The sequence below is a fragment of the Oxyura jamaicensis genome, chromosome Z, assembly GCF_011077185.1.
Source record: "Oxyura jamaicensis isolate SHBP4307 breed ruddy duck chromosome Z, BPBGC_Ojam_1.0, whole genome shotgun sequence".
In the NCBI taxonomy this organism is placed as follows: domain Eukaryota; kingdom Metazoa; phylum Chordata; class Aves; order Anseriformes; family Anatidae; genus Oxyura; species Oxyura jamaicensis.
The window spans coordinates 2005940-2145132 of record NC_048926.1 but is presented as its reverse complement, the minus strand read 5'-3'; the positions used below and the strand labels follow the sequence as shown (position 1 = coordinate 2145132).

The 139193-nt window shown below is 49.2% G+C and overlaps 5 protein-coding genes and 3 long non-coding RNA genes across 10 annotated transcripts; 2 read left to right on the top strand and 6 right to left on the bottom strand.

The window, feature by feature from the left end:
* Nucleotides 1–2277: 2277 nt before the first annotated feature.
* On the bottom strand, nt 2278–4864 carry LOC118156633. Its single transcript, XR_004746357.1, has 3 exons — nt 4792–4864; nt 3727–3789; nt 2278–2460 (listed from the first exon to the last, which is right to left on the bottom strand). It is a non-coding gene; the product is annotated as an uncharacterized LOC118156633 (long non-coding RNA).
* Nucleotides 4865–5577: 713 nt separating this feature from the next.
* On the bottom strand, nt 5578–8230 carry LOC118156632. Its single transcript, XR_004746356.1, has 2 exons — nt 7685–8230; nt 5578–6850 (listed from the first exon to the last, which is right to left on the bottom strand). It is a non-coding gene; the product is annotated as an uncharacterized LOC118156632 (long non-coding RNA).
* A 1681-nt stretch (nt 8231–9911) lies between these two features.
* On the bottom strand, nt 9912–11152 carry LOC118156634. The gene is made up of 2 exons (XR_004746358.1): nt 11046–11152; nt 9912–10230 (listed from the first exon to the last, which is right to left on the bottom strand). It is a non-coding gene; the product is annotated as an uncharacterized LOC118156634 (long non-coding RNA).
* A 12221-nt stretch (nt 11153–23373) lies between these two features.
* On the bottom strand, nt 23374–33249 carry ACAA2 (acetyl-CoA acyltransferase 2). The gene is made up of 10 exons (XM_035310495.1): nt 33114–33249; nt 30373–30539; nt 30037–30165; nt 29591–29707; nt 29048–29195; nt 28619–28794; nt 27223–27352; nt 25216–25286; nt 24942–25096; nt 23374–24034 (listed from the first exon to the last, which is right to left on the bottom strand). Exons 1-10 carry the CDS (start codon nt 33127–33129, stop codon nt 23950–23952), a joined length of 1194 nt encoding a protein of 397 aa, XP_035166386.1. The 5' UTR covers nt 33130–33249; the 3' UTR covers nt 23374–23949.
* A 4223-nt stretch (nt 33250–37472) lies between these two features.
* Nucleotides 37473–105714, bottom strand: MYO5B (myosin VB). 2 transcript variants are annotated; one of them, XM_035310457.1, is made up of 40 exons: nt 105614–105714; nt 93527–93637; nt 91107–91278; nt 89469–89613; nt 87256–87412; nt 86657–86800; nt 86438–86519; nt 86216–86323; nt 85761–85870; nt 84248–84513; nt 82563–82644; nt 80964–81104; nt 77566–77688; nt 76514–76597; nt 74981–75130; nt 74572–74669; nt 72321–72407; nt 67292–67403; nt 66202–66413; nt 64290–64446; nt 62650–62889; nt 61466–61705; nt 59828–59912; nt 59307–59455; nt 58679–58798; nt 57736–57873; nt 56368–56430; nt 53018–53257; nt 52539–52639; nt 49453–49530; nt 48258–48456; nt 47681–47774; nt 46754–46897; nt 46198–46349; nt 44691–44780; nt 42672–42822; nt 41552–41837; nt 40415–40589; nt 39424–39504; nt 37473–38480 (listed from the first exon to the last, which is right to left on the bottom strand). In XM_035310457.1, the coding sequence occupies exons 1-40, from the start codon at nt 105638–105640 to the stop codon at nt 38328–38330; spliced, it is 5547 nt and encodes a 1848-aa protein (XP_035166348.1). In that variant the 5' UTR covers nt 105641–105714; the 3' UTR covers nt 37473–38327. The 2 variants fall into 2 exon arrangements, with proteins under 2 accessions (XP_035166348.1, XP_035166349.1); XM_035310458.1 differs by lacking the exon at nt 49453–49530 and having other exon boundaries at nt 105614–105713.
* Nucleotides 105715–107798: 2084 nt separating this feature from the next.
* CFAP53 (cilia and flagella associated protein 53) lies at nt 107799–117443 on the bottom strand. Of its 2 annotated transcripts, none has more exons than XM_035310465.1 (8): nt 117367–117443; nt 116171–116400; nt 115316–115489; nt 113060–113363; nt 111968–112186; nt 110799–111015; nt 110487–110589; nt 107799–108448 (listed from the first exon to the last, which is right to left on the bottom strand). In XM_035310465.1, exons 1-8 carry the CDS (start codon nt 117433–117435, stop codon nt 108433–108435), a joined length of 1332 nt encoding a protein of 443 aa, XP_035166356.1. In that variant the 5' UTR covers nt 117436–117443; the 3' UTR covers nt 107799–108432. The 2 variants fall into 2 exon arrangements, with proteins under 2 accessions (XP_035166356.1, XP_035166355.1); XM_035310464.1 differs by lacking the exon at nt 107799–108448 and adding an exon at nt 108911–109177.
* Nucleotides 116758–138433, top strand: SKA1 (spindle and kinetochore associated complex subunit 1). The gene is made up of 8 exons (XM_035310466.1): nt 116758–116768; nt 123999–124003; nt 131302–131406; nt 132040–132164; nt 133355–133446; nt 134414–134542; nt 136934–137103; nt 138226–138433. The coding sequence occupies exons 3-8, from the start codon at nt 131319–131321 to the stop codon at nt 138372–138374; spliced, it is 753 nt and encodes a 250-aa protein (XP_035166357.1). The 5' UTR covers nt 116758–116768; nt 123999–124003; nt 131302–131318; the 3' UTR covers nt 138375–138433.
* Nucleotides 123172–130019, top strand: LOC118156404 (tetraspanin-36-like). The gene is made up of 7 exons (XM_035310467.1): nt 123172–123290; nt 126788–126979; nt 127354–127428; nt 127624–127719; nt 127902–128054; nt 128241–128324; nt 128734–130019. The coding sequence occupies exons 1-7, from the start codon at nt 123231–123233 to the stop codon at nt 128818–128820; spliced, it is 747 nt and encodes a 248-aa protein (XP_035166358.1). The 5' UTR covers nt 123172–123230; the 3' UTR covers nt 128821–130019.
* Nucleotides 138434–139193: the final 760 nt, after the last annotated feature.

The window sequence follows — 139193 nt, the reverse complement described above, 5'->3', positions numbered from 1 at the left end:
GAGGCTTCTGCTTCCAGAGCCCAGAAGGATTTCTGAAAAATCCCCCTTAGGACCGAAGCCTCAGAAGCCCCGACCACATACGAACTCTTGTGCAATGGGCTGACCGAGTTCAGGACCTCTAGGCACCGCTGCACCAGATTCTTTTCTTTCCAACTGCATTTCTACTTCCATCGTGTTTTTTTTGCATGCATAATCATAGAAAAACAGAAGGAATTATTAGGAAACAACTTTGTCATTTTCTCTTTTGGACTCTTCAGTTCAAAGGCTGCTTTCCTAGGAAATAATTGCCCCCAGAATCAGCATCGGCGACACTTTTTTTAGGGGGCGGAAGTTTTTCACCTCAATTCTGATGCCTACAAAAAATGAGAAGCTAACAGCACCAAGGAATGCTTCTGCCTCTATAAAGGGTTAAAATAAGCCCGTTTCCCAAATCCGGGGGGAAAAAAAAGGTGGGAAAGGGTTGCCAACATCTACGTCAGCAAAAATGTTATCACTTGATAGCGCGTTAATTGAGAATTGGGCTGTAGAGATGCCAGAGTACAGAATAAAGTACGCTTCTGGCTGTTTCCTTGTTGCACCAGATGGTAACACCTACCTTACAAACATCCAGCTACAGGTGGAAAAGCAACCCGGGGCTACCGAGCAGCGCGGTTCGTCTTGAGAGCCTGGCCGGAAGGGAAAGGAAAAAGGGGGGAAAAACGGTTGAGGATGTGGCTTGGCAGAACTAAACCCATTAATTAGCAAAATTAAGTGACCCACTTCGACAGGTTTTCAAAATATGCCTCTCCTGAACACCTCCGTGCAAGATTGACCTCTGTGATTCTCCCCAAAGTCCTGGCTCCTAAATTCGCAGCAAACGATCCGGGCGCGGGCGATTTTTAATATTTTACCCATATGAGGTTGCACGGGGGGTTTGCTTCGAGCAGCAGCAGCTGATGGCAGCGAACCAAATTCCCCCTCTAACATTTCAAGGAAACGAGAAGTGCCTCAGCCCGTGATGAAAACGTCTCCTGTCAGTGCGCAGCGTGCACATATCCGCTGAGTTCATTCTGCAGAAATCCCCCTCTGAAGTGGTCTGAAGCTTTCTCAGAAGACGAATCCCTGAGAATTTCTCTGAAGTGAGAAATCTCTCTTTGCCAGAAGTGTAAATTTGAGGGAAAAAAAAGTAGTTTTCCAGTATTTAGAGAAAGTTTTCTCAGTCAGGTTTTCTTTTAAACGCTTGCGGTAGGCTTCCCCTTCCTCAGTCAGCCTCTCTGAAGGGATCCCACAGATCCTTCCCAGCAGGACAGGATGCTCTAAGGGCCAGCCCGTTCCCCCGGCACTCACCTTACACAAACAGCAAGGAAAAGTCCTCGGGTACGATATCCATCTGCGTGGCCGCTGTTGCTTCTTCCCCTGAAGACAAGAAGCACAAAATATGGGGGAATTGTGGCCAGAAGAAATTATTTGTCTGTGGGCTGTAGGATCAGCGACCTTACAGCCTGGTGGTTATTACAGCCAGGGCTTCTTCCCACTCACCCCGCAAGGGAAAGCTCCTGCCCCAAGGATTTACCACCTAACGTGAAGCACATGCAATGGCCAGAGCGTGATAAATAACGGGATGGGGGTAACAAGGGGGGGGGGATGAGCTCGATCTGCTGGCTGAACGGTGGCCAGACGCGTGCTCCCAGCTACCCCACTCGCCCAGGGAAGCTGCTGCTCCCGTTTCGGCTCTCCTCGGCACCTTGCACAGCACACCAGGCAAAGGCGCAGGAGCAGAACCCGGAGAAAACATTGCTGCCTGCTCTCTTTTTGAGGCACATCTCAAAAAAAAACCAACTATTTTCTATCTCCTTTTCTTACAAAAGCCCTGAAAGCCTGGTTTATATGGCTGAGACCAGCGGCACTTCGCTTCTTCACTAGAAGCCGAAGGGATGAGAACAGCCTCAGCAATACATAGATTTCTTGGGAAATGACTTATTTCGTGGGAAATGACTTAATTCCGCGCTGGTAAAGCTGTGAATAACATCCAGCCTGGCAGAGCAGCAGAAGACAGGTGGATGGGGTCCTTTAGGTCCTGAGGAGCAGCAACTTTTTTTTTTATTATTTTTTTCCTCCTCCTGAAGCCTCGTTCCAAAAATACTGGCGAGTTATTTGCTGGCAGAAATATTCAGCTCAGCCTGAAGCCGGTGCAGGACTATTTACCTGGGCAGAGCAGAGCAGGGCGTCACCTTGGCTGGGGTGCGATCCGGTCACCGAACAGCCAGCCTGGGGCCATAGCACGGATGCAAAAGAAATCCCTTTCCCTCCTGGGCCGGGGGGAGGAGGCAAGCTGAAAGCTTTTTTGACTCTTTGCAGAGCCTGCGAGGAGGCTGAGAAGGCGAAGACAGCTTTGCTCACGCTCCTGTGGTGTTCCCCTGTGCCTCTCGCGGCCTGCGGGGAGGTGGGTGGTCGAGGCGTGCAGGATTACGGGGAAAACACCTGTATCAGACAAAGGCAAGGGATATTAGAGGGTCAAAGGCCATGGGAGAAAAAAAAAATCACTAGTCCTACTCGAAGGAGGAGCAGCAGGAGGATATTAGGACCTCAGGCATCTCCTGGCTGAACCTTGTTGACCATTCTCCCTCATCGACAAAGCTTCGAGGAGGTGACGTTGGGAAATCGTGCTGTAATTTGCCCCACTTCTCATCCTCCCCATCATTTCTCTCGGATTTTCCCCCCCTCAGCTGCTGCCGTAGTAAAGGAGCATCGGGATGGCACCCGCAACCTGCTGCAAGGGGGGATGGAGGCCAGGGGGGTGGCAGAGCACACACCACAGGGACAGGAATCCTCCAGCATCCCCAGACAGCTCTCACGGTCCCGGGGGGCCAAGGTCTGACTTCCCAGGGCATTCTGGGGGGGATACCATGTGGGGGGCCACCAGCCACCCACCTGCCCTGGGCCATCTTTTTCCTAGGGCTCTCCTCATCTTCATTTCTGGGACAAATCACGCACCGCAGGAGGGACACGGAGAGGCGTAGGGAACAAACACCTCCCAGGTCTGGCAGCCCCGCGGCTGATAATGAGAAACATTTTCTCTAACAGAAGGCTTTCAAAGACAGAAACATTAAAAAAAAAAAAAAAAAAGCCTTCATGTTAGAAATGGTGACAAATCGTGCCAACACAGGACAAGGATTATGGAAATTCGATTTCTCGTCGGTGAGTTGGTCCCTGCGGCCACTCCGGGGAGGGCAGGGGCATGCTTCCAAGGCAGACAGCAAGCATTTTGCCAGGAGGGCGCACAGAGGTGGGTGATGCTCCAGGGAAGCCCAGGCTAAGCCATCAGGGGCTTACGTGCCCCCCCTTAATTCCCCCAGCGCCCGACAGCAAAGGGCTCGGGGGGGTCCCGTCCATGGGGGGAAAATCCTGCTCCTGCCACAGCTTCTGGCTTTGTACAGGCTGGGGATCTCGTGGTAACAGCCCAGCAGGTATCCACAGCCCGCAGAGCATTCCCAGCCTTGTATTTCCCCCAGGAAAGCAGCACCTCGTGTTTCCAGCATGGTTAAGTAATTGTTTTTCCCCTCTTATTCCACCCCTTCCACCTCCCCACGCACACCGGTAGCCCCTGCCCCATCTCCCGTTCGCGCACGAGCTGAAGCCAGCGGAGAACCGAAGGCGCTGTATTAATAATGCTCTTTTATGTGGCTTTAATCATCTCCCAGGATCTGCCAGACCGCAAAAACTTGAAACTCTACGAATGTGACTCACTCCGAGAGCCGGCGTTCATTGGCCGCCAAACTCTCCTGATTTCGCCCCGTCCAAGTCCCGTTCCTATTGGAAGAGAGGCCCTGAGGTGTTACCTCTGCTGTAATCGAATGTCACTGACTCGCAGTAACCCCAGAGGCCGGTATCACCCCATCTCTTCGCCTGCCCTCCAAATCACTCGTTCAATCCCCGAGCAGCCCTGCAGCAAGCACGGAGCCCAGCCTGCGAAGCTCTTGCAGAAATTCCCCTCGGTACGGACACGCTTCCTCCTTTTAGGGGCCAAGGTATTTCATCGAGTGAGGCTATCTACAAGTCTGGAAGAAAAAAAAAAAAAGTCCTCCTCAAACGTATTAAATGTCCAGATTTGCCACGGTGCGCTTACAGAAATAATAATAAAAAAGAGGATTTTCAATGAAAAGCCTCAATCTGTTTTGAATTAGTATCAGATCCCGCTCCGGAGCTGTTCTCTGACCTGGAGGGGAGCGCTGGAGATAAACGCAGCCCGGATAGAGATGGATGGATTTCAGAAACATTTCTAGAGTCAAACACGGGCTTGGGAAGCGATTCATAAAAAGAAAGCCGATCCATATGGATGCTGTATAGCTCAGCACTGGCATTTTAAGGCGAGCCATAGTTCCTGAAATATTAAAATGTACTGAATCGCTGTGATGTGCACAGATTGCTTAGGCTGCTGCTCTTTTGCCTCTCCCAGAGCTACAGCTAGACAGAGGAGCCCAGGTCAGGCTCATGTCATTCTGCACCTGCAAGCCACGGCGTGGATCAGAGACTCATGAAAGGGACAGATCTAATCTGCGTGCTTCAGTCATACACCACATCTCCCTCAAACCCAGCAAAGCAGACAGGAGAGGATTCCCAGATACAAGGAAGCAGAAAATGTCCAATTTCACAGAGGTGAGGGGCTCAGCTGCTGAAAAGGAAACTTTTAGCAAACGTTTGACCCTTTACCTAAGCTTCAGGTGGCACTAGATGAGATGGACACGCTGTCCCGGGGCCTGCGTGTACCTTGTTAATTCAGATGTTAAAACAAAAGTGAAGACTGAAGCTTACGTTTTAGGGAAGGAGAGCACTGTTGTCTTTGCAGCAATTCGTGTTAAATATTAACTAGCCTGAAAACTTCCTCCGGCCTCTGCACGATTCCCTTGGAAGCTGCAGTATTCACAGTCCATGCAAGATTCGAGGGTGAGGCTGCACGGGAGAAGGACATTTTTGCCTTTTCAGAAAATAAATTAAACGGTTTTGTTAATAAATGAAACAAGCTTGTTAAAGCCTGACGGTCTAAATTACAGCAGACGACATTAGGTAACGCTCCTTTCTGGATAGACACCTTTTCTCTCCCCCCTCTCCCCAGTTTATTCCAGAGACAGTCTGAAGCACACCTAAAATCTTAAAAACATAACTTGTTTTACATGCTTCTCGAAAGCCTTCTGTATCCCGGTGTATCATGCTGATTACTCAAGTTAATACATTTTTTTTTCCAGACATCTCAGCTGAGCAGATTTCCTCCCTCCTCAGCAACCAGAAGGAAGAAGGTACCAGGGGTCAAAGAGGAGCAGAAAGTCCCAAGGATGGATGGATGGAGAATAAGAGGATGTCTCCTCTCTAGCTATCTGCTTTGAGTAGGATGGGACATTCACAATACATGACAGACTTCATATCATATGGGAAAGGTCACTCACATCCCTGTTTTTTCCCATTCTGCCTTTGCACAACACATTTGGCTTCCCAGCGGGCTGTGACCATGTCACTTCTTGCAAACTACAGTCCTATACTGACATCTTTTGCAAACACCCACTTCATTCCACAGATGATATTAAAAAAAAAAAACACATTAAATTACTCAAGAGTAATTTAATTGAGAGGTCAATTGAGTTGCAAAGCACGCACATGGCTATTTTTCCAACTACTCACACGCTGGGGAAAATCCTTGTTTACCCCATATTAGCAGGCCTCATCTGTTAAAAATAAATAAATAAATAACCAGACTAAAATAGAAACATCCTCGTTTGGTCATCATGACATCAGGGTCAGTCCCTATCCCATCGAGCTCTTTGTCATCAACCTTGCAGAAGTCAAACGTGACTACAGGATGCGATCACTTGCGGTCAGCAGTTGGGCAATGCTGGGAGACATCACCATACCTCATCCAGCACGTTTTAGAGCCTTGAATACTGGCCAGAGTTCCCCAGTTGCCATCATCCCATGCTGAGAAGGAGATGCTGCAAGGCAGCTCGTGAACCTTGAAGTCTAACCACTTGCTTAGGAGCTAATACAAAAAAATTACACACAAAACCGAAACAAACCTTTTTTTTTTTTATCTTAAATGTAAATACCTTATCACTGATTACCATTGCTATCTTCCTGAACCATTTCCCAGCTTTGATTTGCTTTAATTCACCCCTGAGATAAGCTGTTCAGTGAGCTGAGTCAGCTACGAGGTATTATACACCCATGTCATGCTTTTGAGAAAAACCGAAACGCAGGTGTCTCAGCTGAGGTCGGGCTCTCCAGCATTCACAGATACCATAAGGCTATCGGGCTCCTGAAGGCAACGTGCATTGCAGGCTTTCCTAGAAGCCTTCTCCATGAATTTAGTTGCCAGGTCGTGGCTATTTATGGCTGTTCAGAGACAGATAAAAGCAGGAAAGCACAGTCTGAATTTCATCCTGACCAAGCACGCTGCGTTACCACGAGGTACAGCTGTTTGCCTGCTCCAGCCCCACAGCCCAGTTAACTTCAGAGAGGTTGTGAGAGAGCGATGTGCTTCAACAGAGGCAGTGGTTTTTTCATAAAAAGCAAGTATTTCAGGAAACCTTCCAAGGCAGCTAGTGGCGCTGAGTTGGACATGCCAAAGCATGATGCGCGCTGGACACCGCTCCCCGCTGCGGCCTGCCAGCTCGCTTCTCCAGCCAGCTGTTTTACGAGATGACAAGTTTTTCCATGCACCAGGATCAAATTTAGAAGCAGCGGTCAAGCTAGCAGCAAGACACACAGCTGGTTTCATTGTCAGGAGAGCAGCAGACACACATCTTCCTGCCCGCAGAGGCTTGGGACCCACGCTGTCTGGGCCTCAGGTCTCCCCATTGACTCAGCCCAATCATCCTTGTTCCTAGAAAAAAAAAAACAAAAAAACTTAATGAACTTTGATGGGATTCAGGATAGAAGAGCCAGACCCACCCCAGAGCTTAAGAACCATAAATAAAGGTACAAGAGTGAAGAAATCCTGCTGTGATGTTCTGCTTCTGATCTAGGTGAACTTTTCTACCAGCCCACCACCACACAGCAGCACTGAGGGAACTCCTCTCCGCCTCAGGGGGATGTCGGATGGACCCTTTCATTCCTCCCACCACGTGTACCAACCTGAATATTTACTTGTTCCGCAGGTGTGGCTGACTCCCGGCCTCTTCGGAGAGCCACCACGTGTTCCAAGAGCCGTTGGTGACCGTTGCTTTCCAGTCATTACGCTCGCAATAAAAACGGAGAAAGCCCATAAAAGCTGAGGGAAAAAAAAATCCAGCTCGAGGGCAGGCTCAGCCCAGGAAGGGGGCAGGAGTTATATCGGGCTCAGATCTTGGCCTGGGCTCGCTGCCAGGCACAAAAAGGTTCCTGCAGACCTGGTGTGGAGATGGAGTTTGTCATGGCCAGGGCCTGAAGGCCTAGGTCTGAACTACCCCCAAAGGGGCCTCAGGAACCCCTGTGCACCGATAGGGGACCGTGGCTGGAGTGAGGTGGGACAGGCAGCAAAGCGTCTTCAGGCCCCAGCATTAGGCAGCAGCTTTTGGGGCTAAAATTTGTAGAATTAGGGTCTGAAGTTCACCCAGACCCCGTCATAGGCACCACAGCTTTGTGGTGGGTCGCTCTCCGGAGCAGGACAACTTTGGGCTGACCAGCATGTGAGCTACAAAAATTGGTCTCCATCTCTAGCACCGAGCCCTTTCCTCACCTCAAGCCAAGGACCAAAGCTGGCTGCCTCAGTTTCCCTCCCTGCTACAATAGCCCAGACATCTTCTAGTGAGAGTAATGCCACACGTGAGAAGCAGGGATCATTGCAGTGTAAATATATAGTCAGTGTAAATAATTCCTCGTATTACTTGTGGCTTGCTTCCTCTCTGCTGGTTCACAGGAGGTGGAGCGTAACCGCAGGGAGCCCCACTCACGCCACCGCCGTTTCGGGACACTTTGTTCGATTCGCAGCAGCCTCCTACATCATGTTTCTTTCAGGAATGCAACAAAAAGAGCGTGGGAAGCACGGAGGGACCAACCCACTGATCTACGGCACTCAGAAAAATCCCGTCGTGCTTGCTCCTTTCTCCCTTGCCTCTGCTCCTTTGTAGTTGTGACCTCTCCCTGACGAGGCCAAACTTCTCCTTGATGGTATTTCAGAGCTGACCAGGGCACTGAATGAAGAATTAGCCAGAACACAGAATTCTTTGTTAAAATACTTATTTTAACGTATGTAAATGGGGCAGGTTCCTGCTCAAACTCTTACACCCATCAGCAGGTACAGACCTTTCTTGAGTGGCAGAAGCCAGAGCATAGCCAGGCGCACGTTCCTGTGTAACACAGGCTGCATTCCTCCATCCCAGCCTTCCCAGAGAAATTTGATTGTGTAAAATGAAAATTAAACACTGTATTTTGCAGGGCAAGAACTCTTTTCATCCCTTCCAGCCGGCGTGGGGTTTTCACACTGTCTCTTCTTGCTGCCAAGTTGTCAGAGCTGGCTTAGGGATCCTGAACAAGGCCCAACATCCCACAGCACAAGCTGGCAATGCCTCCAGAGCCCCCAAATCTCAGTGCTCCTTGTTCTGTTTTTCCTGATGTTCCTTTGTCCCTTACCTTTTCAGGGGTGACACTAGATGTCCTGGATGAAAATGGACTGGAAACCTTCACAAGAAGGTGGCAGAAGCTTGCAGATCACAGCACTACTTGTGGGATTTCATCATCTCCTATAAGCACCAAGCTGTTCAGATAACATATGGTGCATGAGGTGGAGAAAAAACAGGGCAGAGAGGCCTCCTTCACCTGTTGCTTTCCTGTCAGTGGTAAAGTACTCTTGTAAAACACTTTTCAGACGCTGACTGCTGCTATCAGGTTCATCCTAGGGCTTTGGGTAGCAGGAGATAGACATTCAGATCCTGTTCACAGCTCCACGTCTTGTCGCATGCTTGGGTCAACCCCATCAACAAACCCAAAAATCAAGGTTTGGCTTGAGGCAATAAAGAAGAAAGAAAAAGAAATCAAAAAAAGAGAGAAAGGGGGAGGATTATTAGAGGCTAAAGGGCATCCAGAGCCTCGTACAAAGCACTCCTCTTTCTTTTTGATCTTGTTCTTGGCCAAGAAGATCCTTCCCACTTCTGCACAGTCACAGGCCGCATTACAATCTGCTTTCTTGACAGGAAAAAACACCACCAGATATTTGCAGAGGAACTCTGCTCTCACACAAACCTGAATAAGGGTCACGTTTTCAAAGAGGCCAGCGCCTATTACACCCCGAGCCAAGGACATGAGAGGGCCCAAAAGATCTGAGGGTTGCCTGCAGCTCTACAATATGCTTTCCGCGTAAAAGTAGACAAGCAGTTTAGGGCCGCTCTCCTTTCCACCACGCCTCGGTCTCCCCCGTCACATAACAGTGCACGTTCTTCCCTCATCAAAGAGGTGTTTGCAAACTTTGTGACCAGAAGTATGCTCAGCAAAGCTCTGGGATGGTTGGGTGAGAAAATCTGAGCAGTGCACGAGGGTAATGCTTCTATTGTGTCCAGAAAAAGAGCTGCCCTTATCAAATATCCACCTGACACCTTCATACAGCTGGGATCGTACTCTCAGATGAGGCTTTTAACTGCAATACCAATTGACTTTTAGCTGTTTTTTTTTTTAGGGAAGTGAGGCTTGAATGAGAAACTGAGCAGATCTCTGCTTTGGTCTCCTTAGTTTGAGTATGTAGTCTGTGTTGACAACTCTTTCTTGGGGTTCTGCATCTTACCAAGACTTATAAACAGCAGAGGTTTATGGTGGACGATGGTTTATGGTTTATTTTTATTTAAATTAATAATATATTTATATTTATTGTTACGGTTATGCTGAACAACAGCAGTTTTGGTGAACTTCAGGATGTATCCTACATCTCTACATAGTAAAGTTCTCCAGGGAAAGCAAAGAGCACAGATTTTTTTCTGCAGCTGCATGGAATAATTCTACCCATTACACACAGTGACCTCAATCCCTAAATCTGAGCTAGGAAATCAGCTCACAAGGACAACATATCAGCATTTCCAGCCACTGAAGAGGAGGATTCTTGATGGAAACCGGAGCTCCTCCATCCCAATAACGATGCTCTGTAGATTTGAGTTGCCTTATGCAGGAATATGCCTCCTCCGACAGGCCCCAGGGAGCATGAGCAGATTCACCTGGTGTAAGGGATGAGAGGTGCACGTTGTAGCCCATGCCGAGGCTTACCTCACGTACCGTGCCATCCTTCAGTACGCTCAAGCCCTAAAAAGACGTTGGCAAGACCAAACACATCTTAAGAGTGGTTAGTAGATCCAGAAAAAAAAAAAAAACATGAGCCCCCTAACAACTGCTAGGAAGCAGCTGGATACATCCATAAATGCAGATATAGGATCTCAGAGCCTATCACAAACTGGGGCTGGTCCCAGTGAGCCAAGAGGTTCTGCCAACTCCAGTATTTTCACATACTATTTCCTTCATTACATACATATTTGCATACATATTTCCTGCATTCCTGCATGAAGGGTGCCCATTTCCAAGAACTTGACACACGCTTTGAGCCACGGGGTTAGAGACAGCAAGAATTAAGGAGTTTAGGTCCCGGTGCAAAACGAAGACAAGCAGGACCACACCACTACTGCAGCCACCTCAAAACGGTTTGTGCAACCGACGACAAGATTCAGCTCTGCCCAACGTTGGAGCAAGCCTACGTATTAAAATTCAGATCTGATTAGAAAATGGATCGGTACAGGCAGCGACCTCTTCAGATGCATGACTGCGAGGTGTAACTGTACAGATGTGTAGAAATTTGGGATAATTTTCATTCCTGTATTATTCACTGCCTTGTTTCCCCTTCTGGTTCATGCCTCAGAGGCAGCAAAGACGACTGATACACGGGATTATTCTTGTTAATGACTGAACGGGAAAGAATCCGGGATGAGACTCGGTTTCCAGACGGAGCTTCAGGGACTGGCACTCAGAAAAACCCTATTTGAATTTGCTTTGGTTGAGAAATCTTGTTTAGACTCGGCTTTTACCTCACCCAACAGTTTCTTAGTCATTAGAGCACGCACACACACCTGTGAGAACCAAGTAGGGTTGCGAGCGCAACACCACCGTGGGCCTTGATGTCACGTTGTGATGCTCTGACCCTTCCCTTCACACAAAAATACCGCTCTGGTGACACCAGGATCACTTGGAGATCTTTCCTTTGCAGCTGTGATGCTCCTAGCAAGGGGACTCAATACTCTGCTCAGTACCTCCTGGTTGGGGAGATGTCAGAAGAGGAAGCCAAACCACGGGCAGCAATGATGAGAAGCTTGCAGATTTCCCGTTGGGGCACCTATCAAGAAGGACTGACTTATTTTCCTTCCATATTTTCCTCATTTATTCATGCTGAAAGCTCCCCTGTGCTTCCTGACTCTGCACAAGGCACCTCACTGAAGACAAAATGCTCATCCAAGGAAGACCATCACATGCCATCAAAGTGGCAGCCCCGAGTTACATTTGCATGACTTCAAACCAAAATCACTCTGTCTTTTGAGAGTTCAACTCCTCATGTGACTTCAGGATTTCTTGAGGATCTTATTGTTACTATTTATAGTTCCTGAAATTATTTCTTCTTGAAAATAGTACACGAAACATATCCCAGGTCACACTCAAGACATTATTAGGTCTCATTTGAAGTATGTACCTATAATAGCCCTAATAAATACTACAATTAGTGTTCTGTGAAGTGCTATTTGTGTTTTTAAAAGCAATCCTGTTACTTACTTAGGCACTCAACCTCTTCCTGGTGGGAGAAGGCAATCAATTCTGGAAGCTTGGTCCACGTTTCAGAACCTGCTGACGAGGTCACTGTGTTTGTCCCAAGAGAAGACCTTTCATCTCCATGAAGAGATTAATTATTTCTCGTTATTTCAATTAATTATTTCAAGTTCAATTCAATTTCACATACATACCTAACACACAGAATGCTTAAGGACGACAGAGCTAGCTATTTTTAACTACCTCTTTCTGCCCTGTCTTCGTTACTTTTTCTTCCAATAGTCCTTTTTTGAGAAGTCCAGGGGCAGAAAGGTTTTTCTCCCCTCATTTCTTGAAACAAGGCAACTTCGTGCATCACTTGGCAGTTTCAGTGCAAGCGTTTTGTACTTGGATTTCCAGAAACAGAGTGTGCTATTGACATTTCCAGTTGCAACACTTTTTCTGTGTAAAAGCTCTTAGATTTCCCCAGTCGCTGCCCCCCCCCCCTTTTTTTTTTTCCCTGAATAAACAGTCGCTGAAGGTAGAAACACTGCTGGGCAGAAAGAAATCATTGCTGTTCTTGGAGGTAAAGATAGACACTGCTGGCTTCAGCTGAGGAGCTTGCTGGAATTCCGTGATCAGCCCCAGAATTTCAGCTTTGAAGTGACAATGCACAAATTATCTGTCTGCTGGCAGACCTTCGTGGTACCTTTCAGCAGAATGAGTTGATTAGCCTCCAATTTGGTTGAAGAATTAATTGAATTGGGTCAATTCTGACCAAAGCATTCAGGTGCCAGACTTAAATAGGGGCTGAAATGAACCCAGGGCATCCCAAACCCTCAGTGCAGCATCCCAAAATCCACGGCTGCTATCCAAAGCACCCTGGAGTCCCCGGAGAAGTGACAGCTGTAATTCTGGGAAGGTTTTAATCCTCTCCTGCTGCTGCCAGAGGGTTGGGGAAGCAGCAAGGTGCTTGCCCCGCCAGCCGCTCTGCTGAGAGGGTGTGGGATAGTTTTGCAGTTTGATGGCACTGACCCAGCAGAGGTGAGCTGCTCTGCAAACACAGGCTCTGGGAGCAGCATTTCAACGAGCATCTCTCAAGTCTAAATGAAGGAGCTGTAGTAAAACCAGAAAAAGGGAGAAAAAAATCCTGGGAAAAAAAAAGGTTTTAGACCTCTTGGGATCCTCCAGCCTGAGAGCATTTAACTTTTGGGGGCCTCTGCGCTGTAACAGCTGTGCATGCACACAAAAAAAAACACAGAGGAGTCTGCACAAAACAGCTTCTCCTCCCAACCCAAGCACCCTGCAGGACCTCCCCATCCTCTTTGATTTCTATTTGGGGGTCTGAAGCATCACCCCCGGGGCCGGTGCTGCTCAGCACCAGCGTGCAAACAGCAGTGGGAGCCACCAGGTGCCTGAAAACCTTCCTGAGCAGGAGACAGATCTACGGGGAGCCGTGGGGTTAACACCTGGGAGGGAGAAATCCCGGGAAGGAGCCCCAGCTTTTATTGCTGGAGCCTTGCGGAAGCCAGCATAACGCTTCAAGTGCTTCGTCAGCGTCATATTTTTCACATCCAGCTGTCGGGGGAACGCACACAAGGAGCCGAGCAGGAGCACGGAGGGGGAAGAAGCTCATCTGCTTTTTCTTTTTTGCATTATCATCTCAGATGTTGATTTTCCACATGCCTCGCCAGCTCCACGCAAGCTTTCCTCCCCCCCCCCCGCCCCTCCAGCGTTTCATTGAGAAACAAAGCTCAGACGCACAACTCTGCCCCTGCTGAAGTGCGGAAAGAGCCAGGGCTGGCCGCTGGTGAGTGCTGCTATTCATCTGACTAAGCAGCGTTTGACATTTGGGCTTGGCGGGTCTCAAGTTTCCCTCTAGCAAGATATGGGCTGACTCGGCGGCAGCCAATCTCGGGCGGAGGCTGCAGATGATGCCGGAGGGAGGCGAGGTGCACACACATCCCAACAACAGGGCACGGCGAGGCTCCTCCAGGGCTGCGTGAGCGTAGAGCCAGCGAGACTGACCTCAGTTGCACGGCGCCGCTTCCCATCCTCCTGCACCTTCAGGGGAAGTTATTCAGCCTCCAGTTTTTTTTATTTCTCGGTCGCCTGCGCTGGGTTTTGCTTTTCTTCACCCATTTTTCCCCAAAAGCTGCGTTTCCTGTCGCTGCACGGTTCGCCTCCTGTTGTAACCGGAGCCAAGTGGAAGCCGTATTACGAGAGCAGCGGTTTCCCAATTCCGAACGAGCTTGGTGCAATCTACCCAGCAGCATAAAGGGAAATCCTTTATGCAAGCCGCTGTTCCAGAGGGAAAACAATCGGCTGAGCGGGAGTTGAAGTCGCACCAAAAGCGACAGCTTGCTGAACTGGCCGAGTGTTGCAAGGAGGCCGAGTTGAATCCCCGACTCAGACATGCCTTCCCTGGATGGAAAAGGTCTGAGCCAGACACCAATACCACAGCCGAGTCTTCTGGGAGGTGTAAACCACCCAAAAAATCCTCCTCTCGGTGGATGTGTCACTGCCCAAGCACAACGGAGCCAGCTGGGAGAAGCTGGCTGTAAAGTGTTTGTTGCCTAAAGCATTAAGTCCAATTTGATAGAGAAACTTTGTGGTATTGGGACGATCTATAAAAATCCCATAAGCTTGGCATCCTTTTTCTTTGCCACATCCACTTTTCCTTCTCTCCACCTCCAAGATTTTGGAATTAATTACTAAAAACCCAATTGTCACCCTCACTTTTACTTCAAGATGCCCCTGAGTTCATGAAGTCCACAGAATTGCTCGTGTAACTCAAGTACAAACTAAGTTGAGCACCGACACATCACTCGGATGACAAACCTTTATCAGCCCTGAAGTCCCAACAGGCATCCACTCACCCCAGAAGCTCTGGAGGGACCCTAACCCCAGTCCCATTGAAACAAGGATGTGTGGAGGAAGCATTAACTCCAGACCACAAGTGCTGCGAACGCTGCAGAGTCGCAGCAGCCCTGTAAGAGCCGACACTGCATCCATTTGAGGCATCCTGGGGGATGAAACCGAGGTCTCACTCCCACTAGATGACCCCAAAAACCTCAGCTGCACAAACCCTGTGGCATATCCTGACCTCCCCTTGACACTGCTTGGCTGAAGGCAAGCCCCAAAGCACTCAGCCCCTACTAAATACCCCACAGAAGACCTGGCAAGCAATGGAGCAGCAGGTTGTGACTGAGCAGGGCAGGTACAACCAGAGAGCTGGATGCTGCTGAGTAAGCCCAAAGCCCAAACCCAACCATGGTCCAAAACAAACAAGGGGAGACTCCACTTCTCCAAGAAACAGTTTGTTCAGGTCACGCTGCTGAAACCTCAAGAGCCTTACAAAAGAGCAACACCTCCCTAACCAAGCATCTCCACCCTCTCAAAGGCTTCAGGCTCGTGGGTATCAAGCACACTCCTCAAAGTAGGATGAAGATAAAACCAGGAGAAAGGCCATGCCATACAGAGTGAAGCCACAGACTTTGAGTCCTGCTTGCTCTAATTGTTTTAAGTGGTCACACACCAGTGAGAGGAGGCTACCTCCATCTGCGAATACTCACAGTGCTGCAGTTTTGTGTTTCATAAGAGAAAAACTAAGTCTTTTTTCCCCCTCAGTTCCTCAGAAAGGATACAAGATGTGGTGCTTGGGCACTTCTGGAAGGGTGAGCAGGTTTCAGCCTGGCCCATAGGGATCCAAAGGGCTGGAAGGGCTTGCTCGTGTCCTAAGGCACACCATCAGCAGAGCAACCACCATCCCCAATGCCTCCCCAGAGAAAGAAGAAAAAGGTTGACCAGTCGTTCAGCAAATAGACTTCAAAACTATCCATTGGTTCCCTTGTTCTGTCAAGAAATTGCACTCCTACCACGTAACCTTCAGGCTGAGCCTGGATGAGTCCTGCCACATTTAGCAACTACTTCCACGTATGCACGTTTGTGCTTCTATCATCCAGGTTTGGGGAGAAGATGTGGGAAGAGAGGAGTTTCCTTACCCCTTCTCGGGGGAGAACTAGGAGAATGCTACCACAAAGCCTGCGGAAGCCAACAACACCTCAGCTCATGTGCTGTGTGAGCATCGAGCTGTCAGCACCACGTAAATACACTGAGAGCCTTTCACTACACATGCAGCTCTATAAATCACACAAAACATTATTAGAAATACAGTTTTCATCACTGGAAGATCATTTGCTTTTCAGAGCAGAAGCTCATGGATATAAAGGGACAGAAAAAAATGTCAGCTGCAAGCCTAGTGGCCCAGCAAGTACCTTGATAAGCTTCAGTTTGTGGTGGTTGATGAACCAAATGATTTCGCTTGCAACAAATACATGCTTTAAATAGCTGATGGTCATTTTGAAACAAGCTGACCCCTAAATGGGCCTCAAAAACAATACATTTACATAAGAAATAAAGTTCCCCTCAGGACAAACAACAGATCACGCTGCCTGTACTCAGTAAAGGCTGAGAACGCTCATTTCTTAACCAACCTTCATGAAGGTGACACACACACCAACATAACCTCACCTTACCTCATCCAGGGTTCAGACTGCATGCCTGCACAGCAGTTGTGCCACACAAAAAAAAAACATGGCAGAGCTCAAGCACCATGTCAGGGCAAACCAAGCAGCTGCACAAAACACTGAGGGCTTCCACTCCCTCTTAAACCTCCACACCCTTTCAGCATTACAACAACCAGAGCCTCCATTTTGAGAGCTGAGGCTCCTGGGCCTTCAATACCTCCTTCCATCACCAGGATCCCTTTACCACAAGCGTTTCAATATCTGTTTCAGCTGGCGATGCTGCACAGGACTGGTCTGAGGGCCAGGTGTTGAATCGTGCCCCAGAGCTCCCCACCTGCAGCCTGCTATTGACCACAGTCAGCAGCAGACCTCAACTGCTCAGGTGTTGAGAAACAGACATCCAGCAAACCCGGTGCCAGGAGGAGCTCAAGGGCTGGAATATAACACGAGACTGGGGTCATAAATTTGAAATTCAGAATCTGAATAATTATTCTGGGGGATAACAGTTAAAATACACTGGACTCCGACAACAATTTTATGCAACGCGCTACAGGGTTTTACCAGGCACCTATCCTGCCTCTATCAGTGCTAAGAGCTTTATGAGCTATCCTGTGAAGTTTAAAGTACTTCATTTCACAGAAAAATAACTTTCTACTATTCAATTTTTAGCTAATGGTCAGGCAAATAGTTCTGCCCTTGAATTCTACCCAGGCCCAAACCATCTGACATCAAGGAGGGTGGAAGCTTGGGACTTAAGCCTCTGGGGGCCTGTACTGCACTCTGCAGCTTTGCATCTTGCTTCCAAATGTCCCTTGTGTTTATTTTTCTTACGCGGAATGTTCTTCAGATCCATGCACAGGAGGCAGGATAGAATGACAGGGGCCCACCCGCAACATTAAACAGAATCAGAGAATCTCCTGACACAAAAACTCTGCTGCGGTTGGCAGCCCTTGAGAATTAGGCTGAGGTAGGAGAGTAAAGTCCACCAAACCTGCAGCAATCCCATGGAAATGCCCGTCCCAGCAGTGGCTATCGCTCTGGCTACCTCGCTGTTTCTGGAGGATGTGCCACGTAATCTCACAAACGTCCAAGTAACAAGGAGAGAACGGGGAAGGAAAGGAAGAACGAAAGGAAATAGAGCATTTCTATGTGGTAACAACGACAAGCTATTTCTCCTCCATCACATGTGCACCGATGGAGTCACCGACACTCCCCCTTTGTTCCCAGGAGAGTCACAGCGGAATCATTCCCACCCCCAAGCCAGTGATTTAGACTGGAGTTACACAGGTGGTAGCAACATACCTCAAATTCTTTGGGTTTGATTGGATCTGAAATGAGTCTCAGGGCATCTATTTTTAGGCCTGTGATTGCAGTTTTCCCGGCGCCTCAGGTTTTCACCTTGCCCCAAGCCCCAGAACTGGGCAGAGCAGAAAGGGCAGCCACTGGTGGCTCAAGACAGAGACCAGCCCTCCAGCATGGGAAACACAAACTCCAGCGAGGAGCAGACGTGCTTTGAAGTACAAGAGTCGTAGGTCCACCACTGAGGCATCAGGGAGCCATTTTACAACATCAGGAGTGAAGCAACATGAAGGTCTCGAGAACCTGACTGACCACACAATCGCAGACAGGCTGGTGTTGGAAGGGACTTTTGGTCTCTCCTCAGGGCTCCCCTGAGCAGGGTGCTCAGCCCCCATGTCCAGGGGGCTGCTGGAGACATCCCCACGGAGCCCCTGGCCCCTCTCAGGGCAGCTCAGCACAGAAATGCGGCCTGGCGGGCAGGGGGAGCCACCATGCTAGACCCGGGGCCTCTGGGCCTGCATGTGGGCACCACCACAAAGAGCCCAGATCTGTCCTCTCCACACCTCCCTGTAGGTATTTATGGCCATGAGCTCCCCTGAACCTCTTCTTCTCCAGGCTGAGCAGCCCCAGCTTTCTCAGCCTCGCCTCGTGCTCCAGTCCCCTAATTGTCTTTGTGGCCCTTCGTTGGCCTCTGTCCGGTACATCCGTGTCTCTCAGAGACCTGACGATAGCACCTGGGGTCCAGAGCTCCAGGATGTAATGCTACAGGCGTTTCTTCCCCTGAATCTTGGGTGTTCAAAGATTGGCCTTTACCACTACTGGAGGAAAATCAGTTACAAATGTTGAGTCCTACTTCTCGTCCACCACAACCTTGCGTGCTTCTCTACAAACTAAACCAATTCTTACCATTCTACCAACTGCAGAGTTGCCAAATCTCACAATTTCATTACCATCAAAATACGATTTAGAAGTTTCTAGAGTTAGGGGTGTATACATTTTCTTAAAAAGAGCATAATTTTAGCTTTGCGTACATGGGAAACTTTACCCTTGTGACTGGGTGAAAAAACTCCTGGCAGCATGATCTGTTTAATGGTCGATTTAATGACCAAATGTCCAGTAAATAAGACTTCTCAACACTCTGCCATCTCTTAAAGTTTTCTCTTCTGTGTTTAAATTGTTAGCTTCTGCTTCACGCTCTTTCTAGACCTTGTAAAGCCCTTTTCAAAACTTAAGAAACGTTGTTTATAAATAACCACAGATGAGGGGAAAAACATCGCAGTGTACAACATTCTTAAAAGCTAAGCAAATAAAACAATCAATTTAACACGTGGGGTTTTTTTGGGGGGTGGTGATGCAGTATCTTATATTAGAGATGAATGTTTATAAAGAGGGATTCTTGATTTTTTTTTTTCCTCCATGGCAACAGCTGCAATAAATACTCTGGCAGGGAAAATGCGTGAGATGGAAAAGCTTCACTGAACAGTGAAGAAACATGTTTGGATACAGTACTGTGAGGAACTTGCAGAAGAATCTGAAAATTCTGAGCTGCAGCTTGGGGCCAATATTAAGATCTCAGAGGGTGAAACTCCTTGGGTGAGCTTTCCTTTGAGATCTAGTCAGATGGTGTTTCCCAGCTCCCTTAAACAGGTTATTTAGTAAAAGGAAGGATTAAGCATTTTGCATGGGTTATCAGGCAGCAACCCGAAATAAAAGCATGAAACTTTTCCCCTTCTTGTTGCTTCTTCCTCCCCCACAGTGGACAGTTTCTGGTTCATAGACACTAACCAGAGGTACCCCATGCCACATAGCACCATGCTCTGCAATAAAAGGGAAAAAAGGGGCTTTTGGGAGGCGGGCTATTGTTCTACCCATGGGAGGTGGTGAGGGATTGCATCACTTGTTTTCTTTCACTCTTCTGCTTCTCCTTTGCTTATTAAACAATTTTTATCTCAACCCACAGATTTTTTTTGTTTGTTTTACTCTTCCTTTTTCTCTTCCCGCATCCCACAGCGGGCAAAAGGGGAGCGAGCGAGCGGTGGTGTGGTGCTTAGCTCTCTACCAAGGTTAACCCACAACACTTCCCTCTACCTTGAGACAGGAATTTGGCCTGTTGTTGATGTCTAGTTTAGGGACCGCAATCTCTCCACGGACTGGCACAGTAGCTGTCTTGAGCTTGTCATCTTGAGCTTCCGTGCAACAGCTCCCCGCCTCACTGATCTTCCAGGAGATTAAAGCTGCGGTTTCACAATCCTTAATGCCACATCTGGGCAACTCCCGATCTCCCAGAAAACAGATTCAGCCCAGGTGGGGTGTGAACACGCAGCCCTACTTTTGCTGTATCTGTGTAAAAGTATGCCCACCTGAGGATAACCAATAGCTGCTCTGGTATAACACCTGCCGGGATGAATTATCACTCCGGCATTTTCAGATAGCTGTGGTTTAGCAACCCGAGTTTACACCTGATCCACCCTCCAATTCATATGGCTACTGTATTTTGACCTAGCACTGCTAGACTCACAGTTGGATTTGTTATTACATGGCAGCCTTAAATACATTTAAAATGTTGCCTTTTCTCTTTTTACCTCACTTTCTACAGGAAATATTTATCCATTAGAAAATTAAAACCAACAATCACATGTAAGTCAAATTTAGCTCGTGTTCCAAGCTGCCTGTTCATTTCAATTTAGGTTTTCACGTGAAAGTACTTAAGTCAGCAAAGACGTTGTTAGCACTAGTTCTTTGTAGCTGTTTCCAGAAGAGGGAAATGGCACCCCCGTTATTAAACCCTTAGCTTGTGAACTCAGAAGGATTAATTTCCCCTCAGACCCCCCCTCAGCATCCCGGTGCAGCATCCAGCTAGCCCAGTCAGGCAGCACGGACCCTGCTAGCTGGAGAGGCGAGGAAGAGCCCTGCCCAGCTTAACAGCATCACGCCAGACGGAAAAATGTCTGGATTTAGACTGAGGAAGGGATTATTACAAATACTGTCACAATGAGGTGAGACCTGCTGAAATTTTGTGCTTAAGGAGCTACGAAAATATGTATTTTTGCGCCCTGGCCCTGGCCCAACCCAGCCTTCCCCCCTGCTGCTTCACTCGCCGATGGCTCAGGCCACACTGCAGCACCACTGTCTGCTGCTGGCCCCAGAAGCAGCCCCCCCATGGTGAATCGTCCTCTGTGGTGTCACCTGCACCCCCTGCCCCACCACAGGCCCTGCCCTCGGTCCTCACACAGGCCCTGGTGTCACCCCAGGGCCAGACGGAGCTCCCCAAGCTCCCTTTACACAGCCCATGGAGCCCCCAGGGCTGTCTGGAGAAAGAAATTTGGGTGATGTAGCCCGTGGACACTGTGCTCCTCATGTGCCATGACAGCGCAGTGCTTCGGAGGAGACTTTTCTGAACAGGGACGAGGGTGTACGGGAGCGGAGGGGAGGTGCCCGACCCTGCCCAACACTCATTCCTCCCATGCCTTCCTGTGAGAAAAATCTCAGTATTTTTTTCAGTCAGGATCTTCTGTGAAGCTATTTTATTCGTGATTGCAATGTCGAGCGTCCTGCCCAGCAAAAGTCTGTCAGAACCTTTTATTCCCTATCCGCGGGACCTCTCGCAATTACTTTTCAACTGTCTTGGGAATCTGGAGAGGTCCCAGTCGACTGGAGGCTGGCAAATGTTGGGCCAGTTTTCAAGAAAGGATAGAAAGAAGACTGATAACTACAGGCCTGTCAGTCTCACGTCAGTGCCTGGTTAAATTATGGAGAAAATTATCCTGGGAGTTATTGAAGCACACCCGGGGGACAATGCAGTCATGGGTCCCAGCCAACACGGGTTCATGAGGGGTAGGTCATGTTTAACAAATCTGATTTCCTTTTATGATAAAATCACCCACCGAGTCAATCAAGAGAAACCAGCTGATGTGATCTTTTTGGATTTTGGATTTTCCCATAGGATCCTACTGGACAAAATATCCAGCATACAGCTAGATAAAAACATCACACGACGGGTGAGCAGTTGGCTGACGAGTAGGGCACGAAGGGTTACGGTACATGGGGTCCCAACATCAACCTAGCCCGGTCTTGTAAGAAAAGCAGAGCTACTTCTGTGAGGACAGATGCCACAGCAATACAGCGAGGAATGTCTAAAACGCACCACCCCGTGGCAGAAAGCTATAGCTACACTTACCAGTAAATTCATAGCTTTCTGACAAATGCTTCCTTTTCTCACGCATTTCAAGGATAAAAAACCAACGTTTTGATAAAAATGTGCCATACAGACTACTCACCAAAATGAAGAATGCTCCAGCATCTAAAAAGAAAAATAAAACGTATGCACTTGCTTCAATCAACGTAACGACTCCCCTAAAGCCTAATGGATTTCTTCCCTATCTTCTGCTCCTTCCAGAACACTCTTACATTGCCCTAATCCTTATTGCTGTCAATAAGATGTCTTCATTCCCCAAAGGCAGAAACCACAGGTCTACATTTGTTGTTCTTAGGAAACTATCCAGTGAAATGGTGTGCAAGGATCAGGTATTACCGTTGTTATTCTGCAGTGAATGACTGGACTTGCTGGTAAGGACAGGCTCGGATCAAACCCTCACGCAACGAATCCCTACGTGTCGCGGAAGATTGGCTCGGGAATCAAACTGTAATGCTCGTGCTCATTTTTATAATTGAAAAGAAAAAGACTTGAGACCTCAGACTGGCAGAAAGAACGAAGTTTACGCCCCAAACAAGAGCATTTGCCCTTAATCCCTCTTCAGACTGACACTGAACTTTAAAATCTTGAAGCTGCGGAAGAAGTTGCATGAATTAGAAGGCTAACACATTAAGTCCCAGTAATTTAAGGGGAAAGGATTTCACTTTCACTTTAGTTCGACAAAGCCCCTCACAGAGGCTCTTACAGGAAACGGACAGGTTAAAAATAGGATGATAAGGGAATAAACAGTGGGCTTACACAGCAAGGAAAGGTTTCCAGCAGGACGTGCAATGATGATCTCTGCTGGTAACACACTCGTAAGTTATCTGGAAACTGGAGTGAGTATCATGACCCATTTTGCGGAAATGTTATTATTCAGGCTGACTAAATGCAACTCTCAAAGGGAAATTACATGTGGATTTCAGGAATTTGAGTGATACAAGAGGGCAATTAAACCTTACGTGCAAAATAAATGCATGAAAGGGATTATTCTTTACCATACCTACAAAATCACAAGCTCTGAAGGAACTTTTACTACACGGGGAAGAGAGCTTGGGAAAAATGTGGCCAGATCTCTGAAAATAAGAGTTCAATGATTATCCACAGTCGAAAAGGCAGAAGGAATGAGTTATTTGATACCACAGAAGGCACTGAGAAGACATCCTGCTTTATAAAACCCACGTGGCAAATGCATCTTGAATAGTGACGCCCGGATAACCCGAACTTACTAAAACATGGCAGAGGGAGGAAAAAAGATACTGCGTTAAATGAGTCCCTGCTTTGATGGCTTATAGCAGCCGGTTTTTTGAATCCACGTAAACAGCACTAAATATTTCTGAAGTAATGAAAAACACGACTCCTAAGGTTTCTTATGGATGCAGTGATCAGCATACTTCAACTGTTACCCACCAATTCTACCACCACTTGCCTCGACCTGAACTTGTTGCTCGTCTAGACGTTCTGGTTTTGAATGGCCTCAGATCTTTCACAATCATCACAACGCAAGGCAGCGGAGCGGCAGGAAGAAGTCAGATTTCAACAGGAGGCTGAGGAGGAGACAAACTTCAGTCTTCGCTACCATTTTCGCCTCTGCAGCAGAGTACAATGATTTACTTTTCAGACGAATTCACAACCACACGCTGAGCCCTTTTTCATTACCTTTATTGTTCTTTTTAAGAGGCACAATGACAATTTCAGCTCCCCCTCATTCTCTTTTACCTTGCAAAATAGCAGGGTACGGGTCAGAGCCATCGATCCACAACCGGTACGTACTTCAGACGGTCTCCAATTAAGTTTGCACATTTCCTGATGATAAAAGAGGCACATGTGCCAGACAGCAGCAGCAGCTGAAGTAAGGAAAGTTAAAGCAATACCGGCTTAACAAGCCGCACTGCTATTTTAAGGCAGGCTTGGTGAAAGTTTGACAGGCAATTTCCTCAGGAAATGAAACGAATTTTGCCTACGGAAATATAATAAACTTGATTGAAAAGAGGCTTTTAGAAAATACTTCATCAGTGTGAAATTACATTGGTACTACACTTGCTTTAGGTACAAAGACGTTACTGAATCTCCCCGTTCAGAATTCAGACTTCTCGGTTATTCCTCAATCTTGCAGGAATACGTGAAGGGAGGCAGTGATGCTTTACTGTCACAGAAAACAGAGCTTTTTCCACGGGATTAGTAAATTTGGGCAACGCCGATGTCTCCAGAAATTTCTCAGGCGGTGTTCTCAATGAGAAGAGCAATACCTTGTCCACCTCCAATGCAAGCTGACCCAACGGCGTATTTCCCACCACGACGCCTGTCCAGAAAATACGACAGTGAAAATGACTTCGAAAGCACGGTAGCTGTTGTCCCGATTTTATAAAGAGAAACTAGCCATCAACTTTTCAAAGGTACTACTAATGAGATTTTCCAATCTTCGTTTTCTAGGAAAATATTACAAAGCCTCAGCTGCTCCTGAAATATTTCTGTAGGAAAACAGAGTTCTACGCCTTGGTCTTTTCCACCTAAAAGTGTATTATATTGCTCTGGGGAGTACAAAGCAGAAGGGAATGACATTAGGGGATACTTAAGGTTTCAACACAGTAAAAATCGCGTAACTCAAATATAATTTTATGGCCAAGGTAGTCCTTAAAAGCTAAGTTTTCTACGGCCGCACTCAAACGTTTTTTGCAAGCTGTAAATTAATTAAGGTTTTAGGGTTGAATACTAGCAAGTACCAGCAAAAACATACAGGGATCTCTGCCCTGAAGGGAGGGGAGGAGGAAGAAAAAAAATAATAAAGGGAAAATGCAGATTAAAATGGCGCTGAGCATAACGAGCAAGCCAAAACAGTCAGCATCTCTGAAAATGGATTAAAAGAGAAGGAGGGCGCTGGCAAAACCTTTTAAATGTAGGCTGTTTAGAAAGGGACAGGCTTTGATCAAGGCCATTTCAATCAAGGAAACTTCCCCACTGACTGCTGGGGGCTTTGGATCAGAAGTAGAGGGAGGAAAAACACACCTGTAATGATGAGAATGGAGTATGAGGCTGGATTTGGACTGCAGGACACGGGCAACATTTGTGTACACAGAGGTACACTTCAGCCGTGGCAATTTTAAGCCGGTGGACTTAGAAGCCACACAGCATCTGTGCTACAACTCCTCTGCAGGCGTGAATCCGCCAGCACTGCGTTCGTTACCAGTAGCTACTGGCTATATACAGACCTTAATTCGTGAACCAGATGAGCTGTGATCCGTGCTCCCGAAGCACCCAAGGGATGACCGATAGCGATGGCGCCTCCGTTGACGTTGGTTTTTTCAGGGTCGAGGCCCAACACTTTTTCCACGGCCAGATACTGAGGTGCAAATGCCTCGTTCACCTAAAACACCAGAGAAACGACACAGCTGTTTGTTACCTGTTCAACTGGCCGCCTGTATGAGGGGAGGTGTTCCTGCTAAAAAGATCAGTAACCTCGCTGCTCACGTCAAATCCTCTTACCTCTATCAAATCCATGTCCTTCAGGGTCAGTCCTGCTTTCTTCAGAACCTCGGTAATGGCAGGTACAGGGCCTGTTTGGAAAATGAGGTGCTCGGTTAATTAAATGATTAATAAAGCCTTAGAAACCAGAACCTAAGAATTAATCATTTGGCAGCCTCCTCAACAAAGTGCCAAGGAAAGTTAGGAGCGTCACTGCTGCTGCACAGCTATGTTGGGGAACGTGTGCCTAAGTTTCAAGTCGAGAGGACAGAATCCCATGAGAAATAAGACCACCCTTTGAGGCATTCTCCTCTCCAGTACTCATGGCTTCAGTTTTTTCCTTCCTCAACCCCAGATTCACACACACGCACAGAAAAAAATACAAGGCAGGCTCTGTGGAGTTTGGTGGTCATGTGTTTAGTTATGGATATTGCTGTTTTGGTGCTTTTAGCGTAGCTTACCTGTAAATCTAGCTTAAGAACAAACAAACAAACAAAGCAAGCAACAAAAGCGCTCCACAAAATGTTGCCTTGGACCCGGACTGAAACAGCCAACTGAAGCAAGTAGGATTGGTTTTGGAGAGTGTTAGTTTGGCAATAAAACCGTCTCTAGAAGAAAGCTGACATCTGCAACCTAGCAAAACCCACTAAGAAAGATGGATCTCGAAGCGCAGCAACCTAAGGAAAGATACACTCAAAGAGAATTGGAAAGGGTTTGATACGTGCCTGCAGGTCAGAGACACCACGATGTTCGAGGGGAGCTGGTCGCTAACGAATAAAACCCATCCTAAAATGCTATTTAAGTATCTCACCACCAAGAAATGGTGCTGACAACTCACAGCTCAAGAATAATAAAAAAAAAAAAAAGGCATAAAAATGAGTAAATGACCTAAGAGACAGAAAGGTTACAAAGAAGAAAGGGCCCAGGTCAAAGCTCAGTGGATCATTAGCGAGACTCCGGCTTAATACTAGACCCTAGATGTATTTTGTGGATTGATTTCAGTATGCTCATTATGTGTGAGAGAAACGGGAGGGTCTCATGTGGACAGTACAAAGGCTGTTAATGACAGAGAGACTGAGCTTCCCACCCCCCAACCTCCCCTTTCTTCAATAATGAATTCTCTCCCTTCAAGATTGTAAGGCAGGGCTCCCTAACACCATCAGTATGTGAAAAGGCAGTCGTTCAGTCTGAGCTCCTCTGTTCTCAGCTCCGTCGCTGTCATGTCTCTGAATCTCTTCTGGTCTTTTGGGGTTGCTGGGGACAAGCTGTGGTATTAAAAAGCGGAGATACGAGCTGTTTCTCCGTATGATTTATGAAGTTTTTCAACAGGCTAAAAGAGTCGCCTGACCTGCAAAGAATGGTCTCGCTTAAAAAAGCACAATGACAGCGCGAAGCCTAGCGAAAGAAACCCTCCCTCTACATTTGCTTTGAAGGTCGAGTTCGTCCGATAGCCCGAGCGAGAAAGCAAATCTGACAATGCTTCATTTGCATCTCTTCTGACACACGAAACCAGCCAACAATGACTTCTCTGAACAGAAGGGCAGAAAGGAAAAGTGAGGCTGGCGCACAATGCTGTCTGCGGACTGAACAGAAGGGAAGAATCCCGGCACGTCTGGATCAGCTTCGAGGGTTTGTTTGCGTTAACGGCGACTTGGTTAGAGAGCATAAAATATGGGAGTTGCAAAAAAAAAAAAGTTGGTTGCTTTGGCAGAATAACGCCTGAACGGGCGCATCTGTTGGAATCCAGTCTGAACTTGAGCTCAAAAGGGGAGACACAGCCAGGATTTTTTCGACAAGGCGACTCGTAACTACACAATAATGGGATTAAAAGCTAGTGGGAAACTAAGCACACCTATTTTCTTAACTAAGAGAGTAAAAAAAAGGGGGAAAAACGGGGCTGGAGGGACTGCAGTTCAGAGCTAACGCCCTAGGTCAGGCACCGCAAACATCCTTGCGGCCAAACCGAAGTCCGTCCCTCCGCGTTCGAGGGTTGGATGCCGTAAGAAAACGTGCTTGCTTGCAACTTACCGATGCCCATTATGGAAGGGTCGCAGCCAGATGAGTGATAAGCTACTACCCTCGCCAGAGGAGTGAGACCGTGCTTTTTGAGGGCCGATTCGCTGGCCACGATGACGGCGCCGGCTCCATCGCACACCCCCTTCGATGAAGAGACAAAAAGCATTCTCAGGGGAGAAAGCACAAAGCAAAAAGCCCCGCGTTTTAAATTAATACGCCCCTCACAGAAAAACCAACTCCCGCTTTCAGTCTACAACGCTGTGATTAACTTTGAGCGAGCGATTTTATCAGCGCTTAAGCAAAACACGCCACGATCCTTCACTATTCCGCCGGCTGTGAAACGAAGTTAAACCCAGGCGATGCGTTTTATTCAAGCCAGATGGTTCGTTTTTAACGTTTCAGGACAAGCAAAATGCATTTCCTTCAAGTCTTCCCTCGTGCTGGAAACAGCAGTCTGTCGAGTTGCGGGGTCCCTGCTAGCAGCAGGTAACCTACACGTTGTTAACAGGGGAAGACACCCTGTGGTGGTTTTGCCGTGCCAGGCAGCTGAACAGCACAACCGCTCTCTCACTGCCCCTCCTCGGATGAGGAGGGGAAGAAGGAAAGGAAAGAACAACTCACGGGTTGAGATCAGGGTAACTTAATTAAAGGGAAAAAATATTATTAAGGAAATATGATTATTAATTAAACAATTCAACTAAAGGGAAAAAAAAAGGGAAAGGGGAAGAGGGAGGGGGAAAGGGAATAACAGAACAAACCAAGTCAAGGCTGTGTGGAAGTGCAGAGGAAAGAAATTCCTCTCTGCTTCCCACCAATGAGCGACGCTTGAGCACGTCCTTGAAGCAGGGCCTCAATGCACGTAGCCGGTTTTCGGGAGGGGGACAGACGTTTTCGCAACGAGAGCCCACCCCTCCCCTCTTCTTCCTTTTTCCACCTTTCATTGCTGAGTGTGACCCCACATGGTATGGAATATCCCTTGGGTTAGGTCAGCTGCCCTGGGGATGCTTCTCTCTCACTTTTTTGCCCACCCCCTAGGAGGGTCAGAGAGAGTCCTGATGCTGTGCCAGCACTGCTCAGCAGCAGGCACAGCGCCGGTGTGATCCCACTGCTGTTCGAGCTCCAAGTGCAGAGCGCAGCGCTGTGTGGGCTGCTGCAGGGAAAGTTGACATCCCAGCCAGACCCAGTACACACCCGTACTTATTGGACGGGTGTAATCACTGCCCCCAAAAGGAAGTCGAATGGCTGAGTCCACACAGCCGCTGCAAAATACAAAGGATTTAAAACCCTTTTCGCCAGGAAACCCCACTGACAGCCAAAAGGTGGCTCAGGAAGACGGCACGACAGCGACAACGGATTGAGAGAACGTTCAAGGTGACGCTTCCGCCAGCCAAGGCTTTGACGTACTCACTGAAGCATTCCCAGCTGTGACCGTCCCATCCTTTTTAAAGACGGTCGGGAGCTTTGCCAGCTGTTCCAGAGTGGTCTGGGGTTTCGGGTGCTCGTCCTTTTGCATGCTTTCTTTCCCTTTTTTTGTCTTCACTTCCACCGGCGCCATCTCAGCGTTAAAACGACCGGCCTCTTGAGCTGCAAGCGCAAAAAGGAAAATAAAAGACCGATCAAAATTGCAGTGTATTAATTGCCTTTAGCTCTATTTCAGCCAAGAGTTCAGGGACGGTGCCGCTTGTGCTTTATTTAAACAGGCCAGCTGGGGGCTTATCGTTTGAGGGCATCCCCTTATTGATGAGTACTGATGAATATTGATGAACAGGTCTCTAGAAAAACTCTCTAGATTTGAAAGTGGCGTCACCTAAGCGCTTGCGTTCCTCCGTTTACTAACCAGCTTTGCATCTCTGCTGCGTTTTGAAGGCGTAGCGGTCGCAGTCCTCCCGCGTGATGCCGTGCTTCGCAGCCAGGTTTTCGGCTGTAACCGCCATGGGTATTTTCACGTGCGTGTCAGTCAGACCTTCCCACAGCGTGTCCTCCAACTGGAAGAGCCGGAAAAGAACACAAGCCACGAAAAAAGCAACGTTAACATTTACTATCGACAGTTCCTAATCAATTCTAGTCACTGAAATTATCGACAGCTTCTCATTATCCTGGTTTTTAGCTTTTAGGCAAACCACGTGAACTAAATTCTTGCTCTAAGGGTTTTATTACACGTACCTTGGAATAGGAATTCTAATGTTGTTTTGGAAAAGCTACAAAACTAGCAAGCCTACTGTTTTAACGATGTCTGAATACCGGATAAATGTTTTGAAGATCTAAATCTGGATTTCATCCCCAACGATTTCCTTTAGAAGCCTACAGCGTCTACACGGCTGATAATCGACATTCCTTTTTCAACACGACTTCATTCACGGGAAAAAAAGAAGTATTAGACCTTGAGTTCTGCTCCTAATCTGGTTCCAAATCGAATGTTTCGGACTGCGTACGGGGCCTGGCTCATGTTTTCAGCTCCACCACACAGGACCACTTCGGAGTCGTTGAGGCAAATTTCCTGGTAAGGGAAAACCAAACCAGATTCAGGATTTTCAGCTGCCAAAAGAAACACCAACCGCATACGAGTTCCCCGCCAGCACAGCCCTTAGAGGCTGAAAGGCTGAAACTGAGCGCTAAAAAATCCTGCTTCCTTAAAATGCTTCGCTCAGTTGGACAGTGACGGATATTTCTGCACTGAAATGGAAGCAGATGAAATTATCCTGATGTGCCCTGTAAGTAACTTAATTATTATGACTGATTAGGGGTAACGTGCTGAGATCACATCTCTCAGCTAACGATATGAGAAAGGTTATAACACGGGAAGGAAAAATAAAAGGAGCTCGGTACCTGACATCCATTGGCGATGGCTTGGAAACCAGAGCCGCAAAGTCTGTTGACGGTGAGGGCTGGAACCGGGACAGGAACTCCCACCCGTAACCCGACGTGTCGCGCGATGTAAATGGCGTCGGCAGAGCTCTGCGGGCAGAACAAATCATAAATTGTCTTCGAGCCACGTTTCTTCGGGAAGAAAACGTCTCTGAGCCAAAGTCAGATGGGCGGGGAATCGATCTTTACCGAACAGGGGAAAAAAAAAAAGGCTGCAAAAAAGAGGGAGCTACCCATAGGACCGCGCCGAAGATGACCGAAATCATCACCGGCCGGCGAGTTTTCCGTGCCACCAACCTGCATGACGCTGCCAACGATGACGCTGTCGATGATCTCAGGCGAGACCTTGCCGGCAGCCAGGGCAGCCCGAGCGGCATGTTCGGTCAGATCGGTGGCCGTGAAGTCCTTCAGCAAGCCGCCGTAGGTGCCGAAAGGAGTTCGCTTCGCCGCAACGATGAAGACACCTGCAACAGGAGCAAGAACGGTCCCGACGTGCAGATCAGGGAGCGGTTCAGCTCTCTGGTTTTTGCTTACGTGAGACAAAAGCCAGACCCGTACCGAAGAGAAATAGGTAAAAAAAAAAATAGACACAGAGCGTACCAAACAGAAAATGAGCAAGGTGGCCTCAACAGAACGACGTCCTAACTTCACAACAGGATTCATAAATCCTATCCGAATCCTACGCTCATCCTAAAAGACAGCGGGAACCCAAGCAGCTCAAGACAAGTAAGACAAAGGAGGCAGCAATTCCTCGAGACAGGGAAGGTATTCCAGAATGAATGGGCAGAAGGAAAAGCTGCGAGGACTCCAGGAACACCTCCCTTCCAAGAAGAGGGAATCTGGGGCTTATTCCCTGAAAAGGCGTTCACAAAGTTTTTTAAAAATGTTTTAAATTTGACTCCTTTGGAGAAAAAACAAAACCAACAACATTCTCTTATAGAAATGTAATGATATTTTCCTCATTAATACAGGTCATCTAAGCTGCGTGAGCACCACTCTTCCAGCTTCTGAGGAGAAAATCCAGTTTCCGACGCAAAGCAGAGCCTACGCAGGTGCACCAACGCCTTGGCCAGAAGGAGCCGACGAGGATCTGAGCTCGAGCAAAGCCCCGCAACCCTACAGAACGCGTACCGACTGCTCGGCACAGCAGCTCTCCGCTTCCACGTGTCGGAACAAGAGGGAAGCAGGCTGTGAACTTTCCCCCAGTTGAACGGCAGAGCTCACGCGCCAACGCCGCAGCTGCCATGGAACAGCCGCTGGTATTTTAAGCAAGGCTGGAAGGATACGTACAGATAGAAGGATGAAGGCAAATGAAAACGCCCGTTCTTCACGGCCGCATTTAGTATATTAGGACTTAGCTGCAAGGCTTTGCTGTGAACCAGGTCAAGGACCCGACCAGGCCAACGAATTTTTCCCCTCCCTTTTGACCAGGAGGTTGCTTGGCCGCGTTATCTGCTGAATCACACACGGCCGGCTTTACAAACAGGCCCGGGCTGGGGTAGAACTTTGCCCTTCAACCTTCAGTTGATGAGAACAACGTTTTCTCTTCCAACCCGACCGTTCGCCGCTGCCCACGTCTTCCCCACGGCACCACGGGGCCAAAGCCTAACGCAGACCGGATCATGCAACAGAGGGAGACGAAGACTTCAGGTGATGATAATCGCGTGGATCAGTTCTGCAATTGAATCCACTTTCTGGCTGCTAAATGAAACAGTGATTTCAGTGTAAAGGAGAAGAGTGAACTAGCAAGGAAAGAAAAAAAAAAAGCACAGCCTTACCTAGCAGCCACCAAGTTAAATTAACCACAGAGATACTCCCCTGAGGGCAATTGCTCTGATTTCGCTTGCTGGGAGAGCCATCAGCAAACGTTACACCCTCCGCTGAATTTCAGGAGGGATGGCAAGAGGTAGATGAAGTCCTGTGAGGATGAGCCCTGCCCTTCGGCAGCTACTCCTAAGTCCCCCTTAATTAGCACCGTCCTACATCACCACAGCAAGATTTCCAGTCTCTGCTGTTTCCCAAGGCGATAAACGCACGATGAAAGCAGAACGTTACCAAACCCCTATGGATCTGGACACATTTGGGACTAAAAAGTGAAGGTAACTGGGAATTCTTATCAAACACTCAGTTCGAGACACGTTATAATCTGTTTTATTCTTAAGAACCCTCCGCCAAAATCAGATCTGAAACCTTCTCTAACCCTCCGACATTTCTGAAGCGCACTCGGTACGAAAATATTTCTTCTCCAGATCCTATTCGGATGGCCTAAAAAAAACATTAAGCTCCGAAAAATTAAAGGTCAAGAACGGCGTATGGAAAACACGGAGTCAAAAGATGAAAGAAAAATCCTGAAACAGGCCCCGGGGAACTGGTAAAGCACAGGCAAAGCTCTACAGGACTCGTTTTACCTTATTTGTAGGAGACGTAAGATTTAAACCACACGAAGTAGCTCTTTACACAAAACTCTTGGAGGAGCTGCTGGAGCTTACAGGCGGTGTTCAGCCTGCGCTGTTACTTCGTATACCTTCATATGGGTTCGTGCGCTGCCTCCAGCCCTACAGAAAGTGAATTCCCTACAGTATAAACCCGCCACGGGTCCGCAGAGCAGCGGAGGTGTGCCTGATCTCTGAGCTTTTTATGAAACATTAATGTTATGCCCAACCGTTTATCCATGCTGACACGGGACGGACAAGACAGTGAGGAGAAAAACTAAAGAAACCAAAACAAACCCAAGCAAAAACCACAAACCAGCCAACACGCACAACCCCACCACCCTCCTGCTGACAGAAAGAGGCTCAAAAATGCCATTTTCCCCCCCGGTTTTTTTTTTTGGTGCCGGGGCGCGCGGGCGGGGGGGGGGGGGGGGCGGCGGGGGTGGTGCCGCCCCCCCCCCGCACCCGGCGCTGCCCCCTCGGGCAGGACAGCGGGGCCGGCCCGTGGCACCGACCCCCGGGCCCTTTTGGGGGGCCCCCCCAGGTGACAGGGAAGCCCCCCCGGGCTGACAGGACCACACCGGGACCCCCCCGAGCCCGACTCACCCCTGAGGAGCGCCATGGCCGCCCCGCTCCGCGCCCGCCCTCTACAGCGCCCCTCCGCACATTCGCCACGCCAAGAGAGGAGGCGCCTGTGTCGCTTTCCGCGCAGGCGCCGCTTTTTTGTCGATTCGATTGTTTGTTTTTTTTTTTTTTTTTCCCCTTTTATTCGACTTTTCTTCTCCTCGTCGTCCCCGAGCTTGGAGGAGAGGGAAAAGGGGAGAGAGGGAGGGGGATGACCCGAGGCGAATCGGCGGCGGCACAAAATGGCGGGCGGTCCCGTGAGGGGTGCCCCAGGGCGCTGTTACCCGGTTTTGTCCATATCGGTGGCCTGACACGGAGGACAAGGGGTTTTTCCTCCCTGTCTTCTCCCTGTCTGCACCTCAACCTTGCCACTTGGTGTAGGGGATGCCCCCCCAAAGCACCTCACAAAGTTGTACTATTTAGAAAGACACTCTGAGGTAAAAAACGTGGCGTTTGGGGGAACAGCTCGGACTGCCAAAGGGAGGGTTGATAAAAATGCTTTATTACAAACAAAAACATGCCATATGTTCCTTCAATGAAGGAATTTAAAATGTTTTTCTTCTAGGTTTTCCCCATGAAAACTGCATTTTTTATTCAAAATGTCTTTCATCTGCTTCGCTGCCGTAATGCCAATGATTTAATGAATCTGGAGACCAGTGAATGTACCTGTAACCTAACCTTAAAATAATAAAAAAGGAGGGAAAGGGGAGAGAAAAGGGGGGAAACAGAAGGAAAAGGAAAAAAAATCTTCGAATTTATTTTCTCTCTTTGCCATGGAATTGTCTCACTTCACATACACAAGGGCTGGCACTGCCTCAGCTCCTCTGCATTGGTTTACAAGGCCATAATACTTCACGCTCAATTGGCTTCTAATTACCTCAAAATATGTAAACATCTCGAAAGTTGTCACAACTTCTGAACCTTCTGAAGTCATAAGTAAAAGGTTCCAGACTCTTTGTGTTTGTAAATCGGAAATATCAATGTTTGTGATGTATAAAGCAAATACTGAAATGTGTATTTAACACAGGCCATTTGTGACCAAGTCACGATTTCTTCAAAAGTGTTTATTTCACTTTTTTTTTTTTTTCTTATCCACAGCTGAATATTACAGTGGCTATTACAAGCATTTTTCCTATAGACAAAGGTGTACTTTACAGATCTGTTCACAATGGAAAAATATTTTATAAGCAGTAGTATTTTTACCTACAGCATTCGCTCCCGTATATCGTTCAACTTCGTTTAGAGCAGCTATACCTTCTGCTTGTTAAGGTAATTAGACTTCACCCCAACCCCCCCCAAAATAGATATTGCACTATAATAATAATAAACATTTTTGATCATTTGTTTTCTTTTAATTTCAACTTAATTCGAAAGCCTTAGTCCACTGGCATTTACCTTTTGAAATAAATCGTATGCTTGTCGGGGCATATGTCCTCTGGATTATTTTAATTAACATCTACAGTGCTACATATATTTTTTTTTTCATGAAAAAAAAATAATTTATGACTGTAATATACGTGAATCAATGAAGCTGGAGGAAAAGGTTTCATGGCGGTTCGTGCGATTCATTTTAATTAGATTATCACACTTAGATGCAATGGTAAAATGCTAATTTTTCAGTTGAACGATCTGGAAGAATGAGTTTGCATAATCTTGCTCATTTACGGTTGAAAAGGGAGGAAAAGGACCTGCTGTTTCAAGTGCATCCCTGACACCTGTATCCTTTGCAAGTCACACGAATTGAGGGTCAGATGCTGCAGAGGCTTTAGCTATGTCGTGTTTTCAATGTTCAAGTCGCCAGGAAAGGTAGCAGCCACTGCTCAAACCCTGCAATACACCCACGTTTTGTTGTTCCGCTCATAGAAGTGCCGTTAGATAAATTGTATGAACAAAAAAACGTTTGATTTCCAGCTGCAGAAATGAATTCTAATAAATTAATTCTCATTATTTTCATGTTCTTTTCTACAGTCAGCTACTACAACAACTTCGCTAGCTGAAAGAGAAGCAACCTCAGCTACAAAACTGCCAGTAAAATCAGAAATAAAAAGTAAAAGCAATAAAATAAAGTCAAGTTTCAGCTGGAAATGAAATGTGTATTTTGTCCTAGACGCTTCTCATAGGTCGGACAGCACAAACCTGAACTTGCCTTTGAGGTGTTGGTTCGGTGGTGGTGTGTGTAGTTTGTATTTTGCTTTTAAATTGTGTTTTTTTTTTTGGCTGCCAGTAGTGTTTTTCTGAGGTACATTACACATGCAAAAATCAATATGGTTCAATATTGGCTTTTCCTAGGAACTTTTAGGTGTAGAGAGATTTTATAACTGGACTTAGAAATCCACAGAAAACTGTTTGTGGCAGAATAATTATATATATAAAAAAAAAACCTTCCAAAGTTTACCAGTGGTTGAGAAGTCAGTTACCTTAGTAACAGCTAAAGGCACACAGTAGGGAAAATGGCTCGACTTCGGCATCAAGATTTAAAAAATAAAGGCGGAGCTGGAAAACAGGCGGCTTTCGGAAAGCCACGCGTTGCGTTGAACGTGTACTTTCAATAACGAAGCGCCCATCTGAGGAAAGAAAGGCATGCTCGAACATAATGGTTTAGCAAAACGAATATCTAAAAACAATTTTTTAAAAGTGCCAACTGAAAAGAGAAAAATATATTAAAGGTATTTAGTGGAGTCCTCTTCCAGATGGATTTTAATGGGTAAGCTACATTATTACAGACCAGGACGTCAAATGCCAGTTCCTATCTGTACGTACTGAGAGTTGTCGTTGTTGGTTTGTTTTATTTTTGAAGAAAATCTTTGTTGTACGTATCAATTATGGTCCCGAAAAAGCCAGTGAAAGACCGCTATCCCCTCGAAGAGGATTACCCACGCTCGTGACTGCGATCAGCGGCAAAATCATTGCGGAAGAGGCTGCTGCAGCAAGCTGTCATTTCGTCTGAATGATGAGCACTGCTTTAATCAGGCTGTTGGGAACTGCAGACCGAATCATTTACAGCAGAGAGAGGTAGAGACCTGAAAGAGCCAGCGAGGAAACTGCCGGCCGAAGAAATACCGCCGTGTTGTATCTTATGGAAAGACCAAATTCTGCTTTGATTTTTTTTTTTCAAACATACTGTGCTTACTAAAGGATGGAAGAAGGGATAAAACATCATTAAAAATTAAATTCAGAGCACTGCAAAAAAAAAAAAACCATTCGTTTGCAAAAGGTGAAAAGAGGTAGGTACAATAAATAAAAACGTTGCAGATGAGCAAGTGGCAGAAGAGCACGGGCTCGCTGGACGCAGCACAACGGTGGTGTCATCCTCCGTGCGTTCGAAGGGGAGATGAAGGCACTACTGAATACACGTAGTAGATGCAAATGCTCAAGGACTGTAGTTTGGAGGTAGTGCGGGTACTATACAAGCAATCAATTTTCTTGCGTAATTAGCTGGGCGATGGTTAGAAGGAAAGAGAACTTCTCCCTAGAGAATGACCTTAGGTCTGTCCTTCACTGGTAACAGGCGAGCTAAATCATCATCCATCTGAAACAACACAGGCATAGCCCAGTGTATTTCTTAACAGCACTCAACTTTTTTTGTTGTTTTTTTCTCTTTTTTTTTTTCTTTAAAAATGTGCTTTTCGATAGCAATATACATATATAGTACATACAGGTCTATTACAATTTGTATATACATCGATTATATACACGGTGCTTAAAGCAAAACACACCCCTTATCTCAAAAGGTGCCCGCAGCGGGGCAGGTTTCAGCGGCGTGAATCTTGGAAGAGACTTTACATTCTATATTTAACACTCCAAGCTGGCAGGATACCCGATCCGAAACGCGCTGCTTGGATACGATTTAGACCAACGAAATGCAGTCGGGTTTGTTTTTTTGAAAGCTCTTAGTAGGGCCAGAATTGCTGAGACTACGGAAACGGCAACCACGAAAGCAAATAAGCGAACACCTACGGAGATAAGACCCTTGGGGAAGTGGAAAGGCCAAAACAACACAAAAGATGAGCATTTCACTGCTTCTAAATTTCCTGGCTGCGTTTTGGCACGCTGAGCTGTGGCAGAAGGATCACCCCACAGACCGGTGTAGTCCTCATTTATGGACTGACGGCAATCAGGATTGCTCTACAGCATCACTCAGCCCCAGGAACCCAACGTTTACCTTTTTTTTTTTTTTTCCCTGGCTTTCTGCTTTCTTAAACAGCTTGTACTGAGAAAACACGCTCACTGCCTACCTGGGGACGTCAGAGGGTTCGCTTGTTTTTATTCATAAGTTACACAAACAAATCCTACTGGTTAGAATTCAGATTGATCACCGGTTTTTATCAGTTTAAGGCTGTAGATCCAAGACTTCTTGTTTACTCTTAAAGAATTGGCTTCCATTACTAACATACTGCTTTACAATTATATATATTTTTTTACACTTTTTTTGTGTGAAAACGTTGCTGGAATCATACAGAATTTCTCCATGGACTGCTAGGACTAAGCCACTGAACAAGATTAGGACTGAGGACCTAATTAATTAGTAAACCGGGTGGCATTGGCATGTCTTATCTGTGCAAAAAAGGCCAAACTGCCAATTTATCCGATTCCTCTGAAGCAGGCGAGTAAGAGATGCGCAATATGAAGTTCGAACAAGGGCGTTTCTCAAATGGCACAGCAGTGGAAACAAGCGTGACCTTGACCTGCGTCACAAATACGCCTTTGCACCTTCTGAAATCGCTTTCGCAATACAGCTCCGAGCGAGAAGAAGCGACAGAATTGCGCATCGCCGTTATGAGCACATCCACACCGCCTGGTTATTAGGCAAACCACACGTCCCTGAAGGTAGCGTGTCTCAGATTTTAACTGTCATGCCTTCACAGACGCCTCTGAAGATGAAAATAAGTTGTCTCCCACTCACCGTTCTTTTTGTTAGCGGCTTTTGGAGGTTATTACGGGCTTTGAACTATGTCGAGATAAAATCAAGCAGTGAAAAATAACTCTACATTTCAAGTATCCTTATTCCGAGCTGTAAATTACCCCCAAAATCATACAGATCAGTCTCTTTTTTTTAACTGTACAGTTTAACATCCGTTTATTACTGTGTATTGGCTCTTCCATGAACCTGTTTGGTCCATATTTAAAGAGCTCCTCCCGTTTCTTTCTCTGCCGGAGGCCTCTAGGTACGAGCGAAGGCTTTCGTTAACGCCTTCTTCAGACTTTATTGAGAAACTCCAAGTTGAGAGAAGCCGGAATATGAATAGTGTCCATCGTTATGGAGGAAGGGTTGAAGGGGAACAAAACGGGGAACATGTGCTTGAAGTCTAGCAGCAGCTGCGGGGGGTCATTTCGCTCTTGCAAATGTGTCTGGGAGGTGTAAGAAGAAAACAGACGTTTAGTTTCAGTCACAGAATCCCAGAATAGTCTAGGTTGGAAGAGACCTCCAAGATCACCCAGTCCAACCTCTGACCTAACGCTAACAAGTCCTCCACTAAACCCTATCCCTGAGCTCTACATCTAAACGGCTTTTCAAGACCTCCAGGGATGGGGACTCAACCACTTCCCTGGGCAGCCCATTCCAGTGACTAACAACCCGTTCAGGAAAGTTCTTCCTAATATCCAACCTAAACCTCCCCTGGTGCAACTTGAGCCCATTCCCCCTCGTCCTGTCACCAGGCACATGGGAGAATAGACCGACCCCCACCTCGCTACAGCCTCCCTTCAGGTACCTGTATTCAGGTACCAGTCATTGCCTTGCCTTTGCCATATTTAATATAATCAAAGGTTTGAGAGTGTACGTTTACAAAAGGGATGCTAGAGAGATGGATTCTGTTTCCAGCCCGAGGGGAAGCTTGGTTTATGAGTCGGAGCTGGATAATATAAGCTGAAGCATCCTAAGGACTGTAAATACTCGATGTAAACGCACTGGTTAAATCACACAGATTTCCCTTTCTCCTACAAATTTGGGTCTGACAGCACGGAACGCATCTACAAAGGGATTTTCTGAATTGATAAAGGGTCTAATCGCACTGCCAGGAAAATTTCTCCTGGGGCTGTGCTGTTTGTTACCGTGCGTCCCAGTGCGCTACCGCATCGTCTGAGCTGGGAACTCAGCCGCTTCTCTCGGTCTTCAGCCCTTTGTATGAACAGCCTGGATGACCCCGAAGCTGTGCGTTGCGAGTAAGCAACACAGCACTAAGTTCAGGGCAACATTCGGCAGCCTTAGCTGTTGCAAAACCCCCGAGTTATTCCTAACAACATATATATTAAGTCATCATTGTCCCTTCTATTTCATAGCCTTTTGCTTTACCTGTATGTCTCGTATGAAAGCTACTGTCACCCGTTCTTCAAACTCGTTCACGGGAGTGTAGAGGTTAAGTATCTTCACAATCTGTTGGAAACAAAAGAGGGTGACAGGCAAGCCTAAGAAGCCAAATTTTTCCGTAATACGCAGCACCGCTAACATTTTGTCAAGGCACGGCCTCGGCAAACCTCCTGTGACCTCACTGAGAAGCAGAACTGGGAGAAATCCGCACAGAACTGATGAAATACAGGAGCCAAATCTGCACGTAGGAGGAGAGAGGGGGTATGCTTAGCCATGCAAATTTCAGCAGCGAAGTCGCAGCCCTTAAAAGTTGTCCCCACGGTGGGAATGACTCGCTGAGTCCGGGCAAAGAGCTGGCACCGGGTGGCCGCTCTTTCCCACTCCTTTAATCATCAGTACCCTCTCGTCCGCCCTGCTCATTAAACAAAAAGCTTTTATTAGCATTTCTTCACGGCGGGTTTAAGAGGAGCTTTCACCCTCAAAGCTCACGCTGCTAACGAATAAGGCGATTTGGCACTACTGAGTAAGGAATTTGCTGGTAGGGCGAAGCTGGAAGGCAAGCAGAGGCAGGCAGCTTTGAAACGCCTTTCCCTGACAGATGTTGACAATATATTCAGCACGCAGCTTATCTCCACTTGTCAAAAAAACAGAGGGCTAAGGCAATATTTACTTCACACAGGAGAGTCACTGACGGCTCAGCAGTTCGTGCCTCAGAATGATCTCCAGGTGTTTTTCCACTAAATCCCCAAGCTGCTGGAACATCCCCGTGCTTTCTGCAGCTGATCACCGGCCTTGCCTCGGTTACGCCAGACTCCGCGGGCGCCAAATGCCCAGCAGGACGGTCAGAAGCTGCCTCGCAGCATTCCCACACCGAGGGCTCCGTCCTGCTCACAGGCAGGGTGCGAGGAGCGAACCGGAGGCACGTTTGGGATGGCACCTGCCCCGATTCCTAGTGTGCACCCTCCTGGTCCCCCACCTGCTGCGTCGTGAGCGCCGTGCACAGGGAGCAGATGGCCTCGGCGTCTTCCGAGGTTTTCTTTTTCAGCTGCAGGAGCTGGGCTGCCTGAATCAGGGGCTCCAGAGTTTGCGGGGCTCCGCTCTGCTGCAGGTTCTTGCCACGCAGCCACTCCTCCAGCTGGCTTATGTTAAACCTGGGGGGAGCAACAGAGATAAGAGCCGAGCTGGGAGATAAGATCTCAGAAATCTCTCACAAGACTTAAGGGTATGTTGCAGTGTTGGGATATTGGGATTTTTGAGGCCTATTTGTGATTCCCATGCCATAAGACAAGCAGAGCAAAGCTCAGTAGTCGACAGCTCAAAGCCAAATTTACGCTCTGCGTACCGTAGAAATAGATGAGCCACGTAACACAAGGGATGCCATTTTCTACCGCACTCCGATACGTTCAAATTTTGAAAGTCCCTAAAAAAAATAATTAAGCTCTTCACGAGCTTCTAAGCACTACCAAAATCCTGCGAGGTGCCCAAGTACCTTCGACAATATCTGGCTGCACCCGCTCTCGGGCTGAAGAGCGGCACGCGAAGAATCCCCTGTGGGATGGGGAAAGGGTGGCGAAGGGAAGGTTTAAATCATTTACAGCGAGAAGTTGATAGATTAATGCCAGGGCTAATAAATATTGGTGACCTTTTCCTGGCAGGTTTGCGCTAGCTGTCCCTTTGGGATTTCGATCCTCATCGCAACACCGCGTTGAGAGAGGATTGGGGCACACGGGTCCTATATCCGAGCCCTGTCCCCACGGTGCCACTTGCCTACAGCTCACACGAGGTCTGGAGCCCTTCACACAGCAATAGGGGATCTGCCTTTAGCATCCACCTGCAGAACTGGAGCCTTTGAGTGCTTGTAGGATTAAAAGGAGAAGATGTGGCACTGGGAGGGAACCGAGGAGGCTCCTCCATCCCATTAAGCAACCCATCCTGCATCCCCTGCGGTGGATGTGCAGCCTTCCTGCTCTGGTGGGGTGAGGCAGGTGTGGGGAAAGCACACCCCAGAGATAACCTCTGTCAAATGATTTTAATTCAGAATCCATTTCCCACATAGGAAATCAACAAAATTTCCTTAAGCAGGCCCATCGTGAGCCCAAGCCCTTTGTCTCACCTTAGCTGCATGCCCGTGCTCCAGGAGCAGACGTCCTTCCGCAGCAGGAGGTTGTTCAAGGCAACGGCGTTGATCATGTAGAAGAGCTGCTTGAAGACCTGCTGGATGATCTCGGGGTCCAGGCCCTGCTCACACATGGTGGTGTGGAACGTGTTGAGCTGGCGAACGATCGCCTCCAAGCTGTAGGAGTTGTCGCCGTCTTCCATGCTGGACGAGCGGTTCCGGTAACCCATCGGTTTCACACCCGAAAGCCCCTGGATGCTCTCATATTCCAACACCCCAGACACTGAAAAAGGGGAAAAAATTAGCAGGGGCGACCATTTAATGATCACTAGAGGTCTGAAACGAGAACAGGATGGAATATCTGTGGCAGGACGGAATAGTCGTAAATTCTTACAGCCTGGCCAGCTGATACGTGAGCACGACAGCTTTCTGCAAGGAGCAGGGCATGTGCGGATGTGGTAGGAGGTGAGGCTGTCGGATACAGCCAGGGTGTGCGCAACGACATTCAGAGGGCAAAGAGAAAGAGCCCCAGCTCTAGGGGGGGGGTCCAGGCTGCGAGCTCGAGTTAAATACCGGCAGCTCTCAGGTGTAAGCACTCAGAACAGGCCCGCCATGAGCTCAGCAAGGAGGAGGCCAGATTTAGCCGAGGAGATGACTCTTCTCATACTGATTCGCCCTTGCGAAGCAAACCAGGTGCTCTTTATCGTCTCCTTTCATCCGTTTTCCTCTCTCCTTCTAAGCATTTCCACCCAGGAAAAGCTCAGCCACAAACCTGCAGGGGAACGGTGTTTGTATGGAGGCACCAGCCCTACCTCCCCTCTGTCCCTACCTCCCAAAAGGAAAGGAAGGAGCAATTTTCCATCGCTGGGGGGACAAAAAAACCCTTTACTCCCTAGTGCACGTTCTTATTTTCAGGTCTGCCTCTTCCACTCCAGGTCACAGCTAACGCGAGGCCCTTTGTATTCTCTTCCCTAACATACGCCTCTGTTGCCTGCTGCAGGCTTTTCCTTTGGGAAGGAGTCTTGCTAGCACCATGCAAAGGTCTGAAAAACACTCGTGGACTATATAACTGCCCCAAAACCAACAAAAAAAAGCCACTCCTGAAAGCTAAACTTACCGATCATGGGTTGCAGTATGCCCTCCGCTACCTTGATGAGCTGCTGGTAGATCTGGGTGGAGAGATGGCTCAGCACCTGGCGGTACTCGGTCAGGTCGAAGTTTTTGAGGCAGTGCTCGTTCTGCTTCGGCGTGTTCTGCGTCATAAAACCCTGAGGAGAAGATGAAAACCGTCCGGTTTTGTTATTCCGACCCGCTGTGGCCCAGGAAAATAAGCGCACGTCTTAAAAATTAATAAATACAAAACGCCTTGGAGCATAACACGTCCAGATACGTTACCAGTGGGCATTTTTAAACTCGATTATAGAAAGAAATCAAGAGCCATAAATCACGTGGGATGATCTCAGTCAGAAATTATAACTAGGAGGGCTACAAAAGCAGCCTTAAGTGATCCTTTTTCATTTTACCTTCAGCAAGGAAAACCACATCTGTGCTAATCCCAATACAGAAATGAAATTAAAGGTGACTCCGCAGTCCCTTGAGCAACATCTGCTTGTCCCTGGGAGTCACAATGATTTGTGAGACCGATTATTTTGAGGCCAAAATTTTAGAAAATAATGGGGGAAAAAAAAAAAAAGAGAACCAGGTGCTGTTGTTTTTTTCCGACAACGTTCTGAAGTTCCGAAATCTCCCTCGTAGCTGATTTTGTGTCGAAAGCACAGCGCAGATTTCTGATGCCGCAAATGGATGCCGGAGCTTACAGATTAACGCCAGCTCTGCCGGCGGAGGCAAACGTGACACAAGAACGTAATTAACACAGCCGCTGTAATTGCCCGGTTACGCGCTCTTATCAATTTGGGGTCGGAGCAAGAGGCATGCGACCGCTTTGCCGCTTGCCGACGGGCAAAACGCAAAGCTAGAGTACGCGAATTCTAAAAACCCCTCAAAATACATCCGTTTTCCTGACTAACGGGAGCGCTCTGCTGAATTCGGCTTGGGTTTGTCTTTCAAAAAAAAAATCGGATGGATTTCAAACCACGGGTAACACTAAAAAGGTTGGTAAAGAGCTAACCCAGCAAATCGTGGCAAAGAATGCGAAATTTAAAGGTGGTTTTTCCCCCCCTGCTGTTTTTCGGGGCAGGATTTTGTTTAAATGTAATGCTGTTGTCTAGGCAGGAGAGGGCAAACGAGAGCACACGTTGAGTATTAACTAAATGATTTTGCTCCTTCATTTAAAACTCCGAGGTCCGGAGGACTCGGAGGTCATCGTGGTGTGAATGATCTGGATTTTTCAATCTGGTTGCACGAAAGCTTTGCTTTCGATTCTCCATTTTTCTTTATTCTTAAAGCTTGACTGCTCAACGCATCGAAGCACGCGGCACGACTAAGTGACCAACTGCCTAACTGGGGGATGCTACAAGTTTTAATACCAACAGCGTACGCCTACGAGGATGGCGGTGTGCAACGTGCCAAGAGGACTGTGATGGTCTGATTTTGTCCGAAGGGATCGGATACGGCTACAAATAAAGGAAAGAACTGAAATATAAAACATGGAGGAGGCAAAAAGTGAGAGGATTTCCTTCTGAAATCTTACGGCGCGATTATTGCATTTTTGCTCTCTCATAGCGTTATTTTGAGCTGGTTGAACAGGAAAAAGCAATAGAAACGCTCACAAAAACATTGCAAGATTTGGATCGTTTCTTTCCTCGTCTAAAAATCTTGGTTAAATAAATGCAGTGGGACCTACCAAACCGAGGGAAGCGGCCGTCAGAGCAGCCTGCCAGAAGGAAATGCCCTGTTCTGACAGATCAAGTAGCACAACTGGCTTTGAAATTCAAAGTTTTCTGGGTATTGTCCAGAAAATGCAGGTCACAAGGTTGCTGGTTTCTTCTAAACATCTCGTTTGTGTGCAGTGCCCCACGAACTTCTGTTAGGAGCAGCCTCACGTTATATCCAAATACAAGAAAGGATGAGACGAGCCCAAATCGTTGCCAGAGCAAAGCCACTAGGACCCAGGGGACCTGAAGACCACCCCTGGAAGGGATGCCAAAACATTTGAGACCAGCTACGAGCTTCTTACCGCGTCTCCGCTGTACTGCTTCAGACAGTGCAGGAGGCGACACGTATTCGCCAGCCAAAAGGAGGTCATCTCAAAGTCATCGCTGTGTTTCTGGAGGAGCAAAATGAAAAACACGTGAGGCCCTCCTTCGACGGGGGCAGCTGGCGCAGCAAGACAAAATGGCTTGGAGTCTCCCCAGCTAGATCTTCACAGAATCACAGAATAGTCTAGGTTGGAAGAGACCTCCAAGATCACCCAGTCCAACCTCTGACCTAACGCTAACAAATCTTCCACTAAACCCTATCCCTAAGCTCTACATCTAAACGGCTTTTCAAGACCTCCAGGGATGGGGACTCAACCACTTCCCTGGGCAGCCCGTTCCAATGTCTAACAACCCGTTCAGGAAAGAAGTTCTTCCTAATACCCAACCTAAACCTCCCCTGGCGCAACTTGAGCCCATTCCCCCTCGTCCTGTCACCAGGCACGTGGGAGAACAGACCAACCCCCACCTCGCTACAGCCTCCCTTCAGGCACCTGTAGAGTGCAATAAGGTCACCCCTGAGCCTCCTCTTCTCCAGCCTGAACAGTCCCAGCTCCCTCAGCCGCTCCTCGTAAGCCTTGTTCTCCAGGCCCTTCACCAGCTTCGTAGCCCTTCTCTGGACTCGCTCGAGCACCTCCATGTCCTTCTTGTAGCGAGGGGCCCAAAACTGAACACAATACTCGAGGTGTGGCCTCACCAGAGCCGAGTACAGGGGGACAATCGCTTCCCTGGACCTGCTGGCCACGCTGTTTCTTATGCAAGCCAGGATGCTGCTGGCCTTCTTGGCCGCCTGAGCACCCTGCTGGCTCATATTCAGCCGACTGTCAACCACTACTCCCATGTCCTTCTCTGCCAGGCAGCTTTCTAACCACACATCTCCCAGCCTGTAGCGCTGTTTGGGATTGTTGTGCCCCAGGTGCAGGACCCGGCACTAGGCCCTGTTGAACTTCATACCGTTGGCCTTGGCCCATCGGTCCAGCCTATCCAGATCCTCCTGCAGAGCCTTCCTACCCTCGAGCAGATCGACACATGCACCTAACTTGGTGTCGTCTGCAAACTTGCTGAGGGCGCACTCGATCCCCTCGTCCAGATCATCGATGAAGATGTTAAAGAGGACTGGCCCCAGTACTGAGCCCTGGGGGACTCCACTAGTGACCGGCCTCCAACTGGATTTGACTCCATTCACCACAACTCTCTGGGCCCGGCCATCCAGCCAGCTCTTAACCCAACGAAGTGTACGCCAGTGCAAGCCATGAGCAGCCAGTTTCCTGAGGAGAATGCTGTGGGGAACGGTGTCAAATGCCTTACTGAAGTCAAGGTAGACCACGTCCACAGCCTTTAAACTTGAAACTCTTTAACTTTAAACTTGAAACTCTTGAAACTATCGTTCCAAGCGTGACTGGGTCTGAAAACCACAACGAGAGCTGAATATACAGACGTGTTGACCCGGTTTGTAACCATTTTGAGGCAGAGGAAGCCAACACCTACCTTCAGCACCTTCTTAATGGCATTGATGGTGGAGGTGAGCAAGGAGTGCACTTTCTGGTCGTCGTTGATGTAATCCGCGTGCCTGATGCACATGTAGAGGATGTAGGCAGGAAGGCAGGGAACGGTAGCGGACACTGCCTGGGGCTTGAGATCTAGAAGGTTTGATAGTTATTTTTAAACCCTCTTAAAATTTGCTGATGCCAGGTGAAGCAGAAACACCTGAGCAGATGTACCCAGGCAAACTCTTTTTCCCCCTGCCCCAAAGATGCTTAGATTTTAGCTCTGCAACTCGCATCCCTCCCCGCTGCTCTCTCAAGCTCCTTAATTGCTGCCCGCTCTGAGATCTACAGCCTCTTTTTTGCATTTTCCATTTGTTTCTAACCCTAACTATGGTATCCATGCCAAAAACCTGCCAAAACCATCATCACCATAACCACGCGGCCCTGGGAAAGGATTCGTTTGAGAAAAAAAAATGGTGCCTGTTTTGAGATGTCGGATCTACAAATTCTCCCAGCTGAGAGCAGGAGCTGAGACAAGAGCAGAGCAAACTCCTCACCTGTGATGAGGTTTCGGATGAGGAGCGGCTCATCTTCTTTGTAATATTCCAGCATCCCCTGAAAATCTTTCTCCTTCCTCTGGACAGCAACCTGCCTGTTACGCTCGTGTTGCCTCCTCTCCTCCGGGACCATGGCTTGGTAGGCTGAAAAGAGAAAGGAGGGTGAAACGAGGGTGAAACATAAGCATCTGGTGACCGAGGACTATTTGTAAAGCATCTCGTCCCAGGTCCTCCAAAATTCATCGGCCTTAGAGCAGGCACCAGGCCAGTGTGTTTTATAGAAAGCTTCCAATGAAAGCTTTAGCTTAGACAGACCCATAAAAATTTAGAGAAGCGGGTCCCGAGTTACGAAATCTTGAATTACCGGGTCTACAGAATGAAAGAAAGAGCCCAGAAGTCAGACCTGAAGGGTAAAAGATGAAGTCATTTGCTATTTCCCAAGGAACCGCGGGCTGCAGATAGAAGGTGGTAACCGGTAACCCCATGGGAAACTTTTTAATGCATCATTTTCATGGAGGGGGAGGGAAAAAAAGGCCAGGCAATGAAAAATACCTCAACATCTCAGCTTCAGGCTGGCTGTAAAGCCAAACTAAGTACCACGAAGGCACAATATTAAGCACTGTGCACCCAGAAAATGTTAATAACACGGAAGAGACCAGCACGCATGTGTAGCAGGAACCACCAGGCTGCTGCATGCAAAGCACGCTGACAAAGAGCAGCTGTGCCAGCCGTGGAAATTGGCCAGTTATTTGGCTTCATTTCCCTTAATGCCTCGTTTTCAGAGACTAGCTCACGAGATCGGGGTTCTGTGATTAATCACGGCATCAGCAGAGAACGGGGGGAAGGAAAAGGGGGGAGGAAAGGAAACCTGCAGCCTCCAAGCAGCCAAAGCAGAGTGCTGTTCCCCCCCCCCAGCAGCCAAGTCACCTTCAAAATCTTGGACCTTCTTCATGTAAATCTTCAGCTGCTTCTTCAGCTTCTTTTCATTCTTTTCCAACTTCTCTAGCAATTCTTTAAGATCCTGGAAAAGGGAAGACGCAGTGGGTTTAAAAAATAATAATAAAAAAGGACAAGCACAACTCGTTTGGGGTGAGTTTGAGGCTGGAGTCACTAGCAGCCAGGAGCTCGCAGCCTGCTCTGTGTCTCGGTAACACACGACACGAGTGTTTTGACAGAGGAAAACTGTGTAACTGGAAGCAAAAGGAAAGGCTGGCATTGCCTTCGTGCCTAATTACAGAGCAGAGGGGCCACCAGCAACTTCACTGATCTCTTTTGGTAGGCAGTGCCACACACGGGCAGGCTCAGAAATAAGAGTAAAGGACACGGGAGCGACAAAAGCCTTGGGCACCAAACAGCTCGAGGGTATCGATGCTCCAAAGCGCACCAACGGCACCAGGGGGAGATGCTGAAGGATCCTGCAGAGATTTTAGGAGGGTTGGAAGACCCCCAGGTGCCTCCCCTTCATGTTTCCTGTCTCTTCTGTGCCTTTTCAGCAGTCTCTTACCAGGTTTTCGTTGGTGAGCCGTGTAATTTCCTGCTGCAGTCCAAACTCCACCTGAGCCTCTGGAGGCAGCTGCAGGGTCTGCAGGAAAGCCTGCTGCTGTTTTTCCAGCTCTTCTTTCATCGCATCCACCTGGCTTTGCAGGGCTTCCACCTCCTCTTCGTGCTCTCTTCTCTGATCCTGGAGCTGTGCTTCCAGCAACCTGAGAAAAGGAGCAAAGCCATCAGGAGTTGAGTTCGGCGTCGCGGGGCAGCGTCGGCCGTTTGAGTTTAGATCCTTCAAAATCAGCCAACACGCGAGGTATTTCCAGCCAAGCTCCCTATAAAAACGACACAAAGGGGGTCGTATGGCTATAACTCACATTAATCTGTCGTTTGCTATACTGGAGATTAAAGTTTTGAAAGAAAATAGGAAAGGGGAAAAAAAAATCCCAGGACTTCCTTATTAAACATGTTTCTTTGTAGGGTTTTGTTGCCGTTGGTTATTTTTTCTAAAAGATCTGCACAAACCCCCGTTTTCCAGGCAGAGATACCAAAGGATCTTTTCCAACTCTAAAAACACAGACAACAACGCACCCAGCCCTGTAATCATGTTGTCATGATATCCTTAACAGGCTGGGAAAACACAGGCCCTCCATGAAGTATTAAGTGCCTAATTTTCATTTTATTTCTTGGTGTGCGTTCGGATTAACCATGAGCTACCCTCAAGAACATGTTCCTTCTACAAACTCGGGCTCCTCCTTTGAAAAGGAAAGGAATCATCACTTATTTTTCCTCTTATTGCCTGGTTTTACCCCGATCCCTCTAGATAATTATTAGCTCTTCGGGGCACCGTATCGAACCAGAAGAAGACGCCACGAGTCCTCCTGCCTTGCTTTAATTTCCATTTGTGTTCCCAACCATCCACCAGCTCGGGTATAAGAGATCCTCCGAGAAGCAGCAGCATCCCCAGGAGGTGCGGAGGCTGCATGTTATGCCCCGATGAGTCCAACTGGGAGCTCAACCACCACCAGGTGCTGTACCCAGTCACAATCTCCTCTTAAAAATCAGAGGAGGGTCTCGGATCCTCCCCCCCTTTTCAGATATCCCCCCTCCAGCTGCTCCCACGGAGGGCGAAAGGCAGAGGAAAAGAAAGAAGTGAAACGGAAAACGGAAGGGGGAGAGGAAGAAGAGGGGGGAAAAAAAAGAAAGCGGTTGACCTGGCAACTTGCTTTAAACCTTGATAAGCCAAGCCGAGCTCTCCGTCTTCATTGAGATAACCCCAGTCCTCAGTCTTGCTAGAAATAAGGGACAGAAAAGAGGAAACAAGAGGACAGAGAGAGACAAAAGGTCAGTTGCAACAGCAGGGGAAGAAGTGTCCTTGAGCCACGGCAGCTCATTCAAATCCACGTTCAAATCTCAGGGCAAACAGACCCCCATCCCCATCGTTTCCTGCACACCAACGGCAAGCAGGGGACAAAACAAGGAGCCAGGTCCACGACTACCCCAAAATAATGGTGGCTGCTACTTCTACACCACTTCAGTTCTTGCAGACCTCTCTACGGGTTTGGCAAAGGTGAGGACTAAAGAGAAGGGCAATTTGCTCGTGTACCTCCTCATATATTTTGGGTATTTCACCCAGCCCTACTCAAAACATCTCATTCTAAGCGGGGACTTCACCCCTTTTCTCTTCCAGACCTGCAAACTGACACGTTTCACTAATAATACATTATTTTCTGATCAAGCAAAAGACATCTTCACCTATTTCCTTCTGCAGAAAACGTCCCTGGGCTAAAATATATTTCAGTCAAGGGTTTCCTCAGTCCTCAAGCCAAACACATCGGCCTTTCTTCAGAGCAGCCTTGGGTTGGGCTTTCCCAACTTCTCTTACACCCATATGAGATCCAATTTCCCCGTATCCATCTAGGCAGAAAGGCAGGGAAATTGTTTCCACTTGTTCCTGGAACGGGTTTCCGAAAGGATCCGTGGTCCGACAGATACAGGGGGAAGTTTTATCGGTCTGGTTTGCATTAATCTGTTAGTCAGGTCTTTTGTTGTCCAGATGATCCTAACAGAACACGGATTTAGACACCGGAAACAAGCAAAATAAAACCAGGAAAGGTCCTCAGATTGCGTTACAAGTCACTAACCTGGGAATTCAAGGGCGTGCAATTATACTAAGATGAACCCGCCCCACGAAATAAGGATTTGGTTTGTGTTCATCAACGTGGCACCGACTTCGAAATCCTTGAGATTCCCTTCTCCCAGACGTTCGTATCGACCGAGACAGTAGAAGTCAACAGGGGCCCTTTCTTGCTAACTAGATTAATTAGTGCACGTGCCGTAATCGTGTCCTAAAATGCTAAATGCTTCACTCGGGTGCCTCCCTCCCCTCCGCGTAGCCTGATGCAAGTAGCTTAAAGGAGATGCGAGCGTACCAAACCCCAGAGATGTTCGTTTTTGTCGTCTTCAGATCATTATCACCTGAAGAGGAAGGGGCATTTCGCTTGAAAATGCAGATTTATTTTGGATTAAACAGCAAACTAATGCACGCCGCGGTTCTCTCTAACATCATCACCTGGTCTTCCGTAGGCTCTGTGTTTCCGGCAAGATCAAACAGCTTTGAAAGAAAGATCCCAAGAACTAAAACGGGGGAACAAAGAGACTACTGAGGTTTACATTCTGTTGCTGAAGCAGAAAATTAGCTGGGAACTCACTTGATGTTTTGTTCTTTAGCCGCTGAAAGTCAAAAAAAAATGGGGTCCAAAAAAAAAAGTGGGTTTGCCACAGCGGTCAGAGCACCCTCTTTGGTTAGGGGTGAGCGTGAGAGGTATCAGGGTTAAGAGAAATGGAAACGCTCGCTGAAAAAGTGGCTCTTGCTCATCAGTCCTGCTTCAGAATTGCAATCCCACTCCAGAATTGCAATGCCACCAGAAAAGCTTCTCATCGAAATACTTAGTTATTGATGAAGATTAAAGAGAAAGCAGTTGTGTTGTGTTGGTTTTTTTCCCCAGATTGGTGCTGGGGGGAGGGAATGTTAATTTACATCCCCCCAAAACAACAGCCCGTGCTCCCTGAGCATTTGTTTTCGTCTGTTTTACTGCCATCAACTCCAGCCTACAGCTTATAAACCTGCCCAACATCCCAACAAATGCACAGGGAACCGTACCACGGGGAAGCTGGTGGTGATTTACAAGCTGCTGGATAAATCGCCACCAAAAACCTCGACAATCATACCTAGAGCTACTGCTACCACGTTACAGGAGCTGTTTCACCAGCCCAGCTTCACGTTAAAGGCAAACGAGGGGGGGAAATGAGCCTGGAGGCTGCAGATTTCCCCTCCCAAACCTCAAGAGATGAAAAACTGCCGAGGTCAGGGCATGAATTTTTAAATTGCAGCTCACTCGTGCACTTGCAAGGAAAGAGATTCATAGGATCGTGGAAAATCAGACGGTTTGAACACAGCGGTTACGTTCTCCAAATACCTCGTTGAATGCAAATTGTGTCGGAAATATCTGTATTTGGCAAACGAGCAGGTAGAGAAAAGGAGATGAAGATTCAATTCCCATGCAGGAAAATAAACATTTACTTTACAGATGACCTCGCAGTTTAATCTAAGTAATTTTGTCTTCTTGCAAGACCCTATCTTTTTACTTTCTATCCTCCTGGGTTGATTTAATGCCTCGCGGCATAAACCCTCTGTTGCCGTACAGACAGATGGGGACAAATTCCTTCCCAGCGCAGCACGAGGAGTTGCTTGAAACGAGTAACTCAAACTTTCCGCATCCTCTCCTTGCTGCTATTTATGCAGTGGAAGAGGAGTTTTGGTTTTCACCTGTTGCCTTCTTGACTTTTTCAGCCACAGAAGCAGAAGACTGGGAAAGCTCAGCTCTCCCCAAATCAGGGCTGAGCCAGAGGGAGAGGAAAGAGGCTGGGAGAGAGGGAAGCTTTCCCCTAAACCACCCACTTAGCAGCTCTTCAAACAGGCCCCTAACTTAGCGGCACAATTCCTGCCTTTATTGTCCCCCCACACAAGCCCAAATCCAGTTTTGCTCACTTCCACGTTGGCTTTTTCACCCATCCAGCATCTGTCTTCCCTTGAGGAGGCACAGGCCCAAAGACAAGGGCACCTCACCCACGAGGAGACCTTCAGTCCCATCTTTATGGCCTGTCCTTGTCCCCAGCCCCAGAGCAGAACCCAGGAGCTTCTAACTCTCCAAAATGTTTTGGGAATTGAGGACCAGATCCCATCTCTCACGCTTTTCTCAGTCCTTCCCACTGCTGGAAGAGTTTGGGCCTGGCTTACCGGTTCGTCTCGCATATCCCCTGGTAGGCCTCGATCACGTCCTCCTGATCGATGTTCTTGTCACTGTTGGGCCAGCTGGCAGGGCTGCTGACGGTCGTCTCCTAAATTCGACACAAAATACGCAGCAGCGTGACCTCCTACACATCTCTCCATCTTTCAAGGTTCCCAAAACTGACCAACTCCCAGCCCTGTGTAACAGAACTCCGTCGGGGCATCCCTCAGACTAGAGGGTTCCTACAAATTCATACGTGCAAGCGGACAACAGCGAGGATCAGCAGATGGAAGGAGGATGCAGAGAACCCAGAAGGGAGATAAAGAGTGCCCGCGTGTGGCCCGAAACACAAAAACATGCTCAAACCTCAATTTTCCACCATCCTGTTTCCTTGAGGAATAGGCCGGTTGTCACGAAACGTCACCGGGAACACCTCAGGGAGGGAATGGGAAAAGGCAGAAGAAATCCCATGATCTCTCTCATTTACCATGTTTTTGCCCGGCTCTTTCTGCTGGGCCGCCTTCATTATCTGCGACCTCAGGATGAGCACTTCTTCCTTCCGCACTTCCAGCTCCTCGTTGGCCGACTTCAGCTGATTCAGCAAGAGGTTATAACTGTCCTCGGCGTCGTGGGAAGAGTTGTTCTGGGTTGCTCGGTCTGCGATAGCTTTCCTCAGCTCGTTAAGTTCGTTTTTCAGCTTCTTGTTCTCCGACTCCAGCTCTTGCCTCTGGAAAACACCAAGCCATTACAAGGTTTAGCTCAAGTACCGAGCCAACGGCTTGACTGCCTCACCTGCTTCTAAGATGCCTCTCACGCTGATGATTGAATTGATGCTGAACCAGCAATTCCTGCCCAAATCAGACAAGATTTTTGCTGCCATCAATAGCCTGGTGCTATTTCATGTTACGTGGTGACACAGAGGAGAATTGGCGTTATTCGTTGGCGTTATTTCTAAACACAAAATCAACCCAGTAGAGAACCCAAACATATTTTTTTCCTCTCTACCCCTTTTCCTTCTTAACCAAGAAATCACCACAACACCCCACGACGTTTTATTCATTTCTGGCATTCCTTAGACAAGCTGCAAGGTGCGGTCTTACGCGGCCCTTTCCCACTGCCAACACCCCCTTTGGGTTTGAATTCCCACTGCATCCGCCGTTGTCACCCAACCCAGAATCCTCCCCATCACGTTTGCAGTGGGAGGATTTTCCCTCCCCGACGCCTTGTCGGCTGCTGGCATTTGACGGACGGGGTCGACGCCGTCCAGCTTTTACGCCAACCGCTCCCCCCGAATAAAGATGTGAGCGTTGGTGTGTTTTGCTGAGACAACTGAAGGGCTCGTTTGCTTTCGCACGACAGCAGGAGAGAGAGGAATAACAAATTCGGGCAGCCCCTAGCTCGGTGTCCGGCTTCTGACTGATGTGGATTCCCCGTGTGGATTCTCCAGCGTCTACAACAGCACAACCGCTCCCCAAGGAGATTCGGGTTCTTCTCTCTCCCCACCGCCTTCTGGCCCACCACACAGCTTTCTCTTGTTAACTATGGGATATCCACCTCATTAGCAGCTTTGGCTAATGAATCTGAAAGCCACTGGGGGGGACGGGGGCAGTTTATACGATTTATACAGAGTGTAGCTGGCACAGCTGTGCAAACCTGATTTCCATAGGAAACGGGTGTTGTAATTATAAATCCTTACAGATTATAAATAGCAGCAGAGGTGTGAACAGAATAGCTGAGCTGGCATCTGGACAGCCAGCCCGCTCCTGGCTGAGCAAACACCATCATTAACGGAGCACATTCAGGCACTCGATGCCATCTGTCATTAAAAAAAAATAGTAAGAAATGTGTTTGATCCAGCGATTCCTCCACGTCCACTTGAAGCACGGCTCAAGCTTTTCAGTTAAGTGTTTCTAAAAGAAGTTTGGAGAGCGCGTACACGACGGGAAATCTTCACCAAGAAGGGTTTAACTCTTGCTGGGTAGCTCAAGCGTTGACTCCCTTTGAACTCTTTTCTGGTCAGGCTCAGGCAGATGAAGGGGAAGAAGCAAGGTGTTAACTGATTTCCTACCCAAATGGTTTTTTGTTATTTGCTGGACAAGCCTTGCTTGGTTTATTTTCTTGCAGGTCAGCCACACTCGTAACTCCAAAGGCTGGTTGGAGGCATCCCAGCTATGTGAGGAGTGAGAAATCAAACTGTTTTCTGCTCCTGCTAGGAGCACAAAGTCGGTGCAAGGACTTCTCAGTGCTTTCATTCCCACCCCCCCCAGCCAGAAAAGCAATCCAGAAAATGCATTTTTCACCGGACTTTGTGTTGTGCATGCATAACTCAGAGACACACCTGCCATCAGGATCTCCCCAGGAGAATAAACAAAGAGTTTCCCATCCTCCAGCCCTACATTCTGGCTAATCAAACACCTGGCTGGGCACGTTTTGGGACAGCAGCAACTAAAAACTCTACTTACCCATTATAAAGGACTCATCATTTATGTCTGCTGTAAACATTTTGGTGTTTACCCAATTTTTTTACATTCCTTAGCTGCATTATTTAAAAATCAACCCCCCAGCCCTTACACAAATGAGCCTCTCTAAGGAAAAACTGTGCCCCACTCCTTCCCCCTCCACCAAAATCTGGACCAAGAACACGTCTGAAGCAGCTCAGGCAGCAAAACCCAAGCCCAGGCAGCCATCCACGAGCAGCAGCACCTCATTTTCTCCTGTAAGGAGACCCTCAAATATCCATCCACAGGAGGAATTCACCACGTGCAGCTTTTACACCCCTCAGCCCCCCATAAAAACTTTTTAAGCTGGCAAAAGGGAAAAACAAAGTTGATTCCACGTGACCCCCGAAGGAGCCGTGTATTTCTGAGGTGCAAATTAGCAGGAGAAATGCGTGCAAGAAGAGTGGAAGAGCTTTGCTATAGTCACAGAAGCACGTGTCGTGGAGGGAGAAGGGAGTTTGGAGGAGCACTCACAGTTAGCTCCAAGTCAACCTTTCACTGTGGATGAGGACTTTAGGCAGCATCCGATATTCAGAAGTGGAAAAAGGGCCAGTGAGATGTATTTGCCTCTCTTTTTCAGTGGTTTCTCTAAGATCAACCCACTTATAGGGAGTGCAAAACCCTCTCTCTTAGGAAAACGTTTCCTGCCACGATGTCATTTGAAGGAACCGCTCCTGGCTTTTCTACAGTTCCTCCTAGACCTGAATTCAGGCAGCGTGTTATACCCCAAACCCCACATGCTGGTCTGTGCAACTGCTGGCCTCAAGATACAACCCAGCAAGGAGCTATGTGTTTCAGCTGGCCAAGTGCCAGCTCATCCTTCCTGGCACGCAGAATAAAAAGAGGAATTGCCAGAAAATCACGAGTGGGTCCAGCAGAGCCTGTCTTTCTCTTGCTGAGCACCCTACGGTTTTAAAGCAAGCTCTGAGAGCTGGTGGTTCATTTTTGCAACCTTCAGCTCATCCTCCTACAGCCACAACGAGAACATCGTGCCGGAGATCCTTAAAAAAACACCGTGCTGGAGATCCTTAGAGAGCTCTTGCAGTGCAACGTCAGGGTTTTCCCCTTCCAACCTGCAAGCTGGTTTTCCAAGGAGGAGCAGGAGACAAGAATTAACCTAACGGCCAAGCCACAATTTGGGTACAGACACGACTCCCAGTTGCTGTGAGAGGAGCCTAGCAGGTTTGGGTCGCTCCGTATGTCACAGGGAGAAAAGGAAGGAGACAGACACGTAGGGATTTAGAGCTTGGGAAGGACATGGAGTGCAGAGCAGGGCAATAGCTTGGAGGACACAAGATGATTATGGCCAACCAGCACTAAGGACGAGCCCCTCGCTCACCTTCAGACTGTTATATGCAAAATCTTCGTGGTCCGAAGCCATTTCGGTCTTCGTCTCGGTTACCTGAAGGGGTTAGAGAGAGAAATTGGTATTAAAGAGGAGCCAGAGGAACTGCACTGGCTGAACCAGCCAGCTCAGCAAGAATAATGTCATTAATTGGCATTGGGTTGAGTCCCAGCTCCACGTAGCAGGGGCTGGGGCTGCTTGGGGAGAAAATGGTTTCAGCTCTTGTTAATATCATGATAACGGAGGCTTACTGCAGCTTTCAAAGAACGACAGTCGCTGGGGAGTTCGGTCGCAGCTGAAAGACAGGTTTTAAATCTGTCTCTGCAGCAAGAACGAGAGGCTGGGGAAGTTTCCCATTTCACACATTCCCTGCAAGCTGCGAGAGAGGATCAGGGGGAATATCTGGTGATCCAAGTGAATAATTGCCACTGAGGGTTTTGTTGAGTCTCCTATGTATTTGTTGACAAACGCAATAGATCCCGCACTGCAGATAAATAAAATAATTGCCAAACAAAGCACCAGAAGCCCTGGAAACTTCAATTATGCAACCAAGAGTGATGACACTTGCTTAGCGTTTCACAGAACAACCATTTATCGCTTCAGGACCCCATAGGCACAGCCATCATCTCCCCACACATTGCCCTACAACCAAGCACGGAGCTCTGGCTGCAGATGGCAGGGGAAAACCTACGCACAGACTGCCATTAAGAGCTCCCTCCGTGCCATAAATGAGCTCGCTGATTTTCTAGCGAGATGAATTTTCACATTTCAGTTACAAGTCAGGACCGAGCCCTGCCTCTCGGTTACCACCAGGCTGTCAGCAGTAGCGATTTTGTTTGTTTTAACTGGCTTCCAGGCAAACTGCCCCAAATATAGGAAGAGCTTTGTTTCCACGGGGGAGAAAGAACATATCAAAGGCAGCCCCCTGTCCTGAAACACAGAGGAGAGGAAAAATACACTCCGCTAGCAGCTATCTCGCTATTTCTGACTGATTGTACTGTTTTAGCCTGCGATGAACCCGTGCCAGATGTGGTCACAAAAGCCACAGGAACTGGGATTTGAAACGTGTTTTGGGTTTCCACTGCCTCCCGAAGAACCCTTTGGAACGTTTTCCGTTCTATCTTTAGGCTCACTTGAGATACTCTTCTAAATGTGCTCTGTCAGGAAAAATATCTGTTCTCCCATCTAATTGTCATTAGCTGCCAAAAAAATGTTCCCCTCCATTTCCCCCACGGATTTGCTGCCTCTTAACGTGACCTCGGCGCTCCCAGAACTCAGCTCGTACATCGTGCGTCCTCAGGCAACCACGAAGAGCCAGCTGTAAACCTGCAATACTCCTAGCAATGAAAAGGCATCTCTTACCTGGGCTTTCTTGCTTTCTTGCTCCTTCTTCTCCAGCTGGCTTTGCAGCTTCTTCCTCTCCTGCTCGAGCTCCCTCACTCGCTTCTGCAGCTTGAGGAAGAGGCTCATGTCCATGGCTGCTTTGTCCGTCCCAGCCTCCTGAAGAAGAACCCCGTTAAAAACATAACTACTTGGCTAGAAGGGGCTCAGGCATTTTTTAGTAGCGGGCTTTTTTGGTTGCTTGGTTTTTAATCGAACATTTAATATTAGAGCACGGCCAATACTGCTTTGCTCGGGTTAGCATGCCAGAACCTAAAGCCACGGTTTATAAAATAAGGTTGGCTTCACCAAATGCTCTCAGAGCAGCTCAGAAACAGTGAAGTAACAGAAGGGCAGCCAGCAAAAGGAGCAGGGATGTCTGCACGTGTGGTACATGGGGCACAGAGTACGATCCTTCTTCCGTGTATCCCTTTTCCCTAACTGTTCTCGAGTCATGAAAGTGGATTTTAAAATCAGCCTGTGCAAGCTAAGCATTTTCCCTTTTTCCGCCTGATCCTTGACGGCCGGAGAATAATTTATGCTGCTCATTTTCTGCATCAAGAGATTGCTGCTCCCAGAAGCCCTGCTGGCCAGCGAAGCACCCGGAAAGATGCACTGGAACGAAAACGTCCAGGGCAAAAGGGCAACGAATTTCGGTAGCCTTGCCAAGAAGGATCACCGTACAGATGTTTCCATCCATGCCAGTGTTAACCACACGTAGACCTTACTGCTTTGATGAATTTTGGTCAGTCTTTACGCTGCTGTGGGCAAAATAAGGTCCTTCATTATTTTCAGAGCCCTATTTAGGTCTGACCCCACAAGCGAGCAAGCGTTTTCCATAGCACTGCGACCCAGCCAGCACAGCTAAGTTTATTTCAGGACTCAGGACTCGCCTCCTCCCACCATTTAGCCCCGTTTGCCGTACCTCCACCTGCTGCATTACATCCTCGGTGTCTCCTATCTCAGAGGTGGAGATCGATGGATAATTCGAGTCGGACTCCAAGCTGCTCTGGTTGGACGGGTTTCTCCTGTGCCCCGGTGCTTGCTGTCAGGGAGCGATACGGATACGCAGAGCCTTCAGTGGTTAAGGAAGGATTCCTCACAAAGCACTGCTTCCTAATGCTTGTGTACAGTAAGGTTACCTTCACGACAGGCTTGGCTGTCTCTATTTTCTATTTTCTGGTTCCTGTGCGCCACCGTAACACTCATTAACGCGCAGGCGTACGTTAAAATAAAATATAAAGGGATACAGGAGCTCGCTTTAAAAATCCTGCACGGATTACAGGCTGCTCATAACACCAGATGCCCGTTAAGTGAGAAGACGCAAAGCTGAGCTCAAGATTATTCTGTTCACAGTACCCCCTGGGGGTCCCTTTACATGCTCAGCCGTCCACCGAACCCAGCAGCGCTCTCACCATCAGCTTCTTTTCAGCAGTCCTCCTCAAACTTCAGCAAAGCTGAATCTAAACGCGTGTTTTGGGGGTGAGTGAGCCACGTTATCCAAGCACCAACACGATGGCCAGGACAGAAGAGAGTAATTTCAGTTTCATTACCTTGATAATGGTCATTTCATCCCTCAAGTTGTCATATCTCTGCTCCAGCCTCGAATACTCTTTTATCAGGTTCTGGTAACGAGACCTCTCCTCCTCCAGCTCTTTCTTCATCTGGATGTTTTCCTCGGCTGTGCTTCGTGCAAATTCATCTTCAAAACAAGAAGCAACAACAGTGAATCGTGCTCTCCGTTTCTGAAAGGAGCTTCTTGTAAACATGTGCAAGAACACTGACTAATTAACAAAACGCTCTCTGCCAAGAACCTTTCAAATACCTACGAGCATTTGTTAGGAGTTAAAGATTTAGATCCCACTCCTTGATATTTGGAACAGCTCTGGCTCTTCTGCAAGACGTGCACCCCATCGAAACCCCAGGTACTGGGGGTGATGAGGTTCGTCTGTGCCCACGCTCATCGAAAACGTACTGGAAAGCTTCAGCCAGCCACTGCCGAACTCGGAGCGGTGCCTTCTACATCCAGAGAAACACACCCAGGAACCACCAAGCCACAAACCTTTTTCCTTACCTTCCGACTGGCACAGGATTCTGCTGTTGAGCTCCTCTTTCTCCTGCTTCAGGAGAGCGTTTTCTTCTTCCAGGTCGGAGATACGCTGCGGAACAAGGCAAAAAAGATGATGGCTTGCACATATTACAAGATTCAAGTCCATTTACACCACTGCAGAAGCTCCAGGCCGGTGAGGAATGGTTTAATGCCACCAATTGCCTAGCAAAAAACGATGAAAACTGGAACTGAAGCCTGCTGAACAGTTTGTGTATTGTTTTTTTTTTTTACCTTTTTCTACTCCTCCTTTATTTAAAATGAAGGGAAACGACGCCACTCGTCACCTAACAGCAACGCTGGGCTGAGGCTGACAGCAAGCTGTGCTGGAATTTTTGTTCATCCTCCCAGCTTTTGATGCACTCACTGGTGCCGCGTCGAGACACGCAAGCGTGACCAAGTGGGACACGCCGCTGCAGCTAAGCGGGACGATCCCGGTGCTGTCAGGAACGAGGACAAGCTGACACCCCAGCGTAACGCCGGCCCCACGCCTGCTCCATCGCATCACGTAGCCACAGCTACACAAAGCTTATTCTACCCGTGTTCTCTAGGAGGTGCTGATGGTGAGCTCTCTTATCCAGAAGACGACGTGTGGATGGAAGACAAAGATGGGCAAAAATGTGGACCCCCCGCCTCCCCCTGCCAGCCTTTTCCAGGGCACCTCAGGCGTGAAATGCATTTCTTACAGCAAAGCAGTCAGCGCAGCGTTTCCCTGGCAGTTTCTCAGAGCTTCCCACTGCTGAGGAACTGAAGGGAGCAATTGGAAGCTCATGTCAGAGCTGGGAGCCTCCACTCCTCAGCAGGAATGGAAACAACTGCCGTGGTTGATAATTAAACCATGTATTGACGTGGTAAACTACACGGTATTTACTCAGCCATAGAAACTTCTGCAAGAAGGGGAAGCTTTTGTTTTGTTTTTGTGCTTTCTGAAAGCGTCTCCTCAGTTGTCAAAACAACCTTTTTTCCGAGTGCTGGAGTTGCAGTCGAGAACAAAGAGAAGCTGGTTTCCCCCAGCTGCATCCCCTTCAAAATAAAGCATCCTTTCGGGCTCTAAAAGCCTGAGCTAACAAACCGAGCCCCGGGACAAAAAGGATCCTTTTGCTTGGTGTCGGAGAGAAGAAAATCACCGAGTGCCCATCTCCCAGCGTGGGGGCAAGGCACAGGCACACGTGCGAAAAGGGCCCTCAAAAAATAAAAGATCTGGTCCCTCATCCCAGAGCTTTTTCCCTGCATCGAAGCAACTCACCTTCATGTTGTCAAGCGAAAAGCGGGGTTCTGGAATAACAGCTGCACAAGGATCATGCGTTTAAACTGAGCAGACAGAAACATCTGCAGCAGGAAACTAAAGCCACACCTCAGGCGACAGGCATGGGTGTGAAGGTTTTGCAGAGCGCACCTGGCCAGTGGAGTAATTCAGGGTAAAACGTGCACTTGGACTTCTGGCTTGAAAAATAAAATAAGCAAATAAACCTTCCACACTGAATTCTCTTTCTCCCAGTTGAAGGATTCCTCTCCTGTCTGAAGGATGGAAAATCAAGTCTCCCCCCTTCAGCGTGAGCACCTGCAAGAGACCTACACAAGACAGGACATGGCAAACACGCGCACCTTTCTGAGTAGGTCTTTCTCCTTCACGTAGCTGTCTTCCACCACCTTCCTCTCGCCGTGGGCTTTTTCCAGCTCCAGCCGGAGGCGCTCCATCTCCTCCCGCAAGCTGACGAGCTGGTTGCCATCACCCTGCTGGCTCTGCTGATACTGCTCCAGCTCCTTCTTCAGCTTCTCCACCTCGGAGGTGTGGGCAGAGGTGAGCGTAGAGAGCTGCTCGTTCAGAAGTTTGTACTCCTTGTTCTGCGGCCGGCAGGCCAAAAAGAAGAAAGGAAGGCCATAAGCAAGACCCAGCCCCAAAAATATAAGCGGTCTTGAAAGGTTTCAATAGTTTCAAAGGCTCGTGCCACGTGGAGGCTTAGGAAAAGCGGAGGGGAAGAAGTCAGGAGGCAAAACAGTTAAAAATTAACACTTCTGTGACTTTTTTTTTAATATAAAATAACAAAACTCGATAGACTGGAGGATTCCTGACATCCATTTTTTAACTGGTCAGGACAAGGAGTCAAGAAACAAAGACAGATCTTGAGCTACAACTTCTTACTCTTTCCAGATATTCACTGGAGTCAAATAAGAACAAGAAGTCAAGTGCAAAAAGCACTCAGCAACAGAGCCAACGGCTCCCATTAGTCCCAGCCCAACAGAGCTTTCAACGAAATGTGCGGCCTGGTTAAGAAAAGCAAACATGACAATAAAGAGTTTTGCCTTCCAGGTCTACACAGGTTCTTCTCCTGATCACCCAGCCTGTTATTTCTGCGTACTTAAAGGCCCCCCGTGCCTCCTTCCCTTTCTGCTGCTTTCACAGTCCCCCTCGAGGAAAGCCCAAAGATTAAGTCGTAATTAATTCCACCTTTAAATGAAGCACGGGGCTATCAAACAGGTTTCTGGCACATCCGTGTATAGAAAACCCTACGCCCAAGTTTTTCCCCTTCTTAGCTAGGGTTCTGCAAAGCCTGAGCAAGGAAGGCGGCATTTCAAAATTAAACACCGCGGTTTAAATGTCAGAATGCTGCGGTCACGCACGCTGTGGCCAATTAACACAAGCAAGGAAAGCGGCCAGCAGCCACGCGAGTCCCCACGTGGCTTGACTCAGCGGTGTCCGAGCCAACGCACGGTCGGTTTTCATCTTCGTCAAGGCAGGACCTCTCCTGTCGCACGGGGATGGGAGAGATGTAAGGCTCGGGACGTACCTGCTCGTCAATCTTCCTCTGAAGCTGGACCACCTTGTTCTCCATGCCAATGTTGAGCTTCTTGAGGTGCTGGGCCGAGCGGGCCTCGATCTTCAGCGCCTTCAGCTGCTGCCTGGCCTTCCTGCGCCGGTAGTAGCACTGCAGGACGATGGTGGCACCTCTGATCCGTCGGAAGCGGGTGCGGGCCAGCCAGCCGCGGGCGTATTTCTGGAGGATGGTGGCTTTGTGCTCTGCGAGGACCTTGAAAACACGGCAACAAGAAATCAGGGCGTTTTACTTTATACTGGAGTCCCCTGTCCTACAGGATTTCCACACACACTGAGTCCTGCAGGGTTACGAGGAAAGAAACATCAGGAGAATTTCGAGATGACGAGACACCTTGCTGTCATCAGTTTGGGAGAAGTTGCATCAGGAAAGGCACCACATCAGCTCCTCCTTACCGATCTCTTGTTTCACCCTAAGGCTTTGTCTGCGTTTGAAAATTTCAGGTTAGAACAAAGGGATGGTGTGAAATTAGGATGCAGCAGGAGTTGCTCTGGAATGAGATTTTACGTCGCCAACCTTGGCACTCCTACAGACGGAACTACCCGGGGGTGGCCCAAGAGGCAGAAAACACCCAAGTGCATTTACCTGGGGACCTCCGCCAGCCTGACAGCAAAGATTTCGTGGGCACTGGGCTTATCCTGGCTCCAGGGAGCAACACCTGCACCTCTGCATCTGCTGCCAGGCACCCGCCTGAGCCAGCACCTCTATCCGGATGCTCTGGAGGTGAAGGATGCTCAGGTTTGAGAAGCCTGGCCATCAGCCAGCTTCTAAACCACGATAAGATTTTGGGTTGTCTTGAATCCCAGATCATTTTTTAAAATGCTGGAGCAGCTGCCTGCCCTGCAGAGGCTTGCGGTTTGAAAAAGAGATGCTGAAAAAGCAACAGCAGCACAAATTCCTGATCGCCAGCACCCGACTGCTCTGGTTTGGAGGACATGTGGGTCACCAGGTGTCCAGGTAACCCCATCATCTCCGGGAGCAGGCTCTCCCCTCCTGGATTTCAAGCATCCCCGTGACCACCCGTCCAGGCACAACAAGACTTGGTGACCACTAAGATAAAGCTGGATCTGAAGAGCGGGCAGAGGATCCCCCAAAGAAGATGGTCTGTCATCAAACCTTTACTTCTGTGCTTCTGGAACGCAGGAAGCCAATGGAGGGAAACGATTAAAGAGGGATTTCTATCGATAAACGACTTGTCACCTTCCATGACAGACCCCACCAGTCTTCCTGTCGTACTGGAAATGGCACCGGCAGCACGGCTCCGACACAACTTCTGCTTGACAGGGAAGTTTTTGACGGGCACGGGTTGGATCAAGTGACATTTCCAGATTTCCACAATGCCTTCTGGCATTTGTGTGACTTCGTTTAGCTTCTCCTCGGAGGTGCCCCTGCCTAAATCATTTTTTTTTTGCTTGCACGGCTTTAAGCGGCCGTGCTTGCCATCAACGTGTGCGCTCCAGATGCGCCTGAGGCGGTCGGCTTATTAAACCATCGAAACATCCACTGTGAATGAATCGTTGATGCTGTGCCGTGGAGGTAAATGCAAAGGATTTTCCTACTCGTTTCTAAGGCAAAGCCAGTCTGCGGAGTCCTACCTGGTGGTAAATCCTCCTGACAAACATGCCCCGAGCAAAAGCCTGGATGGTGACGGTTGCCTCGCGGACCCTCTGGAAAGCTCGGCGGATGCGCAGCATGCGGTATTGCTTCTGCAAGGTGACGGCAGCTCTCGTTCTCCTCAGGTGCTCCGCAAGTCTGCAAAGCACGGGGAAAAGGTTAGCGATAAAACTTAAAATCCCTCTAGGTTTTCCCTTCGGCTTGAACTCTCTGCATGAAATACTCAAGCCAAGCGATGCCCAGGTTGGCTCCACCGCTTCCAGAGCTATAAAACACGAGGGTTGCACTGGGCATCTACCAGCTCCAGGAAAACTGCAGCAAACTGATCTGACATTTCAGCCGGCGTGCACTCGTTTGGCAACATTCGGGAGCAGAAGAACCCCAAGGAATTCATAGAGAGTAAACAACGAGGGATGTGGCCAGCTCCGCGACACGCTGCTCCCATCCTCCGACTGAATTCGTGTTCAATTTGCTGTTACCCAGGTCAATAAACGCCCCTAAAACCTCCACTTAATTTGATAATTAGCTGGTTTTGCCGGATTTGTGATTCATTTATTGCTCTCAGCGTGCAGGATCGTATAGGTATTTGCGCCACCTCTGCATTTTGTGGAACGCACTGCAAAACTCAAAGAGCCGTGTCAGATCGGCCATGGATTCTCTTCTTCGAGGCTGGTGGTTTCTCATCCGGACCCGCTGAACCAGAGCTTGCTGGTGTGGAGGAGGAATGGTCTGCTTCCAAGCAGAGGAGAAAGAAGTTATCCCAAGGGCTTTCTCCTCTATGAAACAAGAGAGCCCACCAGAGAGGCTCCAGTTCCCCACCAACTCCCCTTTTTGTCAACCTTCCTCTTACTGCTCGGCCTCATTTGCTTTAACTTCAAAGTTAAGACCTTTTTAACCAAGAGGTCCGCTAGCCTAGAGAAATACGTGGACTTTTAGGGACAAGAAACATCTCAGCTCAGCTCTAAAGGTCACCGAACCGCCCAGCTCTGCTCATTTGAGACCTTCTCATCCCCAGATTCTCCAACCCCTTTCACAAGCACAAATAATAGAGCAAATTTAAACGGCATCTCCGATGTTCTTCCAAAATACGGAGTGACTTATAGGAAATCCTTGGAAGGAACACCTAAGTTCTTCTGTTAATTGATTTCTCTAAACAGAAAACAACCAAGAGTGGAAATGAAGCTCAAAGGACTCGAATTTGAGCACGTGGGAGGTGTCCCTGCACTAGGACGCTTGAAATTCCTGCAGGCAGAGAGTTAAACTTCCAGCTCTATCATTCTGTACCGTAAATTAGCCCCACTGCCAATGATTTGGAGTGATTTTTCTCATCACGAGGAATACTTTAAATCAATCCTGAGAACTCCCCTTGGCTGCCAAGGAGGCACGAAGCTGGTCCCCGCAGAAGACGAGCGCGTACCAATTAGCCAAGTGCTCGCTACCCGGTCCAAACGCCGTTTGCCAGCGGTAGTTCCGGAAAAAACATCTTAGTTCTGTGAAACATTCGCACCTAAATACCTCCGAGTGCTTTAGTCATCCAATTATAACCTAGCTGCCTACGTTATGACCCTGGCCCAGCACCCAGCAATTCAATTAATACAGTTGGAGGCAGGGAGTTTTGATCGCTGGCCTCTAGTAAGGTTGAAAAGGGAGGTTGGGAGTGTGGAAATCTGGCACGGCAGCTTTCACCACAGTGGTACCTCCGTGCCCAGAATGGTTCTTATTAGGAGGGCTGAAAGGAACCCCCCCACGCGGAGCACTTGTGTGTTTCTCATCCCAAACCTCCAATTTTTAAGGGCCGCAAGACTGGACGTATCGAGAACCCGAGCACCCAGAAATGTTTTCAAACAACCTCCCTTCCCAGGGAAGGTCCCCGGGGGGCTTCCTCGGACCCACCTCCGCGCCAGGTGCCCACGCGCGTAGCGCTGGATCGTTATTGCAGCCCGTCTCAGCCTTTTGTACTTGACCCTCTGCAGCCAGCCCCGCACCGTCTTCTGAATCATGATGGTGGCGGCTCTGAACTTATCCGCTCGCAGTTTCTCCAGATATGCCACCTGGCCTGCACGGAAAAAGATCTTGGTACGTCCAAACTGGAACTTGTCTGGATCCTTTTCAAAAGCATAAAGGAAACTAAATTTAATTAAGGCAGACATTATTTGGTTGTTTTTTTTTCTTCTTCTTTTTTAGCCTATCTTGATCATTAGATACAGATTAACAAATTCTGAGTCAAATTTATCAGCTCAGCTAATGTCTCCTCCCAGCTGGGTAACAAAGTTAATATCAGACTCCAAATGGCTTCAACTTCCACAACCCCACTGGGGAACAAAACACTAGGATTCAGTCTTAAGTTGCCCAAGTTTTGAATGCGTTTATTTACGCGGCAAGGCAAGCCCAGGAGACTTGAAGAAAAAGGTTCATTTTTCAGGAAAGATTAGGGCTTCAATCTGCAAAATTCTGCACAGGCTGCAAATGAGTCCACAGCCGAGAAGCCGAACAGCCGGCGCATAAGGCGAACAGCCTCCGCGGGGAGGAACCCGAGCGAGTAAATTCCTCACAATCCTCCTATGAGGAAAGCAGGGGGTGAAAAATTACCACCTGCCCAAGATCCTGCGCGCATTTCGGGCTCCTCAGCAGTCTGCACATTTGCAATTTCCAATAACGCACGTGAGGCTGAGCAGTAAGGGGTTGGGGAGACGTGACGGAAACTTATTTGCTTAAATATGGAAAGTGAAAAGGTTCCCGTTGATAATTATATATTTTTTTAACATAGAAGTGGCTATTAGGAGTCTCCCATACATCAGGATAAAGAAGTTATTGTGTGGCTAGCCACATACAGGAGGAAAAGTTGGGGGGAATGAGATTTCTGGAGGTGGCCGGTTGTTCACGTAGAGTCATGGCAGACTCCGGACTCCCCTAGCCCAGAAATACCAAAGCTACGAGCTTCTGTGCTGTCAACATCGCTGCTAAAGACTCGGTCCCAGCTCACCTTAATGAGGTCTTCCAGCAGGGTCTGACAGATCTGCTTCTTGTCATTCTTTGAGAGGTCTCTCTTCTTCATGAGAACACGATACCTATTGAAAAAGTCGTGATAGGTCCACCTGAAAGCAGAAGGTAGACAGGATTAGTCTGAAAGGCGTTGTTCCCTAAAAAATAAAGCATTTGGGGTGGGAGTTGGAACTCATATACAACCCCAAAAGCTGAGCTCAGTGTTGGCTCTCCCCAAGCACCCTTATCGGCGCCCTTCCAGCCTGGAAGCAGGAATGCCACGTTAAAACAAACGTGAGATCTTTGGACTCTGAAGACACAAAGCGGGTACTTCGAAGATGCTTCGCCGTCACCGGCGGTAAAGTCTGCAAGCACCCAACGCTAACTGAAGGAATTAAGAGGGCTGTACCTCATTGCGAGGAGCTGTCACCTCCTGCCATCACCGGTAGATTTAGAGCCTGCAGACTGGGTGCTGACATTGGCTCAGCCTCTGCCAAGTTTCAGCCTCCTCCAGATTAACGCAGTGAGTTACGGAGCCCTCAAACCCCGGGTTTTTAATTAAAAGACTAGGTGTTCCCAGCCCTGTCAAGTACAGCCATGGTTATTTTAAAAAAAAATACGCAAATGAATGTTGAAAGGAGAGAACTGCAGAGAGCTGGATTTGTGCCCTCACTCAACGAAACCACTCGTGTGAACCTCACCCTCATGGCCACAAAAAGCATCACCAAAATGAGATGAATACCCAGAAACATCTCCTCCTCGGCCCAGCAGCCCTGCCTATGCATTTATTTGGGGGTTATTCCACCTAATTCTACTTTTTTTTCCCGCTTCACCAACATAAAATATTCTAAGGATTGAGGAGGGGGGGAATGCAGCCCATATTTCCAAACACATGACCAGTGGCTTCACATTTGTCCAGCAAATTCAGCAGGGAACGAAAGTTCTCGTACCTGCACCTTAATCCTCGTGCAAATACCCACCAACGTGGTGCTGGAGATGTCCCGTAGGTGGGACAGGTGGGAAAAGAGGGGATGGATTATTCCCGCTAACCTGCCAGGGTCCAGTTAGGGGCTGCTGTAATTAATGTTAATTATTGCTGCTATTCGGTGGGGGATTTGGAGGAAGAAGTCGCCTGGTGGGTGCCACTCAGGCAAAGAGCAGATGGAGAAGAGGCCACACGCGTAGCTGAGGGCATGGGTCCAAGCTGAGCAGAAAGCAGCAAAATCCATCATCTTCCCCTGCTGAGACCGAGATCCCACTGCTGCTTTCAACCCAAACTCAGACACCTGCAGAAATTCCTTAAAGCCAGTTCATCAGTCACCCTCAACTCGTTTTCCACTCCTTTCCAGCCGAGTCCATCTGTCACATCGGTCCCACAACTCACTTTTTAAGACGGGCTGGTAGCATCCTGCGGTGCTCTACCTCACCCCAGCCACACGTCCCAGAGGTCTGCTGCCACACCTCGTGCCTCCGTGGTGTAACGTTGCTTCTCCCTTGCTGCAGCACCACTGCTCCTGCCATCCCGGCTGATTTAACAGGAGATGACAGCCCTGAGTCCACATCGTTTTTGTTATTGTCCACGGAAGAGCAAGGGAAAAGCTCTTGAGCTGGGCTCAGGTGGCCCATCGGGAGCTGCACCACGGAATCTGCAGTCCCAGTTAATGAGGAAAGCAAAGCTGCAGAGGTTCACAGGTGCTGCTTCAGGCTCTCCCCGCAGAAAGGAACAATGAAAGCACTTAGGTTCGACGCAACGTGGCTGGTTACACCGCTTCTGCTTCAAAGCAGGATAAAATTACCTTACAACTACGTGCTTCAAGAGAAACAACCCCGCGGGTTTCCAGGATGCTGCCCCACACCGCACAGCAAGGGCGCACCTCACTGCTAGGAGCTGGACACCACCAAGGCCACTCAATAAAGATAACTCCTTAAAACGATGAAGTTACAGGAGGTGAGGGTGAAGGGCTGAGCCCAGGAGGAATTCTGTGCCCGAGGAAGCGAGAGAAGGAGGCACAAAGGACTCAACAGCCACTGCGCAAATTTTCCCAAGGGGACGATCTTGGAGCCAAGGTTAAGCACAACCGGCCTCAAATATCAGAATTTTGCTTTGATGTTAGCACAGCTCACTAAAGGAAGAGGCATTAAAAGGAATGGAAAGAGAGGAAAATAGCTTAAACCTGCAAAAAAAAAACCTCTTTGGGGCTCGAGCAGCAAGGAGGCTGTTTGGTTTAGCCAGGAGCTGGAGCCTTGGTCAACAAGCCCAGCAATGTCTTGGAATTAAACAGATGAAGTAAGCCATATAATGCAAGCCCCGAATTAAATCCTGTATCCGTGGCTTGAAGAATGAGACTCGGAAGCTTTACGGCGAATTTCGAGGGGGCGCAAAGCGAATGGGCTGTTCCTGGGAGCAGAGGAGCTGAAGGGGTCAATATTGGAAGTGGCCAATCTCTGAATTTCGGTAGGAACTGAAGACTGGGGGCAATATTTGAGTGGAATATCAGAATCAAGACTGGAGACTGAATTATTTTAGAAACCGAGGCAGGGACAAAATTTCTCTTGCCTTGTTTACTGCAGCAGAATAGATTTGCCTTTCAATTAGCTCTAGAGCATGCAGGCTGGCGTTGCTTGAAATTCTCTGGAAAATGTTCAAAGAGCAGAACGAGGAAGAAAAACGCTATCGATTATACCTTTGTTGGGAGCGGGGGGAGTGGGCAAACAGAACTGCTGGGAGCCAAAGTCATTTATGGCATTTGTTTCCCTGAAAAGACTGTAAAGCGGCTAAAGGCACGTTATAAAAAAAAATGATTTTGTGTACAAGGACGCCCATGAAACATTCCAGTTACGGGTGTTTAATGTCTGCAGAGTTTAGCAGCTGTGATTTCCTACCGAGCTCTTATAAAGATGCAGCATCTGACAGGCAGCTCGGGCGACCAAAGGAAGCAGCCAAGCGCCAGGTAATCCTTGAGCAATAAACATCCTACATAACCAGTCCGATAACGGCATCTCCGAGAGGCTGCAATGATAACGGTGCTCAAGGCGACTGCTCTTCTTGTAGCGCTGTCCAGAAAGAAGAGGAACCAGCAGGAAGGTTTAGAGTTCTGCTAATAGGCAAGTGAAAAACACGTTTTTGGGCATATTTTGCTATTAATGGAGATCTGCACCAATTCATTTTCTATAGACTGATCTTTATGTAGCAAGTTTTTCTACAAAAAGAAGACGAACGGCTTATACTAGAGCCATCTTCCACGCTTTGCCCCTGAAAGACGATGATAGATAGACCATCTACGCATCCAAGCCACTCCATTCATCAGTGTCCTACCTCGACGTGCTAACAAATGCGTTTCTTAACCGCTGCGTAACGTTTCAAGCCAAATAAGACATTTTCAATTTACTTGAGATAGCTGCCGAACGCAGCGCACCGTGGAAATGAGAAAAGAAAGCCCGGCGTACCCGAAGCGGGGAGCACGAGGCTTCGCCTTTTAGAAGCCTGTCACATCTCGTGCGGGTTGAAGAACGCTAAAAGCCGCATTAAAATACGTTTCGGTTTTGTTTTTCTCCAAGGGACCGGGTAAAAGATTGACTGAAGCCTCAAAGCATTCAGTTCTTCAACCCATAAATAACAGGGAGGGAGAAATGTGAAGTAATTGCAGAATCTCTTCGTCCAGAGATCTCCAACCCAAAGCCACATCGATCGCAGAAGTCACTCCTGTCACTCGGATGTAAGTACTACAAGACAAAAAAATCAACATTTCCTCCCATTTCTCTAATAAAATCTCTATAAAAAACGATCTCTCTTGCTCTGAAAGTAAATTACTGAGACTGAAGTGAAAGAAAATCTCACAAAGATTTTGAGCTTTGCAGGATTATTTTAAAGGATCTCAATTTATTGCCTTCACTGGCAGACTTTTCAATGTACAAACTCTTGGTTCGGGCTTTTCAAGGCTGGAATTTGATGACCGAACAGTTACCAGAACCCAAAGGGAATATTTTATTTAGGGTAGAGCTGTCGCTGTATATGATTACGTTGCAGAAACACTGAAACAAAGAAAAAAATCTTTCCTTGAGGCATCCCAAACGCTGATCTTGAGAAGGTCACTCCGAAAGGCTGAAATAGCTATTTGCACCTTTTTTTTTTCTCCCCCCCTAGAGAAAAAAACAACAGCTGACAAATTGCAGTGATGGAAGAGTTTTGTACTCGTAGTGTCCTGGGAAAAAAAAAGGCCCCATAGCCAAAATCATACGAGCGGACTCAAAAGCACGCAAGGAGCTCACACTGGAGGTCCCTTTTGAATTTTTCTTCACGCTGGTCAAGCATTTGTTGTAAATAGACCTTGGCTGGTCTCCAGGTGCTGCTGTTTTCTCCTTTCCCCCTCTCCAGTTACTAACCACGCGTGGGTTTTAGGGGCTGAGCTAGACGGAGTTTCGTGGCAGAGACGGAGAAACGCTATCAGTCGTTGGGGAAATTAAACCTAAAAACATAAAACTGCCTTTGTGGCCTCTTCCAAAATAAGCCACAGCCGTCTTAGGGCTTTCACCGCAAGCCAGGTTTGGCCCCACAGCTACTTTAACAAAGGAGGGAATTAAAAAACAGCCGCACCTCCCATAACCTTTCCTTTTTAAGTAGCAAGACTCTGAAGCCCAATATATTTTGGACGCGCCATGCGAAAGCCCGCAATAATAATTGACGACCCTTATTTTTCTTTCTCTGCAAGTCTAATTCATTTTTGTTTTTTACTTTTTTTTTTTGGATGAAATGACTGAAGCCAGAGAAAAAAATAAAGAATAAAGAAGCAAACTCTAAAGGCCCTGGAGGTCAAGGAGATTTTGTATAGGGTGCTTTAGGGGGATTCCTTTAGGGTAACGCTTGCTTCCCGGTGAGCCCAATGGAGAAGACGTGGAGCAGTGATTGCTGCTTTGCTGTAATTAAACCGTTTGTCCTACGGACGTTTTCTGCTCCCTTCCCCAAGGTAATGAACTTGCTGAGCAAAGCACTCCAGGCAGCTCAGCACCACGCCGAAACCCCAGCACGGTACCTGGAGGGGAAGCCAGCTGCGCTGATGCGGATGGTCTCCAGCACGCCGCAAGCTCTCAGCTGCTGCACCGCTCTCTTTGGGTCAAACCTGCAACGATACCAAGGACGGAGATGAGCACGGGGAGAAGGCAACCCACGTCATCAACCACAAAACCATAAACGTTGGAATACTTGGCAACGTATCAAATTTTGAGCCCGCCGTTACACACGGCGCGCGTTAGGGAATTCGGTCCTTTATAACCCATCGGTGCATTACGCTGGGAGAAAAAACACGTAGCATTGCCTCAATCAGCTTGACAGGGACTCTTTAGAGGACACGAATGAGCTCCCAATTTGTGGACGAAAGCTCTGTTCTCGTCCTTGGTGTAGGGGCTGAAGAAAATCGTGTATCTGTGGGTAGCTTTTGCTATGAGGATAATGAGATATTTCCAGGCAGAAATCCAATTCAACTCGAAAATAAATCTGATACATTAAATTCCATACCCAAGCCAGGTAGTTAACAGTTCCCACAGGTTTGGAGACCATTAAGTTTTCCAAGAAGAGCAATCTTGATGTTCTAGACTAGGGGCTTAGGTAGGGGTCATGTGAAAATTCAAGATATTTCAGCTCTTGGCTGCCTGCCCTCTTCTTTTCAGCAGGCATCAACCCTCACTGCTGGGTCTCATTTCCATCAGCAATTTGTGCTGTTGAGCTTCGCACTTCCAGCTGGTGGAACTCACAAATACTTCGGATATCACTCTGTTTCCTGACATAAGCCCACTTTCAGAGCTGTTTCTCTCTGCACACGGGTGTCAGCATCTCCCATCCCTTCTCCCTACCTCCACCAATGGCACCCAATGCACCAGGAGGTCCCAGACCTCCAGCTCGAGACGTTGGACCTTAGATGGAGTCATTGGAACAAGCTCAGACTCGCACGATGAAGATCCCCAGAGCTGTGCTGGGTTTCCAGAAGGAAGGTGAGGATCAGAAACGGCGTTGCTTAGGGATTTATCCAGGCAAGGGCTGACAACGCCAACCCTGACACTGGCCAGATGGGAAGCGATGCATCGGACCGGGTCACCACTCGGACACAAACAGCGTTATCCTCCTGGTTCTTGCTAACCTGAACGTGTTAGAAACACAACTGAGTTCGTTCAGATAATTGACTGCACCTTGACCACCAGGAGCTTTGACAAAAGGATACTAACGATATTATCTTGAGCATCGTGTGAAAAACTCAATTGTGAACTTAAAGGCAAAAAAAAACTGAAGAAGGATGGGCTGAAAGTTCGGCTGAGTAAGGAAAAGGAGTCTTTGAAACACCTTCTGGAAAGGTTGAGCCAGTTCTCCTTGCAGAGCCTCTACCAAGCTTCTACTGCACCAAGTTGGACAATATTTCCTCACCTCGTCTAAAGAAAGTCATTGGATTAAAATCGGAATCCCTGGCAGCTCACGTAGCGCTCTCCAGACCTGTTAACTGATTATCTGATGAGTCCGTTACATGAGAGCCAGTTCCTGAACCCCTTCCAACCATCAACCCTGCTGGTTTTGCTGTTTGCAGGGGGAGAGGAGCCAAGCTGGGGAAGCTTCCCAGGGCCAAGCAGTATCATGACCAAGGGTGACTCAGGGGTGCTTCGTCTTCCTTTGCAGGATGATGTTGGAGCCACGTCTGCACTCTGAGGCGGCGCCGGGCTCACCGGGAGCCTTCAGGCTGGAGGGAAACGCCTTCCTGATTACGAGTAGGCTACAACCTCCCTTTTCTTAAATGTCAGCACCCACAGTTTATGGCAGAGCCTTTAAAAGGCATCGCAACGAGATATATGAGGTCCCTGTATGCCACTTTTTGCACATTTATTTTGGAAGCACCGAGGCATTTTTGTTGACTTCGCAAAGCAGTTCGCAAGCACACCGCTCGTCCCCGCATTTTGGTTTCTTTCTCTGCTACTTCCCGCTGCTTGCCACCCTAACCATTTAAATCAAAGCCATTCGAAGATGAAATTGCATCCAAGACCCTATCGTTGCAAAGCGAGGACGTGCGACGGCACACCCGATATCTGCAGAGCGCATCTATGAATTACTAGGATCTGTTTCAGCCTCCCTTTCAGGGGCAGCAGGAACACACCATGCTTGATGAAATCCAAGAGAAGAGATCCCAACAAACTGCCGGGACCTTCCAGTTACGGAACCATACAACCTCTTTAGGACAACGAGAGTCCAAAGCACTCTGGTTCCTACAAGGCTGAGCACGTTTGCCCTCCCGAAAGCCCACTCACTTGAACGGGAGCTTCTCGTCGTTCGGCTTGATGCAGCGCACGTAGTGCGGGGTGGTGGCGTTCAGAGTCTCCATGAGCAAGTGCAGCGAGTTGCGGAACTGAAAAACAAAACCAGGCGCTTCCCATGAAGTCCAGAAAGACACTGAAGACACTAAGAACGCTACAAAAATCTCTACTTTTTTTCCTCATTTTAAGCTCGCCCAATATGAGACGCTTTGTCCACAACCCAAACCTCACGAGAGGCTTCAGGATGCAGCATGGTTAAACCACACAGATGATCTGGGAGAGCTGCTGGTTCTCATGACAAGGCTGTTCCCCCAGCCACAGCCACCTTTACGCCATCGTTTTCTTTGTTTTTCACCCGTGGTCAGAGGCATCGCAGAGCACTCGACCAGCCCGCTCACGTTACCTGGTGCCCCACCGTCTTCTTGTGCTCCTTATTGGCAGCTTTGATCACCGGCCTGGCTGAACGGACGTTGATTTTGGACGTCCCCTTCCCCACGGAGGTGGCGGACGCAGCATCCTTCTCGTCTTGGAACAAGTCTGCTACCATCTGATACTGAAAGGCAAGACAAGGACTGAGCACCCGGGGCAAAGCAATTCTTCTATTTCAAGATCCCGAGCATCTCCTTGGTGCACAGCTGTGAGCACCGCTGAACCCTGGGGAAAAGGACATCGAGCCAAAGCGAAAGGGACAGATCCTTCCTTCCCAGCTGGCAGAGTCCAAACTGCTGGTGCTTATTCATCATTACAGAGGACTGAAATACATCCTAACAGCACGCCCATATGCTTCCGATCAGCATTCAAATCATTTTCCTTAATTCAAAGGACATCAGCTCTCAACCGCGCTGGCTGGTTCAGCACTGGCTAAAAGATTTATCACGTGGCATCAATTATTCCTGCAGGTTACCTGCAGTTTCTAAGAAGCCCTAATAACACACAGCCTTTACCCCGGGAAAGCTGTAAGCTTCCCGAGCACACAGAGGTCTTGATTCGGGCACTGTTAAAGCCCGGTTTCAGAGTTAGGAGGCTTGCAACTGCCCCCGCGGACGAGAAAATTGCACGTCTTGCCATCCTCGTATGAATTCATCGCTGAGACGCCAGGCAAGCCACTGACAACACTCAATTTCCCATTCTTGTTCCCCATTTCTCTTAGCCTGACGGGAACCAACTCCTGCTTCAAATGCTCCTAAGAGTAATACCTGTCCCCTTTCCCCCTCATCCCGCCTTTTATTTAGGGTCTGCTCCCAGCACCACCGGGGCTTCGGGGAAGAGGAAGCCACCCGGACTGCTCGCACCAAAGCCCGGGTGCCAAAAAGCACGCGAGCAGGAAATTTGGTGTCGGAGGTCGGTCGATACGTCCCCGTTGGCAGCGATGCAGGGAGATGCTGACTAGCCCGCGGTCCTCAGGAGATGAAAACTACGTGGCGTGAACTCTTGTGGTACGGGAGCAGCAACGAGCGCGACCATCGATCCGTGTAAAGCTGTTAATATTACACAGTGGCAGCAGCGTAAAAGAGCTCTGTCAGCAGCTGGAGTGCCTCAGAGCTGGCTTTAGGTTTCCAGCTCTTCATATGAACAATTAATAGGCAAAAAAATGGGGTTAAAGTCATTAGAAGTCGCAGGGCTAAGTCCAACGGATGGCAGGTGGGGTCAGCAAACCCCATCCATCCAGCACCAAAAAGCTCCGAGCGAGAGTTCAGTGGGATTTACGCTGCCCCCGACCCGGTTATTGCTGATTTTTTGCCCTTGGCCTTCAGTAAGTTCAGAAAGGATTTTTCTGATGCGCCAACGGGGCGCTGACACCAGGGTGGAGGAGAGCAGAGGATCAGAAACATCCTCACCGGCACAGCAGATGAACGCAAATCCCAAGCTCTTCCTCGGAGAAGGAGCAGCGCCAACAGCTTCAGCCGAGCCCGCTGCCCCGGTGTGCTGCCCTTACCTTGCTGGCTTTCAGGATGTTGATCTGCTCCTCGTACACCGTGTCCCTGTTTTTCTCCAGAAATCCCTCGCACTGGTACTCCACCTAGCACGAGATAAAGGGAAAAGCCCCCAGGTCGCATTCTGCCCACCCCAAAAACCCGAGGGCGCAGCTACAAGGCCCACAGCCCACCCGAAAAACCCGAGGGCAGGGGAACAGACGGAACCTGAAGGTTGTTTTTTATTAAAGAAAACAAATCTGAATGAAAGCCAAATCCTCTGTACAAACACAGATTGCCTTCAGTCATTAAATTGCTCTGGATGCAGCTGCGCTTCCCCTCAAGCCGGCGGTAGAAGTGCAAGGATTGTCAGTCCCTCAACAGGGCGTTTCGTTTAAAAAAGCTCCTTGCATGGCAGTCAGTGAGCCTGAAAAGATCTCCTGGCTGCGTCTCCTGCAGGTCTCTTGGTTTTCAGGTTGCAGGGGAACACAAAGGGTTTTGGGAAGGAAGACGGAAACTTTTGTTTCCTTTTTTTTAAAAAAAACAAAACAAAACAAAACATTTTAAGTCAGCTGAAATAACTTATCACAGAGCTGACAGGCAGCACCCGCAAGGGAATATTGGTTTTGAAGTGTATGTGTGCAAAACCACATGTCTAAGGAAAGGAAAATACCAGCTTGCATCGTGAAAAGTGCCCCTCGCATCCAGGCATGCCGGGTTACAGAGGAGCCTGCACATCGCGTGGCTCCTCTGGCACGTCCCCAAGCTGCTCTTTCATTTCTCTTTCAAACAAAGGTGTGTTTGGGTAACTACAAGCTTCCAGGATTCTTATTTGAGTGGTTTTCAATATAGCCGGAGCCCATGGATGAGACCCTAAATCTTCAACCCCCGGGATTTAGAGATTTAGAGGGGGATTTTCCTCTCCTCGAGAAAAAAAAAAAAAGCGAAGAGAGTTCGGAGGCTGAAGTCCTCCAAACTGATCCAGATCAGAAGCAAGGTCACCAGCAACCGGTTCTGGAATTGTCTTCTTTCCAGGCGCGCATTTCACGGTCTGCACCCCAGCCCACGTGGTTACCTTGTCGGCGAAGTGCAGGACGATGAAGGAGATGTTGGACATGCGGGGCTTCTGGAAGTGCTGGCTGCCCCCGTGGCGGTCGTACAGCTTCTGCGCCCAGTTCTGGTCGGTGCCTTTGGGAACCTGAAAGGGGATAGATGGACCAAAAGCTTCGACACAAAAGCTACAGGGGGGCTTCGTCCCATCCCTCCTGGCCCAAGATTGATGCGCATATTTAAGCGACGGAGCTAAATAAATGCAGATTTTATTTATTTATTTAGCTTTAGCATATTTATATGCATTGTAACCGACGCCAACGCCCTCTCTGGAGTATTTATGAGGCTCTCAGGGACCGAGCCGCGGGCGCAGCGTGGGAATATCACAGCCACCTGAGCTGCCCGGCTCCGCGGAAAGCGGATTTACCTTGCTCCAGCTCTCTTCCAGGCCAGCCACTCTGCTGAGAAACCTGCTTATCTCAGAGCCAAACTTCAAAAGCCTCGCTCCTGCCTCGCGGAAAGAGGGTTTCGCCACATCCACGCCGTTCCCTCCGCTCCTTCGTGCGGCCTGGGTATTTTTAGCTGCCTGAGAAGCAACTGATAGGGGCCGAATCCTGGCCAGCATCACCTCCCGTCTTCGTACACCATCCTCTGAGCTGCCAGGAGCTGTTGCAACCCACCTCCAACCTAGTCATCGAAGCCAGGGGCAGTGCCGAGGCTCGAGCCTGACCCCTTAGTTTCAGAGGCATCCCATGGTTAAGAACCTACCTTGACCACGAGGCAGCTGAGGAGGTGTTTGGAGCTGCTTAGACCGCAGGGTGCGATTCCCGCCGCTACCACCTCCAGCAGGAGGACCAGGTAAGCAATGGAGGTCCATTCAAACAAGCCACACTCTTAAAACCCGGCTGTTTAAATGTTGGGTTTTCTCTTTATCGCTTCTACGTACGTTAAACCCTGGAAAGAGCCTTCCTCTGTGCTCCGGAACCACGTGGAGCAGAAATCCCCCCCTGGATCAAACTGACTGGTAGGGGAAGGCCAACGGTATTCTGAGAGCATTTTCAGTTCCCTCCGAGGATAAGTTAAGTCTCTTGAAAATCAGCCCGGACCGGCTCCTCCTCTCCAGGGCACTGAAAGTCGCTCTTCACATGATCCCTCCAACCTCAAAGCCTTCAAAGTCTTCCTGGGGAGTCCGTTGTCCTCTCCAAAGTCAGCACAGCGAGGTCAACCAGACACTAAAGCTGTCCCAGATATCTACGGCAAGTCTTCTACGTGCCTTCCCAACTCGCCAGGACTGGATCTGAAGAGACAGTCTCCCTCTTTAATGAGAATCCTTCCTTAATTACCATGTCTTCCGATGGGCTCCACGTTGGTCTCCTTGCTCTCCTCGCAGGTCCTGCTCTTATGCCAAATGGGTTCCCAGCACCACCACAGGTCCTCTGGGAGCTCCCTCCGCAATTCACCAGCCAGGAGGATCCCCTGGATGCCCTCCTCCCCTCTCACAGCCCATCAGTTTGTGCTGCCCCGTCGTGTTGTCGTGCTTCTGTGCGCGGGACGTGACGCTCGCCGGTCCCCCGGCACCATTTCATGCCAAAGCAAAAGCAAGAGGTCCTAAAAGTGCCACATCCAGGCAACCCTCCAGTGCATAAAACTGGCAAAAGACTCTCGGAGGACTCCAAAGTCCCTTCACAGAGGATAAAGGGTCACAATTTCGTGGAGAAACAAGGCTTCCTGGGCAGACCAGGGACATAACTGGAGGTTGGACCAAACGACCTCCAGATGCCACCTCCGTCATCGATAATTCTACAACAGCTTCCAACACATTAGACCTCAAAGTTGTTTAAAAAAATATAGATCTATCTTCAAGCCCTCTGTTTTCAGAGCCAGAGGGTTTTATCGTTCCCTTTCGTGACGTAGGTTGAGTCCTTATAACTCCAACTGCGATTCGAGAGCCCTCTCTTTCATTGCCTGTTACCATTTCTACCCTGCCCGGGTCCCTTCTTCTCTAGGCGGTGACAAGTCTCTCATTAGACGCCGAGGTTCTGTGACCTTCGTTAGCTGAACGGCTTCAGCTCATCGCCAGCCCCCCCCTCCCCAACCTCACATTAAAAACACAAAAAGCCGTACTGCGAAGCGAGGACTCTAGCGACAAACCCTCCGCCCTTTGCGCTAATGCTTCGTTATGTTCCCAGGACCCCCTCGACGCCGTTTCGGTCCCGGAGTGCATTTACAGGCTGCGGTACGTGCTTAACGAGGTGACTTGCAATTACCCTCATTGTAGCGCTGCCCCCGTCTCTCCGCGGGGCTGCGGCAAAAGGTGCCGGGCTCCTTCGCGACGGCACGGCGAGCCCACGGAAAGGCGAAGCGGTGCGGCGGGGGCGAAGGTTTCCATCCATAAAGCGGTGCTCGCAGTTGACAGCTTGTTGAAATTTTTATAAAGCCGGAGAAGGTTTGAGGGTTATTATAAAAGAGCCGATGAGAGGGCTCGTAATAAGCGCCTGTGACTAATCGCAGCATAACCCGGCGACAGGTAAATACCACGATAATTGGATTTTGATGTGGGGAGTGAAGGAGATGATGTGTTCCACATTTTTTTTGGTCCAAAAGGCACATGTGAAAAAAGCGCTAGGCGGATTTTCCAGCCAAGTTGCCCGCGTTACTGCCGTGGCGTAGAAACTGCTGCAGCAACCAGTGCTTCGGAGAGGAGCAAAGGGCATTATCAACCCATATGGCACGGGGGAAGCTTTCCTTCTGGTCCTCACAACACCCAGGAGCTCTTCTCGGCATTCAGAAGACGCGTTGCACAGCTGAATCTGGCTAACTTCAACCTCTAGCTACTGCACGCTGCCTTGGCTTGTGCCAAATTGTCTGAACCCCTCTCTGAAACTCACAAAGGCAGGCAGGGCATGCGAATGCCAACAGAAAATCGGTGAAGAAAGAGCGAAACGAGAAGCCGGTGCGGTAGGACTCCTACAGGTCATCCTAGGTCCCATTCCAGAGGCTGAAGTCTAAATTCCAGAGGCTGAAGCCTAAATTCCAGAGGCTGAAGCCTAAATTCCAGAGGCTGAAGCCTAAATACAATTGCCTTTACCCAAATAGCCATCGTAACAAAACTCGATTTTCCCTTGGGTCAAGAAAAACGTTGAGGCGGGGACGAACTCCAGCCCCTGAACAACACTGAGGGAATTAAGAGTTGCCAGCAAGGGCTGTCCCTGGGCCAGGAGCACGAGCCCTGGCATCACCCGGTGAGATCAGGCAACCCCGGTTAATTGCAAGCTTCTGCCAACGAGGATCCTAACGCAAAGCAAATGCCAACAGCCTACCCAAGCCATGAACGCTTGAAGACGTTCACAGCTTGTAAAATACCACAGGTAAAGCCCTTCTTTAATAACGTCTTATAAAATAAAGAGGATTCGTCCTCTCTACCTTGCACTCTTCATCCAGTAGGTCCAAGATCCCAAGCTTCGCCTCTATGAGGTCTATGCAGGGCTGGTTATCGTAGAAGTCGATGAGAGTCCAAGGGATTCCCTCCTTCATGTACTCCTCTTGTTCCAGCTTGAACACGTGCTGAGGTGGGAGAAACCACACAGTTAGTGACCGTGAGCCCAAGCCCCTTCCCCCTTTGCCCAAGCAGAGCTTTCCTTCGGTGCTTTAAGTCATAAAACTTCAGGTTCCTTAACATCCAGGCTTGGCCACTCGCAAGGAAAACGCAAGAATTCTCCTAGGAAATCATGAGGCAGGAAGGAAAAAGCAGTTTTTCACTTGAAAACTACTGAAGCCACCAGGGGAAAGCCAGCTACTGGAACGGCAGTGAAATACAGCTGCTGGGCTTCAAAAAAATCCCTCTCTCCTGGTGCTCCACTGATGAAACCAGTGACCTGCAGCAGATTCACAAGCTGGGGCCAAGCCAGAGCTGAGCTCTTGTGCCCCGATGTGTGAGCAGAGCTTCCCAAAAGGTACCCGTCGTCCTAGAGGAGATAGCAGCACCGCTATCTGACCGACTCAGGAACATTTCTACTGCAGATTATTTTTTAAAAAAAATCAAATCTTTGCCTGGCTTCTACATCTCAGACCTCTGCCCAAGCAGATAATTTGTCTTTGGCTATTTCTGAGATACTCTGAGCACATTTTTTTTTTAAAAAAAAGGTTTCTCAAACGCATTTTTCCTTCAAAGACAGCTTTTTAAAATCTCTTTCAAACATATCATCTCTGAGTTTGACTTTCTAAGCTTCAAAGGCGATAGCTGGACATACCACGAAAGATACGAACAGCGCAAATACGATCCCTAATTTGCTCCTCATTTTTAGAAGCAGCGACCTGATGCATTAAACATCTCAAAAACGGTCGTGTCCCTGCATATGATACAGGTCCAAAGTGCCAAACTAACCCCCAGAGCTGCTCAAACTTAACAAGTTTTGCCTCATGGCCTGAAAAGAGCAGTAATTTTTTTCCCCTGCTTACAGCAAAAGCAGAAGATGACCCATAAATGGATTCCTTTTCAGCGCAGGTAGGTGCTTGTTATCTAATAAAGGAGAAGAATCTCGGGGGGGTTTTATCACATGAAAAATGAGGAAGTGTGGCCAGTCCCGCCGTTCAATACAGAGTTTTGGTTGCAGCGGTTTAAGAGGCACTTCACGGGAAGGTTTCCACTGGAAATCCAGGCTCGGCACAAGACCAGAAAAGTTTAGCACGGGTGAGGACTGAAACTGTGCCCAAAAAAAAGTAAAATAAGGGGGGGAAAGCATAAACTTTCTCTCTATTCCGGAACATCAGTGGAGCTCTGCAAAAGCCTGCTAGCAGTATCCGTCTTATAAATCAACCAAGCATCATTTTCGACTTGATCCGAAATATTTAGCGCGATTACTCAGCCTAATCGTTGCCCAGGAGAGATGGTATCGCAGGGACCACGTGCGTGCTGGCCACAAATTGTGGTCAGGCTGCGGATAAATGCCGTTAAGTGCAAGGCGGCCGTGCCTCGATAAATTTTCTGCTAAGTTCCGTGGAAGGTTTCCAAGCCGACCTTACCGAGTTGAACTGCTGCTGGAGCTTCTCGTTGGCGTAGTTGATGCAGAACTGTTCAAAGCTATTCACTTCAAAAGTTTCAAACCTGCAAATAAATCAGGAAGAAATCAGCAGCAAGCGTTGCTTCGTCTGAAAATCGACTTTACTCCGCACCAGCGTCGTCTGCGTGACGGGGAAGGCCAGTTATCCACCCGTCTCCTCGCGGCGCTCGCCTCCCAGGTCTACAATTTAGTCCTCATTCCCCAAAACGTTGCCACAACTCAAGGGATTCAAGAGGTCTAAGCGTGCATCGGGTATTTGATACAACCGTAGCTTCTCGCCCATCGGGCAGGAGCACTGAATGGGGTAAGAAATCTAACAGCGCCTACTGGGAAGAAATGATCTCAAATATTAAGTCCAAAGATCTTTCCTGCGAAAGCGACGGAGAAAGAGTAGCTGCTGTTTTAAGAGAGCCAACGAGTTCTTTTCCGCGTAATTCGACAGAGCACAGGAGATACTCAATTCGTAATTACAGCCTGTGTGCAGCCCTGGGAGCACAAATATTGGATACGCGCGAGCAGGAGACCCCTCGAAGGCAGAACCGGAGCTTCCAGCTCCAACTCCGACACGTTCTTCACAAGGCAGCTTGGGGGAGGTGGGCTTGCTCTTAGAAAAGGGCATTTTCCAGCTACCACGGGGAATTATGTTATTTCTAAGGCACAGTGGGACGGAGAGAGGGGGGAGGTCTTTGAAAAATGCCTGTAAGGATTAAACTAAGGGAAGAAGTGGCAAAGCTTCCCCGTGCTAAATGACTAAGCTGCTGGAGTGATTAATGTGCAGCGAAGTAATTGCTCAGGTAATAGGTGCTGTAGGAGCCAGCAGAACAGTCTTAAAAGCACTGAATGAAGCCCTCTTTTTCCCCTCAAAAAATAAACAGTGGTTGGCACTTTCCAGGACCAAGAGCTGCTGTCCCCACGATGTAATTATCAGCCGGGTGTGATGTCCATAAAATGCGTCAGCCCGTGGGGAAAGGGAGTGAGAAATAGGGAGAAAAGGAGCAGGGTTTTTGCATTTCCCAGCCCAGCAGCCCCGCAGGAAACCCCAGCCTGCTCTCAAGCCGCACCCCAGGGGGGAAAAGCGAACTTTGCATCTGTTCATTTCAATGCGCTACAGCTCAGTGCAAAAAAAAAAAGGAATATATTCACCCCTCCAAACTGGAGTGGACATTTAAGGTCCTGTGCTCCTCACCTGGGAGAGCCCAGACTCTTACAAACCTCTGACAGCATCCTCACCACCCCAAACCTTCCCCCTGACATCCCAGGCCCAAAAGGATCGGGCTCTTACCCTACTGGGTACAATATTCCCGTAAAGCTGGCCGTGTGGCAGCAGGTGCCGGTGGAGACGGGCCACGCCGACGCTGCAGCGCTGATTTCTGCCCGGCTGTCCCAACGGGACCTTAAAATCCCCATCCCAAAAGCCAGCGAGCACAAAAACCCCACGTGGCACACCAGTTTCGGGGGCAGGGTTGCGCAATCTCAAGCGGGATGGGGTGAAACTGCCAGCTGCACTCCACGACCGCGCTTTTTCCCCACCCCTTTCTAGGATTCCCATCCCCTGCTGCAAGCCAGGGTCAAGGATGCTCTGCCAGGAGGGGGAAACGCATCGGGGGGTGCTAATTTCGGGGCCTCGGAAGCGGAAAGCGCGCCTACCCGTAGATGTCGAGCACGCCGATGAAGGAGTGCTGCTTGACAGTGGCGTGCAGGGCCTTGTTGATGTGCTGCACGATCCAGCCGAAGAGCTGGGCGTAGATGTGCTTGGCCAGCGCGTTCCTGGCGTTGACCACCTGCTGCACCGACATGCTCTTCACGTAGGTCTCGGCGGCGGTGACGAGCTTGCGGTGGCAGAGCCAGTGCTGCATCTGGCCCTGCTCCACGCCCAGCAAGCCGCAGAAGTGGTTCAAGTGCTCGTCTTCGCTCTGCGGGCAGGAAGAAGGCAAGACGAGCGGGCGCTGACTCTTCCAACCCGAGATTCGGAGAGGAGAGGGCACCCCCTGCCCGCCCTACGACCCACGCGCGCCTCCCAACCCGAAGAGCATCCGTCGGCAAGCCCCCGCTTAGACCTCGGGCGCACAACACCTTTGAAAAACAAACTCCGTTTGGAATAACAAACTTGTCAAATAGGCACTACCAGAAGGCACCGTCGTGCGTGATCGGTGACATGAAAAGCAAACCATTTTCTCGAGTGCGCTCTATTTTTTTCCGCCCCCCAGCAAACCAGGGCGGTGGGGAGGCTTTATTATGCTAAGGCGGCGCTTTCTTTTGGACAAGGAGAAATCAATTTCCCTTTCACTCGGCGTAACGACACAGATCAAAAGGAAGGCAATTATTTCCCGTTAGATACTGGCTTGTGCGGGAGAGGGAACGGGTTTGAGAACGGGGAGAAAAAGGCGTCGCAAAAGAGCTCCGGGGCGCTTTTTTGCCGCGACGCATATTGGACCGTGGATTCAAAGTCATAACGGGGTTCATTTCACAGCACACAGCTCCGTCCGAAGACAATTGAACACCATGAACTCCATTCCAGAGCTCAGCGCCGTTGGAGCAGGCCACTTTTACATAGCCATACCGCGAAATATCAAGCAAATTCCCCCCCAGCATGCCGCTAATTGCGCACCGCGTTATCTCAAGGGGGACTAAAACGCGTGCAGAGCCCATTTAAAGACTTTCATTAGGAACAAACGACCCGGTCTGCGATTCAATGAGAATTGATAGGACAGTAGCCTCCATATCATCTCTTTCTTTCCTTCTTTTTAGCCCTGAACCAACACGAAGAAAGGGGAAAATCCCCTCTAAGGCATCTTTAAACTTATTTATTCTCGCTAATTAATTGAAATATTTAGCAGCTTGTGCCGCCCTCCTTTGAGTCCTGGATTCCGGTGGCTTCGCCAGTAGCAAAGAGGTTGTAGGAGACTGATTTTTCCCCCCCCAGTAGGGCACGAACCAAGACTTTTAAGCAGAGGCAACCAACCTTCGCATCATCTCGCTTACGGGCAGGCTAAAGAGGAGAAATGAGGCAGCATTTCCCGAGAAAAACAAAGGATCAGCCAGGAAATAACGCCAGGAGGAAAAGGACCGGTGACCAAAAGGCACCGCTCGAAGCACAGCGCACCCAGCACGAGCTGATGGATGAGCACGCAAAGCTCCCCAACTCCCACCGGTGACCTACCGACACGCTACAGGCATCGCCGTCTCGCTCCGACTGGATTTCCAAATTTCCTAGGTGCAGAATGGCAGCGATGATCCTAAAAATGGCCATCTGGTGAGACTCCTTCACTCCTAGGGGAGCAATCGACAGCTGGTTTTCACGACAGAACGACCGAAACCGCAATTGTCCGCTCGTTTCGAAGCGCTCCCGGTGCTCGATTCCCTGCCTGGGCTGCTGATTTGGGGACTTTGGGGACTTATTTCTTTACAGAAACGGTTGTAGCAAAGCAATTTGATCACCGCTGTTAATTAGCCGGAGGTGAGCCAGGCTGGGGCACTGGCAAGACCCCAAATCCAAGAGCTTGGCAACACCTTTGGGAGCAGATCAAAAGAAAGATGGAGGGGATGGATTTTTTTTTTTTCAGGCAAAATACCGAGACCGCTGCCGGGAAGCCTCTGAACCCAGCAGCCCCTTACCGAGCAGGGTGAAGGCGTGCCTGGTTTTCTCAAAGTCATCAGCATCGTCCACGCCGTCGATAGACGTGCCGCCTCCCTGAGAAGTGTAGAAAAAGTCTTCAGCGCACGCTAGGAGAGAAGAAACGAAAAAGGGAACTGAAGTTGCACGGCAGCATCAAGACGCCCCGGGAATTTCTAGCCCCAGCGTGCCCTCAGACGGCACGGGGAGGTGGAAACACTTACTGAGACCAAGGTCTTTGAATTCTGGGAGGCTCGCCGAGGCACAAAGCTGATAGAAGACGTGGTAGTTGCGCTCGTCCTCCGCCTGCGGGGGGAAACACCGAGTTAAAGGGGAGGGAGTCAACTGCTCTGCCAGGAACGAGGCTGGCCTGCATCATTTTTATCCCCAACCTTCAGGACGAAGGAGCGGGGCGTTACCCGCCGACGGAAAGGTCTCCTCACCTGGAACACGACCCTTGATTTTTCCAACAGATACGTCCTCATGTTGGCACCGATGATGTGGTACCTTTTATCAAAGCCGATCTGAATGTACTTCCCAAAGCGGCTGCTGTTGTCGTTCCTCGTCGTCTTCGCGTTTCCGATTGCCTGCGTGAAACGAAATTAAACGTGAGATCCGTGATCAGCTTTGCCTTGGAGGAAATCCCCCTGCCAGCAGCAGAAGGAAGGGCACCGGGAGCTGACGAAGGAGCGGGGCGGCTTAGGGGAAGACCTCGCTTGCTGTACCGATGCTCGTTTTTGTCAGTGTTGGTTTTCTCCCACAAAAATATCTGGCGATACCACGTTTCCAGTGAGTCCACCACCACCATCCAAAGAGCCACAGCAATCCTATTGCGCCTTGCAGGACACCCACAACCCTCCTTCACCGCCAAGCCCTCCGGAGAGGCTCTGCAGCCTCAGGCTGGGCTCCCCCCCACCAAAACCCAGTGCCAGGCAAAAGCACGGCTCCCACAGCCTCTCTGCACGGCTCTCGCCGCTTTAGGGACATCAGGAGAGAAACAGGGATTGCTGCGAGCGGGGCGGAGGGAAATTGCAGCTTTTACCTCCATGATCGGGCTCGAGGCGAGGACTTTGGCTTCGATATTGGTCTCGCTGGCGGAGCCACCGACGGTCGCAAAGAAGCGCATGGCATATTTGGCAGAGACCGTCTTGCCGGCCCCCGACTCCCCGCTCACGATGATGGACTGGTTCTTCTCGTCCCTGTGGCAGCAGAGAAGAAAACACTTCCATCAATCTACCCGTCCTCTTGTTGAGGACGCGTTCGCATCACGCCATCGGCCTCCATCTTCGTGTCCCCCACCTCCCTTGCCTCATTCCCAACGAATCCTGAATTTATTCCGCGCTCTCCCAGGGTGACGGGGAATAACAGAAAATTGAGATGCCTCTCCGCTAAAGCGTCAAGGACACCCCGAGCATCTCCAGGACATCACCAAGCGTTTGCAGAGACACCAGGAGATGAAACCCTGCACGAAGCGCTGCTGCGCCCTAAAATTAGGGAAGAGCTGAAGTCGTTTGATCCCCCGTGCAATTAAATAAACGGCCAAGTCCGGACTCTTCCAGTGCTGGACTTCTTGCCTAGAAGTCACTTGCTAATTATCGCTTCTTACCCTTCTTTGACATCTCAGCAGGGCAGACGCTGCCCAAGTTCCCACATTTCGGGGAACTTAGCCCCAGGCTTTTTCCTTTAAGCCAGAAGATGAAAGCCACACCAGGCAGGGAGTCTCTTCACTTGAATGAAGCCAATAAGGCTCAAAAGAGCACAATTATGCATTAGTTGGTATCTAATCAGCACTGCCACCAGGTAACATTGTGTAGCCTGGGCTTTTTTTTATCTAGGATTCATAATTAAGACCTCTTGTTACCAATTTTGACATTTTTTCCATGCCTTTTCAGACACAGGAGTGCAACTGGTTGGAGGAGGCAAAGATCATTTCCAGCTGGGGCGCTCGTTCAGCCGAGTGGTTCCTTCCTCCCATCTGGCTCGTCCTCAAAACACCATCGTTCCCCAAAAGACCCCAAACCTAGCGATAAAACCCACGGCCAGGATGTTGTACGAGGGTTTGAGCCCCAGGACAGCGATGGGTTCCACCACCAGCAGCTCCCGATTGCCCTTTGACGGGCGGGAAGAGGTGGAGGGTATCTTGGTGCACGTGGATGCAGCCAAGAGCTTTAGCCTTTGGAAATACTTCTGGAAAGCAGGAGTATCCGAAAACAAATATACCCCGAGTATTCTCCAGACCCAAGTCCTCTAAGAACTCTTTCACTCTTGTCTTCATTGTTTTCTCTTACAAAATCCATCGCTAGAGCTTTAAGCGAACTGCTGAACAACTTCATCCCGATCCCAGCAGCGAGGGCAAAGCCACTCGCGCTAAAAACCTTAAAGAGGGGGAAAAAAAAGAATATCCGAAGCAAATAAGGGCAGAGCCAGACCCCGGGAGCAATTATCAGGGGTCGCTCCGGCTCTAATCCCTGCCTGACGCTAATTCTCCGCGTGAGTCAATGGCTCGACCGTGGTAGTGATGTTCAGCCTCCTTCTTGCTGGATGCTCTGAGGATTAGTGGCCATAAAGCAACGGGGCTCTCATTTCTAAGTTCATTTCTCCTGGGATTCATGCTTTGCAAAAGGTGTTGGGGTGAAGAACACAACTCTTCTTCGTCCACAGCGAACAAGGTCAGCGGTTCCTCAGTGTGCAGTCTCGAATGGATTGCAAAAACCCTCACCTGGCCACTTTTATCAGCTACCTGACACCCAGATGCTCTTTTTCTGCGTTGGGATCGCGACGCGGAGCATCGCTGGCTGCAGCCCAAGCCCAAGCTGGCCCCTACCGAGATGTCTAGGGAGGAGGCTTTGTTCTACAGCCTCCCAGGAAGGATTTCCTGGGGTTTTCTGCTGCCCAGGCTTGCCCAGTGCTGTCCTAGCAGTGTCACATCTCCGTTCCCTGCCGTAGCGGGGCAAGCGAGACCAGCGGATCTGATCCCCGGCGCTACAACTTTTGGTTTCCTCTGATATCCTCTTGGAGATCACGGCTTACCTGATAAGAGCAAAACCCCACATCTGTCCTCAGCCACACGGTAAACACAGGGACATGATGAAAGCACCGCGTTCGTCTGGGGAAAACACGGCTTCTGGAGACCCGTAAATACCTCCAGGTACCCGCCAGAGGTGCCTCCTCACTCAAAAGCGTGCATTTGCCACGTTTAATTCCCTATTTTCCAGCTTTTGATCTGACAGCGGGATCCGACTGAGCAGCACTCACCTGGCCATCTGCTTGTAGGCCTCCTCCGCCACCGCGAAGATGTGGGGGTCCATGTCCCCCACGTTCTGGCCGCTGTACGCGTAGATGACATCTTGTTCGTAGATGGGCAGCTGCTCGTAGGGGTTGATGGCCACAAGGACAATGCCTCAGAAGGGATAAATACACAGATATGTCACAAAGCAAGCACGGAGTTAATGCTTCAGGCTTTAGAGGGCTTGCCTGAATTGATTTTAAAAAAAAAAAAAAATACGATGCTTGGGGAAAAGAAAATGAGAAAGGAACGGGAAAGACTCCTAGTTCTTATCTCGGCATCTCCTTCAAAGCGCTGTGCTTTGATAGCGAGGGAATAAAGCTCCAGGGTAGCTCCAGAGGAGGCACGTGAAGCCCCCTGGCTTAACTTCCGAGCAAAACCCCCCTTTGGGTTTTACTCCGCCACGTATTTCAAGGGCACTGCTCTAAAGAAGCGTGCCAAGCGTTTCCTCAACAAAACGCGCCACCGAATGACAGCTGTACGTGCCCTGCCGCGCAAACGACCCCAAGAATTTTGCTGAAATCTTGCTTGGTGAATCGTTAGTCTGCATCACTGCTAGCAAGAGCATCTCGAGTGCCAGCAAGAGGGTCCAACATTCAATATTCTCCCCACTTAACTGACTGAGTCAGCTTTTTTTTTTCTATTTTTATTATAAAGGTTGCTATCTGTTGCCATCCATCCACAGGTAACATCTGCCTCGAATGATTTTGGCAGGCCACTCTCCCCAGGGATGACAAAGCCGAGCTCACAGCCGGCCTCCTCGTGCTCGGAATCTAAGAGTCCGATGACCCCAAGAATCATCAAGAAAAAGTTTGGTTCGCGGTCTTTTCCCACCCACACGCTGCTAACCTCTGCCATCAACACTCGTTTTCTTTGGACATCACAAATGCTGGATGGATACGTCTCCAGAAAGGAGCTTCTCTTGCAGACAAGAATAAAAAAAGGCTTGGTAACACCGCTAACTGAACATCTTTATGGTCTGCTGTTCCGTAGCGTAATTACAGAATTACGTTCGGTAAATTATTCTCGTGACTGGATAAATTGTGTATTTTTCTGGGACACCAAATCCCATGGATCTGGTCCCTGTTATATACCCACGACAGCAGGAAACTCTCTTTTGGGAGGAAAACACGCCATGGGCATGGCGTTGGATGACATCTTCCTGGCACGCTGCTGTTCTCCCGTGGTTTGCTAGGTCCTGCTTTTTCTCCACAGACCTCCAAGTTGGCCTCAAAGTCATCTGACAGGGCTTTTCCACCAAGAATCGTGCACTATGCCCCCTGTCCCCAGATATAGACAACCCGAAACTTGTAGGCCACGCGCGTGCTTCCCACCCACCCCAACTTCACAGTCCCGGACCTTACTCATGGCACTCTTGCTCGTGGTTTTAAGAGGTTTCCGAGCAGATGTGCTCCAACCTGCTGCTTTCCAGGAGATAAATACACGGTCTGGACACTTGGACCTACTCAAACATCCATTTTCAGAGAGCAGTCTTCGCCCCAGCACGGGGTCACGTGGTATATATGACCAACTTAGCCCAGGAAGAAGAGTTTGGGAAGGAGCCTTTAGCCTACAAGACCTGGGCACGGCCCCACGGCGATACTCACCACAGTACGTGTAGATGTGGTTGGACTCGAGGAACCTGACTTTGAGGTTGTGGAGGACTGCAGGCTCGTGCAGGTAGCTCAGGGCCGTCAGGTCATTCTCTCCCACCAGGATATCCGGGTTGCGGAGGAAAGGCAGCTCGTTGCCTTGGAGGTCAACGGGGTACTCGTAGAGCTGAAGAGACACGCACGAGGAACGTGAGAACAGAGAATCCAATGGCTCCTTTAATATCTTATAACTTATTCGAGGATAAATCCAGCTTGATACAGTGCAATACCTGAACCTTTACCTGGAAATAAAGGCCTTCACCTGGAAATAAAGGCCTTCACCTGGAAATAAAGGCCTTCACCTGGAAATAAAGGCCTTCACCTGGAAATAAAGGCCTTCACCTGGAAATAAAGGCCTTTGATGCCAAATACTACTGGGACCTGGATGATCCAGACAGGAAACCCCCTTGCTAAAGAGCCTGGAGATGGCCATGGCCAACAGATGGTCTTGGGGGACAGGGATGGTCCAGAAACCCCAACCCGAGCACACCTGGATTGTTTCCAGGCCAACCTTGGGGCAAACAGCCTTTGGCCAGAGAAGCAGAGTCCCTGCTGCTTCAATTTCTGAAGAGCCAGGTTATAACACCGAAGCATACGGCTGCCCGCATGCCAAGTGCTCCTGGCTCATCCCCAAACGAGCAGCAGAGCCACCAACTAAAGAAAAAGTGTATTTTTTTTTTTCTCCCTTTGCAGTGGAGTGAATAAATAAGCGTCTCAGGACGGGGTCCCAACGCTCAGCTCCCAGCCGAAGGGAGGAATCCAGTTCGCAAGCAGAAGGAGGCCACCACTGGATCACTGCCTGCACAAGGACCAACCCACGTGCACAAGGACAGGCTCACACGACGCGCTTGAAGACCTCAGGCTGGTTTTATGCTCTAATCCCACGTCGCCGATGCCAATTTTCAAGAGTTTGCACTCGGCCTCACATCTTCATGGCAAGCCCACCAGGGATCCCCCGTGGTATTTCAGACTTCGCTCAGCGATGGGAAGGAGCACGCCGTATGCAGCCAAAACGCGTGAAAATTCACTCAAAGCTCAAGGACAAAAGGGAAGCATTCACCCGTCAGGCAATGCATGATGGCTGTCAGGAACAAAAGGCTTGCTTTCAACAGCTTTGACCCCCCTGAAGTTATTTACACTCTGGATTTTCTTTTATCTGATGCACACCCGCACGGTTCTCCCTTGGGTGATGCTCTTCAGCCCAACGTGACGTGGGTCCAGGCAGGGCTTTCGTGGGGAAGAGCATTAAAAAGGTGTCGCAAGAATTATTGAAGGAAAAGGCTCCTGTATCCCTTCGTGTCTTGTTTGATAGAAACAGACGTGATTGAAGGAAAAAAAAACCTGCTCTGACTCAAGGTACAACGCAACGCTGACGACAGATCCAAGGTTTCGAACAAAAAAGCTTGGTATTAGAGTAAAAAGCCACAAAATAAGTTGGAGGAAAGACTTCAATTTAATAATCCAAACTCAGCTTCAGCTCTAAAAGAGCTGAAGGGGACAGGGGGCTGAACTGGCACGTGCGGAGGCTGGGCTTTTACGCCGCATTTTGGTTGCAGACAACCCACCGGCGTGCCTCCTGCTGGCACAGGTCACGCAGCCCCGCAAAACATCAGCATTTCCCTCCCAAGGAGGAGAAAATGGGGAGGACAACGAGCACGGCAGGGACTGAGCCCAACAAAGCCGGTGCAAGAAAAGCTCCGCAAGCCAAAGCACGCCAGGCACGCATTTCGACACAAATCCCTTCCTTTTCTCAAGCCCAGCACGCTGACGTCCCTGCAACTGGCCCGCCTTTGCTGCTCGGAAAGCGAAATTGTTTTGAAGAACAGCCTAATCAAGCGTGCCTCGTTCCTGCTCTCCATCTTCCCATTAAGTCCATCGGTGAAAAGCATTCGCCGCGTGGAAACGGGCGGCTGGCAAGGGACGTGAATTACTCACCACCCTCGGAGCGTTTCCAGTTTGGAGAAAGCGGCCTCTCTTAGATGTTTTAGCTCCAGAGCAGATCACCTGCTATATGATTAAGGGAACCCTGCCTGCTCAGTGAGGAAAGCTGGTTTAGATGAAGTTCTCCATGAAAAAAAAAAATACAACACGCTTTTCTTCATGCAGGCGGGATGCACCTCGGGGCAGGCGCATGGCACGGCTGCTCCCTTCCCAAAAAACACCCCAAACCACGCTGCTGCTACAGAAAAATGAAATTGTTCTGCTGCCCCAACTTTGCCGGAGGATGAAAGGAGCTGGGGGAGGTCAAAGGCTTTTCTCGCAGCCTCCTTTAACACAAGCACCCGGGGAGGGAGCAGGCAGGGGAAAGCTGCAAGAGCTGAGGCAGTGAGAGGCGTTTAAATGACCGAAAAGAATAACAACGTTCAAAAGCTTACAGTTTCATCTTCAAGTTTCAGCTGGAGGCTTTTATCTCCCTCTTTGTAATCCTTGATAATTTCGGCCGATTTCCAAACTTGGTCGGGGTCAGGAATCCAAACCCTGGTGTACTGCAGAGGGGGAGAAAGAAAGAAAAGCTCAAACACGGGGGAAAAAAATAATAGCAAGAGCTCAAAACATCAGGAAATGAAGGCAGAAATAAATTAATTCCCCGTGGACACAACCTACCGCTCATTGTAAAGTCAGAGCTGCTAAAACGTTGTGTCAGCCTGGAAATAAAAGTCCTAATTTTAGGTTTGGGGGCTAAATTATAAGCCAGCAGTCTGATTTCCAAGCAGACTTTCAATCAGGTTCCTCCCGGACCAGGTATACAACTGGCTTGCTACCAATCAAAGCAGGGTACAAACTGAAGGTAAGCAGGGAATTTAATTTCCAGGCACCTTTTAGAAGCTTTTTTTTATGAAACACTGCAATTCCAACTTAAATAAGTTTCGCCCCATGCCAAAGAAATAACCAGTGGGAGGCCAAGACCTCAAATATTCGCTCAAAACAGGAGAGTTTGGGGCAAATCCAGGCGATGCCGACAGCGTTGCACCACGGATGGCTTTGGTCCTTGGCTTAAAAGGCTAAATAATCTGTAAATATAGCAAATGCACCCGGTTGGTACGGCCAGGAGCCCTATTTTTCACCTCGCTACGGAGAAAGGAGCAGGTCAAGCTGGGCACAGCCTTGCCTCGCGCCCTGTTCCTCGCCCCAGTTTCCCCGGGGCTGATCTCTCCTCCCGGAGATGAAAGGCGTTCCAGAAATGCCCGAAATAGTCGGGGATCAGGACGTACCCGCCTCGAGGCGGCCACAAAATCAAAACCCTTCTGGGTTTTCTATCCCTTTGTCCGCCCCGATGGCAAAACGACGGAATTGCAATAATAAAAGTGTTTTTCCTCGTGCGTACGCGCGGCCAAGGGATCGTGCAGCGGGGAAGGCAATCAGATGGCTGCGTTGGCGATGTCTCTGCAAGCTGGGAAACCCCAAAGCCATCGCTGCTCCGGCACCTGCGCCCCCGAACCGAGGGCTTCCCACCCTAACGAACAGCCGCAGGGGAGAAGGGGCTGTTACGACCCGATCTGAAAGCATTTCCTCAAGCATCCACAAAAAGCATTTTGTCCTTTTTTCCTCTTGCTCCGGCACCTGCAGCACCTCCCACCAACCCCGGCTCCTCGCAGTTTTCCCCAAAACTTCTTTTCCAAGCCAGCCCTGGACAGGACGAGGAGCCCTCGGGGAAGATGGATGAGCTCAAAGCCACCGGGTGACCAAAACCAAGCCCCGAGGGCAGTCCCCATCCGGGCTGGAGAGCCTCTACTTCCACAACCTCACCTCTAGCACGCGTGTCCCACCCTGGGGACACTTTTCAAACATCTTTTTTGCGTTATCTTTGCTGAGCTGGGGCGGCTGGCTCCAAATCCTGGCTCAAGACCCAAGGGAGAAAAGCAACGTTTCCACCCAACCCACCCCCAACTGGAACAACCCGGCGCTCTCGGAGCCTTTCGCGCTATTCGACCCAGATTAAGCAGAGGTTTTGGTGAACCAACCCAACCCCCGCCTCCTGATTTGATTTTGATTTCAGCAGGCTGCCGCTGCGGAGGCAGATTAGGAGCGGCGTTACACGGGAAGGGACGGGATTTGTTCGGCTGCCAAGCGCTAACTCAGCCTCCCGGGCAGCTAGAAAGGCTCAAACCGTTGGACACAACCGTTGGCCAACGATAGCGGGACAAATACCTGGGTGTTTTGCTTCAAAAAAGAAAACACACTTCTACTTTTCCCCTCTCTGCGGTGGGCTTCGTGCCAGCCTCGTTAAACGTCGTCAGAAGAAATTGGATGGTCCGGTATTTCCGAACGGTCTCGAAGAAGACACACCAAAAGAAAAGCTGTTCGAAGACGCGTGGATCGTAGCCTTTTAATTATTATTCTTACTTTGAGATGCAGCATTTCGTTGCGGTAACACCACGAGCTTCGTGGTGGCACGTGGTGGCATCGTCCCGTGCGAACGCCCTCCCTGGCTGGCACGCTCCCGCCAAGCAGCGTTACCAAAATCCAGGTTTGATTTTTTACGGGACGGAGCAATCTTTTCATCCAGAGGCGGCCACCTCCGAGGCTTTTTCGTTGCTAAACAACCGGCGGAAAACGCATCGATCGCCGAGGATTCAAGCAGGCGGCGTTTTAGTAGCGGTAATTAAAAAATTCCTGCCCTAAGTTTTGCTGGCAGGGAGACATTTAATATCTGGGGAACAGCAGCAGTGGTCAAGAGGCAGCAAAGCCAGGATAAATAACTTCAGTTAAAATATCTGAGGGGGTGGAAAAAGCATTCAAATGCCTCCCTTGCTTGGGGGGCAGAGAAAAGATCTGCAGGAGAGAAGGACGGGGTTTGTGTTTCCATTAATTTGTGTTTCCCTTGCAATCCCCTTAATCCCACATGCGGCTTCCTCTGCTGAGCGTAGGTAAGAAAGCACGAACCTTAAAAATGAAACTAAAACCACGAAAGATCATATTAAAACTATTCTTCATTTAAATTCACAGAAGGTGCCAGGGCACCTCCAAGAGCTCTCCCTTGAAGCGTTGTCCCTTCATCAGTGTGCTTCCAGCCTGCCACCCACCTTTCTCATCCTCCCCACGATGGCAAGAGTCCTGCCACGGGCTGGGAGCTTTCAGAAAGGTATTTCTGGGTGTTTTCTCGGGACGAGGCATGCGCCTGCCCTGCCCCGAGCCTCTCGTGCAGATCTGCAGAGACTTGTCCACCTCGTACCTGGCACGCAACAAGTCTGAATTTGTGTTTTAGGAACCTCTTCCCAAGCCTTCAGCGTTAAGATTGCATCACCCTCCTCGACAATAGCAGCTCAATAAGCCATGCTTCGAGTTCCACAGCAATTAGTCTTTGAGCCACGATTGCTTTTCACAGCACGCTGCCTCCCTGCCAGCTCCCTCCCAGCAGCGAGTGGGAAAACAGGCTGCCGCAAGCCAAGCCGGAGTCATCTCACCAGGCTGCAAGAAAAGATGAGCACACACACCCACCTCCTCCTTTATAGCAGCGTTACACGTGCTGGAGCCACCTTTATACCCTAGTAATCACGGGGTTTTCTTGCTAAGACACAGCTGGTAGGGCACCCACCTGCACCTTCGTGTCCGAGAGGAGGATGGAAGTGAAAGGGTGGGCTTAGCCGGCAGCAGTACCCACAAACCAATGGATATATACCAAAAAAAAACACACTACGAGCACTGTTTGGGGGCAATCGACTCCATGTCATGCTTCTTTCCCCAGTCGGTGAAGCCAAACACGACCCGCAGAGCTGAATTCCCAGAAATGCGGAGTGAAAACGCCCGGAGCAGCTTGAACTCCGCTTCACGCAGAGACTGCATGGGTTACAGGAATTTTAACCTTCAGCTTAGGTGAAGGAGTTTCTATCTCACCGCCCCAAATTAAATCCGTCTTACCCGTTGCCATCAATCGAAGGGTGAGAGCTGGCTGAGCACCAGCACCGGGTGGCGCCCGCAGCACCCAGAGCCAGCATCTCACTGCAGCCCCTCAGCCTGGGGCAGCCTTCTGAGCATTATAGGGCAGCATCACGAACAAGCACCAAGAACAACGATGGGATTAAAGAGAAATTCCCCAGCCGGACTGCAGTCATTCGCCACACCAGCCAAAACCACCTGTAAGAGGGGAGGAGGGTTTTTTTTTTTTTCCCCCACCCGGCTGGGTGGGGTGGGTGAGACAAGAGTCGATTCTTTTCTACGGCTTTCATCACACGGAAGTCGTGTTTTTCTAGGTGACATCAGGGATAACCCAGCCATTATTGGGCTCTGGGGACAATTATATGACTTTACTCAAGCAATAGGTGTTCCTTGTGGGATGAGAGATAAACTCGGGGCAGTCCTTCAGCAGTTACCCAAAGCTCAGCCTAGCAGCTGAAAGGGGTTTCCATCACATCCCAGACTTCTCTGCTTGGGTTGACTCTCTCTGTCCCACAAAAAACTACCCCAATAGCCGTTTTTCCCAGGAATTTCAGAATATCAGATGCAATCCATTGTTATTAGAATATAATCGATGAAAGTAACGCCTAGCAACATAAAGCACGGATGTTTAAAGAATAAAATAACCTCTCACCAATGACTCAGTAATTGTAATAGCCTCTGAGATTCAGTTTTGATGAATAATGCCTCTTTTCCTCACAGGATATTGAGATGAACGGTGTCTAGAGGCTCTCCAAATTTAAGCCCGTGCCCAGCCTTTTCACCTCCACCACACAACAGCCTGCCAAAACACATTTCGGCTGCCAGCGCCGCTGTCCCGGGGAGAATCCCCAAGGGACGGCTTTTCACAAGGGCTCTTTTCTCAGGGAAGCGGCTTAACCTGTTCCCTGGACGCTTCAGCCTGTTCTCAGAGGTTTTTGTTGTGCACCACCACCGGGAACACCGAGCTGTAAATCCCTCCCTGCCACCAGACAGTGTTTAAATCCCCACATCTCCCCTGTATCCAGTGAGGCTCCGATCAATCCTGAAGAGACACTTCAGGCTTTCACCTCTCACACCACCCCACCCCACCAAGACTTCAAGGCTGGTTTAGTTGCCGAAGGCCATGAACGCATTTTTGTACCTGCCTTGGTTGCTGTAGTGGGTTTATGTGGCAAGGTTTATGGTAGCAGGGGGTGGCTTCTGTGAGAAGAATCCAGAAGCTGCCCCATGTTAGATAAGGGCCCTGCTGCTGACCAGAGCCAGGCCAATGTTGTTTGCGATGTTGTTTGTGCCTCTGTGAGAGCAGATTTAAGAAAGGGAAATAAAAAAACTGCTGGGGAACAGCAGCTGGGAGTGAGAAATGGCCTTGCAGGTGCCAAGGTCAGTGAAGAAGGAGGGGGAGAGGTGCTCCAGGCACCGGAGCAGAAGCCCCCTGCGGCCTGTGGTGACCATGGTGGAGCAGGCTGTCCCCCTGCAGCCCATGGAGTACCACATGGAGCAGATCTCCACGCTGCAGCCTGTGAGGAGACCATGGTGGAGCAGGTGGATGTGGCCTGGAGGAGGCTACAGCCCATGGAGAGCCCCCGCAGGAGCAGGCCCCGGGCCAGAGCTGCAGCCCGTGGAGAGGAGCCCACGCAGGAGCAGGGGGCCTGGGGGGAGCTGCCGCCCGTGGGGGACCCGTGCAGGAGCAGTTTGCTCCTGGGGGATGGACCCCATGGTACGGAGCCGTGTGGGAGCAGTTCTTGAAGATCTGCTGCTTGTGGGCAGCCTCCACAGGATCAGTTCATGAAGGACTGCAGCCTGTGGGAGGGACCCCACAGCGCAGGTGGAAGAGGGTGGATGGGGGGAAGGCATTTTTCATTTCTTTCTTTTGTTTCTCACTTTCCTAGCTTGTTAGTAATAGGCAATAAATCTTACTATCTCCCTACTCTGAGTGTGTTTTGCCTGTCACGCTAATTGTTGAGCAATCTCCCCCTCCTTATCTCAACCCTTGAGCCCTTTGCATCGTATTTTCTCCCCCTTTTCCTTTGAGGAGGGGGAGGGAGAGAGAGCCGTGGTGGAACTCGGCCGCCCACCCGAGTAAAACCACCACAGCTGCCCACATTCAGTGGGATCAAATGTTTCTGGGATGGAAGAGGCCCTATAGGAAACCTCATCCCTCCTTGCTGCAGCCTGCTTACCGGAGCACGAGACCTACACGTGCTCCTCTGGTGGCGTCAGCCTTTCTCAAGTTCTGCCTGAAAACAACAAACCTCCACTTTTAACCATCCTGGTCCTATAAAACACCATAAACACCCTCGATACAACGCTAATTCAGCCATCTAAGGTGAATCACACGAGTAGGCCCAGCAGCTTCCCTGAGACTGCTCCACCGGGTCGCTGTAGCAGCCAACTTTGAAAGCAGTTATAAATTAGGTACAAAACCTATAAGAGACAAGGGTCAGGACTGCTTCTCGGGCTCAAGTACGTAAAACAGACACAGTTCAGGGCTCTTCCAACACTTGGGGCAGCTCCAAAGCTATTCAAGGCTTAAAATTACGAACCGTGATTGAGATTTGCTCTTATCTCCAGCACACCCAGCGGGCACGCTGGCTCTTTTCGGCCTCGACCGCTGGATTTTGCTCTGCCCTTACTGCTCCATTACACAAGCAGTGTGCCTGCAGGAGGAAAAGAGCCAGGTCCTGCTAAAACAGCACCTTCCCAGAGAATTTAATGGTATATACCGACACGGTCGGACCCAGAGAAGCGCCAGCCTGCTGGCTTCAGGGCAGAAGAAGCAAGACTTGAACCTGGGGAAAGCTCTGGTCTGCTTGGTAAAGATGCTCGAAGCTTTTAATGTGGCTGTCGAAAGAACGGGTTTCGTGAAACCCATCCTAAAACTGGCAAAGGGCCAGCACGATTAAGAGAAGTAAATACTAATTCCTACCCTGCGAACGCTTCTCCCTCCCCCGTCGCGTAGCACAAGCTCCGTTGTCTGAAAAAGCGTTTATCCGAAAGTGGGTCATGTCTCCTGGCATTACTAAACCTTCCCAAATTTCCCCTGATTAGTCAAAGGCAATATCCTCGCTGACATCTGAATGATCGAGGCAGCGTGTAATGCCATTTTTCCCCTGAACGAGCCACATCAAAGAGGTTTATAAGGCGAGAGATGGCAGGCTGGATAAAAGGGTTGCCAAGGGCTTGCCCCCAGAATATTACCGGAGAAAATGAAATTGTTTTCTTATTATTTTTAATTGTTTTAGGAGGTTTCTCCTTTAGAAACGTTCAGACTTTAGACTGCATAATGACGAGAAACCACCTCCAGAGGCTGAAACCTCGCCAAACTTATGAACGGAGAGATTCAATAGTTAAAACCCCGTTTGCACACTGAAGTCTCGGGGATTTTCTATCTTTCCTCCATCAGCTACAACATCCAGTCTTCCCCTAGCACAGGGACAGCAAAAAATGGGTCACCCTGGCGATTAGTTACGGCCTGAACGAGCGATTAGATGAGACCCGGGCAAAGTTTAGCCAACACCAGCAGAGCTTGCATTCTGCTAATTCACTCCACGTGACCCGAAACTTTGTACCGAGCACTTTTTTCAATTAAAAAATAAATAAATAAATAAAAATACAACCATGAAAGCGTGGAGAGCCTCAGAAAGCAAAGGGATCTCCCCCGAGCAAAGGGATCCTTCAGGTTCCAAAAAGCCTTTTTTTTTTTTTAACATTTATTTTCTTTTTTAAAAGGAAGCGGAGCAGGGGAAATGCGAGCGCTCGTCTCACCACTGCGCGGGGAGGAACAAGCTGTCACCCCACCTGGGATGGGTCCAAATGACAAAAGGCTTAAAAAGGAAAATGAAAAAGAAAACAAGCACATTTCAAATCTGGTATTTCAGCCTTCCCATCCCTCTGGCCAGGGTGTTTATAACGCCAAGGGCCATTAAAACACTGCAGGAGAGCTCTCGGTGGGTACCGCTCCTCCGCCCCGCTCGGCGTCGCGCTCCCTGCCCCAAAACCAGCGCAGCGCCCTCGTTATCACAGCTCAGAGTTTAATTAAGAAGCAGAAATCCACCAGGGAGGTGCTCAGCTTAATTAGATTGAAAGTCGCAGCTCCTATCGGCTCGCTATCTCAGCATCCCCTCGTTGCCTTGCGGTACCTTCCGCTCGCCGGGGACATCCACTGCAGCATTCAGCAGGTGGGCAAAACCCATCCCCACGTCCAATCGCATCCCCAGCTTAAACAGCAAACAAAAGGCAAAGCAACCTCGCCTTCCTGTACGCTCTAAGTGCCATCCTGCACATTTATTTATTTATTTTTCACCTTTTTTTTTTGACACTGATTTGCCCAGAAGCACGTCGGCGCTCCGGCTGCCTGCTCGCGTGCCCGGCGACGTGGCAGCGGGTGACAAAAAAGCAGCTAAAGGTTTGCCTCGGCCACAAGAAGTCATCCTCGTGGGGTTTCTGCACGAAGCTGGACATGCCCAGCGCCGTCCTTGGAGATCTGTAAGAGGGACCTTAAAATATATCCAAGGGTCTTTGGGCTTTGAAGAGGCGCGACCCGCTAGGGCGCATTCCTGGGATGCAACGTGTCGCTCGGATAAATAATGGCTGTGATTCAGCCACGAGACATCCCGCTTCCTACAACCCTCTAAAAGGTGTTTAACACATCCCGGGAGCGCCTCCACCCGTCACACCTCCGTAAGGGTATCGCAGGGCAGGGCGAGGACACGGGGCTCGCCGGGTTAACGCGCTGGCTTCCACGCCTGGGTGGAAGACGTGCCCATCCCCGGAGGGGCTGGTTGGGGACCGGCAGGATGGGAAACGGTGACGAGGAGACAAAGGCGGGCAACCCCAAGCAAGAAGACTTGTCCTTCGGAGAAGAGGAAACATTTCGGGCGCCTGCCGAGGCTCTGAGTTTTGCTGCAGTCGTTTTTCTGCTCCGAGCTGTGCTTCGTGCTAATACTCCTTTAACCGCCGCGCAACGCTGCTGTTTGCAGCAGAGGTCGAAGAGCAGAGGACAACCCACGCTTATCGGCCGTTTATTGCGCCGCCGGTAACTCGGAGGGTCCAAAGTCCACCCCTGAGCTGAAGCCGGGCTGTTGTAGGGCCGTGCTTCCAACCAGCACCCCAGCCCATGCCCAGCTCTCTGCTCTTTTTGTAGGACAAAGCTACAAAACTCATCCGCATTGCGATTCCAAGTCCTAAAAGCTTTGAGGTGCTCAGCACTGCAGCGACCGGGACCAGCTTCCAACACATATTTGTCACGTGAAGGGCAGAAAAGCTGCAAAGCAAGCAGCTCTGCCTGCTCCGAGGCTTTGCACGGGACTAACTCCTCTCCACGCTGCCCCAGGGTGCCAGGCAGCTCTTGGCACGCTTATTCCCAGTATTTTTCACGCCGGGCAACTTGGCTTTCGAAAAGTTTCTCCCCAGAGTCAGGAACCGTCGATTCATTCCAGCTACAGCCCTTCCCAAGGCAACTTTAAATGAAAGTCGGAGTTTAGAGGGAGGGAGGGAGGCGTGGCGGCGGAGCTTCCCCTCTTATCCCATTACAGGACAACGCCGGCATCTGCCCGGGCTTAGAGGGATTGTGCTGCGCTCGCCTTGGCTGCATTTTAGCAGCATCAGCAAGAGGAACCCGGGGACGTGGTGGGAGCGTGCGAGCGGCCCCAGATGCTGGAAGAGGTTTTATTCTATTGCTGATTTTATTATTTTTATACAAACAGGATCCCTCAATGGCACCACGCCTCCTCTGCTCGCTTTCCTCTTCCCCTAGGACCCAGGGACACCGAATTCCTGCTGGGCACAGGATCCAGGAGCAAGAAAAACACGCTCAGGGTCTCCCCAGAACTATTTACCCAAGCAGAGTCCCACGTGCTTGAAGGTTGATGCACACCAGCTGCTTGGGAGCCACTCACCTGCTCCTAATTAGGCACAGCCGCTAATTATCTCGCTTGCCACCACTGTTAAACACCAGCCATGCCTTTTGAAGGGTCACACGTGAGCCATGATGCGAAAAGGGCCTTCCCCGGGAGTTCACAGCTGCTGATGTGAACCAGGGCAGGTTCCTCTCCTGCCTGATAAGCTCCTCAGGGCAGTGGGTTCATCAGCGTGGCTTAACGAGTGCTAAATAAGCGCTAAGAAAGTGCTACGCATCCCATGAGACCTGCTGCAAGCTTCAAGTGGAGGTTGAAGGTCTCTGTCACAGCTCCTGCAGCCAGCAGGACACGAAATGCCCTGCTCGGTCCTTCAGCAGCTCCTTTTCTTCGGGTTTACGCAGCCAGAGGAAGGACTCGGAGGGAGAAAATGTTGTGGCTGGGTTAATGCAACACCCCGCAGCGGATCGATGGGCACTTAGCTGGGAGTATTGACTCCAGGCAGCCGGATTATCCGCATCTTCATCCCCATCTTCGCTCAGAAAGCCTTGTTCCCGTCCTGCCGACAAGGTGATCCAGGAGGCACCAAGGTCCTGCCCTCCAAAAGTCCTCCTAATCCACTCGCGCGTCTCACCCGCTCCTCTTCCTCGCCTCGATTCCGTGCGTTAAGGTTGTGCCGGCCGCCAGAAAACGCAAGAAGGTGCCACAAAACCCGGTTGTCTTTGCCCCCCCTGTGGTTTTGGGGGCTCCCAAAATGCTCAAGGGAGCTTCGGGCCACGGGGCTGGATGCCCGTGAGCGAGCACCGTGATCCATCGTGGTGTTTTCCCAAAAGCAGCCTGGAGAGGACATCCAGGGGACATCTCTGCTGCGCCTCGAACCCCGCTCGGCTCCGAACTGCCCCGGTGATGGGCAGGGGCACGGCCAAACCTCGCCCATTTTCACTGCATCCCCCAAACGTCCCCTTGAGGCAGATGGACGCCAGCAGCGGGATCAGCGCTGAAGCACCAGCGCTCATCAGGAATCTCATCGTTATTCAAAATAAATTGAAAACAGAGCACGGGGGGGGATTGCTACTGAATCCCCGTGGCGTCTCAGGTGCCTCGCTGGACAGCCCCAGGATAACCCACAGGCATCTTACACCCTTTCAGCAGGCAAACGGGAGCAGAAACCTAATCAAGTTAGCATGAAAACACAAAACCCAAGCTAATTAACCCGATCATCAAGTTAAGAATCAGTTAACCCGACCGTTACAACCAGCCCACAGATAGGGACAGCGCGGCGCTCGGCTGAGGTCTGACATCATCCTCACTTGGGCACCCCCGGAGATTTTCCAGTGGATTTGGGTTCAGAAGGGCTTCCCAGAAAGGGAAGAGATCAACCAGCTCGTGGGCAGACCTGCTGGATTCAGCGAGGATTCTCACGTTCACAGAGGCTCAGAGGACGAGCCGCCAAATGGGCGATTCATCCCGCACCCGGGCAATACGGACAGCCCCGAAAATAAGCCCGAAAATAAGCCCGAAAATAAGCAACAGCCCGCCCCCCCGGTATTACATAAAGGCTGCCAGAGCTGGAATCCGCAGCGAAGTCGGAGCTGGGAGACCGGCACGGAGACAAAAAGCCATTCCTTGAAAGGGCTGGTGCCAGCCCAGCATCGTCCCCCATCCGTCCCTGACCACGTTCACGGGAAGAAAACCCTAAAAATCCTCCTTAAAACCCTAAAATCCTCGTTATTACGGCAGGCGATGCCGGCATCTCTCGCCCTGCCAGCTTAATAAAAAAGATTTCAAAGCCAAGAACTTTTCTCGCTGAGCCTCTGCCCCTCGCGCGTCCCCGCCATCGGTGGCTCCGCGGTACCAGGCGTCATCCCAAACCCTTTGCAGGTCGAAGGGTCCTGCCCAAAGGCATTTTCCTCCTTTTTTTTTTTTTTTTTTTTTTTCCCCTCCCCCCCCTTTTTTTTTTCTCCCCCCGCACCTCACCTCCACCCCGGCATGCAAATGCCGTTTGCTTATCCGGGGCCGGCCGGCGGTTTAACCGATCCGCCGGGAACCAACCGCACGGAGGGGAACGAAAATCACCGAGGAAAAGAGAAGAAAAAGAGCAGGAAAGGAAGGAAAGAAAAAAAAAAAAATCAAGTGCCGCCTCTCCTAGCCCCAAAAGCCACCCCCCGGGCTGGGTGGCAGCCTCCCGTTGCCACAAGCGCGGCTCGCCGGGAACAAATCTGGGCTCCTCTCTCGCCCATCGGCCATGTTCCCCTCCCTGCTGCCAGGAGGAAGCGGCTTGGCCTCTCCTGCTGCTGGAAATAAAAGAAAAGAAAAGAAAATTATCTGGGGATTTGCAAAACCAAGAGGGAAATCCACCAAGGAACCTGAGAGCGCTCCGCTCCCGGTAGGTTTTCTCCTTCCCCTCTCCAGCCCGGTGTTTCGGGAACACGGGGAATAATTCGTCAAAAGTTCGCGTACGGGAAGAGGAGCGGCTCGGAGCCGCACCTTTCGTGCCCTGCTTGAGATTCACCGGGCGAAATTCGGCTTTTTTTGCCCCAAAACCCCGCCGCGCCCCGCGCGGAGGAGGGGGGGAGCCGCGCGTCGGGGCGCGGATGCGGCGCAAGGGAGGGATGGAGAGGGGCAAAGGGGGGGGGGGGTCCTGGGGGCAGGCAAGTTGCTGCCCCGCTTTTCCCATGGGTGAACAACCCCAAAAGCCGTAAATCTTCCCCCAAAAACCCCTCGGCTCACCTTGGTGTAGAGCTGGGCTGCGGACATGGCCGGGGCGGGCAGCGCTAGGCGCGGGGCATGGGGCCGGCAGGCTGCGGGGGGGCCGCCGGCCCGACGGGGCGACAAGGCGACAGAGCGACCTTTACACCCGCCGCCGGAGCGGGAGGAGGAGGAGGAGGAGGAGGAGGGAGGAGGAAGAGGAGGAGGAGAAGGAGGCAGCGCCGCCTCCGCCGCGCCCCGCTCAGGTAAAAGGGGTGGCACGGCTGGGCTGCCCTGCAGGACTTCCTGGGTGCCGGCTCCTCAGCTGCCGGTCCCTGTTACGGGCTGTTATCTGATGGGATTTGGGTCTTTTTTTGATTTGTTAGCACCGTTTTTATCATCGTCGCCCCTTTATCATCGTCGCCCCTTTATCATCGTCGCCCCTTTATCATCATCACCCCCTTATCATCGTCGCCCCTTTATCATCACCACCCCCTTATCATTGTCACCCCTTTATTTCCATCTCCCCTTTATTTCCATCCCCCCTTTCTTTCCATCACCTTTTTATTATCATCCCCATTTTATTTCCATCACCCTTTTACTACCCTCACCCCTTTTACTTCCACCACCCTTTTATTACCGCCCCCCTTTTACCATTTCCAAGCTTTTTGCCCCCGAGCCCTCCCTCCGCAGGAACGGGCTCGCATCGCTTCCCCCCGGAGCAGCGCCGTGCCCGGGTGGGTCCCCGGGCTCCCCATCACCGCTGGGGACCCCCCAGATTTTGGGGTGAGCTGGTTTTAAACCCCCTGAGGTGCTGAGCTGCTGGAGGTTATCCCCTCGGGAGACAGAACCTCCTCGTGCTGATCCTAATATTTAAGGAGAAGTGACCCTAAAACAGCATTTGACGGTACCACCTCTCGCGTTCACAATCAAAGGTGCCCGGAGGTGAAAATGAGCCAGATATCCTCATTTTTCCCCTCAAAACAGAGCCAGCAGCTTCCTCGGAAGCACAGGCAGGTGTTGGAGATGTGTGGCCTCCCCGGGGCGGCACGGAGCAGCTCATCCTCCCTCCCCCCGGAGCCAGAGGCCGTTTATCTGCTGGTATTAGGGGGCATTAAAGGAAGAGCTGGGGGTGAACACGCAAGATTTCCAGTTAATATTACTCCCCTTTTGAGGTTTTACTCCTCCTTCCGAGGCTTTACTCCTCCTTCCGAGGCTTTTTACCCTCGTTGCGTGCTTTTGAGATGAATTTCTGCCTATGGACACCCGAAAAAGGGGAGTCTTAACTCAGATCTACCCTTTGAAATCCTGGGCAGCCGGGGAAAACCAGAGGAAGCCAGAAGAAAAACCATTTTCTTTTCATCTCGTCGCCTCTCTACGTGCACGACGCCTTTCTGAAGGCACCTGACGGGGTATTTGGCCCCAAAACTTTGCAGCAGGAGAGCGCGTAGCGAGGTAAAATGAAACTCTGTGTTGTTTTTCAACACCCCTGGAGCAGGGAGAGGTCACCCGGCACGTGCCGGGTGGCTTCGCCGATCCGCGGTGTCCCCGTGGTTAATCAACGGCTTGGCTCCAGGATTCCTCAGCCTCTCGGGGGAAATACCACGCGCGTGAGTAGCAGCGAACGCTCACGAGGCCCTCGAGCCCTGCAAGCCCCAATTTGGGAGGCTGCTTTGCCAGCTGCTGTTTGCCCGGTCCCACTTGCAAGGACATCAAAGGAAGCGGAGCAGGGTGGCTAGCGGTAGAATTAAGGAAATGCCTCGCTCTTGACACACAAAATGGGTTTCGCTGCGTTGCTCACCTGACTGTTGGGGGCATCGAGAGGCTGCCTTTTAAGGTGCTCGGCACTTGGTGCTGATCCTCACCCGGTTTTTTTTTGACCCACCTGAAGTCTACGAAGCGCTCAAGCCCGGGGATTCAGTTCCGCTGCAGGCAAACCCGCTCCGGCCCCATCTTTTATTTCTAGGCAGGCTTCGTGTTCATCGCAGAGAAGAGTTTTGCCTCCGGGAGCAGGAGCTCTGACACTCTATAAATGCTTGATAGCTCTGAGCACCTCTTTGGAGCTCTGATTTTATTAAAAGGGATTTATTAGCGTTCTGGATGGCCCCAGTTCGGCAAGCTCACAAATGGGGTATTCTGTGTCCCTCACGCACCGCCTGTACCCAACGACAGCCTTTAATAACGTATTCTAATTAATCCTGGAGTTGCAAATGTGTTATTATGCACATTTTTTTTTCAAACGCGGGTCAGGGAGGTAAATAAAATCCACATCGCTTACGCAGGGCAGTACCAGGAGTCTGTGGCAGTCCAGGAAATTAATCTCTTAATCATCCTGCCAATTTTATCTAGCGGGGAGAGCGGAGACCTGTGGCTGCCTGGGCTCTCTGGACCGACGAAACTACCTCGGCAGGGGAGTTGGGATACCTGGGCTCTAATCCCAGCCATTTTTCAGCTCCTCCATTCACATTCGCACACAACAAGCACCCAAGAGTCCTGGTACTCGCTAAAAAGGAGCTCAATATCGAAAAGAGAAGGTGAAGAGGAAGAAGAAGGTGGAGGAAACGTTTAGGGAGGGAGGGAAGTTGAAGAAAGGGGTGAAAATGACTGGAGGAGAGAAGGCAGAAGGTGAAAAGGAGGAGAAGCATCTGCAGATAAGCACCAACAAAGGCTCAAAGAGAAAAGATGTGAGAAAGAAGATGAAACATTTCTGAATCACAAAGCCCACGAGCAAGAAAGGGCATGAGGATATAAACGGATCCTTCTCTTCAAAGCAAAAGAGGAAAAAATAATGAAATGCATACCGGAGAGCTGGCTGAGAGGGATGTCATGGGGCTGGCTTACTCCCACCTGTCCTCCTTGCATCACCCACTGCTCCTCCTGCATAAAAAAAAAAAAAACAATCTGGCCAACGACGAACAATTAAAAAATTAATCCGGGGCTGCTTTGCCTTAAAATATTGCCGGTGCTGTGGTCCCCCACTCCCTGTGTTCAGATTGCGGCACCGGAGGCAATCCGAGACGGTCCCAAGAGGCAAAATAGATCGGTAGATTTAACAAGGAAAAGGAAGATAAACCACCAAGCACCTTTTTTTGCCTAAACACACACACAAATGTCTTGAGAATATCTGCAGCTTGAAAAGCTTTTTATTAAAAGTTTGCTGAAACCCTTCTACCAAGTTTTCCTTCTTTTTTTCGGCTTGAAATAACGCCCGCGTATCGTTCACGTCGTCACAATTACGCTGCAGAAAACACGCAGTTAAAAAAACATTCAAACCATGTTTTGTATTTGCCAGTTAGATATTTCGGGTGTCACAGCGTCAAACTCAAATCCCGCCTGAAGAAGGCGATCTAGAGTGAGCTAAAACATCACAGGAAGTGATCTTCTCGGGAGCTCGACATCAGTTTTCTTCTCAACGGGTGAATTTTCGCTAGTTTCTCGTAAGGCCTTGACAGAACGGCCTGTATCCTTTCCTGGTAAGCTCGCTCTTCCGCTAGACCCAGTTCGTATTCTTGCTTCTTCTCTTCTTCCTCAGCATCCCGGGCCTGTTGCTGAGAGGCAATCTGAGCCCTGAGTTGCCCTTGGTATTCTTGTGCTTCCTTCACTTTTCTGGAAATGACACGTAAATAGCTTGTTTATGAAGTGTGGGTTAAAAATAAATAAATAAAGTAACTTTTTTTTTTTTAATCTCTTAGCATTCAACCTCAGACCAAAGGAAGGATCAAAAACTCTTCGGAGGTGTTGAGAGTAACTTGTGCTACACGACAAGCAAACCATACGTTCTTCAGAGCATGAATTCTGTCGGATATTACCAAGCAGACCACAAAATCAGTGCTTAGCAATAAATAAAAGAGCCAAGAGCCACCCTTTGTCATCAGCATGCCCTCTCTGCCCCTCGCAGCGGCATTAAGAGGAGAAAACGCGTCAGGTTTCAGTCCTCCCCTAGCTCTGGCTCGCTGCTGAAGCAGCCTTCCGCCCAGTTTCCACTCCCTCGTTGCGAAGATAACAACGGTTCCTGCCAACAGGCAAGGCAGGGCGCAGGCTCTCGTCTCAGCGTTGCGCTAATGCTGCAGGAAACGGCTGTCAGAAGAAATCATGGTTCCACTCTACCTTGAGGCTCGCGCGTTACGTTCACCAGCCTCTGGAGCAGCACTGGAAGTCTACCTGCGTGCTCAGGAGTCACGCAGACCCGCTCAGACGCTTGAAAAACCAACAGCGTCATCGAAATCCGCGTGACAAAGTGGAACTACGCCGCAATTACTGACCTGCTGAACGCCGTCTTGGCTGAGCGAAGCAGATTCGAAGAAGATCAGAATGTTTCCTTGCAGGGGGTGAGGTATCTGCCATCTCCAGGAGATGGTGCTCAAGAAATTTATCAGGGAACGCGAGCGACGCTAGCTCTGGAAGGAGTTACTCGGTCACGTCCCATAAATGGGTGCGGAGAAAGGGCAGAAGTACAAAAGGAATGGGAGGAATAAGAAATTTGTGCCGGGTTCTGCACGACACCCAGAGGAACACTGCGGCTACTGCGAATAAAAAGATTCTCACCCCGAGGAACCGCGTGCAGCTGGGTTACGGGGTCTGGTGTTTCGGCGATTGTTCAAGGGATTCGCGTGGGTGGGGTTTAGCAGTAAGATGAAGACACTCGTTCTCCTCGGGAACTAACGACCTAACCTTTCATTAAGCCTTCCCCCTCACGTCTCAGCCACTCCTAACGACAGCCGAGGATACGAGGGGATGATAAACATAATAACACGGTTTGGAACCGGTAGGCTGTACGATGGCAGAGCCTCCGCGAAGGGAAAAAAAAGCCTGCCCGGTGCTCCTACCAAGCTATTTAAAAATAAGAATTACCCAACTCATAAACTTAAAGAGGCTGATCTGCAATGAAATGAACCAACGGCACGAAGAAAAATACCTTGCATATTTTTCTTCCTCTACGCGTTTGAGTTCTGCGACGGCTTCGGCGAGTAACTTCTTCTCTTGAGCAAGTTCTTCCTGCTCCTTGGCGTTTCTCTGCACTGTAAAACCACAAAAACACTTCTTAGAAGATGATGGCACTGCTGAGCTCGAAGGGAAAAGGAGCCTGCATGCGAGCCAAGTAGCCTAAATAACAAGCCTGAGCTTCGTCGTTTCTGCGGAGGCACCCAAACAACGGGAAGCGGATTCTTGGCTTATTTACTCACGTTCATGCAGTAAATTTGGTGCACAGGCAGCTTTTATTACTTACTTTTCTCCTCAAGCTGTAGTTGTCTCGTATCCAAGACATCTCTCAGTAGCTGCTCTCTAGCCTCCTTTTCTAACCGCATTTGCTCAGCCTTCTTGGCCCAAATCTTCGCCCTCTCTTCCTCGAGGAGCTTGTCCACTTCTTTTTCTCGCTGTTTTTCCTCCTCCAGCTGTTGAGCCAGGTGTGCCCGATAAGCCTGTTGCTCCTTGAACAGCTCTTGCTGCAAACACACAAACATTTGCAGATTTGAGTAAAAGAGTTGAGATGGATCTCAAAAAAACTGAAGACAAGTGGTGGTTTGTGACCAGGGTGGGAAGCAGGAGCCTCGAGCTGCGTTCCAAGCCCAGAAGAGCTGTGCAGAACCTGTTTCCCAGGCACCCAAAGCCTGGACAACAGCGTGAGAGAAGAACAAAAACAGAGCGATCCCTCTTAACAGCTCAGCTGCCTGCACCACAGAAATTTTGCCAATACTTTTCACAGCTGACACTCGCCTACATTAGAAGCCACGTAAATACAGTAACATCTCTTCTAATTCTGTGCCAAGGTCTAAGTGGTTGAAGATTACAGAGAAAAGTTGATAAAACTTGCCTAACCCACGTGATCTTCCAAATACCTTGAGCAGAGTAAAGAACACAGCTCCCTGCTCTTACTTAAAGTTACCTTGAGATCTGTTTTCACCCTGAAGTTGGGCAATCTACGTGTTCTAATTACAAAAAGTGACAGAACCATCCACGGTTTCGTAGCCTCTCCGTGATATTCCAAGGGAAATTACAAATATTTTAATAAATCGGGTCCGCGAGACAGACAAACAAGCTTCCCTGATCTCCGTTACCTCCATGCAGCGTAAGGACTAAAAACCTCACGTGATTGATACAGGAGATCAGCGTGGAGGGGCAGGAAGCCAGGATTTTCTATAAACCCCCCATTTTTCATCTAGACCGGCAGCTTTGCTGATTGCAAGACGGGATTTTAATGGATAACGGGCTTCTTTGAAGAAGCAGAGCGCTGCTGGGAAGAGAGGCAACAGGCTACGCCACAAAAGAATCGACTTGATCACAAAAAAGATCTCGTGTCTGATCCCATTTATACTGTGCAGCTCCACAAAGAGCAACAAAATTAGTCCAGGTGAGGTTTTGTCCCAAAACTTCAAAATTAAAACCCGCAGCCCTTACTTTTCTTTTGGTTTTCTCCTCAGGGTCTTCCTCAGGTTTCCAAGGAGATTTCTCTAAGGTTTTCATCTCCAGGGCAAGCTCGCCTTCTTTTTCTTCGTTAAGCCGCTTCCTCTTGTCCTCTGCTGCGCTGAGCAACGTATCCCTGCACTCCTTCTGTTTCCGTAATTTCTCCATGTGAAGTTTTTCATCTTCTCGTTTCAGCAGCTGCTGTTGTTCTTCCTACAGAAGCAAAAAAGAGACAGCTTGAAAAATCGTTGTGTAACTTCAAACCTTGTTAAAACACGAACGCTTCACCGTATTGTTCCGTAGAATTCGGGATTTTCTCCTTAATTATCACAGGAATGCCTGAGATCCGTACTTCAAACACTTCAGGCAGACAGAAAGACAACTCTTCAGAGTAATGTTTCGCTTGCACGTCTCCTCGCGTGTGTGTCAGGGCCCTGAGTGCACCGCCAGGCTCTGCAGCCTCCCCCTGCAGGGGTTTGGCTGCCAGCGCTCACAGCCCCGTTGGAGCAGAGGGCTGGGGGAGGAGCAGGGAGAAAAGAGGCTGAGAACAGTCCCTTGGGAGCTGCAGGTGGGCTCGGGCTCGCTCCTGGTGCCTAAATCTGCGAGTTGGGCTGTTGGATGAGCCTGCTAAGCAGCAGCCAGCCTGTGTCCACTCCCTGTGTTCAGGTACGGAGCTCTTGGCGGGGAGAGCAGCACACCTGCCTCAGCTCCTGGCAGCTGCTCGCTCTTGCCGCTCCCTCCCGGAGTACTTACCGTGCGTTTCAGCTGGGAGACTAGAATCCATCCCCCAGGAAACTGGAATTCAGAATACGTCTGGCAAAAAAAACCTTCCCACCATTTCCCACAAAGGCTTTTAGAATGCTAAAATCCATTACGTGCTAAGTTTCAAAGGGCGTGTTTCCCTCTGTAAACAGGAACGCTTTTGCCACGGCTCTGGAAAAGAGGCTTAGCGTAATAGGAGAGTCTCAGACACTGATGGAATCAGCGAAGACACAAATAAGGTATGGATTAATCTACGCGTCTGGTAAGCCTAACATCAGAAGGGACTTTCAAACAACATCGAATTGAGGATGATATGGAAATTACCAGCAATCGAGCCTCTTCTTCCTTCAGCCGCTTCGCCTCCTCTTTGTGAGCCCCGAGCGCTGCTACCTGGGCGCTGAGGACGTCCAGGATTTCCCGATTCTGTTTGGATAATTTCTGCACATCCGCCGCCTCTCGCCTTTCCTTAGCCAACCCGTCTTCCTTCCAAAGCTCTGCGAACATCTGCTCCTCCTCCTTCTGTTGCTTCTTCAGTTCCTCCTTCAGAGTTAGCTGGGCCAGCCGGTCCGTACACAATTCCTTCTGATGCCTCTTCGCCCGCTGCACGCGAAGCTCATCGCATTGTTCTCTGAATGGCAAAATAAACGTTAAAAAAGGAAAAAAGTGGCTCGGTGGATTCAAAATAATAAGCAAATTTGGACTAGGTTTACTAGTCACTTGAAAACTCAGTCACGGAAAACCATCTGAGAGCAGAAATTTAGGTCACACTGTTGAACAAGAGCCACTAGAATTTTATTAAGTTTGAAGTTTTGTGGCGTATTTCATAGAAGTTGCAAGATTTCTTTCACGTTTTATTTCTTTTTAATACTTCTCGTTTTTCTTTCTTTCAAAATTTATTTTCTTCTTAAACGACCAAACAAAACGTAACCTGGACCAGCGTTTTAAAACCAGGACGTGGATTTTCATCCGCTCCAAACGCGAAAGGAGCAGAAAACGGTAAAGGTCTGCAAGCTGTAAGGATTTAGGAGCCCTGAGGATGTGTGACAGACACACGTCCGTGCTGCAGAGCTGGAAGAGACCTCACGATTTCAAGCATCTTCTGCAGATCATCGCAATGCCGTTTATAGAATCACAGAACCACAGGTTCACAGCTACACGGAGGCTACAGCAACAAATCTGACCTCCCCTGAGCAAAACTGTTACGTCTTTATTTCTGCATCTGACAGCGGCCATCCTTTGCCTTTGCTTATTTGCTTCGTACTCCCCAGACCCCGCGGGCTTATTTCGACAGGAAAATTTGAAAGGAATCAAGTCTTCTTTGCTAGACCCTGCTCCTCTGTCACCTCCCCCTCACCTGGTGCTAACGAGCACAGCTCCTAGGCTCACGGAGATGCGGTTGAGGCAACCACCAGGGTGTAAGAACTACACGTTGGCTACCAAGATCTTCCAAAGCTTCCACTAAAAATCACCTTTGCTTGATATTGATATTCAGGAGGCTTTTCTGACCCAGAAGAGACAACCGTAATCTGTCAAGTCCCCCTTCGCTAGCATCTAACCTCTGAAATAAAACCTCCCACGGTCAGCGTTTTTCTTACATTTTTAACCCTGGGATCGTTCTTCCGACCCCCGGGTAGACGTTAATGGTGATGAAAGCCTACAGGACTAATTGGTATTCATGAAAAACACGTTTCTTACATGTTCTGAGGAAAACGTACCAGGATTAAGATTGGAAATCCACCATGATCTGAACTTAATTGAATTCTCGGAGAAGAAGAAACGTTAAATGAAAGCTTGGCACAGTTCGAATTTTAATATGAAATCACTCCGTGATTGCTTGATTTCATCAAAATAAATTCCTTTCAAGCAGCTTTGAGAGAGACGTCTGAACATCTGCTCCCCCAGATGGCTGCTTTTCTTCCTCACTTGGCTCCCCTAAGCTTCTTAACGTTCAAATTGTGCCTGCACGGAGCCACTTCCCAAAGACGGAAGCTGTGTTTATTCCCCTCCCGGTTATTTCTTCATTTTACGGCTGACGTATAAATTTGCTGTGATAACAACGTTCTCCGTATGGACGCTTAATGTTACCCCAAGAAAAAGGAGGTGATAGAGGTTTTATGGCAGTTTTAAGATGTTGCAGGTTGTTTTTATTTAAAAGATATCAATGAGTGGCAGAAAAAGAGACTGCTTGTGCCCACGGTGAAACACTCCACCCTTTCCCGCTGGGTTCAACGCTCAGTTTTGCGAGCTTCCCCTTTCCCTCTGCATCACATTCCCCGTTTATCTGGCACCTCAGAATCGTAACGGCTTCAAAGGTCGTTGCCAGATTTGGCATCCAGGAAGATCTGGCAGGGGATTTTAGGCTGCACTACAACTTCAGCTTGCTGGTGTTCTGGAAAAGCGGGCAATAAATCAGAACAGCTAAAACTCTACTCAAGAACTACAAAAATACCCGATTTGGCGGGGGAGAACGTGGGGATGCTCACGCAGGACAAGGATTTGGGCACTTTCTGTCACCTTCTCGTTAAATTGCCTTCTAGTATTTACTTCCCCAAATTCTATTTTATATTGTCCTGGACGCACCTGAATTGCTGCTCCCGTTTCTCAGCCACCAGTTGCTGTCTTTCTTTCTCCCTCTCCTCTCTCAATAATTTGGCTCGCTCCCTCATTTTCGCTTGCTTCTCCAGCGGAGTTTCTTCAAATGATTCCATCTCAGCAAAGTACTTGTTTTCCTCGGCCTCCAGAAGCCCGCGAAGCCTGAAATGAAGGAAACACTTCAATAAAAGCCAGAACAATTTCTCTGTCGAACGATTAAGTAACGAACTGCACCCTTCCTCTCACATCTACGCCTCCCTTTGGCAGCTCAGCGCCGAACCCGGTCAAATTTAACACTGGGGAGGCAAAGTCCGTGGGATTCCACCTGTGCAAAAGTTTTTTATTGTGAGGGTGGCCGCATATAGAAGAGGCTGCCCAGAAATCTCGTGGAAGCTCTGTTTCTGGAGATAACCAAAGCCCAACAGGAGACGGTGCCGAACAACCTGCGCTAGGTGGCCCTGCTGAGCAGGGCCAGAAGATCTCAGCGGGTTCCTTCCAGTTCACAGCCGCAAAGCCGCTTGCTATAAAAAGAATAACCGAGAAAAGTTTTTTTTTCCTAAGATCAGCACAGCGCAATTCTGCTGTGGTTTCGTTTTTTAGGCTTTTGCGGCTGTGAATTGTACTGGTAGCAAGAGCCCAAAAGCTCCTCTTTGCTCTACGTTGCTGCCTGCCTGACAAATAAGCGTGCCCACGCCTTCCAGTCCAAGGAATAACGAAGACCATGCCATAATGGCATAGAATCAAGCTCTACTGAGTGTTTTTCCCCCCACAATCATTCCTCTAAGCATTTAATTAAGTGGAAAAGAGCAAGGGAGACACGGATTTCAGCTCATTGTTTGCTACCTCTCTCTTCTGTCATCGGTCCCTGCCTGATACTCCTGCATCGCCGCCTCAACCTTTCTCTGCACAGCTCTGTGCAGCCATTTCTGCTCGTTGCGTTGCTGCCACTCGTGGACGCCGCGGCAGCGGTTGTAGAGCTTTAGGAGAGCGGCGTATTCCAGGAGCTCCTGTTCTCTCTCTCTGCGGGCCACGAGAAAATTTTCACTTCTTCGTTCTTTAGGAGGCTTGGCTCTCTGTAACAGGCAGAACGGCGGCGATGAAATTACAATTACTTTTGTTTTAATTGAATTGGGGACCAATTACGTAAGGGTTTATGGTAACCAGGGGTAACAAAGAGCCCAAAACACAGAATTATTTAGGTTGGAAGAGACCTCCAAGATCACCTAGCTCAACCTCTGACCTAACGCTAACAAGTCCTCCACTAAACCATATCACTGAGCTCTACATCTAAACGGCTTTTCAAGACCTCCAGGGATGGGGACTCAACCACTTCCCTGGGCAGCCTATTCCAGTGACTAACAACCCGTTCAGGAAAGAAGTTCTTCCTAATATCCAACCTAAACCTCCCCTGGCGCAACTTGAGCCCATTCTCCCTCGTCCTGTCACCAGGCTCGTGGGAGATGGACCAACGCCCACCTGCTCCTTTAATGTACCTATAGAGAGCGATAAGGTCACCCCTGAGCCTCCCTTTCTCCAGGCTGAACAAGCCCAGCTCCCTCAGCTGTTCCTTGTTCTCCAGACCCTTCACCACCTTCGTAGCCCTTCTCTGGACTCGCTCGAGCACCTCCATGTCCTTCTTGTAGCGAGGGGCCCAAAACTGAACGCAGTACTCGAGGTGCCGCCTCACCAGAGCCGAGTACAGGGGGACAATCACCTCCCTAGCCCTGCTGGCCACACTGCTTCTGATACAAGCCAGGGTGCTGTTGGCCTTCTTGGCCGCCTGAGCAGCCTGCTGGCTCATATTCAGCCGAAAACCAGTACAAAAGCAGAGTGAAAGGCCTGGAGGAGCTACAGTTTGCCTGTTTATCCAGCCCACAGCTTAAATCTCAACCTGTCCACCTCAGCGGGACCACCCTGACGGCCTTACCCGCCCAGACCCGGCCACCCGGGCAAGTCCCCGCCGCCCGCTCGCCCCGCGGCCAGCCCCACGCGCGACTACACCCACTCGAGGTCCCCGGTGGCGGCTCCCGGCCCCTCACCAGCGCCACGGAGTGCGGGCTGGGCCCCAGCACCTCCCGCCGCCATCCCGGGCCCCGCCGCGCCGTCATGGCCGCCGCCGTTTCTCCCGTTGCCATGGCGAAGCGGAAGTGACCTCACGACGCAAGGCACGCACAGAGCGGGAAGGAGCCCGCGGGGGGGGGGCCGCGCATGCGCGGTGCGCCCGCGCATCCTGAGGGGAGGCACAAAATGGCGGGAGGGGGCGGGGGCCTCGTCACGTCGCGGTGTCGCCTGTCGCCACAACGCGTCGCGGGTCACAGAATCACAGAATTTCGGGGCTGCACGGCGAGAATGCGGCTCCCTGCGCCCCCCTGCGGCTCCTGAGAGGGGGCAGGGTTGGTGCGAGCCTCTCAGGAGCTGCGGTTGCTTCGGGTTCGTTGCCCACAGTGAATTCGCTTGGGAGCCCCGGGCCAGAGACGCTGCCAAGAGCTTCGTTTCCCTCCAGATAATTGGGACTTGGCCGATAACACGTTGGAAAAAAAAATATATGAAGGCAGAAAGGTTTAAAGCTTGCTCTCATCCTGTTGAATCTGCACCATCAAACGCAGCTGTATCATAGGGAGCATTCACACACCTCAATATGTGTCATACCATCACTGTAGCACCCAACAACGGGAAAACTCCGAGTTTATTTCAGTAGATATTTACTCTATCATCTTATCCTCACTCCTGGAGGTGTTACGGAGAGAGAAACAACTTCAGTGAACGGTGGCTTTGTTTTTGCTGAGGTGAAAACACCTCTTTATGTGCTGAGAGGGCTGAATTTCTTGCTAGGCTGGAGTTTTGATCAATATTTATGTGAAGAGCAAATAGGAAATGCCTTAGTCAACTCTTAACACAAAAACATGAATCAATTTTATGTATAATACAGTATAGGAATGTGTATTTAACCCATTTAAGTTTTTAATAAACGATGGAGCTGTGGATTAATTCTTTTTTTAAGCCCCTCTACCACCTGTAAAAAAGATTTATTCCTAATTTTAGTGTCAAGGCATGGATAGTTCGTGGTTTTATTCTTATTTTACGTTAACATCTGATGAGAAATCAGATTGTCCTTAGCTTCCGTGCCAAAGGGGGTCCCGCTCGCTGCATTCTCCAGGGTTTCCCCACAAGGGGGGAAATATACGGGATATACAGAGCATATATTCTGGTTTTTATTTGCTGGCTTGGATCCCTGAGGGAGTGTCGTAACCGCCTGCTCCTGGGTTGTGTAAACAGTTTGGGGGCTTTTTTCTGCTCCAGCAGGAGCCACCCCCTTTTGTAACCAGACTGGCGTTGTCAGAGAGCCTTCATCGGGTCAGGGCAGTCGCTTTGATAGGTTCGTCCTAACGACATGGTAAAAATCCCTTGTAACTCTCTATCCAAGCCCTGAAGCAACGGGGGATGATGTTGTGGGGACTTTTAGGGTGGCCGAGCTCCCACAGCGACTCGGCCAACGGGATTTTCTCGCGTGGATTCCGCGGTGGTTTTAACCGGCGCCTTTTTGTGCCGGGAGGGAAAACCCGGGCGAGGACAGTAGGGCCTTTATTTTTTTTTTTTTTTTCCTTTTTTTTGCTCTTACAGGAAGTACAAGAGGTTGATTGATATCGACCGATGAATGATTGCCTCGTCGTACAAAAGAAACCTTTCATTTGTTCCACCCAGAGAAAAATTAATGGATTTTCAGTTGACCCAAGCCGTCCCCGCCCCTCATAAAAGATGAAACCTTTCCTACGGTGGTTTCTTAGTCCCTTTGTGTGGTACTGTGGCAGATGGGTGGTCCAGCGCTTGGAACACACCAGTTCCCTTCCTTCCACGCGATCGAAAGCCCTGCAGATGCTTTGGGCTTCCCAGGCAGGGGGGGACTCGAGAAGCCCACGGTTCCTCCCCGGTTCTGAATTCCCCCGGGGTTTCCTCACTGGTCACGCTCCAGACCGTCTCCAGTTCCTCCGGTCATGCTTCCTTTTAATCCCTCCTGCCAGAGCTTCCAGGCAATCTTCAGAACACATGCTTAAGAAAATCCTAACTCCTGGCTTTGTACTTTATTTTTTAAGGTCCGTCGGGTACCTTTATTCATTTTCCTGAAGGGATTTGCTGATCGCTCCCATTCACATGATCGTCTGAGTCGGAGCCAGAAGACACAACCGCGCCGAGCACCAGCGGCAGAGATCGCAACTTTTCCTAGCGCGTGTTTCAGGAACAAGTTCAAAACCAAGCTTTTCCTTCCTATCGTGTCCCAGGATACCAAACGTTGAAGTTTTGCTGGTAATAAATCCCGCAGCCTGAGAATTCTGCAGGTGTTTAGTCGTGCAGCTCGAAGTAGCGTTGGCCACCGCATTAACCACCACAGATTAACCACCGCAAGGGAACGCAGCACGAAGGAGGGGTGAATAATCCCAGCATGAAATGATTATCACAGACGCGCCCGGTTTATTTTAGGGCTGCCCCAGGAGCTCATTTACAAATTTCACTGGATCTGGCCATTAAAACTGCAGCCAGTTCTGAAAAAACTCCCTGTCAGAACAGTTTCCCCACTGTAAAAAGGAGAAAATGTGAATTTTTATTGCTGAAAAAATGCTTTTTTTTAAGAAAAACTACTGGGACAAGGCTTGAGCCTTTAACCCAACTGGAATATTTAAAGAGGAACTGAAAATAAATTTGAGTTTTGAGGCTTTTTGCTAACTCAAAGGTGCTTTTGCGTCATCCTCACATGCCAATCGCAGGAAACTGCCCCCAGCCGCCCACGTTGCGCCAGGCAGTGTGACTTTTGCACCGCCAGTCACCAAAATGTCAGTCGTAATCTGGCGGCTGGCACGAGGAGAAGCGCTGATGAAAGGTTAGGTCCAAGGGGAGGACGAGGAAAGGGCAGGTTCCACAGAGTATGATTCTCACGTGAAGTTTGATGGGCTTTGTCCTAGATGACTTAAAAATCGTTTCCAGTGGTGGCAGGGCTATTTGTTGAGGGATTTGGGAGGGAGATTGGACTGAAAAGGGGCAGATAGAGGATCCATGTGAGGAAGAAAGAAAAAGAAAAGAGAAAAGAAGAGAAAAGAAAAGAAAAAGGGAAAGGGAAGTGGAAAAGAGAAAAAAAAAAGAAAGGAAAAAGGAAAAGAAAAAAAACTGAAAAGAGAAACGAAACGAAAAGAAAAGAGAAAAGGGTAAGGGCTTGGAAATTACAAGTCAATTACCTTCAGCTCCTGAAAAACAACATCAAAGAGGGCATGGAATAAGTAATCAGAAAATCATTTGTAAGCAACTAGAAGGAAATAGGGAGAGGAGTAACAGGCGACGCAGATTTGCCAAGGACAGTTTCACTCTAATTTAATTTCCTTCTGCGATGGGTAACAGGCCCTGCGAGGAAAGAAGCAGTAAATACCATCAGATAAAGCTTTTAACACTGTCTCGTGCGACAGTCGTAGACGTTTGCTGGGAGACAAGGCCAGCTGCAGGTACCCGTGGCAGGGAGCTTCATGCCCAAAACCCACTGGGGGTGATCCCTGGCCCCTGGGGCTGTCACCTGGGCTTTGGCACCAGCCTCTCGTGGGCTGGCTGCAGCCACTTCAGTAATAAAATGGATGTTCATGTTAAATCTGGAAAGGTGGCGAGGGCTTGGACTGGGGCAGCAGTGAAGTTTCCGAATGACCGTGACAATTCGGAGGAAAGGCCTGAAAACCAGGGTGTGGTGCAGAACGGACAGTCCCGGAGCAGCGATAATCAGCCCTAACGGATGGGGAGCAGCTGGCTCGGAAGTGGGCTGGCAGAAACAGATCTGGAGCGGTAGAAGATCACAAGCTGGAAGTGAGTCAACAGCGCTGCAGCGCTGCTGGAGAAGCCAACGCCGCGCCGGGAGGTGGCTGAAAGGCGCCTTCCCCACGCGGCCCCGTCAAAAAAAAAAAGGGGCTCGATGGGGGAGAACCAATCTGGGAAATAGCTGAGCTATCAAATTGCTTCGTCTAGCGGGAAGATATCCCAGAGGAGCTATTCTCAGGCACGTAGTCTGATGGGCAGAAGAGAATTTTTGCCTTTCTGTCCTTGACAGCTGGTAGACACAGCAAAAAGCAGCGAGGTTGGTTTGTAGCAAGGAAAAATCAAGTTAACAAGGAAAAGTTTTTAAGCATCGAAACGCTGCCAGAGAGCTTTGGGAGGGCAGCAAGCACATCATTTAAGAGTTACATGTTTTAGCCTGTTTTCAATTTTGAACTGACAGACATTTTAGTTCATCTTAGCTATCTTTCTGTTGTATTGTTAATTATCTTTAATTTCCTTGTGTTTCCATCATTTCTGGAGTTGGCTGTGAAATTGCCAGCTCGCCGATTCTTTTTAAATCCAACATTCAAAAGTAATCTGGTGATTTTAGGACTAATTTGGTGGAGAATGGTCCAGGATCTGTCTGAGGTCGTTATCCTTGGTTATCTTTGTTCCAGCAAATTACTTTGCAGGCCACTTTTAATATAAAATCAGCTGTGGTTGATTTTAATAACATTTTCCTCTGAAATAAACAGCATACGTGCTGTAACATTTTGATTAACACTATTTAATTCCTCATTGTTAAGTTAGCTTTAGTTTAACTTTTTATTTTTTAATAAAATAGAAGACTTAACAAGCAACAAAAAAAGGAAACTGTATTTAGAAATTAAACAAAGGTTGAGGCTGGCTGGCTGGCGAGGTTATTTCTTTGGTAGTTTTTTTCCTCCTCTGCATTTCATTCCAAATGAATTTTGCCCTTTTCCCTCAGAATTTGCCCTTTTGTTCTAATTAGAAATATTTTCCCCGGATTACCAGTCATTACCACAGATCATTACCAAGCTAAAAGCTTTCTGGGCCATTTCTTTTCTTTAAGACCTCAGCTGGCCACACTACAAGGACGAGAGAGGTGGATGATTTTTGTTTGTTTGTTTTTGAGGAAGAAATAATCCACATTTACAGACTTAATGCTCTAATATAAATTCTAATGGAAATCATCAGGGCAGAGACAGAGTCTGAGGCTTCCTGAATCAGGGTCTGACTTTGCTCGGATCTCCACTCTGAAAGGAGCTGTGTTTTGCAGATTGGCTTTGCTCACTTTTTTGGAGCTGTTGTCTCTTCCTCAGATCACCAGCCCTCACTGCAAGCCAGCTCCTCTCACAAGTAATGGCTTAGAAATTAAATTAGAAGCCAGGACTAAACGAAGCCGTGCGTATCTTCGTGTGGCAGCGATGGGTACGGCGGCACCCGTGGGGTCTGTCAGTGCCCCCACAGAGCTGTGTGAGGCAGGCACGGGTCCTTCTGCCGATGGTTTGTCTGTGTAAACTCGTGGGCTGAGAGCAGGCTGTGATGCCCTGCTCAAGAGCAAGTCCAGCAAAACCCCTAAAAAAACGATATTCCCGAAGGAAAGCGGTTAATGACTGCTTTGCAGGAAAGAAGAATGACTCTTTTAGCAAGACCATGAAGTTTGTCACCATTGCGTGCTGCATCTAAGCGGTGGGTCAGCTCCAGGATGCCACATGTCCTCTCTGACAAACAAAACTCCTGCCTCCCCGACTAACACCTTAAACTTTTCTCTACGACACCACGAGGCTCGGATGACGGAAACAGAAAGTTTTCAGCCCTCTGCAGCCACCAAACCGAAACCCGCTCCCATTTGGCTGCCCAGCCTGCCATTTCAGACACTCCTAGCTGTCCAAAGCCCCACCGTGACTGTGTTTAAGTTATTTGGGGGGATGTGACAGAAGGAAAAGCCCAGCCCCGGGGCCACCCCGCCCGTCCTGTCACGGCCGGGCTCCGCCGCCTCAGCGAGCCCGGGGCGGGCTCGGGGCGGGCTCGGGGCGGGCCGGGCCCCAAAGGCTCGGTGCTGCCCGGTCCCAGAGGCTCCTGGCCGGTCGGAGGCATGGACTGCGGCGTGATCACCTCCAAGACCGTGCTGCTGCTGCTCAGCCTCGCCTTCTGGGTGAGCAGGGGGGCGGCGGGAGGGCTCCGACCCCAAACTTGTGGGGGCGACCCGGGGGGGAAGGCGGCGGGACGGGGCTGGAGCCCTCAGCGCTCACGCCTGTCGGTTCAGGCGGCTGGTTAGCTGCACGCGGGGTTTTGTTAAGTTTATGAGGGAAAAAAAGCCGTGTTGTAGTCGTGTGTTTTCTTCGGGGGGGAGCAGTGTTCTTAATCGCACGCTATTTTTTTTTGAAAAAAAGCACGCTTTAAGCTAATTTAGTGATTGCAGGCATGGCGATGTTTTGTTGGGGGATCATCCGGGGGCTGCTGCCAAGTGAGGAAAGCTTTCCTTAGGGGAGCAAAATGCCTTCAGCAGGGGTTATTTTGGAAAATCCCAGCTGGGAACCTGGTTACATTCCCCACTTTCCAGCCAGCTCCTGCAGGACAGCCCCACCAGCCCACAGGGGGACACGTTCCCTGGCCCCATGGGTCCTGGGACACATCAGGTGCCCACGACGCCCCATCACCAGCCAGGGGTTTTCAGGCTCTGGCAGCAAGGAAGAATGACAGAAGATCAAGAAGTCTCATAAAGAGAGATGCTGTATGGCAGGGGTAAAAAAAAAAAAGAAAAAAAAGGGAAATGGAAACACTGAGTTAAACCCCCGAGTTCTCACGGGGTGTCGTGTCCCGGTGTGTAAATACCTCCCATCGCTGCTCAGCACCACAGGAGGCCGTGTTCATCGCTGCGGTGTCACGGCGCATGTTCATCGTGTGGTGGTTTTCTGAAATACCCGCAGAGAAACACGGGGACACCTCGCTGTGTGTATGTGGAAATTCCCCAGGCTTCAGCTCGTGTGGCTCACGTACACCTCGGGTTTACCTCATTGCTCGGACTCGGTGTTTTCTCATCAAACAACAGCCTTTTGTCCTTCCAGAAGTGTCTCTCTACCTTCCCTTCTGCTCTAGGGGAGCTGTTTGATCACGATTGAAGCCGTAAGGTCATGCCTCGTGCATGTCCACAGCCTCTGAATTTGGGGTGACCCAGGCCAGCCCTTTGTTTTTTCTCCTGGGAAGAGCAATGCAGCCCCAAAGCCCCTGGCGTTGAGACACTGCAGCAACCATTACGCGTGGTAATTACATTCCTGCAGCAGAATTGCAGAACCTGGAATTCAGGTTTTTAAGAGGGTGGGGAAGAAGGAGGAACCGACTTCGGGGCTCTTTCAGAACGTATTTTATTTGTAACATTTGGGTCTCTACGAACACTCCAGATCCTTATCAAAACACAAGATCTGCAAAGAGCTTTTTGAGTTCTTCTCTTTCATGCTCAGGCGTTGCTTGCTGCAAATCTTGTCCGGCTTGGAGATGATGATGGAAAATGGTTCACCTTCTGCATATTCAGCAGTCGGTGCGGTTGTGGAGCTCTGACAAAAGTTATTGCTTAGAAATGTCCTAAAATTTGGTTAGTACTCCCCAAGAGGATGAGGTCGGTGGGCTGCGGATGTTTAACCTCCAAAATCAGGCTATGGATTGAGGCTGTTTTAGCCAAATGGTTACCAAGCGCGGTGCGTCGAGCTGCCTGAGATCTGCTCCGCTCCAATTTTGCCAGCAGCAGAGAGGACAACACAGATAAGGTATTGCCGGGCGGTTTTAGCAGGAGCGGTGGATTTGAGAGAGCAGAGCTCGATCCGCTGGCAGCACTGGGACTGCCCAAGGAGGAGAAGCAGCAGAACCATCCCCAGGTGGGCACTCGCTCACCCTGCGAGCAACAAAGCCCCATTTCCCCCGCTAAAGCCCCCCGTTTCCCCCACTAACGTCCCTCTGGAGCAGGAGGTGAGGTTGGGATAATTTCAGGTTCCCTCCCACGAGTCTGGTCGTAGAAAAACACCCAGCATTTGTGCTCCCAGAGGCCAGATTTCCCGTGCGGATAGCGGTGGCCCAGACACCGCCGGGGGCTGAAGGTCATCGCTGATAAACACGGGGCGGTTTTTGGTCTTTCGGCTGCTGCCGGGGTCTGACTCAGCAGCAGCACTGGTGGAAAAAGCTGCTCGTCTGGGAGCTTGGCCTTTGTTTCACACGTCCAGCGAGGAGGCTGGGGTCGTTCCTCCCCTTCTGGGGGGCTCGGGGCATCGGGGTCACTGGGGAACCTAATGCCAGGCTTGGATTCCTTGTGGTGAGGCATTTGGGCGTGCCACGGACTCCCGGTGTAAAGGAGCTTACTTAAAGTTCCTGTGCTCAAAATCAGGAAGCGGAGTTTAACTTCCAGGAAAACGTGCTTCGCTCTGCGTGTGTGGGAGCCACGCAGACCAAACGCCGTGCAGTGGGGAAAGGAGAAGTGCTGGGATGGTTGCGTACGCGTGGTGTGACCCCCTTCACCCTCAGGATCCTGCCTGCTTTTGGGGAGCAGCCTCTGTCGGTCCCCAAAGCTGCGACAGATCCCCACGGCCGGGTTACGGAGCAGCTCCCAAACGCAGCTGGGTCTCAGCCAGGTGACGGCTCCGTGTCCTTGACATGAAAGCTGCGTTTCGGGACAGATCAGCGGGATCTGCCCCGTTGCAAGAAGTTTTCCCTGGCTTTGGGATGAGCTTGGGCCGCGTAAATCCTTTGCCACTCGGTTCGCAGCTCGGGAGGTGAAAGCAGCAGGAGCCAGGAGCGGCGTAGTGAGGAAACAGGGCGGTTCTGCAGGCAAATATTGAACTAGAGGGTGTTCTAAATCAGCCGTTCCTGACAAAACCGCCTTGGCAGTGCCTGCCGATCCATCCGTGCTCGGCTGAATTGCACTCGCAGCAAGCTCTCGCCCTTCACTCCGTGTTTTTTTTTTTCCTGCAGGAGAAGAAAAATGCTGGGGATCAGAGCAGCAAAGGTGGTGGTGCTTCCTCCTGGCGGCCGTCCTGTTGTCCTCAGCCGTGAGGCTGCTGCCGCCAGCCCCTTGGATGGGTAAATAGGAGCACTGATATCACCTCCAGCTGCCTTGAAATGATGGGAGAGACAACCAAAATCCTGAGATGTTCCTTTTCCAAAGATAAAAATGTCCTCCCGACGTGCTGTGACGCTGCTTAGCAGCACTCTGGCCCCAAATCTTTTATTTTTAACCTCATTTCACTTCCTTTTTTTTTTTCTGCTCGGAAGCACAAGTTCACCAGTTACACCACGCCGCTGCCTGGCTGCGTTTCATCTCCAGCCCCAGCGCCACAGGATCTCGCAGGATGCGGGATAAAAGACCCCAGGGGTTGCTGTGCTCCTGCTTTCATCACTTGGTGCCTCCGATCCCGGGAGTTTCGAGGCACAGGCAGCGTCCAGGAACGCGAGGGCAGTGTGGGATGAGAGCTGATGCCATGGAAGGTGTCCCTGCCCTGCCTGAAGGAGCTAAGCGTGGCAAAAGACATGCGAGGAGGGATCGATGTAATTAAAACATCCAACAAATGAACTGCTGGTCAACGGCGTGATGAAACCCAGCCTCCTCCAGCCTGGTTTCCCTCGGGTTTCCAGGACGCAATCATAATTTCTCGCGTTGCCTTTCAGGCGGCGGCAGCTGGTCTCAGCTATGTCGGGGGCTACGTGATGAACACCTACAGGAGCTACGACAACTTCCTGCAGGACAAATACGCTCTGCTGCCAGCCGTCATCATCCTTTGCGTGGCTGCCGTCATGTTCATCATCGGGCTGCTCGGCTGCTGCGCCACCTTCCGGGAGTCTCGGGTCGGCCTGGGGCTGGTGAGTGTTGGGGGGGGGGGGGTTTAAAAAACCCCAGAAGGGTTAAAGCTGTTTTATTTCCCCCCCCCCTGCTCATGCCACTCCTTTCTCAGCAGTTCAGAACAGCGGGGTGCTGCCTGCTGAAGCCCCACGCGGCGATCCGGGTGTCCTCTAACTGTTCCCCTGAATTTTTGAGACCTCGTGGAACTGCGGCCATCACCCTGGCCATACGCACTAATTCCCTATTCCAATTTATTTTCTGGAAGCTGTTTTGATCGGAGAGGCAGCGGCAGGCAAGGATACCTTAACACCACAAAGCAACGCGGTGGGTGGTGCGCAGATGAATGCAGATGCTGCGGGCCTCTTCCTTATTACAACCTGTCTCTTCATTTCAGTTCTTGGCCATTATCCTCATCATCTTCATCGCCGAAGTCTCCGCTTTTGTCCTGGCGTTTGTTTACAGGGAAAAGGTAAGCAAAGAATTAGCAACTCTGTACTAAAATAAAGCTAAAGGATAGAATTCATGTTGTTAGAGCACTCCAATGTATCCAGTTTCCTCGCTGGAGTTTATTTTTTAATTATTTTTTACCTTTTTTTCTGACTTTGAGGGATAATTCCAAGTTCTCTTGTTAAATCTGCCTGTTTTTTCCCCCCTCCCTGAATAGGTAAAAACTGACGTCCAAGGCACAATGCGTTCAGTCTTTGAGAAGTATGACGGGAAGAACTCCGAGTCTGCTGTGGTGGATTACTTGCAAGAAAACGTAAGGAAGCTTTTACGTTCTCCTGAGAGCCGTTTAGAAAAGAGGAATTGGGCACTAAGAGAGGAATCGGGGCTGGGGAAGGGGGCAAGTGCGATGATATCGCGGAAGTCATCAGATCAGATCTCCAAGCGCTCGATCCAAGCGGTGCGATCACGTCCCGTTACCTGCTTTCTCTTTGGCAGCTTCATTGCTGCGGGGTAAAGAACTACAGCGACTGGACAAGCACGCAGTGGTTTAATTCCACTGGGAATAACAGCGTCCCCCTGAGCTGCTGCAAGCCAAATCTGAAGAACTGCACGGGGAGTCTGGATCAGCCACAGGACCTCAACACGCAGGTGAGGATGAAGGGCGTAGACGCTCATTTCCACGTCACGCTGGCACCCGATCCTTCTCTGTGTTTAAGCAACAGCGGTTGCTTAAGCAGGTCGTCCAACGTCCTGCTGCCTTTTAAAGGTCAGGGAGAAAAACCCTGTCCAGCTGAATCGTCTTTGATTTGTTTTTGTTTTTCTCTTTCGTGCCAGGGCTGTTCAGGGGAGCTGGAGTCCGGGCTGCAGAGCGTCATCAGCTACGCTATGCTTGTAATCCTGGGCTTTGCCATTGTAAAGGTAAACGTTTCTCTCTCCTTCCCTATTTATGGAGTAATAACAGTGAATTCAATTAAAATCAATGTGAAACCAAATCATGTAGTGGATGAAAAGGTTTGAAAAGCCCTGATACAAAATTCCTTACAGCATCCTTAAATTGCTCAGGGAGGAATTTTCCATCGTTTCCCTTTCCTCCATGAAGTCATCAGCTGTGCACTCTTATCCCATTTTAATTTAGCTGTGATGAATCCTTTATTTCCTTATTTTATAAAGCTTAAAAAATTGAGAGAACTTCTAAGTCCGGGACAAATCTCGTGTGTTTTATGAAAGGAATGACCTGGCTATAATGAAAAAGCAATTCACACAAATATTGGATCAAAGATTGAAACAAAATACAGCAAAACTCAATCTCGTTCTCTCTCTTTTTCAGTTCTTTGGCATGCTGAGTGTCTGCGTGCTTACTTGCAGGCGAGAAGACAGCGGGTATCAGCCTCTTTACTCGGGGGTGTTCGCTTAAGAAAACGCAAAGATCGCTCTTCTTTTGCTTCCTGATGGTGAAACAGATTTGGAAAGATGAACGCTAAAGGACAATTTACGACCTTGCTAAATGTTTTGCTTTAATTACGTGCAACGGAAAGAACAGTTCGTACTGATTAGGAAAAGTTTCTTGTGGGTGACTTGAAGTGGCAGTAACTTAACCCTGCTCGTACATACCACAGCTTTCGGTCACGTTGTTGTGGATTCGGATTTGTGACTTTTTCTAGGTAGCAACAGATGGCGTAATAGGCTCCAGAAAGAAGCCTGCTTCTGCAGTTCTTCCCTGTTCCCTCAAAACGAGCAGGAGAAACGTTATTTTTAATCGCTACACTGACTGAGGCTGCGGGAGCAGATTCAGTTGCCTGCACAAACATCACATGCGCTTAACCGGCGTAAGAAACTCCCGAACGCAAGGTTCAAATATTCTTCATAAGCACGGGGAGATGGGATATGTTTTCTCTGCATCTGATGGTGGTTCAATTTTTCCTCCTTGTAATGGTCATACGTTGTAATTCAGTTTCAAATGTGAACAATCCCAGGCCAGGAGGGGATGTGCGTCTGGGACATGTCTTCTTTTGGTTCATTTTGCCTTTTTGTTTTTAATTTGACATTAAAATTCGCTTATGAAGCAGGGTTTTTTTTTTTTCTCTCTTCTGCTTTTGCTGATGCATTTATGCTTTGTCTACCCAAAGACAGACCGTGTCTGCGAGAGAGATGCAGATGAATACAGGAGCTGGAGGAAAAGGATCAGCGTGGTTATGCAGAAGGGATGACTGGAAGGGCTAGTGCAGAGTTCTGTGTGTCACTGAACACATCTGGCTGCTTTTCACAGCTAAAAACGTTACCATAATACATTCTTGTTCCCCATTAGCTGACCAAGCAATGTTGTTAACCTGTTGGTCTTATGACTGATAGGTTTCTTCTCCTTAAAGGTCTGCTGACCACGGTCATTTCTTGGATTGCACCACTTCTTTAAAAATGGTCCTTCTTTAACATGTCTGTATGCTAATCCATGTCTTGGATCTTTAGGATTTTTAGAGCTGTGATGTGGGGAGGGAGAAAACTGAGCTATTCTTGGTTAGAGAATTATGGAAAAGGAGCAGCATATTAGCATATTTTCTCTTTGGAGAGATAGCAGTCTATTCTGAGCAGCAAACCTTTGTATCTGTAGCCATTTAGGAAAAAAAAAAAGGAGTTTGGGGTAAGTGTAAGCTGTTTATTTATCTTTTTTTTCTGAAAGAAATTGATGTTGTGCAGGAGATGTACCAGTCTAATAATGTGTATGTGGAAGGTGATTTAATTTTTATGAGGGCTTTGTCTTCTGTTGAATGCCAAAATAAATCAGATTTCTTTAAGTAATTAATTAGTGCTGGTTTTTTTTTTTATCTGGTTTTGGTGGAATCCCAGTTGTTGCACGTGGTATACAAGACACAACCACAGCTTCTTGGCAGGAGAAGCAGCGTGCCCTCACTGCGGGGTTATAGCCCACCCCGGCTGCATCGGGCAAAGCAGAGGGCACCAGGAACATGGGGCTCCGCCTGGCACTTGGAGGCTTCACCTCCAGCCTCAAAGTCTAAGAAATAAACATCCAAACGGAGGCAACACCGGAATAATTTGGGCCAAGCCGCAAGGGAGGAAGGAAGCGCTGTGAGGGAAGGCTGGCTGCGGGGCCAGACGCAGAGCGGGGCTTTGTGGCACCAAGTGAGGTGGTTGGGCTGAAATCCTGAAAAAGATGTAAGAGGCAGGCAGTGAGCAGACGTGTGTATCCTAAGGGGCAACAGCTTTAAGATAAAAAAGGACAGATTTAGATATTAAGAAGAAAACCTGAAGTATGAGGGCAGCGAGGCACCAGGACAGGTTGCACAGAGAAGCTGCGGGTGCCCCATCCCTGGGAGGGGAACCTGGTCTGTGGAAGGGCTTTAGGGCTAGGCGGGCTTTAAGATCCCTTCCACCACGACCCCTTCTGTGCTTACGAACCCTACATTTGCCACGATTTATCCAATTTCTATTCTTTAACTTTATTTTCCCCTGGTGGCGACGGGGCTGGGGGCGTTACAAAATGGCTGCCGCGCATGCGCCGTGGGCGGGCGCGGCGGGTTTGAACGGGGCTGAGGGGAGGCGGCGGCTCCGTCCCCTCAGTGTGCTCGCACCGGGCCGGTTCCTGCACCGCCGTGTAAGTAACTCAGTTTTCTGAGGAATCGCTGCACTAACATTGCTCTGCATTTATTTTAAAGTTCGGGAGATTGCCTTGTTTAGTGTCAGTTACTTCGTGCTTCCTGCCCCCTTCTCCATTTGGTGGAATAAGAAAGCGGTTGCTAGACTTACTGCCTTAAGTTCCCTTTGCTTCTCTGCCAGTTTATTTTCCTTCTCAACATTCTGCTTGTGCACTTAAAGTTTGCTTAGAGTCTTTTATATATATATATATATATATATGTATATATATATTTCTTTTCTCCCTCAGTGTGACAGCGAAGGACAATGGCTTCTTCAGATCTGGAAGACTTGTGCTTTCACATCAACATGAAGATTTCCACTATTAAAAAGACTCTGCAATTAAGAAGCATAGGTAAAAAAAAAAAAAAAAACTAAGGCTGGGTTTTGTCTTGGATTGGGTTCGTACCTCCTTGCAGAAAATCAGCAAGCTGGGTGCCAAGCAAGTGAGAGGGTGCTCCTCTGAGAGACTCGTAGGCTGCTGGTTAATACACCGTATATCTGTACATCTGGTGGGAAATCCCCCAGATGGGGGGATACCTTGTCAAGTTAGGCCTAATTACAAAAGAAATTAAACCTAATTACAAAAATTGTGCCAAGGAATAGCTGGAGGCTATTCCTGGTGTACTGTCCAAGCGTTCCAGGAGTGCCTTTCTGTGGTGTAAATGTGCTGTGGGTAATAAGCTTATTTAATCTGCCATGGTGAAGCTGATATAAATGTTTTAGGCTCATCTCTTATCCTTTCTTAAGCACGGATGTTGCAAAGAGTCATAGAAATGTTGTTTGGAGGGGTCATCTGGGCTAACTTTGTGTTCGAAGAACAGAGGGAGATCATGAAGGAGATGATGTTGCTGCTCCTCTTGGGAGGAGATGCTGGCTGGGGAGCATGGAGTGAGCAGATAATTGCTGCTTGTGGAGGGAAAGGAAACTCAATTTTGTTTTTGTGTTGGAGATTTATTTTTTCTTGGTGTAATTTTCTCTTTGACAGGTCAAGAACCATCCTTCAAGTCTATGCTCTGTAAAATAGGACACGAGATGGTTCTCTTGCATGATCTCCTGAATAAAATGGAAATAGAAGTTCAACAGCAAGAAAAACTGAAGAATTTGCTCAAAGTAATCATTTTTCTGTTCACAAAATACTGAAAGATTCAAAGGAACCTTTGTGCCTAGTTGGTATTCTCTAGATCCTCAGCGATATTTTTAGATGCATGAGGCTACTTCTAAGTGAAAGGGCAACAATCAAATACTTTTAAAAACTTGGGAAGCAATGCAAAGCGTTAGCTGCTGTTCTTGAAGCTCTTCCCTGTCCCCTGTTGGGGTTGAGTGGAGGTTAATGCCTTACAGGCTGTTGTGGGTGTTGCAAAGGGAGTGTGTAGTGGAAGCCTTGAGGAGAGTGAATTCTCGTGCCATGTACAGGATCGATCACACATCCAATTCCTGCACGTACTGAGTTTAGACATCTTCCTTTGTAATATCTTTCTCTTTGCTTAGAGAAACATTTTTTTTCTGTTGTTTCTGTTCCTTATGGTTAATTTAGAAGGCTTGAGAGAATCAGAAAACGCATTCTCAACATGCCATGGCTTTTTCTTCTTGATCAAGTCTTTTCCCCGGATGAGAAGGAAATTCTTTCCACGATACTCCTGTAGAACCTGTTGATATCAATGTAGCTAGCGTTAGTGGATTCCAGACAAAAAGAAGTCGTGATTTTCCATCAAATTTATAAATAAGAATCTTTTATAGAACCAGGAGATGAAGCAGATTTGGTTTATTAAGTCACAGAACATTAGAAATGCTATTTCTCAAGCTTTATACATTGCAGGCATGCCTTTATCAGAATAGATACTGTGGTCTAAAGAGTATTTCTATCTTTCTATCCATGCAATAGATACTCGAATGAATTAATTAGAATATATTTATCTGTTTTAGCATGCGTTATCAGTGCCTTCGTTTGCAGAAAGCGTTCGTTGAGGAATATAGATGAGTTTCCTGTAGTATCCCTTCCTATAGTCACCACCACCTTTCCACTACCTGCCGTGGTACGTTGTTAAACGCTTCTTGCCCGCTCAAATTTCTCTGACGCTTTGAGGACAGGGAGATTCACGTTTTCTCTCTCTTAGCTGTGTTTTTCTGAACTTTACTCCCTGCTCTTAGGAAATGAGGCAGCAAAGATATAAAACAAGGGGAAGAGACCAAAAAAACACCTCTTAAGAATTACTTTAACATCATCCTAATAGTAAGTTGATTTTAGTTGCGCGGCGCTATTGAAGTTTCAGATTTCTGATGGTTTCCAACGTTAATTTCAGGAGCTCCAGAAGTCCGCTGAGAGAGATCAAAGCGAAGCACAGCACCTCCGCGAAAACATTCCCCTCCATCTGCCTAAACCGACTCAGAGCTGGTACGTGGCGCGTGAGCGTGGGGATGTGGCATCCTACAGCTCCGATCTTTTCAGCTGTGAGCTTTTGGGACCCAGGGTTCTGACTGATCCTGGAGTTTGCTCCTGATTTAAATTTAATTTTATTTTTTTTTTCCATTACTGGGCTTGTGCTAGCACCGTACCAGGACTTTCAGGACTGAAGAGTCCTTCCTCGATCCTTGCGTTTATCCTTCTCTTCCAAAATCCCCGCGCTTCCCTTTTCCTTGCAGACGTTCCTTGCAGTCAGCTCCGAGGATTAGCTTTGTGCAGGGCCTTGCTTTTCAGATGCTGACACCTGAATTTGTTGAACTAGCTCCTGGATTTCAGAAGGGATTTGCGCTGTGGCAGGCCCCGGAGCAGAGCTTCGGTTGTCCCCGCGTCCTGTACCGGACGTTTTGGGAGTCCAGCAGGTGGCACTCAACACCCTTGACACTGCAGAGCTGTCTGGTGGGAATTAAATAGGACAGGGGGCTGGGGGCTGTCGCATCGGGTGCCACATCAGACCCAGGCCCTGCGAAGAGCAGATGGCACGCTGCCGTGCCGCTCGCCGACTGCCGGCCCCTTGTCAACCAGATTTTGTCTTGCAGGAAAGTTTGGCCAAAGCAGAGAGTCAGTTCTTTGTCACAGGTCAGCTCGGCGCTGCTGTAATTATTGCTCTCGTGCTTCTCAGCCCGCTCTTGCCTAAAAAAAAATCCCTGGCTGCTGGATACCGTCGAATTTCTTTGCTCCAAAAGACGAATGGACAAGTCAGCTGAAGGGCGCCGTTTGAAAAGGGAGCGTGTGCTTTATTTCTTTCTTTTTCTCCCAGGAGAGACGGTGATTTGTATTCACCCGGCCTCTCGGGTGGGTCGGAACGCAGGGCTGGGAATGAGCAGCCTTGAAAACGTAACGGTGTCCCCCTTACTACCCAGCCGCTATTTATACGCTTGATGTCGATTCGTTTTTCCAGCGTCGCTGTGAAAAGCGAGGAGCAAACGAAAGCCGCCGAACCTGAGCACGCGAAAAAACCCGCCAAGGAGCCGAGATTTATTAAGGAAGCATCCTTAATAACCACGGAAGAATTTGAAAGTGTTCCCGCGTAAGTAAGCGCGTGTTTTCCTCGGCCCCTCTCGCTCCGATTTGGCCAGAAAACGGAGGGTTTGGGGGAAGCGAGCTCTTGCAGGGCTGCAGCTGGCAGATGTTTTGACATGTTTACACGTTCCGGCGTGAAGCATCACAGCAGTAGCTCCGGACATGCTTTTATGCAGTATTTTCAAACCTCAAAATGAAACGAACAGAGCCAACTAGGTTCTCTTTTACGCATTTCTCTTTTAATCAAACCAAGATTCTGTTGATGCTTCAGTCGAATTCCTGATCGAGACTCGCGGTTCAGTGTGTTCCCTGACAACAGCTGCTTCAATAAGAATTTTTTAAGGGTTTTTCTGTTTGTTTGTTTGTTTTTTTTTTTAATGATTTTTATTTAATGATTCTATTTTTACTCGGGGCTTTCATGTCATCTTCGTTGGAGCTTTCTGGATTTTTCAGGTAAACCCCGTCTACCAAATCTTGCTCTTCAAACAAATGAAATCAAATCCAGAAATGAAGGGGCCTGAACGCTGAGTTAATAAGAAGGGATTTTTTTTGGGGGGGGAAAGGTTGTTCTTAAAAGGGCATTTCTCTTCTGCAGGGCATCTCTAACGTTTGGATTGATCTCGTTAGGAACATCTCTGATAAAATTTTGGAAAGGCAGAGCTGGAACGTGACAATTTTTAGCCTTCATCTAAGGCAAGAGAAGTAGACGTAGCCAAATATTGCTTTAACCCCCAGGAAAAGCTCTTATCAGCCCTAATCAGCTCTTGAAGTGTTTAATTATCCCTGAAAGGGGAAGATTTGCGCTGCTGCTTGCGGGTGAGAATAGGGATGGGGCTACCTGGACACCCTCCTGTGGTTTATAGGACGCCCTCGCTGGTTTATAGGAAGGTTGAACCTTAGACCGTGCTTGTAGGACTACGGAAATATTTTCATTCATATAAGAAAACTCTGTTTGATGTTCCGGGGAGGAAGATTTACACGAATTGAACTGGATTTATTAACCCACCAACGTTTTCAGTTGCCTGACGGTGTTCCCAGAGCTGTTGTCCCCGTGCCCGAGGGGCTTCCTAAAGCCCCACCGTGCACCCGCAGCCTGAAATCCTCACCAGCTGGGCATCGTGGGCTGTGCAGCAGCCAAAAGTCTCGTTCCCCTCCCTCCCGCTGCAGCTGCGTGAGGATTTAAGGGAAAAAAAATCGAGTTCTTTTCACCCTCTGTGCTGAAGGCGAAGGAGAATCTTAACCCTGACATTACTGGGGCGCCAAACGTGCGGTCTTCGGTGGCCTCGTGGTTTTTTTTTTGAGCTCTGCAGCAGGTATTTAACGAAGGTGCGTGCCGCGTTTAGGCGCGGGTCTGAAGGATCTGGATCAAACAGAATGGTCCCGCGCAGCGGGAAACCTGCAAATTAGCTTATAGCCTTCAAATCCGTTCCAGAAAGACGCCTTTTATTTTTGAGGAAGAAGAAAGGAATTGCTCAGCGTTCAGTTTGAGGAAAATGCTGGCTTTATTCTTGCTCAAAATTCTCACCACTGCAGGTATTTTTAGAACGTGCGCTCCCGTTATAATCCCCAGGCGGTAACTTGGGGGAAGATTCTTTAAGCCCAAGCGTTTTTAGGGGGCAGGGAGCTGGCCGTTAGGGGAGCTTCATCTCTTTTCCAGCTGTGTCTCTGTGGCAGACCGCTGTTAGGCTCTTCTTTGAAGAACACGGCCCCGTGCTTTGGGTTTTGTACCTATGGATTCAAGGGAGAAATAGGCTTAGGGAAACAAACCGTGCCTTTCTGGTTCTGCTTCAGGGTGAGCTGAGCTTTGCTGCCTTCTTTTAAGGGTATTTTATTGATTGTGGGAGCGTAGCACCTCGAATGTAGGTGTTTTAGACTTAATACCTCGGTCTTTGTAGCCTACAAAACTGTTATTTCTTCAAAAAAACCAAAGGAACGCCTATGAGCTTATGACCCTACCGAACTTTTATTTTTAATATGAACCAAATTTCACCCTTAGGCAGGAACGCTTAATTTCAGGTTGGCCTCTGCCATGTTTTCTGCCAAGTTGGTTGATTTTTCTACGTTTGTAGCTTGTGTCACGCTATAAATGCAACCTTTATTCCACTTTTGAAATGTTCCCGGCGGTTTAAGGACAAAAATATATATTTTTATTTCTTGATTTGCCTTTCTAATGTCCTTCTTTCTGCCCTGAGATTCATTACGGCTTATTTTCCCTTCAGCATTATTAAGCAGTCTAATGAACTGCCAGGTTTATTCATTAACACGAAGCAGAAGAAACCGCCTCGAACTAGGAGCAGCACGTTCAAGCGAGGGCTGAATAAAGAGAAAAATAAACCAAGAACTTCAAGTTTGTGACTCTCTGGCTACTGACTTTGATTTTTTTTATTATTATTTGCAGGTATATGAAAGGCCGCTTGACGTACGATCAAGTCAACGCAGTCGTTCAAGACCTCAACAAGGCCGTGGTGGGCAAGTACAAGATCCTGCACCAGCCTTTGAAATCCATGAATGCGGCGGTCAGAAACCTCTACCACCGATTCCTGGAAGAGGAAACTAAGGATACGAAAGGTAGCTTGTTTTGAGGTTATTAGTGCCAAATTCATAGCAGGTGGATCTGGCGGTGTAAGTATAAAATAACCGGGCAAGAGATGAAGTGGCTCGTCTTCAGAAAACTGTCTGGGCACCCTGAGGTCACCTATATTAAGGGAATGTTTAAAAACATCGGTCTAGGAACATTTTAGAACACCTGCTATGGGTTATTCTCAAAACAAAGCAACAAAAAGGCAAAACAAAACCCAGCAGCTGTCTAAATCAGATCTGGCCCTGAAGAATCCCTCTTGGGGGCACCAAAACCACCTTGCCATGGAAGTTCTGGTTCTTCCTTGATGTAACGGGAGTAGAGCAGGGAGTAGTCGGTACCAAATCCATTGGCTGCTCCTGCTGAGCTGCAGTTGAGCAAAAAGGCTTTTTCCTTTCGACCGAGCATTTTCCCCATAACTATCCTTGCTGTTATTCTGCGTGGTTTCACCCGCTGCACGTAATTTTCTTGGCACGTTGTCACAAAAACTCGGAGCGCCAAGTTTATTCGGAGTCGCTCGTCTTTAAAGCCCGGATGAGCAAAGATGCCCTGAAATGTCTTTGTCGTTCAGCTTCCAGGCTAGCTTTTCCAAAGAAACGCGGCACAGCAGATCTCTCATCTTAAAATCTACTTCTTGACGTTCCTTTCCTTTTGAGAATAACGCCGCGGTGTCTGCCTCTCGATTCCTGCCCTCGGCGGAATAACACAAGAACATTCTCCCTTAAATGTTCGCTGCGTGCTCCGAAGAAAGGCTGGGAGAGCTGGGGGAGTTCAGCCTGAGAAATACCTGCGAGCCAGATTATTTTCCCGTTTGTTTTTGCAAGGTTCACTTACAGGACCAGGACGTTCAGCATCCGACCGAGTGCGTGGAGCGCTCGGTTTTGGGATCGGTTTTTGGGCTCCTTTTTCCAACCCAACCACCGCCCTTCAACCAGCTCTGGTTTCTTTTTTTTCCAACCTAGAACACCCGTAGCCACGCGGACTTCTTGCTCAGAAGACTTGGAAGCTATGGAGGACCGCGTTATTTCCCCCTACTTCCTTTTCTTGAGGATGTTTCTTTCCCTTGAATTAGCGTGCTCCTGGTTTCAGATGGCTTCTCTTTTGTTTTCCAGGAGAATTCTTTGTCGTGGAGGCCGATATCAAAGAGTTCACCCAGCTGAAAGTGGATAAGCGCTTCCACAGGATCCTCAACATCCTGCGCCACTGCCAGCGGGTGAGGGAAGTCCGCGGCTCGCGCCTCGTCCGCTACGTCATCTGCTAAGGAGCCTTCTGGATTCTGCTCACCCCAGCTGCGTGGGATATGAAGGGGGTTCATCATCTGCAGGGCGATTCTGCTCTCCTGTTAGGCTCCTTTGCTCATGTTCCTTTTGTGTTCACGAGGTGGGGACTGCAGTTACTACTCGGTAGCTCCCCAAAGGAGGCTTTTCATTCTTTTTTAGTGCCTCAAACCAACTTCCACACTTCCCTTCCTTAAACTTCTTCGCCTTCCTATCCTAACTGTGCGTTCTGGAGTTCCGCGCGTCGCCTGAACAGGAAGATCTGAGGTGGTTGAAACGCTTCCAGACTGATGATCGGGTAGGTCTGGCCACGTGGTCTTCATACTTCATCACGCAGCCAGATTTTTTTGCTCAGGCCAACACATTAGGTCGAAAGAGCAGAGCAGGGATACATTTTTTTTTTTCTCCTGTAATTAAAATGTTGAATTACGCTTTAAAAATACTGGTCAAATTCTCCGTTAGGTCTCTTAGATCTGTTTTTACAAGGCTTCTTTTACGTTAAGAGAGATTTGGGTCTGTCTTAACAGTATTTGAAGATCCCAGACTGGTGCTCTTCTTAATAAAAAGAAACTTCTTCATATAAAAGTTGTGCTTCCTTGCCTTTATTTCCAGTTTGGGTTTGACATTTCCAGGTGACTTGCCCCCAGACTGTCCAACAGCCTAAATTCTGTTTCTCTTCAGCTCTCCGGGAGATCCTGTTGCCACCTGAGGGACGTTGGTCTGGCAGACCTGGGACTTTTCTCTTAATTTACAGCATGTCGACTTGCCTTCCTGGGTGATTTACGTTGTGTTTGTATGGCTTT

Bases quoted from the DNA above. Each gene is read 5' to 3' on its own strand.
- MYO5B (XM_035310457.1), bottom strand. From the start codon at position 105,640: ATGTCCGCAGCCCAGCTCTACACCAAG. The intron at 84,514-85,760 runs GTAGGTCACCGG...TCCTGCCCGCAG, and splicing joins GCGATGCCTGTAGCGTGTCG to AGCGAAGACGAGCACTTGAA. The intron at 46,898-47,680 runs GTGACTTGGCTG...TTCTCTTTTCAG, and splicing joins GAAGGTCCAAGATTTTGAAG to CCTACCAAGCCATGGTCCCG.
- LOC118156404 (XM_035310467.1), top strand. From the start codon at position 123,231: ATGGACTGCGGCGTGATCACCTCCAAGACCGTGCTGCTGCTGCTCAGC. The intron at 127,720-127,901 runs GTAAGGAAGCTT...TCTCTTTGGCAG, and splicing joins TGGATTACTTGCAAGAAAAC to CTTCATTGCTGCGGGGTAAA. The intron at 128,325-128,733 runs GTAAACGTTTCT...TCTCTTTTTCAG, and splicing joins TGGGCTTTGCCATTGTAAAG to TTCTTTGGCATGCTGAGTGT.
- ACAA2 (XM_035310495.1), bottom strand. The intron at 28,795-29,047 runs GTTAGTAAACGG...TTGCGCTTGCAG, and splicing joins GCAGCAGAGATGCAAAGCTG to CTCAAGAGGCCGGTCGTTTT. The intron at 24,035-24,941 runs GTCTGTATATAG...TTTTCTGGACAG, and splicing joins CATCTGGTTCACGAATTAAG to GCGTCGTGGTGGGAAATACG.
- CFAP53 (XM_035310464.1), bottom strand. From the start codon at position 117,435: ATGACGGCGCGGCGGGGCCCGGGATGGCGGCGGGAGGTGCTGGGGCCC. The intron at 113,364-115,315 runs GTGCGTCCAGGA...TTTGCCATTCAG, and splicing joins AAACGGGAGCAGCAATTCAG to AGAACAATGCGATGAGCTTC. The intron at 109,178-110,486 runs GTATTTTTCTTC...TGTCATTTCCAG, and splicing joins GAGGAAGAAAAATATGCAAG to AAAAGTGAAGGAAGCACAAG.
- SKA1 (XM_035310466.1), top strand. From the start codon at position 131,319: ATGGCTTCTTCAGATCTGGAAGACTTGTGCTTTCACATCAACATGAAG. The intron at 132,165-133,354 runs GTAATCATTTTT...CGTTAATTTCAG, and splicing joins AACTGAAGAATTTGCTCAAA to GAGCTCCAGAAGTCCGCTGA. The intron at 133,447-134,413 runs GTACGTGGCGCG...TCGTTTTTCCAG, and splicing joins CCTAAACCGACTCAGAGCTG to CGTCGCTGTGAAAAGCGAGG.